General features: G+C 39.1%; 3 protein-coding genes across 8 annotated transcripts in view; 1 reads left to right on the top strand and 2 right to left on the bottom strand.

Moving 5' to 3' along the window:
* The first annotated feature begins 8,131 nt into the window (after positions 1 to 8,131).
* hspa12a (heat shock protein 12A) lies at positions 8,132 to 70,555 on the top strand. Of its 5 annotated transcripts, none has more exons than XM_023296690.3 (13): positions 8,132 to 8,517; positions 34,157 to 34,233; positions 34,923 to 35,047; positions 42,431 to 42,617; positions 44,556 to 44,660; positions 44,851 to 44,967; positions 50,584 to 50,755; positions 50,964 to 50,978; positions 55,631 to 55,717; positions 59,366 to 59,470; positions 59,555 to 59,813; positions 62,464 to 62,567; positions 64,997 to 70,555. In XM_023296690.3, the coding sequence occupies exons 1-13, from the start codon at positions 8,475 to 8,477 to the stop codon at positions 65,626 to 65,628; spliced, it is 2,028 nt and encodes a 675-aa protein (XP_023152458.1). In that variant the 5' UTR covers positions 8,132 to 8,474; the 3' UTR covers positions 65,629 to 70,555. The 5 variants fall into 5 exon arrangements, with proteins under 5 accessions (XP_023152458.1, XP_023152450.1, XP_023152470.1 ...); XM_023296682.3 differs by having other exon boundaries at positions 8,133 to 8,517; positions 34,920 to 35,047; XM_023296702.3 differs by lacking the exon at positions 50,964 to 50,978 and having other exon boundaries at positions 8,134 to 8,517.
* An 8,010-nt stretch (positions 70,556 to 78,565) lies between these two features.
* Positions 78,566 to 101,347, bottom strand: LOC111586638 (inactive pancreatic lipase-related protein 1-like). Its single transcript, XM_023296404.3, has 12 exons — positions 101,293 to 101,347; positions 97,720 to 97,871; positions 96,458 to 96,577; positions 94,574 to 94,708; positions 91,758 to 91,866; positions 91,051 to 91,170; positions 90,778 to 90,894; positions 88,441 to 88,559; positions 86,255 to 86,384; positions 85,669 to 85,783; positions 81,244 to 81,411; positions 78,566 to 78,689 (listed from the first exon to the last, which is right to left on the bottom strand). The coding sequence occupies exons 1-12, from the start codon at positions 101,345 to 101,347 to the stop codon at positions 78,620 to 78,622; spliced, it is 1,410 nt and encodes a 469-aa protein (XP_023152172.2). The 3' UTR covers positions 78,566 to 78,619.
* A 15,839-nt stretch (positions 101,348 to 117,186) lies between these two features.
* Positions 117,187 to 117,237, bottom strand: part of pitx3 (paired-like homeodomain 3) — a 22,086-nt gene continuing 22,035 nt past the window's right edge. For both annotated transcript variants that reach the window (XM_023296392.3, XM_055018249.1), the window contains exon 4: positions 117,187 to 117,237. This exon is cut by the window's right edge and continues 1,446 nt beyond it. The gene's annotated coding sequence lies outside the window, so the exon portion shown is untranslated.

The following is a 117,237-nucleotide window of genomic DNA, read 5'->3' as shown; positions in this document are numbered from 1 at the left end:
ATAAATAAATAAAATGAGCAGTTTCCACTGATGTATTATCTGTGATTTAAAAGGCAAAAGTTATGCATTTATAATATATTTAAAGTTTCAAAATAAAAGTTGGTCACTCATTTTGCAGAGCTACAGCTCCTGTCAGTGTAATATGTGTACGTACATGTATGTATGAATAGATATGTATGCACAATTTGTCTACTTGGAACCAATTTTAAGTTTTTTACATATGATAGTTAAGTTTACCAAAGAAAAACTGGAATAAGCAGTTTCTATCTGGGCATGACAGCTCACTGGATTTACTGAGGCTGTCACAGTCACCACATGTCAACTCAAGTAAACACTTATGCGAGGTTTTGGAGCAACATATTCGATATTGTGCTCCTTGATTATCATCAAAACACCAAATGAGGGAATTTATTGTTGGAAAAAGCTGATGTGAAGAAGCTGGATTGATGTGAACTCAACAATATTTCACGAGCACTCTTCATGCCAAAGTAGGTTTTTAATTTATTTCACCTCCTCTCGCCTATATCTTCTGTAGCAACAAACTTATTTTGGAAAATACCCAGCAACGAATGTATAACTGTCAAATAAATGCAGTTCGGAATCTATCATGTATCTACTTTTGAAATGTCACGGAGAAACACAAAGCTGCATAAAACTGGAAGAACTAAGAAAATGCAAAATGAGCAACAACCGCTTGCTCATAGGGAATCCAAAGGGATCTTTGGATTGTTGGGTTCTTTAAATTCATAAGGTCTGTACCTTACTATGTTAAATGCCATGAGATGACATATGTTGTGAATTGGCGCTATATACCATACTTTCTGGACTATAAGCCACTACTTTTTTCTTACGCTTTGAACCCTGCGGCTTATACAACGATGCGGCTAATGTATAGATTTTTACGGGCGAGCTTCATGCCGTCAAAAACATTCAGATCTGTCATTTTGCGCTTCATGCACAAATCCTCATCATGGAAAACACATGAACAAATGGCCTAGGCTGCTGGGGAACCTCTCTTGATGCACTGAGCCCTTCTCTAACTACCTGTGTATTTACTATATATACCATTATTGCATTACATTCACTCTGTTTCTCCCTGTGTCGTTTCTCCGAGTGTCCCTGGTCCCAGAGCTGGATGCTTCAGATCTGTGGTGGTTCTCCCACCTCCAGCGGCCCATTTCCACTGATCTACTCTGCATTGCCCTTACTATACTTGATTTGCTCATCTACATATTTTTGAATTTACCACCAGCTATATATGTAGTATATTTAATGTCAGAGCCATACACCATAGCAGTAAACTATAATTACTTTCCATGTTAGTTGTACTTTGCATGTATCATCTGTCTTATCATGCATGTATTATACTGTGTGTTTTATGGTCCTTGTGTCCCCCCCCCCCCCCCCCCCCCCATCTCTACCCCTCTACCTCTACCCCTCTACCTCTACCCCTCTATCTCTACCTCTCTACCTCTTCTGTCCCTCTCAACCCGCCCGGCCAGCAGGCAGATGGGTCCCCCCACATTAGAGCCGGGTTCTGCTCGAGGTTTTTTTCCCTGTTAAAAGGGTGTTTTCCTTGCCACTGTCGCCTTTTGGCTTGCTCTAGGGGTCAGGCATATTGGTTCTGTAAAGCGTCTCGAGACAATTTGACTGTAATTGGCGCTATATAAATAAAATTGAATTGAATTGAATTGAATTGAATTGAATTGAAAATGCATATGATGTAGCTTTTAAGTTAAAGGCCATCGATCTGGCAGTCGAAGAAGGAAACAGAGTTGCTGCATGTTAGCTTGGCATCAATGAATCCATGGTGAGATGGAGAGGCAGCGTGAAGAACTGACTCAATGCGTGTTACTGCCATGTTACTGCCGTGTTACGGGCACTGTTCGGGGAAAAAAGCATTTATTTAATTAAAAATTTTAAAAAATCTTTCTGTGTAATTATCTCATGTTATAATGTGGACACCTGCGGCTTATAGTCAGGTGCGGCTTATATATGTACAAAACTTTTTTTCTTTTTAAATTTAGTGGGTGCGGCTTATATTCAGGTTCCCACAACAGTCCAGAAATTACAGTAAATAAAATTGAATTGAACTGAACTAAATTTAACTTATTTGCTCAGTTAAAAGACATCATTGCGAATGCCAACTTTGTTGCAGCACCAGGTAAAAATTATCCCTATGTAGGGGTGGGAAACAGTATGGAGAGTGTGATGGGAGCATCACACTCTCCATACTGTTTCCCAACCCCACACCTTCCTTCACTTCTGCCACACAGCCTCACCCACTCCCTTCATTACCTCTGCCTAACGGACATTATCCTATCAACTCCTCCACGTTGCTGCACAAACTCGCACCACAGCAGCTCCTCCTCTGACAGGAGAAGTGACAGCAGAGCTCAAGAGGTGGCATCCTGAAAAAGCTGCAGGTCTAGTGGTGTGTGTCTGAGGCTACTAAAGAACTGTGCTGCTCAACTGACTGAGCCACTACAGAGGATATTTAACTTAAGACAAATAAAGTTCTGGCTCTGTGGACATCATGTCTGGTATCTTGCACAAAGCAGAATGTTCAGTTAAGAAAAATGACTACAGTCCAGCTGTCCTCACTCAAGGGATGGGGGTTGATTCCTGCCTCACTTCCTGGATTACGGACTATCTTACACGTTCCTGTTACTTTCGTGTTACTTCCAGGCTTGACTATTGCAATTCCTTATTATCAGGTTGTCCCAATAGCTCTCTCAAACATCTACCGCTGATCCAAAATGCTGCAGCCAGAGTACTGACGGGAGTTAGCAAGAGAGATCATATTTCTCCTATACTGGTTTCTCTTCCTTGGCTTCCTGTTAAATCTAGACTAGAATTCAAAATCCTTCTTCTGAGATATAAAGCTCTTAACAACCGATCTCCATCATATCTTAAAGACCTGATAGTACCATATTATCCTAGCAGAACTCTTCGCTCTCAGACTGCAGGCTTACTTGTTGTTCCTAGAATTTCCAAAAGTAGAATGGGAGGCAGAGCCTTCAGTTATCAGGCACCTCTCCTGTGGAACCAGCTCCCAGTTTGGGTTCTGGAGGCGGACACCCTCTCTATTTTTAAGACCAGGCTTAAAACCTTCCTTTTTGACAAATCTTATAGTTAGGGCTGAGTGGGTGACCCTGGTGGGGTCAGCTGGTGTCTTCATTTGTACAACTGACTTCCCCTTTCGACATCCCTTAGTTCTGCCCCTAGTTATGCTGCTACACACGTGGACAAAATTGTTGGTACCCCTCGGTTAATGAAAGAAAAACCCACAATGGTCACAAAATAATTTGAATCTGACAAAAGTAATAATAAATAAAAATTCTAGGAAAATTAACCAATGAAAATCAGACATTGCTTTTGAATCGTGGTTTAACAGAATTATTTTTAAAAATAAAGTCATGAAACAGGCCTGGACAAAAATGATGGTACCCCTAGAAAAGACTGAAAATAATTTGACCATAGGGACATGTTCAATCAAGGTGTGTCCTCTAATTAGCATCGCAGGTGTCTACAAACTTGTAAGCAGTCAGTCGGCCTATTTATAGGGTTACAAGTAGTCACTGTGCTGTTTGGTGACATGGTGTGTACCACACTAAACATGGACCAGAGGAAGCCAAGGAGAGAGTTGTCTCAGGAGGGCCGTACGATGCCCAGGTCTGCCTAAATATGTAGCGGGCAGCAGGAATTGATGGGACCAGAAACACCCCACAGTTTAATCATTTGTTCCTTGTATGAGTTCCAACTGATAAGTCACAGTCAATTCATAGTAGGATCACAATCATGTGATCGTCAGCAGGTAACTGGCACAGTGTTCACGTCATGGTTACAGTGACGCCGTGCCTGCAGTTATATCTGGCAATGGGAAATACTTAACAAAGTCGAGGATCCAGACTATAAGCTGCATCACTGTGAAAATTTAGTGAAGTGGTCCTTGTGTCATTTATGGCTTCCCCTGAAAATTTCATCCAAATCCGTTAGTCAGTTTTTAGTAATGTTTCACACGGACAGACAGACAGACAGACAAACGTACGCCGATCGTCACATAACTCCGCCGTTCCTTGACAGAGTAATAAATATAAGAAAAACCACTTCCCTTGGAAGCCGTACATGCCCATGCCATCATTCTGCCACCACCATGCTTGATGAGGTGGTATACTTTGGATCTTGAGCAGTTCCTTCCCTTGATCTTTGTCTCATCTGTGCAGCTATGTTTGTTGGCAAACTGTTTTTGAGGCTCACCAGTGGTTTACACCTTGTGGTGAACCCTCTGTATTCAGTCTGATGAAATCTTCTCTTAATTGTTGACCTGGACACAGGTATGCCATCCTCCTGGGGAGTGTTCTTGATCTGGCCAATTGCTGTGAAGGGTTTTTTCTTGACCAGGAAAAGGATTCTTCATCATCTACCACACTTGTTTACTGTGGTCTTCTGGGTCTTTTGGCGTTGTTGAGCTCACCAGTGCCTTCTTTCTTTTTAAGAAGATACCAAACAGCTGATTTGGCCACACGTAATGCTTTTGCTATCTCTCTGATGGGGTTGTTTTGATTTTTCACCTGAATTATGCCTTGCTTCACTGATAGTGACAACTCTTTGGAGGTCTCTTTGATAGTGACACCTCTGTATTGAGAGGTGACCTAACCAGATTCTGAATGCAAATACCAGACTTGAAATGAACTCTGCCCTTTTATCTGCTTGTTAATTAATGATTAATAAATTAATGAGGGATTAACACACACCTGGCCATGGAACAGCTGAGCAGCCAATTGTACAATTACTTTTGATCCCTTAAAAAGGTGGAGAGCAAATATAAAATGTGTTGTGATTCCTACACAGTTTACCTGATTTGGATGTAAACACCCTCAAATTAAAGCAGAAAGTCTACACTTAAAGCACATCTTGATTATTTCATTTCAAATCCATTGTGGTGGTGTACAGAGCCCAAATACTGAAAATTGTGTCAATGTCCAAATATTTATGGACCTGACTGTAAACTTGAAGAAATACAAATGGTTTATGTTATGCGTTTCTGAAGATGTTAGGTTGTTAAGATAAAAACCAAAATATTATATTAACTATATCAAATAGTTCTATAATTAGCCTACTGTTCTCAATTGAGCATTTGAGCTATTGCATACTTTGCATTACAAAAGATGAACTTTTTTTGGCCTTGCTTGTCTTTTTCTAGTCATTCTTACTGGCTGGCCATCCAACCATTTTACCAGCTTGACCAGTTACCCAGCCAAGTTTTGCTGGTCAGCTGGCCACATGGGTTGACCAGCAGCCACCAGTTTAGCCTGACTGCGTGTTCAGTGATACCAAGCAGTCCAACTATACCGACAACTCAGCAACACCAGCTTAACCAACATGTTCTGCATGGTAAACCCATCTAACCAGCCTCACACCAGCAGGACCAACTGAAACCAGCAACCATCTTAATCTGGTCTATGCTGTTTTGTCTTCAGCAGTTGACTAACCTGCTCCTACCCTGAGAAGACAGTATAAAATGGGGTGTCAGACTCATTTTAGAGGCCACATACAGCCAAAGTTGATCTCAAGTGGGCCGGACCAGTAAAATCATAACAAAATAACCGCTAAATAACGACAACTCCAAATATTTCACTTTGTTTTAGTGCAAAAAAGTCCATTCTGAAAATGTTCACATTTAATGAACTATCTTTTTACAAAACATTATAAACAACCTGAAATTTCTGAAGAAAAATAAGTGAAATTGTAATAAGTGAAATTTTAACAGCATTGTACCTCAATTTATCATGTGTATTACAACTTACAGATTCCCGGCCAATGCAAGAAGATTTTTTGGGGGCAGTGGTGGCGCAACGGTTAAGTCTCTGGAATACTGATCAGAAGGTCAGAGGTTCAAGCCCCGATGTGGCCACTGTTGGGCCCTTGAGCAAGGCCCTTAACCCTTCCTGCTCCCAGGGGCGCTGTACCACGGCTGACCCGTCGCTCTGACTCCCCCCAATTGTGAGATATGCAAAAATCAGAATTTCCCCTTGTGGGATTAATAAGGGATAACAAAAATAAACTCACAGTGTACCTACAAAGGCACAAAACATTCCACGTATCTGGAAGGGAACAAAATAGTATTTTACAACTTGTCAAGATCTAGAAATTATTTTTAATTTACATCCATTTCCACATCTGTGTGGTAATCCTGTCCACTTGAACTGACTCAGCACACAAAGTGGGACCTATTGAGGTAAAGATTACGTTATCCCCCTGCCTTATAAATGTATAATATGTATACATAAGTAAAAGTTGTGGCAGTGTATCAACAATGGGGTTCCACCAAACCAAACCCTGTCATACTGAAGCTCCTGACTCACATTATATTGCACAGTGTTCAATGTCTGTAATTATTTTCAGATGAAGTTTTCATTTTCACATAAAGTATTCATTTTCATCCCTGTAATTTCCCACATGCCTGTGGCAGGATTAGACCCTCTGGTGGGCCAGTTTTGCTCCCCAGGCCTTACGTGTTGATACCCCTGGTCTAAAGTATCTTTAACATTCTCTTGATTAGCATTGCCATTAAATCAAAGTCAACTTTATTGTCAATTCTTCAATATGTACATGACATATCAAAGATCAAAATTACGTTACTCTCTCTTTGTGCAACAGTAGACATTAAATAAACACTTAGAAGGTTCTGAGATAAAAAAAATAATACAAATTTAGAACTATAATATAAAAAAATAAGATTTAAAAGGCAAAAACTAAGTAAATTAAGAACTAGAAAGCAAAAATCAGGTAAACTAAGAACAAAGGAAGCAAAACTAGAACTAAGCAACACCCCAACACCCCATGGCAACAGCAGTGCTTGATGTCAGTTTGCCATTATTTTATTTTTTTTAATCTCAGCACCTTTCAAGTGTTTATTCAATGTCTACTGTTGCACGAAGAGAGAGTAACGGAATTTCAAGCCACGGTATGTCATGTACATAATGAAGAATTGACAATAAAGCGACTTTGATTTAATGGCAATGTTTAAACAAGAGAATGTTAGAGATACTTTAGACTAGGGGTATCAACACATAAGGCTCGTGGGCCAAAACTGGCCACAGGGTCCAATCTGGCCCACGGATTGACTTTGCAAAGTGTAAAAATTACAGCAGTGAAAATGAATACTTGTGAAAACAGTTAAAGACATTGAACACTATGCAATATAATGTGAGTCGGCAGCTTAAGTATGACAGGGTTTGGTTTGGTGGAATCCTATTGTTGATGCACTGCCACAACTTTTTTTATGTATACATTGGGCTGCACAGTGGCTTGGTGGTTAGCACTTTTGCCTTGCAGCGAGAAGATCCACAGTTCGCGTCCCGGCCTTCCGAGGATCTTTCTGCATGGAATTTGCATGTTCTTCCCGTGCATGTGTGGGTTCTCTCTGGGTTCTCCGGTTTCCTCACACAGTCCAAAAACATGCTGAGGTTAATTGGTAATTCTAAATTGTCTGTTGGTGTGAATGTGAGTGTGATTGTTTGTCTGTATATGTAGTCCTGTGACAGACTGGTCACCTGTCCAGGGTGTCCCCTGCCTTCGCCCTAAGTCAGCTGGGATAGGCTCCAGCCCCTTAACCCTAATGAGTAGCGTATAGATAATGGATGGATGGATTTTATACATTTACAAGGTAGGTCAATGCAAACCGACACTGCAAAAATTGCTCAGGAGTGACCCGGGGAACACAACAGAGCTAAGGTGTGCACCCAGGTTTCACACTCCCCAGATCCAGATCTTAATGAGCATCTGTGGGATGTGCCAGGAGAAGCCTGATCTAGGTAGGTCCCACCCTGCAAACCACAGGACCCACAGAATTCACTGCCACCATCCAAGTGCCACAGGACATCCCCAGAGGTCCTGTGTTCATGCCCCACTGGGTCAGAGGAGTTTTAGCAGCATAAAGGGGACCAACACAATATTAGGCAAGTGGTCAGAATGTTATGCCTCATCGGTGTGTATAAATATGTATGCTGACTTTAAACGCTGTATTCATTTGTCTGTACTTCATATAATAGTGTCTGCATGGACATGAACTTGTGTCTGAGTGGTGCAGAGCTCAGTATCCTGCTGGCTGCTCTGCACAGCCGCAGCACAGCGGCCAGCGGCAGCACTCTGCCCAGGACAGCCATGACTGAGCTGGGAGGGGCGGACAGAGCAGCAGCAGCCAGTCTGGGCTCCAACATCCTCTCTGCTCAAGCTAACGGCCCTCTCCGAACCCCAAACCTTCTCCATGTGTTTGTAACGTCTTTTCCATAAAACGTGAAGCGGCAAATCGAGGTGAAGTTGAACGGGGCACCATTAGCCGCGCGAAGCTGTTTTTTTCTTGATGTTTTTTTTCCTTCTTTGACCCGGTGTGTTTCCAGTAAACCAGGAAAATTGCTTGGTGTAGCTGTATCGGAGAGAAGGCTCGGGAGGAGGTGAAACTGCGGGATATGATGACTGAGAAAGAGACGGTGACCGAGAAGATCATAACCGGTGAGTTTGCTCAGTTTGGAGTCGCACGGCAATTAATGCGCGCGCACGTATGCGGTGTGTCGGTGTGGGACGATTCACGGCGGTCAAAGTGAAACCGGTGCTCTCGGTGTGTAGCTGCTTTACGGTGGAATTCGGTCTAAAAAAAAGTCTTGCGACATCTTCTCTGCAGTGCAGGGAGGCAGTCGGAGATGTGAAATCCTGCCTATGGGCTCTCCAAGGGCAGCCGCAGTGTCCAGGACCTCGCCTACTGGCCTGCGCAGAGCGGCTCACCAGAGAAACATGGCGATAATAAAAGTTTATTACTCTGCATTGGGTCTTTTTTTCTGACGGAGACACTGAGCTCGGTGTGTTAGGTCGCTCACAGTCGACCGTGGAGCTGACACGGCTCGGTTCGGTCGTCCATAACGGTGCAGAGTTTGGTCACATGGCTCGTCCCACCGGAGTTGTGACTCAATGCAGCAAAAAAGTCTGCACCATGTCCTCAGGTAACGCAGCGTTCATCACCGCCCAGACGGAGCTGTCTCTGTCTGCTCAGGCTGCAGCTTTGTGCTCCGTCATAAATGGCCGCCGATTTTTAAGTCGAACAGATTTGAACTTGTTCATGGATGAAATAAGTTAGTCTTCACATCCATTTCTTCGCAGGTACACGCTGTTCTGTAATCCAGTCAGGGACACTCCTTTGGAAAATCTCTCATTTTATCGGTGCTCGTTGTGTGAAGGCATCAACATACAGAAATCCGCCTCTATTATATAAGCGCTTTTGCATGTATTCCTTCTGCCTATACTCTCTTTTAACACAGTTTCAACTTTTGATTTGACACACACTAGTGCTGAGGGGAATAATGAGCAGTTTGCACCATTCTTGCAAAGTACTATTTCATGGTACATATCTTTTATTGCTTCTTCTAATTTTGCTAATGGTTCTGTAGAGAACGTGTTAAATTAAGCAAAAATGAAAAAGGAGCTTGGCTGGTTTAAAGTTTTTTGCTCAGATGCTGTGATCAACCTTCCTGTGGGCTTGGCAACACTCCAGGGTTATGTAATGCAAGGGACTAAATGCTCCCTGGTGATGTCCCTGCAGGGATGAGAGCTAAATAGGAGATTTCGTGTGAATTGAACTCCTTACACTACTGTTCAAAAGTTTTGGGTCACTCAGACAATTTCATGTTTTCCATGAAAACTCACACTTTTATTCATGTGCTAACATAACTGCAGAAGGGTTTTCTAATCATCAGTTAGCCTTCCAACACCATTAGCTAACACAATGTAGCATTAGAACACAGGAGTGATGGTTGCTGGAAATGTTCCTCTGTACCCCTATGTAGATATTCCATTAAAAATCAGCTGTTTCCAGCTAGAATAGTCATTTACCACATTATCAATGGCCAGACTGTATTTTTGATAAATTTCATGTCATCTTCATTGAAAAAGAATGTTTTTCTTTCAAAAATAAGGCCATTTGTAAGTGAGCCTAATTTTTTGAAAGACAGTGTATGTTGGTGCTGTTGAAAGCCAATATTCTCACTTGTGGGTTCATGAAGTCACTGTAAAGGTTGCAGATGGCAGCTCTGAATTCTGTTGTCACGGTTGCCTAGATCATCAGTGTATCAGTACATTGTGGAGGCAGAACTTCATACAGAACTTAAGAAATAATTACATCGCACATGTGCCAAAAGTAGCTGCTTGTGAGATCCTGGATTTGGATGAATGTGCTTTGATCAGTTTCCGACTGTTTGGATGGAGCACTTCTTCCAAAGATTTATTTGTTGTTTGGTCCTGTCTCTGTAGTGCAGTTAGTTCTTCACCTATTGCTTTAAACTTACAAGAATGTTAGAATACCAGGAAAGCCAAAGCAGAGAATAAATGCAGGACACACCTTGAGTTTAAATTCTCGATGCATTTGAGTGATGCTCTTTACTCCCATGCGACATGATTGCAGTAACGCTGCTGATCCCCCACTCCTCCTCCTCTGCAGTCAAACTAAATTGCATCAACAGAGAGCAGAGTGTTGCATAGTCATGATAAATGCCAACACTCACAGCCAGATGTTATTTTCAGGCAGGACACTGACCCTGACTGGTTATTTGTCTTTTAACACGTCAGATCTGCAGATTTGCATCACATTATACATCTTACAAACCAATTTCTCACATTTGGGCTTTGCTTCTCGAGACGAAATGAGTGTCTGTCGTTGATAGAATTTACTTAGGCAGGGACTGAGATAATTTGTGGTTATCTTAGATTTTCAAGGCAGCATTTGGAGGATAAAAGAGGCCCATTGTTAATGTTGAAATGCCGGCTGTTCCTCTGTGGGTCCACACATGTCAGAGTGAAAGGAAAGCACGCATGTTGTTAGATGCCAAACATGCAAACACAAGTGTTTTTTCATGCTGTATGTCACTATTCATTTATGAGTGGACTTCAGTGCTTGTAGACCTTGACTGTATTGTGATTAGTTTGATTTCACAGATAATGCAAAAGAAAAAAAAGCACATTTCAACATGTCTAAAGCCAACAGAACAAAAACAGAAAGATTTATTGTCACATATCTACTTTTTGGGACTAGATTTAGGTCAAGGAGATGTGTCATGACATTACAGTGAGGCATGACCATAACAGACACAGTAGTCTAGTCTTATATCTTTATCAGGGAAAGCAACCACTAACAACCACTTACTTCAGCTGGCAACTAAACAGCAAATAAATTGACATACACACGTGGACAGAATTATTGGTACCCCTCGCTTAATGAAAGAAAAACCCACAATGGTCACAGAAATAATTTGAATCTGACAAAAGTACTAATAAATAAAAATTCTATGAAAATTAACCAATGAAAATCAGACATTGCTTTTGAACCATGATTCAACAGAATTATTTTAAAAAATAAACTCATGAAACAGTCCTGGACAAAAATGATGGTACCCTTAACGGTTCAAAAGCAATATCTGATTTTCATTGGTTAATTTTTATAGAATTTTTATTTATTATTTCTTTTGTCAGATTTAAATTATTTCTGTGACCATTGTGGGTTTTTCTTTCATTAACCGAGGGGTACCAACAATTTTGTCCACGTGTGTATTAAGAAAAAGCTAGTTAGTGTACCTTGCTGTAGTTGTAATGTACTGACATTATGTAGATAGTTTTGCTGCAGGTTATAGATTGTTGACTTCCCTAATAGATACTGGCTATCAGTCATATTAGAATACAACAAATGTCTACAGACCAATAAGGCCAGTGTTATACTCTACAAGTCCCCAAGTACTCACGGGTAAATTTCACCACCGAAACTAGAAGAGTTGGTGCAGCATCCCATTTGCGGATGTCCATGTACAGGCCCAAATTTGCAACTACAGTTGTGTGAACGCTTGGTAGTAGTGTGCATGTGCATAATACAGAGATACAACCTACTGCACATGTATTGAGTGGAGTCTTCCAAATGGACGGCTGACAACACGAAAAGTAGTACATTAATAACAACTATGCATTTTTGTGTGTCTTCAGCTGTCTGTGAGTATATGCAAGGCATAAGAATGATCACAGAGTAAGTTGTCCCACCATAACCTGTGCAACAAAACTATCTGGAGAGTGATAAGGTTGCCACACCCACAGACAACATGAGTAAAAACATCTCCGGTTGTGTAGAGGCTTAACTTATCTGATTTTTATTGCTGTGGTATTGTTAAACTCATCGAATGTTGTAGTTGCTCCTCAGCCAAGTACAGCCAAGGACTGTTGCTCACTCCTTGTTGCCATAGTAATTAGGGGTGTACTTGTACTTGATATTTTTCTTCATATGAAATTTCTTTAGCTTGATCAAAACAATGACAAGTCTCTTTATGCCTATGCACTCGTGCTCCCACAATGTATCGTAGAGCAGAACTGCAGCCAGTATGTATTGGCAGTGCATGAGTTGTTGCACATCAGCTACAGCATGCTAGCAGAGTTAGTCTTTACAACTGATCAGACACTGTGCAGGTTTTATTAAAGTTTAATGTACGACCAGTTAGCTCACACTAAATGTTGAAACTGAGTTTAAGTTGAAGTATGAGCTTTGTACAGGCAGAATCTGTGACTCCTCTGCTCACACTGCACTAGACTTTCAACTGGAAGCTTACACTGATCTTCACCTAATAAAACCCATTTGCTTCTGACAATTTAATAATGTTTTTTCAAACAAGATGGCTGTTTCCTTAGTGTTGAGAAAAGGAGATAGAGAGGCAGAGGCACAGTTACGTTTTGCAACTTTTAAAGCTGTACCTGCACTACTGTCTTTAATAGTTAACTTCAGTTCATTACAAACATGTTGCATTTGTCTTAATATACATTTTTGTTTAATTTATCTTATACTTGAGAGCAAACATCTCAGAGTCTTTCCTTGTTGATAATATGCAGCATTTGAGTGTACTAAACTGTGACGGAAAGAAAATATTGTCCATTAAGCACTTTTGAATGTTGCTATTTTGTTTAACTAAATAACAATGTGATGCATTTTTTCACTTTCTTTGATGTACCCAATACATATGGAAGCACAACTCCAAAACTGATCATTATACCAAACCATGAATTTTGTGTGCTGTTACACAATTTTCTTGAATGAATCTTATACATATTAGTTTTACGGTCATCCATGAGTTGAGGTTAGTTATCAGTTTGCTGAATCATGTCTTTGTTTTTTTTTTTTTTTTTTTGTAATTTTTATTTTTAACATTTTTGAGTTGAACATATATAGGAGGATTACCTTTACAAAAATATGGTTTCCACACACTTACATATTATTTCCACACATTTACATATTGTTTCTTTACTGAAAGTCCGACCTTATGGGCTTTACATACTCGGTCCACTTTGTCCAGATAGTGTAAAACTTGTCCCTTTGAGTCCTGAGGGTAAAAGAAAGCTTGAATCATGTCTTTGTTAATTAGCTGCAGCATCTTTTTACACGTCTTCAGAATGTCCAGTGACTAAGCAGAATTTTCGCCATCCTTATAGGGCTGACTCCAAAAGAGTACTGAGCATGTAAAAGAGGAATCCTAGGTTTTGTTTCACATTGTGTAACTTCTGTACGTTTTGTAACACAATCATATAAATAAGCATACTGACTTAACATTTCAAATAGCTGAAATCACCGTAGAAGAAGTGCCTGAATCACAAGATGCCCTGCATTCTGTGCAGATGTTCACATAAGTTTCAAAAAGATCAGGGTGAACAGTGGGAGATCTGTATGTGTTAAGTACTGCATTTAAATGTGAATTACTTCAGGTGATAGTGAGAAGATGAAATATGGACAAGAAGGCTGATTTGAGCCATGAATCAATGAGACTGGAAGCTAATCAGATGTGTCAACACCAGTACAATCTTACTAATCTGTACAGTTATTTGATTTCAGTTAGCAAAAGGCAAAGCTACAATTTAGCATATACGAGATGTGGCTAATAAAGAATGAGACTGAGGTTTGATCAATATTATTTAATTCATGCAGATTAAAGCTTTCAGGGGTTGTTTATGCTACCCTTAGATCAGTGCATACGACATGATGCAGGCTGCACGCTGTCGTGCGACTGACTTAAACCCAATCTCACCGGTTAACAGCCACATGTCGTCTGATATTTAAACTCTCATGCAAATTGTTTCACAAATTCATGCCATCCTCGCTGTGTGACAGCCATGGTTTTGATTTTGTCATCTGTGGTAATGCTCCATCATGGGTTTTACATGTTTTATACAGTGGAAAATAAACAAAAGGTTGACTTTAAAAAGATATCCTAAATAAATCCAATATCTTGTCGGTTTCCTCAAATCGTTCACTCTACACCGCAGAGGACTTCATCATCCATCCATTCATCCATCCATCCATCCATTATCTATATATTATTAATCCTCATTAGGGTCGCGGGGGGCTGGAGTCTATCCCAGCTGACTTAGGGGACACCCTGGACAGGTCACCAGTCTTTCACAGGGCTACACTTAGAGACAAACAAGCACATTCAAATTCATACATATGGACAATTTAGAATCATCAGTTAACCTCAGAATATTTTTGGACTTTTGGAGAACCCGGTAAAAACCCACACATGCACAGGGAGAACATGTAAATGCCATGCAGAAAGAGCTCAGGCAAGGACACGAACCGGGGATCTTCTAGCTGCAAGGCAACGGTGCTAACCACCGAGCCACTGTGCAGCCCTTTTATAGTACAACATTGGAAGAATTTAATGCACTATATGCTGCCTCACAAGGTAACAATATGCCTGTCAGGTTACAAATGAGTCTTTTATCCCCTTGAATACAGGGTGTCCCTAAAGTCTGGACACATAGGAAATCTCATTAACCATAATTTTTTGCCCCCACAGACTAAATATGGCTTTGTCAAAAGAAGAAAGAGTTGAACTGGTACTTCTCAGTGGACATGAATCATGGACATATCAAAAGATAGGGTTAGGGTTAGGGTTAGGGAAGTGATTTTTGGGGGGCTAGCATGAATTTTTGCCATGACCAATTCTTTAGTTTCGGCTGATATATTTGGTCGTCCAGAACAGAGTTTGTCCATGACATTGCCCGTTTTTTAAAACTTTTTAACCACCTTCACCACTGTGGAAAAGCCAAGTGGAATCCTCCTTGGATGATGTGCATTATACTCATCTACTATCTTTCAATATGTCCATCCTTCACATCCAGAAGTACCAGTTCAACTCTTTCTTGTTTTGACAAAGCCATGTTTATACTGGCCATTGCAGTGTGTCACTCGGAGAAGTTGCACTGTTGGTCAGCTATAAATATTAGGCCACTGCCCCTGTGTTGTCTGAACGTGGTTTTAGACAAGAGCATATTATGGTGAAACCCTTGTCTCTGCTTTGTCATGTCAGATAAGAACAATTAGTGATTTGATGATGCAACATATGTATTGTTGCATATAGGGAATATTGTAAATAGTTTGATTGAAAGGTTCTACTGAGAAAACCTGGCTTAGACAATTGTGCAGATGTGCACATGGTTCTGTACATACGTCAGTAGCTGGGGGTTTGCATACTTGCACAGTGCTCTTAAAGGTGTAACACAGTTCTTTGTGGACCTGAGCAGCTTTAACTCTCAAGTTGGGAGAGGCATTACTGCATCAGATTAGGTGGAGTTTGAAGGAGCTGTTGCTCTTTTGTGGAATGTCTGTGGCTGGACAGGCTTAAGGCTGGGTTATACTTTCTGCACGAATGACCCACGTGGAAATCCATACGAGAGAACGTGTGTGCATTTATACTCCAGGCGGCGTCTGCTCCTAAACTGCAGGGGGCAGTGTATTGCAAACACAAGTCTACCTAGTCTACTCTAGTACTAAACTAGAGTAGATCAAGTTTGCCATTGTTTAGACCACTTACAACATGGCATATTACTGTTTAGTTGCATTTCAGCAGTTAGTTCTAATTTCACATCATGAATTGTTCATAACACGGTTACCACGGAGATCTCTGTGTGATGAATGGTGTAAGTTCCGGTATTTCTGGACTTCAGCTATGAGTAGGTCCTGGCCCTCTGTCAGGTTTTCCGTGCGACTCCGTCTGCATAGAAAAATAGAAAGATGTGAGGGGCACGGCGTGGAAATTTTCCACGTGAGAACGGCCGCTCAAGGGGGCGTAGCTGCTGAAATGACACAATTTTTCCACACGGAGCCGCACGGACCTCGCGGAGGCGGAAAGCATAAAACAGGCTTTATGAGGCATGAAAATCATCTGTCCATGATTTGAGCTGCACAGGTGTGGCATTCAGTACTGTAAAGTAATGCGCTGATTTTTAACACTTTAAGGCTTAAAAATATTTCCTTTTTTAAATGTTCCCTTAGTATATTGCAGTGTAATACAACAGCATTCTCTGCTGTAATGCTTGATTTTGTCGTTTCCAATTTTCAGTACAGTTTCATTTGTATCAGGCACACTGACAAAAATCAAGTTTAGCTGTATCTAAATTAACTGCTGCTGACCGTCTGAATAGGTGTGATAGAAAACCAAAAGGCACTTCATTTACATAACTGTGCTCTGTAAATGAAGTGGCTTTGGCATGGGGGTCGGGTGTCAGAGTTTTAGTTGATATTGGGTGTCGAGGGGGTTGGGTGACTTAACATCCTGGCCATAAATTTTCTGATAAATCCTATGTGATGCATACAGATCAGCAGACCAAACTGTAAGTGTCTCGTGTCCAGTGTCCAGCTTTGTTTTTGTCAACTTTAAACCACATTTTGAAGTGTTTACATCCTGCTCCAGTTAACTGCGGGGAGGAACTATTTTATTAATAGTCCAACAAAGGTTTAAAAAAAAAATAAAAAATAAAAAAATTAAAAAGTGGAGGGAAACCATTCACTGAGTGAGCATAATGGATACTCAAAAACTGCTTGTCATTGTCATTTCAGATGTAGAGGAGTACAGAGGCAAACGATGAAAAACACATTAGATTACATACAGTGCTTCATGCAGAGCCCCTTTCAGGAATTCAGTGCTTTACTGCAGTTTAGAGTGCTGGTCTTCTGTCGAAATAAAACTCCTACTCACTTAAAAGTCTCCCAAGGTCTGACCTAGTAGCAATTCTTGTATCCCTTCAATATGGAACCAGTCTGAATACGTGCAGTAACACTTAGCATACACAAGATTACAGTGTACTGATGTAAGGTGTTTTATAGGCTGTCTGCCAGACACTCTGCATTCAAAAGCAGTAGTAGAAGACTATATCTATGAAAGAACCAAAAAGCACAATAGTTTTATGTGACAGAGATGCATGTATTTCAATCATTCCATCACAGAAAATTTTGAGTTATAGGAGTCACTGGAAACTTCAGGCTGCCACGATACGAATGGTCTTCAGAAGTGTATATAAACTTTGTTCACGACCCTATATACTGTAGTGTTCACACCACAGTTTGCTCATACACACTTCAGTATGTTGGAAAAAGATGTCTTTAAAAATACATATGTACATTAAAAAAAAATTCTCACCACCTTCACACCACATATGTCACAAAGCATAAATAACCTACTTACTGCTCCCACCCAACCAAAACCAAGTGCAACAAGATGAAATAATTATACCACTCCCAAAAGATGTCATGGTTTAAAAAGTTGTAGGGAGCTTAGGAGCAGGCAGCTGTTGTTAGGATTGTGTCATGTCTCTGACATGAGCCATGTGGAGGAGTGGGAGTTACAGGATGGGGGAGGTGCTTCTCACGGGCTATCAGATAGGAACTGGTGAAGAAGGAGGGAGGAAACAGCACTCATTTGGAAAACAAAACATTGTTAGGAAGGCTGTTTTGTGACACATTTCTAGACAGTATTTTTCTACATACAATATTCTCTCTCACCTTGTGGAGAAAACTTTCTTTCTGCTGACCCATTAAACACTTTCCTACTACATATATGTAAATCAGCAATGTTTGCTTTTTAGTCAAAGTGGTCAAAGTGTGTCCACATATCACTTATATGTTGTATATTCAAGGGTTCTTGAAAAGGGTCTTGGCCTCACCCAGAAACAAGGGGCCTAACTTCCATTTTGGGGCATAACTGTGTACTATGAAGCCTTATATCATTTCCACAAAAACTCATATAGTTGAAGCACTAAAAGAAAAAAGGGGGAGGAAGGCTTTGAGCTGGCCTCTGCTGCTGCAGGACAATGTGTCCGTCCAAACAGCACAGGTGGCAGAAACAGTCAAATGTGGCTTTGAACTGTTGCCCCATGCACCTTACTCTGTCAAGGTGACACCGTCTGACGTCTATCAGTTTCCCAAACTAAAACCAACCAGCCTGGTCACCATTTTCAGAGTGGTGATAAAGTCATGCATGCTGTTGAGCATCTGGAGCCTCAAGATTTGACCTTCAGCAAAGGGATAGTGAAGCTTGAACATGGGTGGACCAAGTACATTGAAGTTAAAGACTATGTTGAAAAATAATTTGAACAATCAATAAGAACAGTTTTTCTCCTGTGACGTTTTCTGATGAGGCCGAGAACATTTGGAAGTACCCCTGTACGACATGTCTACTTTGAACTTTAAGATTGTCACATCATTTGGTGTCATTAAGAAACATATGTTTTTGTCCTCCTCCATAAGAGTTAACAAGTGTCAAACCTAAATGTTACTTTACTCATTTTATCAATAGCCATTTCTTGGATATGGAAAGCAAAAACAAGTTCACCTGGATGATGATGCTTGCACTGTACGTTTCCACTGGCTGACCCTTCCATCCATAGCTAGCCTGCAGATCAATTCTTTTCCCTGTAACACGTCTCACTTATGCTACGTGCCAAATATTGATATTGATGTCTGCATACTAGTTAGGTGTATGACTAGGGACAGGTATTGTTAACATTTTAATGGTACTGCTACTTTTACTGATACTGCTTATCGATCCGATACTTTAACGGTATTCTTATCGGTACTTTTTGATTGTTTTGTTTTTAAAGAGAAAAAAGTTTTTAAAAAATTAGATGAGAAAAAAGATTGCTTTGTTTTGTCATACGCACTGCATTTAAATTAAAACGTATATAGGCACTTACGTTGTGTCGATGAGGATAATCAGAGCAAAGTGGACAGTGAAAGGTTTTATGGACACAATAAAACGTTCTACAGTGTGTTTCATTAAACTGTCCAGCATTGTATCATAATTGAAAGTTCCACCATGAATAGATACTAAGTAAATGTCAGTACAATGTGCTGAATAAAGCTGTTTCATTTTTAATTTTTGAGTGTAAAATTAATGCAGGACTTTGACAGTATTTTTACTGTGTGATATTAGAAATTTAGTGAATAAAACAGTTTAAGTACTACTTCTCCCTGTAGCACCGACATTCAGTCAAAGAAAGTGACAATAAAGTAAGTTTGTCTGCAGCCCTCAAATCCTGCTGCTCTGTTCTGAAAGTGAAACTAAAATTCCGAACGGCTGTTCAGATGAGGCTCTGAATTTGAGAACGAATTTGTGAACACAGCCGCAGCAAAACACACAGCTGACAAATACTTACTTTTAGTCATTAGTCTATGTTTGTACAGTTTAGCTAGCTCGATGTTCGGGCTTCTAGCAAACATGGCGTACATGGTTAGTGAGGGAAGAACTACGAGCTCAGTTGCCAAACTTTTCTCCATCTGAACATTTACTGAACATTTTGCCAAATTGCGTGTTTCTGAACTGACAAACGACTGGTTATTCTTGTAGCAAAAACGTTTTTCTGCATTAACTGTAGTTTTATGACACTGCGAAGTTTTATCATAGTTTTAAACATTTTTTCGTTTACTTATCGATCCTCCCTTATTTAATAATTATGCCCCTTGTTTAGTACCAGGGTTCAGTACCTATCTCTTGTTGTGAAGGCTAACACTAAGCAATTTCGAATATCTAGTACATTTGACCCGAGTGTTTGGACCATTGGACACATGTAACCTTGTCTGCCAGAAATGAGAAACATCTTGCTTGCCTGTGGTGGCCTATAGCCCTATCATGACAATGCCAGTGCACTCATAAAAGAATCTGTTGATGGTGTTTGTTGATAATCTGTTCGCAGCACAGGAAAGAGCAGGAGCCTTGTGATAAGTTGTCAAAATCAAATACTTTTTTTAGCTATCTACACATCAGCTCACAACCAAATGGTGCTGTATGGAGGGTTAAAACATGAAGTTGCACTGTTAAACGGTGAATATTTTGTTACTATTAAATAATTCATAACCTGTTCAAATATGCACACATTCCAAGCATGGCTGCAGCTTCACATCTGAAACATCGAGGCAAGCGATACAACAGGAAGACACTGGACACATCAAGTAGCAAAAAACACTTCCAGTTGTGTTTCTGACTTCAGTTAATGACACGTTGACGTGGATGTCAACACAATAGTAATGGTCTATTTTTGTCTAGCCCGAGTAAAGGCAATTGTCTTCAGTAATCAGGCAGTATTTGAGTGGAGCCTTTGTTGTTATCATTTTTTTCCATTACAGACATGCAGGAAGGAAAGCCATTGTTCAGCAGAGAGTTTTAAGGCATTTCCTCAGAATGTGACCTCTTCAGGAACCTCCCTCAGACATGTCTGTTCATTGTTTTTCATATAAAAGTACTTGTTTCTTTGTTGTACGTAGCAGTGGGCCTTTTGGCCTTGTGCACATCTGTTTCAATAAAGGTGCAGCCTGTCTGGTTGCTTTAAAGTGAAAATGTGAGGCAAGTTTGAAAGAAGTTGGTATAAAGAATTGAATGATTTCAAAGTTAAGCTGCTAGTCCTGAATCATCCTATGGTGCCTTCTGAGCAGGTGGTGCTTAGGAGCTTGAGTTACAGTCAGGTCCATAGATATTTAGACACTGACATAATTTTCAGCATTTCGACTCTGTACACCACCGCAATGGATTTGAAATGAAACAGTCAAGATGCGCTTTAAGTGCAGACTTTCCGCTTTAATTTGAGGGTGTTTACATCCAAATCAGGTGGAATTGTGTAGGAATCAGAACTCATTTTATATGTGCCCTCCACCTTTTAAAGGGACCAAAAGTAATTTGACAAACTAACATAATCTTGAATCAAATCACTTTTAATGTTTAGTTGCAAATCCTTTGCAGTCAATGACAACCTGAAGTCTGGAACCCACAGATATCGCCACATGCTGGTTTGGTCCCTGGTGATTCTCTGCCAGGCCTCTACTACTGCTGTCTTCAGTTCCTGTTCATTCCTGGGGCATTTTCCCTTCAGTTTTGTCTTCAGCATGTGAAATGCATGAGTGTAGAAATGAATGCCTTCACATTCATTATAGGTAAGCACAAGCAACAGACTTGATGTTATATGAAGTGATTTGGGGAAGGCTTTTTTTCTGTATTTCAGTACCAATATTTTTCTGAAAACATCACAGAGATCCTAAGACACAATTTGCTGCCTCAATCACAAAACACTTCTTCACTTTGCTCTGCAGTTTCATGTCTATTACAAATTGACAAGTCCATAAAAATTAAACTTTACTGCAATGAAGACAGAATATTTAACAGGTGTTCTCAGGTTGAGTCCAGAGCTCCATCACAGCTGTTGGGATTTTTTTTTTTATTACTGTTGGTAAAGTAATAATTAGATTATCATCACAGACAATTCTGTGTTTAAAGATAGATAAACTCAGCTATTAGTTTTATAGACAGGTCGATGAGCCTGTTCTTAGTTTAGGTTTAATCTGTTGTTTATTAGAGTATTATTCTGTGTTATGCCATTTGATGCACTGTCCAATTTCACAAGTGAATCTTGCAGGTACAGTGGCTCTCTCCCTCGCTGTAGTGGGTCCGTCTGAATGAAGCTGTGAGGAACATTACTGTAAAAGTGGCCTATCTCTGTGATTGGATGCGGTCACTTTAACGGACTGGTGAAACCACATTGTTTAGTCACAGCTCATTGGGCCGCTGGAGTGAGTTGGCTCGAGAAACTACAAAGTATCTTAATTGTCATTCTAATAATGTTTAGTCCCAGTTAATCACTTAAACTCTAGTAATAACTGCACTGGAATATATTAGCACTTTATGGTGTTCTGTCTTACAAACATCATCTATCTTTGTACTGCTTCAGCCGAGGCTTGGTTGTGAGAATCAGTAAGAGTGTACTGATTTTGTGATTTTACTGTCATTATCTGACTTGATAGTCAATAACTTGTGTCTCTGTTTTCAGCAGAGAGCAGAAAGAGGAATGGACAAGAGAATTATATATAGATAACATAATTATGCTATTTTTTCATTTTGCCACACTAAGATGTTTATAAATGCATTCAAACAAAAACGCATAAAATTTAAACTCATGTTCATGTTTTTTTGTACTTATAGAAAGTTACAGAATATAGCCCAGACAAGTTAATAAAACACATGGAAGTGGTGAATAAAATAATTTCAGTGGTCCTTGGTAATTGAAGCCATTATTCCACTTTGGAAATTGAATTTTTTTAAAATTATTACAGAATCCGGTTTGTAATCGACAGCAGGATACCCCAAAACAGAAAGCAAATGAACCAGGCTTATAAATGAGAGAACACTTCAGAGCTTACTTGAGAATTGTCAGTTAAATTTTCTACAGTAACTTGATAGTCCAGGGACATAGAAAGCTGTCTTTATGCCCCAGTGTACATTACACGCAGAGGCTGCTAATAGCCTTTCAGATAATTTTGATGGTGCTCAGAAGAGATTAGCAGTTCTAGCAGTAGAATACACTGTATAACCAAACATGTCTTTTTTAAAAAGTCAAGACACTGCATAATTTATACCAAACAAGCTTGGAAACCAAATTTAAGCTAAGTTTCTTATCCATTAAAAGTTTATGTAGGCTCTGGTGGTCTCATCATGGCCAGACCATACTGTCACAGAGCGGGTCAGAGACGGCAAAGACACAGCAGACAGTATATTCAAACAAAAATACATTTATTTATAATAAGAATATTTACACAGAATCACATGTAAGGCTGAAGGGTAAGGGGAACTGACATCACAAATGATTAGACTAGGTTGGCTTCTCCTGGGTGCATGGATGGAGTTTGTTGTCCCAGGGAGAGTGGTGAGAGAGGACTGCCCCTACACCATGTCAGAGGCATTGACTTCAACAAGGAATTTAAAGATAGGATCAGGCTGGATGAGGACGGGGCAGTTATGAAGCAATGCTTGAAGTCCTAGAAGGTCTAAGTAGCTTCAAATGTCCAGCAAAATGGCTTGGAGATGGAGGTCATGGCAGTCAGGGGGGGCAGCAACCTTGCCGTAGTCATTATAGTCCAGGAAGGACACAATGGGCTAATTCAACAGTTCTGCTCCTTATGTTGTTTCCTGGAGGCGGCTGTCCAGCCGGATGGTCAGTGAGATTTGCTGGTCCAAACTTGAAACGTTGTACTGGGTTGCCAGCTCATCCTTGAGGACATCTTCTAGGCCCTTGTAAAAGACGTCCTGGAGCGCCTTATCGTTCCAGTCACTCTTGGCTGCTAAGGTGCAGAACTCCATTGCGTATCCAGCCATGTTGTATGCTCCTTGACAAGTAGAAATGAGTCTGTTGCTGGCGTCATTCCCTCTGGCAGGGTGGTCAAAGACCTTCCTTATTTTGTTTGTGAAGGCCACATAGGATGGTAGACAGGCTAAGAAGGGGAGTCTTGGTAAACTCATGGAAAACTGAGTAATCTGAGAAATCAAACTGGACATTTTAATGATTAGCTGAGACATTTGATTTATTAGTGCTGTCAACTAGGCTGCAAAGTAACTCATTAAGCAATTGTATGTTGGATGGTGACAGGAGGTGCTAGGTCAGCACTGGCTCTGCTGCTGGGCTCACACAGAGCCAGAAATAGCTGTGGAAGCCGGGAAGGGACAAAATACTAGAATAGGAACTACCAAACAAGAAGACAGACAATCTTACAAAAGCAGACACATTTTTACAAGGTAGAGCTATCCAGGATGACAGAGCCAGGCTAGAAAAGTCGAGGGCAGAAGAGTATACTAAACAGAGTGGTGCATGAAGCACACAAGACAGTAACACACAAGCACTAAATGCTAAACAAGGTGTCTGACAGAGAATGGGGTTAAACTTAGCTTAAAGCCTGATGTGGAGGTGTGTGGCGTGATAGCTAAAAAGCCATGAAATAACTGCAGAAATATCATAAGTGTACAAAATATTTTAAAGTACAGAACGACCGTTCATCACTCCGTCAGCTGCATGTTGAGGCGCATTTTTGGAGGAGCAATGTGAGAGGGGAGGGGGTTTATTCAGCTCAAATGATTAACATTACTGTCTGTCTTTAGCAACCGTTATGATGTCATGTCACTCTTAGTTTTACGTTGTCAGAAAATACTAGACATGACACAGGCTGTAACAGCAACTCACTGTGTGTGTTGTTATGGATTAACTTTAGTGTCAGACTACTTGTGACCATTATATATTTAAAATGCAACTCTGTCAAAGACGACATGTTTTACATATGAGAAAGGCGTCTGGTTTTTATTTTGGTTCATTTGAGTCATGACTTCATGGCAAAGAAAGTAATGGTGTAGATAATGTTTTGCCAGTAACTTCACTCATTATGCTGCTTATATACAGCATACACCTATGGCTAAATCTAAAGATAAAGTCATCAGTGCATCTGATACACTATATTGCCAAAAGTATTTGCTCACCTGCCTTGACTCACATATGAACGTAAGTGACATCCCATTCCTAATCCATAGGGTTCAATATGATGTCAGTCCACCCTTTGCAGCTATAACAGCTTCAACTCTTCTGGGAAGGCTGTCCACAAGGTTTAGAAGTGTTTGTTTATGGGAATTTTTGACCATTCTTCCAGAAGCACATTTGTGAGGTCACACACTGATGTTGGACTAGAAGGCCTGGCTCTCAGTCTCAGCTCTAATTCATCCCAAAGGTGTTCTATTGGGTTGAGGTCAGGACTCTGTGCAGGTCAGTCAAGTTCATCCACACCAGACTCTGTCATCCAAGTCTTTATGGACCTTGCTTTGTGCACTGGTGCACAGTCATGTTGGAAGAGGAAGGGGCCAGCTCCAAACTGTTCCCACAAAGTTGGGAGCATGGAATTGTCCAAAATGTCTTGATATGCTGAAGCATTCAGAGTTCCTTTCACTGGAACTAAGGGGCCAAGCCCAGCTCCTGAAAAATAACCCCACACCATAATCCCCCCTCCACCAAACTTTACACTTGGCACAATGCAGTCCGACAAGTATCATTCTCCTGGCAACTGCCAAACCCAGACTCGTCCATCAGATTGCCAGATGGAGAAGCTCGATTCGTCACTCCAGATAACGCGTCTGCACTTCTCTAGAGTCCAGTGGCGGCGTGCTTTACACCACTGCATCCCACGCTTTGCATTGCACTTGGTGATGTATGGCTTGGATGCAGCTGCTCAGCCATGGAAACCCATTCCATGAAGCTCTCTGCAGAAGCACTGTTCTTGAGCTAATCTGAAGGACACATGAAGTTTGAAGGTCTGTAGCCATTGACTCTGCAGAAAATTGGCCACCTCTTGGCACTATGCTGCGCCTCAGCATCCGCTGACCCCGCTCCATCAGTTTACGTGGCCTACCACTTGGTGGCTGAGTTGCTGTCGTTCCCACACACTTCCACTTTCTTACAATACAGCTGACAGTTGACTGTGGAATATTTAGGAGTGAGGAAATGTCACGACTGGATTTGTTGCACAGGTGGCATCCTATCACAGTTCCATGCTGGAATTCACTGAGCTCCTGAGAGCGACCCATTCTTTCACAAATGTTTGTAAAAGCAGTCTGCATGCCTAGGTGCTTGACTTTATACACCTGTGGCCATGGAAGTGATTGGAACACCTGATTCTGATTATTTGGATGGGTGAGCGAATACTTTTGGCAATATAGTGTAGCTATATTCATGCATGTTCCATAGAAATACCTCAGTGCTTTTGTTGTTTTCCTCTCACAGTTACCTGTTTACAACTTTTAAAAAAAAGTTTCAACCTGTACTATAACCTACCTCAAATTTGTGGCAACAAGAAGTACAAGACAAGATGTATTTCATAACTCATTTATAGATTGATTTTTTAAAGGTTATATAATTTCCCAGAGGTTTAATGCTTTGTTGCATGTTTTTGTACTTAAAAATTCCTCTCTGTTGTAAAATTAAACAATTACTAAAGGCCAAAGTATTGTAGAACAATAAAATGTTCTGCCTGTAATTCATATCTTTGTTGTTGTAAGCATTAAGGGCCCAAAAAAGAAGTTATTTTATTCATTATATATTTTTTAATTAATCGGCCGATTAAACAGTTATCGGAATATTTTTCTGCCAAATATCGGAATCGGCAACGACCTCAAAAAATCCATATCGGTTGAGCCCTTTATAAAACATTACCATTAGTCGCTGCTAAATCCGCAACACTTGACCTTTAACTTGTGTAATAAATGTTTTTCAAAAAAAAATTTGAGTTCAGCCAAGGTGTTAACTGCTTATTCTGTTCAGTGGCATCATCTCTACAGCTTTACTTGTTCATTTATAGGAAAAAGCAAGGCTTACATCTTCATGTCAGCAGTGATTGCTGTGCATCTGACATTTAGGATGGTAGATTGCTATGCATGCAAAGAATGTGTTATCTAATAAATAATTCTCCCGTAAACATACATATTCACAGGCCTTTGATTTTGGTTTGCAAAAAATCTAGCAGTGTGACATTGCACGTTATGAGCACTCGCCCTCACAGTCAGACTCATGTACATTCCAGTTGACAGTGGAATGCTTTGGATCTGTTTCATTCCCTTTCATTCCTATTCCATTAGCATAAATACAGACCGAGATTCATTGTTGTAGTCCATTTGACTACAACAATCCTACAATCCTACAACTATCAGTTGTAGGATTGGACTCAAAAAGCTAATCACCAGGATCTGCCAGTCTTAACAAGCTAATAACGTGTGATTTCATGAGTATGGTTCAGTACTATCCCAGGGTGTTTCACATGGTTCATCTGCTACATAAACAATAAGGGATACTTGGCATGAAATTAATGCATTGCAGAAGAAATGCATTTTAGTGTCTTCCAGTGGTTAGAAACTTCATTCTAAAGATACCTTGACATTCGTCCTTGAAAACCTATATACTTGTACATTATTGTGTATTTCTTCATACCTGTGTGAGCTTTAGATGCAGTCCAGCATGTGTGGATGTACATCCTTGTGTAGTGGCTGCAGCTGTTGTCAGGCTGTCTTTCTGCCCTGTGTGTCTGGGCTGGCAGCCAAGTGGATGCAGTCAGCCGGGGAGAGAGGAGTGTGTGCAGGAGGGGGGTTCTGTCACTCTTTCTACATGGCATTAATGAATGGGACTTCAGATGGGAAGAAGAAACAGAGCATTCACTCTACAAACTCATTTTGCCGCCGCCCCTGATGAATGTGGCTCTTTTATAGCAGATTTTTTTGTTTGTGCCTCTCAGTTTGCTGCAGTGAATTTAATAGGGCTCCTCTCCTGCTATTGTAGGCAACAGTGTATGCCTTGCTTTGTATCTGCCCCTGTGTTTCTTCACAGTCTTTCTTTACCACTTCAGCAGGCTGCTATTTTTTTTTTTTTTTATTTATTAAGTTTTTCTCTGTAGGTTTATTTACAAGTTTATAAGCATTTTAAATTTTAAATATTTAAAGTAGATACAGTGTACAGAGTTAATAATAGCATAGCTGTACTATGAGAACAACATGTAGCCATGGAATACAATGGACAACCTGTCCACAAAAATGAAGTGACAGATCCAGTATATTCAGTTCAGATTGCTTGCGTGATTGGCTGGAAGCCCAGCCTGCCTGCCAAGCTTGGTCAAATCAAAGGCTCCTGTCATTTGAGTAGTAAGTGAGAATCATCATATTATAGCACAGTGAAGGTATTTTGTGAGCTTCTCTTTGAATTTTTTAATTACTTTCAACAATATCCTGGGACTACAAGCAAAAGAACTCCTTGCAAGCATTTTGAGGATGGAGATCTGTTAAATACCTGCGTAAGTAGAAGGTCTGTTTGTGCATTATGTGTGCATTTTCAATTTGTGTATGAAGAAACAAATAAAAACACCAGAAATGTATAAAAAAAAAAGTGGGTATATTGTGATAAAAAATGTTTTAATTTGACTCAGGTGAAATAGGTGGCTTTTTAAAAAGTCTAAAACTAAAACACAAGCTGATAGAAGCAGATTTTTGAAATGCATTTTGATATCACAGTACCTCCTTCTTCTACTTTTGGATAAAGCTTTAATCCTCTACTGTCACTAACCATATCAGACAGGAGAGAGTGTCAGGGGTGTACAGGATCCTTGTTCTATGTCACTGGAACAGCTCATGAAACACCACAGGGTGCACACAAATCATTTTTTTGCAAGTTCTAGTAAGCCTACAATGGCTACAGCAATGGCTACAGTATTTTATTGTAACTAGAGCTGGTCAAGTTAAAGCATTATTAACACGTCATTAGTGCGTTATTAACGTGTTAACGCTGACAATTATTTTATCGCACATTTTTAAAATTATTATTCTGAAAGTCCGTTGCTCACTGGCTCTGAATCCTCAAACAGACTCACCATGAATCACATGAGGGCTGGATGTTGATCAGTACTTGGGATGGGCGTCATCACCCAAACTAACAGTGGAGGGAGGCTTCGGTGGACTGGTTGGATACAGCGTGTGGGAGAAATAGAGATAAACAAAAACAAGGCAAGCTAACATGCCACAGCGAAATAGTTAGCTATAGACTGCATTCCGATTAGTTTTGTGGAAGATCTGTCGGTCTGAAGAATGTTCTTAGGGTTGCAATGAATGACGGCATGTATGAGCCTCAACCTGCGTCAATTTTTTTTTGTTGTTGTCTGAGATTCTCCAAAAGAAGTACAAACATGGACTTCACAGACTAAAAAGTCTTCTGCAGTCAGTCCCAGTTGTGTACTTCTTTCACCTTCCTCTAACAGGGACAGCTGCTACTGAACATAGACTGTTTCTGCTGCTCGCTGATAAAAGAAAAATATCTCTACTGGCACCTGTTCAGAAAAAAATAAGAATATAGATTTATAAATGTTAACTTGCTGTTGCTGGCTATAATGTTATGATCATGGCTCTGTACTCTGAAGGTAACTTGTTTTTCTGTAACAAACTACATAAAAGTTAATGCATAATTACATTAATGTTAGGTTAAAATTTACAAGAAATATTTTAACTGCTACTGTGTAAAGGGAATACTGCTGTTAATAAGCACTTTATTTGTTTAAAATGTTTGCAAACCAAATGTTACTGCATTTTTGTTCATATAGCAGTAATAAAAGTGCTAGTATATTTTGACTCTTTCCATTTACCGTAACAGTAAGTCCAAATCACCATTTTGTCAAAATAGCAAATGAAAAAGCAGCCTTAGCTTACCATACTTACCACACAGCATATTCTACTGAAATTAGTGAAATATTGACCAATTTGTAGCCTATTTGTCATTGGAAGTTTGGAATACAACCAAATGTATACATTTGCAGGAACTTTCTAAGGCTCCAATAAAACTGTAGTTTGAAAATGTTGCACTCTTACTGTTTTTGAAGGGCCAAAAATTATGGATTTGGCCTCTGCTGGAGCACATTTGATAATGAAGACAGTTTTGTCTGTATCCTCACCACATTTTATAGCTAAACTGGTTGTGTGGATCAGTCTTACTGATTTTGTTTCCCATTTACAGATTTAGGGCTGAGTGTGATATTTTTAGCACACTCAGGCAGCTAGCAGACTATGAGGAGCTATTCAATGAATTAGATTAGAAAAGCTGACTTTACCTTTAATATTGTAGAAATGTACATTAACTAATGCTGATCTATAGTCAACAAGATCTGTTTGCCATCGTAGTAACTGGGAATCAGGATTGGAGCACTGTGTATTTCTGCTTTCAGTTCTAAGTAGTGTGTAAAGCAAGTGAATTTTTAGGTTGACTTTCTACTAGACTGCTGTCCAGCCTTTTCGCTGTTTCGGCTGGTGGTGTTTCGGCGGCTGCTGTCTGAGTCGTGGTGGCTAAAAGGTTACTGGTGACATACTGTCCCCCTTGAGTGCAGGTTAAATGTGTGTATTGGATTATCTGCTTTTTACATATGGCAGACGCTTGAAAGTGACCTTAGTTCAACAGATCAAAGAGCACATCAATGCCATCATCACATCTTTCCTTATGTGGGCTTTTTAACCTTTTGAAAAGCTTTTTATCTTTTTTTTTATATTTAAAGCAGAAGTGCCTGATCATTTTCCTAACATGCTCTCCAGGCTCCGGCTCTGACTAAAAGTCGTTTGGGAAATAGATGGAATGTGATGCCTACAGGAAGTCGCTGCTCTTGCTGAGAGGAGAAAAATAAGAATCTTTGTCTGCTTTTCAGCTGTGGCTTCAGTGTTGCAATGCAATTTTGTTCATCCTTCTGCACTTTTTGGGAAGGATGGAGCGTACTCGGCTCTCACCTGTGCCATTTAAGCTGTTAAAAACTGTTAGTAATCTTGTTAAGTTACTTTTCAATTCAAATGTCATCAATTACTTTATTTCTAGATGAGAAGAAAAACTTAGTGCACTGATTTGTATTTGTGTCTGTATTTGTATTGAAAAAATAGCAGAAGTGAGTTTAGACAATGAAGAAACACAAGGAGAGAGAAAGATGTTCAGCAAAGATCTCAGGCAACTGAAACAGGGATGTTCAGCTTACACAGTGTGTTGCAACACTGTCCTCTGGGTACTATACAAAATACTTTAATAGACACAGAGCCTACAGTAAGGTTAGTAACAGGACAGAGACAGTCTCAGATGTGATAATGTGTGGTGTGCAATGACACAGCGATATTACTTCCCTTTCATATCGCCTCATGAAGTAGTATGTCTGTATCCGCACAAGCATGCTACCAATGAACGGTCACCTGTTTGTCTGCGTTTTCTATTCAAGTATTTATTTTTGGAAATTAAAACTTTAGTGCCCCCAGCAGGTCAAAGTCTTACTTATCCAGTGACATATTTCAACATCTACCTCACAGATTACTGACTTTTTAAACAGATACTCATGTTCTTCCCAGTGTAAAACAACTGCAGTAACAATCCTCAGACTTCACAGAAAGCACTATAATGAAGTCATACGTCATTCCAATCAGCCTTGTGGTCTTTATTTCTTATGATTATGGTAAGCTAATAGGTTTGTCTCATTATTCAGACTGCGGTATTTACGTATATATATGTATATATATACATATTTATATATTGCAGGTAATCAGTTGACATCCTCAGTACACAGCTGCCTTTAGAAGCTCAGTAATAAAATGTCTTATTGCATGCAGGTAAACAAACTAGTGCTAGCACAAAAGGAAAGAATGGCTGAGCCAAACCTTAGTCATACGGCATTTGAAATATTATTTATTGCAAGATTACAATCACTTTACTTCTCTAATTGTGATTTGATTTTTATGGCCATTGTTGGGAATAAAAACTCCAGTTTGTAAAGGTGATTTTGGGAGTGGGCTTCCGGGGCCGCAGAGAGATGAGCTGGATGGCGGCTAGATGGAGTATAGCCACAGGTGGTCTGTAATTCTGCACCGTAATTGCTTGGCAAAGTGTATTATGGGTCTTCAGACCACTCATCCACTCTGTAGGGGTGGACAAGAGAAAAGGGTGAGCGAGGTGGAAAAATAGGATGGATAACATGATGTCCCGTTGTGAGACAATTCTGCCAGACACTTACAATATGTCGAGGGAGTATTATTATTGTGTGCGTTCAAAGAACACTTTCAGTGAAGGCTATTAAGCCAGACTAATGAAAATGATGGTGGCAAATGGGGAGACAATCTCCAATTCAATTGAAATGTCATTGTGTTTTAAAGACATGTGCAACAGACATTTTCTGCTCTTTGAGTGGAGAAGATGTTATCAGTCTGGAGCTCTGCACCAGGAAATCTTTTCACTGCTCGGCCATTTACATGTGAGTTTACAGAGTTCAGGGTCAGCAGCAGGACAGAGTCCCAGGAGTAATTTGGTGTACAGTGCCTGCTTCTGGGCCACTTTCAGCTGGCAGCACCCACTGTGCAAACACCACCTCACAATAGTTCCTCAGTTCAGCTTCTGAGCCTCCTCACTTATCATGTTTGATGATTGGAGGGACTCATTAGAAAACCCTCCTGCCAGCACATGAGCTCAGACTGAGGATGCACATCTTTATGAACCTGACCTATGAGTCTTGATAGCATCTTGTTCTGCTACTAGGACTGAAAACTCAGTTGTAATTAATTGATTAGTCAGTCAAGAGGAAGTGTATCCTCCAACTATTTAGATCATTAATTCAGTCCCAAAAATGTCAAATAATCTTTATTTTAGCCTCTCAAATAATAGGATCTTCTTTGGATAGCAAACTGAATATTTTGCGGGTCTTTAATTGGTGATCCACTTTTTAAAGATGCCACCTTGGGCTCTTGAAAATTAGAAGGTGCATGTTCTCTATTTCCTGATGTTCCATAAGAAGATCTGCATTTAACATTCTATGATTCATCTACAAATCCAGAAATAGTAGGCAGATGTAGTCATGATGAAAAACACTCTTAGTCCTACTGTTGGTTCTTTTTGTAGAGGATTTATCAGGACCAACACAACCAGACAGTAAACACACACGCATACGCAACTGAAACACAAATAGCATGTTGCAAAGTGTGTCATTTTCTGACTTTAAATCACGTCTCTTTATAACCGGTCACAAAGCTCATCATTTGATCTACTTTTGTCACATCATCTTAGGTGTATTTGTTGCATATGCCTGAAGCTCGTTGCACCTTTCCGTCTTCACACTTGTTTTAAAGGTTCTTCTTCCACAGCCAATCTTTCAGTCATCTGTCCTCTGCTCTATGGCTTTTGACCTCTTCAGGGTGGTTGTTGTAACTGGTTTGGTCTGCTGTTCACAGCCAGCTCATGTCTAAACTATCTATTAAACACTTTGGAAAATGCAAGTAAGAGGATTTCAATCTAAGATCATTTCATCAAATGTTTCTGATGTTGACAATGAGCTTTTACACTCAAAGACAGAAGCTATGAGTTCATGTGGCCTAGTGATGGATGGATTAAAACTGACTAACAGAGGGACAGCTAACCGGACCTACACTGGGTCGGTCTGTACTGTCTACTAGAGCTAGAGCTAATAGGTTGTTTTTACTCATAAAGAGTTTCTTTGTTCATTGGTAGTAACACTGTTTAGGCACTGATATTTACACATGTGACAAATGGTTATTAACCAATACTGAGGTCTGTGTCATACAAGATGCGCATCACAAAATTATTATACATAGGTATAAGCTTCAAACATGTGCATATGTGCATGAAAAAGTGCTGCTGTTATTACCCCACCAAGGAACGCTGCGGAGTTGTGACAATCAGCATATGTTTGTCCGTCTGTTTGTCTGTTTGTTCGCAGCATTACTCAAAAACAGACTAATGGATTTGGATGAAATTTTCAGGGAAGGTCAGAAATGACACAAGGTCCACCATATTAGGTTTTGACAGTGGTGCGGGTTATAGTCTGGATCCACAGATTTGTTAAAGATTTCTGTATTATTGCGAGATAGCGGCACGGTGTCACTGTAACTATGACAACAAGTGAACGCCACGCCACCTGCCTGCTGACGATCACATGATTATGATGCTACTACAAATCCACTGCTGTGGACTTATCAGGACTTATCCGTCGGAAATTGTACAACAAATGAGCAGCCTTGGCGGAGTACTGTGCTCTCTTAGTTCTTTTCTTGTTTTGCAATTTATTCAAAAATCTACAACTGCATGCAAACTTTCAAAAAACATTGTTTATTTAATGTCCTTTATTTTATTGCAGACAATAAATGAAGCCATTTATTACTATGCATTTTAATGGGGAAGGAATTCTTCGATTTAGTTTTTGCGATGTTTGTATAAGAAGTAATGAAACAACGAACAGAGTTTTGTAAAATTAAATGGAAATATGAACAAAACATCAACTCCACAAATGAGTGACAACAAAAAAATCTGATGTTTTGAAATGTTGTCAAATATAATGCAACATTTGTGCCAATGTGCTAGTATGTAACAAGGTATAAGTTATTTAAACAAATGACTTATTGAAGAGTTAAAGGTGCAATGGGATTGTGACCTAACGATCTTTGTCTGTCTTCCTCTACAGATGCAATGGCCAATCCTTCTCCAGCAAAGAGCATGGGTGACCCTGGAATTACCCCTCTGTCTCCATCACACACTCAGGTGACTCAGCTCTCCTGTACACATATACTTGTTTCTGTACCTGCTGTAACTCCAGGCCGTGTATGATCTGCTGACATGTTTGGTCTCCTGTTAGCAAAGGTTTCCCAAAGTTGACTTTAGATATGATAATCTTTTAACAAAATATTTTCCTCATATACTCTATGACTGCTATGTCTTTGTACAGTCATATTGCACTTAATCTCTGCTGTACATCAGGAGCAGTTCTTTCCCTTCCGTTGTGATGTAAAGACACAGTGTGTGGTCTACCTGCTCTTCACTCTTTCTTTTCGCTATTCATTGTTTTCACTTCCTCACTAGTGCATTTTACATAACAATGCTAGCAGGACAACCGGATTGCATCACTGCAGAAACAAACAGTGATTAGGGCATAGTGCACAAAGTATAGGCGGAAAATACTTTCTGGACCATTGATTCATCTGACATTCTGCTATTTTGTATCTGTCTAAACAATATGGTTATTTTAAGAATACCGCTATGCTGCTTTCCTAACAATAATAGACATCAGTGTATCCTGTGATATTTCTTTGCTCTTTTAAAATCTGATTGATATTTACCCACAGTTTTGAACTGTTGTATTGTGTGTGACTCCCTTGTTGAAGCATATCTCACAACACACCATCACATGCCCTAATTGTGTCATACTGTGTATTCTTTTCTTTGTATAGCAGAATGACACAGACCAGGTACCATCAGGGCCGTCCTTTGTGGTGGTGGTAGCCATTGATTTTGGCACTACATCCAGTGGTTATGCTTACGCCTTCACTAAGGAGCCAGAGTGCATTCACACTATGAGGTAAGCCAGCACTGCAATGCAGACACTCACAGAGGAAAGTGTGGGGGTGGGCAGTAGCCACGCCAACACCGTGTTACTTTTCTGATAGTGGTCTACCTGCTTTGAACACACTAAAACAGCAGCCTCATGTATGTAAAACGGAATGATCCAGGAGTCATTCAAACGAAAAGTGCAAGTGGTGCAAACCTAAGCCCAAAGGATCCTTAACCTTCAGAAAATATTACTGTCCAAACAGGATGTTCTTCCAGGTAGAGCTATCTCCCCAGAACTCATTATAGAATCTGGTTCTGCCAGTGGCAACACAGATTGGAGACCTGAGCTTCTCAGAAGGTTCTTGTGTTGGAAATGCTCTCACTGTTGGTTCCCCCTCTCCTGAATGACATTACTTGCATTGCTACATTTGCTTTGATGCTGTTTGCACTGAACATGTTGTGTATGATAATGATACATGATGTCTAACTGTTGTGAGTCCTGGGAAGGTTTTGTTTTTTGAACAAAAAAAACATAGTTGTGAATGGGCAGATTAATGGTCCATTACAGCATTTATGAGTTTTTCAAAACTGAAGATGGTCTTTGCACAGTTAGCAGCAGTCTTTCCAGGAACAATTAGTTCATTTGGGATATGGCAAGGTACTAGTGTAGCAGCTAATTAAAAGCAGTAAGATCTCAGCACTGTTATCGGCAGAATCTAGGTGACTGCTGGTTAATAACCTAGATTTATGTAAAGAATTGTTTAACATTTTAAGAAATTAGCTTGTTTTCCTTTGTTCAGAGAATATGATGATGCTAGTTGCCTACCTTAGCACTAGGACTGGAAACAGAGAGGGGAAAGCTAGCATGGCTCAGTTCAATATTCAACAATATGCCAAGACCACTCAAGTTTCTTCTGTTAAATAAAAAGGAGGTTAGCAGAGAAACATGAATATCTCTCAAAATATGTTAAGATATGTTTTGACATTGGTTTAATATCAGGTGCTGGAACTATCAACAACTCCAGCTGTGACGCCACACAGGTAATGCCATTACCTACTAATATTTGCTGGTTGCAGTGATGGTACCAAAAATAACTAATAATCTTAAGCACCTTTGAGACATGCACATAATCCGTTAATTGGATGGCATCTGAACATATCAGCTTCGTGTCTGATTGCGCACACTGACTCCCTCACTTTTCCTTAACAGTCACAATGGCAGTCATACTTGGTTGGACCTAGTAGCATATCAGTATTACTTACATAATTCTGAACTGCATGCAGTCACACTGACAAATAAACACACACAAGTGACGCACTTTGAGTTGCGTGAAGTGATTGAAGAAAGGCTTTTCAGCACCAATATTGTTCTGAAAACATCACCAACAGCACAAGACACACTTTGCTGCCATGATCACAAAACACCCTTCTCATTCATTTTGCTCTACTGCGAAGAAGATAGAATGTGTAACCGTTCAGACCAATAAGGCCCAGCAACAATTAATGAAATCCAGGTTTTGACAAAGTGTTAACAGGAGCTGAAGTTCAGTTTGTTGCTTCAAGCTGCTTGTAGGAGTATTTTGTGACTTTAATAAAAACCTGCAGCATTGGACAGCAGCAGGATCCATATGAACCACTCCAAAGAGTGTTGTGTGTATTTACATATGTAGAACAACAGCGGTAGTTTCCTTATTTTTTTATAATCGAAAATTATTCCCGAAATGGACACAGGATTAATCAGCATCTAACAGCAGATCATACTGTGTACTTGTCAGTTAAATCATTTGGTACATAGCGGATGTTCTCTAGTTCAGTTCTGAACTAAAACACACAGTTGTAGTGATATTTTTACTCTGACAAGGAACGCAGCAGAGTTATGCGACGATCGGTGTACGTTTGTCTGTTCATCTGTGAATCTGTCTGTCTGTTAGCAATATTACTCAAAAACAAACTAACATATTTGGATGAAATTTTCAGGGAAGGTCAGAAATGACACAAGGACCAAGTGATTAAATTTTGGCAGTGATGCGGCTTATAGTCTGGATTACGGTGGCCAAGAGGTGCAAACCAAATTTACATAATGCAAAACACTTTTACAACCTCCAAGACAAATTTACAAGCGACAAAACACTTTTACAAGTCCAAAAACACTTTTACAAATCCAAATGTAACCGGAAAGGGAATGTCCCAACTCTGGGGTTGAACCGGAAGTGACAACGAGGAGCGGCTAATGCACTTTTGGTTGGTCTGATCTGCGCCATTTAAACACTCTAAAGACCGACCACACGAAAAACAAAACCGCGTCAATCGGTTCATATGTTCCTCACAAAACGGGCAAAACATCACCCGCTCGCTTGGTTCACCATCAACAACAACCAAAAGTTGCATTAGCCGCTCCTCGTTGTCACTTCCGGTTCAACCCCAGAGTTGGGACATTCCCTTTCCGGTTACATTTGGATTCGTAAAAGTGTTTTCGGACTTGTAAAAGTGTTTTTGGACTTGTAAAAGTGTTTTGTCGCTTGTAAATTTGTCTTGGAGGTTGTAAATGTGTTTTGCATTATGTAAATTTGGTTTGCACCTCTCGGCCACCGTACTGGATCCACAGATTTGTTAAAATTTTCTTATCATTGCGAGTTAGCGGCATATATACACTACTTGATGTGCTGTCCAGGGTTGCATATATGACGAATATGGTCTTTTGGCTCTCTGTCACTGTGGTGTCTGCATGAAGCTGTGAGGACCATTAATGTAAAAGTGATGTATGTCTAAATGACAGAATGGCATCACTTTAACAGACTGATGAAGCAGCAATGTTACATATTTCATTTCTGAGCTTTAGTTAGTTTAATTACACCTATTAATCTATTTTTTAGCTGTACTTGTGGGTCTTGGCTAATTTGCAGCCTGTGACAAAAGGTTTGTATTTACCCTAATACATACAGATATACAGAAACTTCAAGATGAAAAGACTATATTTAGTTTTAATAGGAACACAGTGGGTGTAAGTGTGTCTAAAGCCATACATGTGATAGTGTAATCTTGCTTTTTATTGGCCTTACTTACTTTGGGATAACTTCTTTTATGTTAGATTGTAATGAAATTAAAATACTGAGTTTTAATTGAGACCTTCCACTGTCTGTCTAGTGCTGACAGTAAGCATGTGAAAGAAGTTAGACTCCAACTTTGAAAGTCCCATGACCTCTCAGGTCAGCCTAGTGCTGGGCACCACAGGGGTTAACAGCCTCCATCCCACCACAGGCTGACAGGTGTTTTAGTTGACCAGCTCATGTGTGATTTTTCACATTCTTGGCATTGCTTTGTCGTGCTGCAGTGCAGGGATCCAAAGTGCAGCAGTGTGAAGCAACATTGCATTATAATGAGATGATAAAGAATATTCACTTCACCAGTCTGTGCTTTTATTGCTGTGGATGATCAGTGGACACAGTCAGTGTTCAAGTACATACAGTAGTCAGTGAGCGTATCTTGATGTTGTGAAACCAGTACCAGACACTTTTAAATGTCCTGTGCTTTTCTGCCAATATTCTTTTCAGCGTTTGCAGTTTCCTCTCTACATCACTGCATATGTGCTAAAGTGTCAGGTTAGAGGACAACAGCAAAACAACAAAACTTCCCTTTTTATTTAGCGTGTTCACAGTCAGTTTTATGTTGTATTCCTGTCATTGTAATTCAACAGTTGTAATAGCGACAAATATTGTATTTTCTGACATTTTAGTACTGTATGAACAAAAGACAGTTTTACAACATTGTGCTTAAAAAATCTGTCAGCCAAAGTCTGTTGTTCAAAGTAATCAGAAGCTAAAATTGAATAGATTTAGTGCTACAATGAACTGTACAGTATTTTCAACCCCCAGATGTCTAAAACTGTACATGTATGATGTTAATTAATTTAAGTATACCTGCTTGTAAGTATTACATTCTTTAAAGAAATGTAGCTCGTGTGTGTCTTTTGTTTAGTATGGTTTGTGGAGATGATGAGGACAACAGAAATCTCCAGTAATGAAATGAGAAGAAGCAGTAGCACAGAACAACTGCTATTTGAGTTGTGGTCGTTCACAAGTCACAACTGTAGGAGTCTTTCCCACATTACCTCCTACATGTTGTTAACATGGCATTCACTTGAACATGCTGCCATGTTATATAGTTTGAAAAAGTTTTCAATTGAACTCTGGGATGTTGATGATGTGGCTCTAATCTGAGCTGCTGTTTATTGTTTGTTTTTCTGGAGTGACTTTATACCCTATAGTAAAGATGGACTGTTGTTTCTCTTAACTCAGCTGAGTAATTCTTGCCATAATATGGATTACTAGTGTAGCTAAAGTAGCTCTTCTGCTAACTGAACACAATTCTAGGTGACGACCTCATGAGGCTGGTTAAGGTATTGCTAAAAGTGTGCAAAGTTGTCATCAAAGGAAACAGTGGCCAATTTGAGGAATGTAATATATTAAACTTATTTGGTTTGATTCCACTGTAGTGTTCATTGTGTGTTCGCTGATTATGGCTCCAGCTCCTCCGTCTTCTTGATTACCAGCACTTTATCTTGTGGCCCGTTCAGTTTTATACATATTTTACAGTCGTTTGTCCAGATGTTCATTATTTTTCCCTTCTTTTTCAGGCAGCGTGCTTTTCTGGCTATTTTAGCGTTGTATTTCGTTTGATGGTGATTCATAAAAACATTTGTTCCCCTTAGTTTCTCCGCTGTGTTAGTAGTGCCATCTTGCGCTTCCTATGAACAAATCTTCAGATAATAGCAGATTTGCCGGTGGCACTTTTCTTAGGCAGAAGGTGACATGCCTCGATGTTATGGCAGTCCAGTTGGATCCCTTTGGACTCTTGGAAAGCAGCAACCTGTTCCTTCGTGGATCTGATGTCCAGCTCATCAAAGTGTATTTCTCTATGTTCCCTATGCCCTCAGTTTTGTTCTACATCAGAGAAAACAGTTTTAATAAACAAAATCTTTGTCCAAATGTTTTACTGCTAATATAGTTTTACATCTATATGTCAGTTTGCTCTTTGTAATATAAATTCATTAGCAATGTAATTATGAGCAAAAATGGAGCAGGGACTTGACTGTGGCAGACCAGCTCACTAAACACAAAACAGTCTGAGGTGCAGACAACTTTTTGGAGACAGAAGTTGAGGGTGGTGTGACGCCAGTAAGAACAGGCTCCTTGTTGGTGCTCTGACTTAAGAGGACATAACTGGTGTTCATCCCATGACAGACCACAAGTCTGTCTCACTATACAGCCACTACAGCTGTCTCTGGCATTGATCTCCAAACTTATTTAAAAGTCTAAAGAAAACAAAAAAATGCTTAATATTAGAGATCGACCGATATGGGATTTTCAAAGGCCGATGCCGATACCGATTTTTAAAAAAATTTTCAGCCGATGGCCGATATCTAAAGCCGATTGTAGAAGCCGATTTTTAAGGCCGATATCCTTTTTTTTTAAAAAAAGCACATCGATTACAAAAGGCAATTTAAACACTAAAAGTATATACATGTATATATTACAAATTAAATACACTAGTAGAACTCTAACTTTTATTGAACACAAAAAGTGAAAAAGTACAATAACATAAAAAAAATACTTAAAGTTTACAAAAAATACAATTAAAAAGTAAAGCAGGTGTGGAGCAAGGCTTGTTGTTGCCTGGCTCACTTGCTCCGCTCATGCTCCGCTCATGCTCCGCTCTCTGAGTGCCGGGGGTCCTTCTAAGGGAAAAGCGGTCGCAACAGCTGCCCGTACGGGTGCCTGATCACAAATCGGCTTTTTATTTGTAAATATCGGCCGATGGCCGATATTGAAAAAAGTCCATATATCGGCCCAAAATATCGGCCGGCCGATATATCGGTCTACCTCTACTTAATATGTTTCCAAAACAACTGGGGACTGTAAATTTTAGCAAACCTTACTTAATCGTGAACTATAACACTTGTTTGAGGCTGTTTTCAGAGCAGATTAATATACATTTGATGCTCTTGAACTGTGTTGCAGTATCTAAATAAATGCTTCCTTTGCCTAAACCCTCTGATAGGGTTATTTGTACCAGATGTTTCATCCATTAGATTGTGCCAGTTGTCTGCATTCATACACACAACTTGTTGAAAGTACACATGCATGTCCAATGTTGCTTTTGCATGGTCAGCGAATATGAATGGATGAGATTAGAAAAACTATATAATTGTAGATCACAGACTGGGATCTGGTCTCCAGTTAAGAGATGCTAGTTGGGTAAAGATGTGAGTACTGAGTAGGTGCAGGTCTCTGAAACTCTTGGTATAAATACACTAGTATATTTGTCTTTAAATTAAGTGTGTTTATTTTTGACTACATTCAGTATTTCTGGCATGGTAGCAAAGAAATATGCCATTGTATAACAGTGTGGCTCAGTTGTTTGTTTTTAGACCACAATGGAGCTCTGTCGTACAGACAATTATGACAGATCAGACTTGAGTTCACACACAGTACTCATTAGTAGATACTTTCATTGTTGGTTTGGGTCTTACCATGAGACAGTAAGGAACAAATGTAGAACCAACCATATCCTTCAAAACTGCCGTCACTCAGGTCTAGGATGAATTTTGTTTGTTGTGTACTGCCATTAACTTCTTATATTTTTGATTAATTTTATCTGAGACTAATTCTTTGTTCTTTAAGAAATGCTTGTTTTAGGGTGACATCAAGCTGCTAGCAACTAGTAGTATTTTAAAATGAGGACATTCTTTAAAGCAGGACTGTGAAGCTTTTGAATTAAAAAATAAACACTCAATAGGTCAATTTATTACACTCAGGAGGTTTGGCTTCAAAAGCTGTACTTGGTTTAATTTGACCATTGGCTTATGGTGGTTCATGTAAGTCATTTTAGATGGATATTACTATATTGCAAAAAATGGTTCAAAGCATCCTCCTGGTCATTATTTTACATTTTAGAAGAGCCCAACAACCTCAAATTAGCTTAAAGCTGTTCCATCCAGTTTTTCCCAGATCTCCCAAATTAGTTCCTCTTCACATCAGGTGCTCATAGTGAGATGGCCTCCATAATTTCATTATACACTTCTCCCAAGGAACAGAGATAACACTAATAATAGCTGTCCTCCATTTGTCCAGAAATACTGTCGTAGCTCAATTAGCCAAGGGGCTAAGTTCACATGTCTTTACTTAAAGAACTGAAGGCCTGATTTCAAAGTCGTGGAATATTTACAAATGACTGATATGAGCTGCATGAAAGTCCTGAGAATGGTGCTTAAACTGGATTTTACCTGGGAAAATATTGCTTGACTCACATTTGCAACATGCTAATGGCTTCAGAAGTCAATATTTGATCAATTCAAAAGCAAAAAATACAGCTTTAATTTACATGTACTGATAACTGACTATTCTCTTTCTAGGCGCTGGGAGGGTGGAGACCCTGGTGTGTCCAATCAGAAGACTCCAACCACCATTTTACTGACTCCAGACAGGAAGTTCCACAGTTTTGGCTATGCAGCTCGTGACTTCTACCATGACCTGGACCCCAGCGAGTCCAAACACTGGCTCTACTTAGAAAAATTCAAAATGAAGCTTCATACAACTGCAGTAAGGATTCAGACATACACTATACACATATTATACAGGCAGTGAATACATTGCAGTTCTCTAAGCTACTCTTCTAGCAAGCAGCATCACTACAGCCACACTCCTTCCTCATCACTCACTGGCTTTCTCACCTTGGCTGGTGTGATGTATTGTGTTGCTGCTGGGTGAGCCTGAGCTGATACTGCAGCACACTGCTGACTGTCTTTTTCTTGACATTTCTGCCAGCGGCTGATGGCTCAGGGCTATTTGCTGCCCATATTTCACTGCAGGACATGAATTAAAGATTTTTAGGCTGATGTCTATATCGATTATTGGTAATTGAGAGAGGCCGATATACAGTAAAAGTGTTTTATTAACAACATGTGATAGCAGGAATAACAAGGTTTGTTCATTGTTAAGAATTATTATTACTGAATTTGTACATACATACATACATACATACATACACACACATATATATATATATATATATATATATATATATATATATATATATATATATATATATATATATATATAAAAAAATTTATTTTTTATTTTTTTAAAATATATGTACAGTAAAAATAGTGGTTTTGTTTGTTTGTTTCATTAAGATCCCCTATTAGCTTTTGCAAGGCAGCAGCTATTCTTCCTGGGGTCTTCATAATTTCATTTGTGACAACACCAAAATGCAACATGTACACATAATGCATACAATTCAGAATTACAGAATACATAAACAGTACATACAAGAATACACATATACAATACAAATGACATTCATGTACACAACTCATACTGAACCAAAAAGCATACAACACACAGTACTCCCACACTGAATTATCATAAAAATAGATTTTGTTCTTCTTCAAAGATGCCATGACCCAACAATAATAATGATTAAAGAATAATCTACTTCAGAAACTAACCATGATATCAGATTCTTGAACAATGAAACACAGAACCTTGAATCCTTACTATTAATTACATTCACAATATATACAGTGTAACTGGAATCTGTCTTGCTGTTGTAACATTGCAGCCATTACATTTAAGTTTACGATTTAATTTTATTTAATTATTGTATTTTACCAGCTTCTGCTCCCCGGAGCAACCCATGGATATTAATAAGTGAAATTTTGTGCTAAGTAATAATCTTTTAGTTTTATTTTAAAGTTTACTATGTTCCTCAGTTGAGTTACATAACTGGGGAGTGAATTCCATTCTTTCATTGCTCTTTATATTACTGTATATTGAGAAACTGACTTAGATTTAGATATGGTAAAATGATTTCCAGCAGCATGTCTTGTTGAGTAATTATGTGTTTCAGTACAAAAAGACAATTTATTATACAAAACATTTGGCGTTTTTATTGTGATTATATTCCTAATGAACACCATCAGCAAGTACAGCAATCTGTTTATCACATCTCACCAGTGGAGACCATCATGCATTTTAGAAACATCCGCCTTAATTCCACAGGAAAGAGCAACACGTGCTGCTTTATTCTGTACCAGTTGCAGTTTTCTGATGCTACTTAGTGAAGCATTGGACCATACAATTGTACTGTAACAAATGTACAGTTATAATGTTACTGTGTCCCTTGGGGAATGAATTTTCTCAGCAAATTCTATGACAGTTGCACTACAGTACAAATGTCCACAGTGCTTTTAGGAACTGGTAACAATGAACAAGATGTAAAATAAGTCAGGGGTATTCCTGAAGCTTGATGATTGAGTGAAAGGAAAGGTCAGAGGTCAAAAAAACCCTTCCAAATGATTCTTTGGTGACCATGAGTTTCAGGATCATCTGGTCCTTGGTTTGAGTGGGTGTGAATGTGAATGTTGAAAACGGAACTAGAAATTTCGACCACAGATATATAATTCACACGATGAATAAATCAATGTACTGTTCTTCATTCATGCAACTTTATCTGTGATATCTTCTCCCTCCAATCAGAATCTATCCATTGACACTGACCTCCACGCAGCCAATGGGAAGCGAGTAAAAGCTCTGGACATCTTTGCATATGCGCTGGCTTTCTTTAAGGAACAAGCACTAAAGGTAATGAACTTTTTCTTTTGTCTTCAACCTGTATTTACCTTTTGATAGTTATTGATTAACTTACAATTTACAATCATTTATTATAACAGTCACTTTCAGAGAATTCAGAAGCCTTTCACTATGATGTTCACATTGAGACACTAGCCTTGCTAGTGAATTCTGTTACCAGCAGAGTGTGTTTATTCTACAGGAGCTAAGTGATCAGACGGGCGGCGAGTTTGATAACAACGATGTAAGATGGGTAATCACAGTTCCTGCCATCTGGAAAATGCCTGCAAAGCAGTTCATGAGGGAAGCTGCCTATAAGGTAGGCTGAGAAGGTTTATTCACATTTGTATGCTATTTTTTTTCAGACTCCAGCTTGCATCTCTAGCCTGCACACAACTAGTTTGCAAATGACTGATTCCAAAACTTGATGGACAGGAGGGCAGGCTCTTACCTTGTAGCTTGGTAAAAATATGTTTGTGACAAATGAGCCTTCACTGGTTTGAGACAGTACGATACTCAGGGTGCTGTTGCTGCAGTGACACACAGCTCACATTCATGCTTGATGGCCGTATGCACACATAGTGACCTACAGTCTGTTAAAGGACACAGGAGTCGGTAATCAATACAGAGACACAAAGAAAAGAAGGAGGTGAAGAAAGACAATATACCATCCACCCATACTGAAGTTACCCTAAAGACCAATAACTTAATGCATGTTGCACATTATAAACAAAGGGATTTTACAAATGTAAATCCATCTTGCAGGCCCTTGATAATGTGTAGTGAAGTGTCCTTATATCTGTTTTAGTGGATTGTGCAAAGCAATGCAGCCACCGGTTTTACTTGTTGCCTTAAATATACTGCTGGAAAATTGATTAGACATTTCAAAGGCAAGGAGTACTGGTCTGTGCATTAACATTTCCTTTCAGTGGAAAGATGCGTCAGTCACCCTAGCAATGAGTTACATCCCTGTACCAGAACCAGCTCAAACCTGTGCCAAGACCAGAGCTGTAAAAAGGGTCAATTCAATTCATTGGGTTGAAAGTCTTTGCATCATATCAACCAAACTTCTGTGAGCAAATCTGTAGATTCATGCATAAACAATTAACAGAAATTATGTGTTCACTCATTGGATCCTATTAAAGGATACAATCTTGTCCTTGTTGTCTTCCTTAAATGCAGGAATGTTATGTCAGATTTAGCGTTTAGGCTGTGATGTGCAGAGATACTGAGTGGAGACACTTTATTGTTTTTTCCACCTTAACCTAGCTAGGATGTCGTTTTTTTTGTCCCGATTTCAAGAAATTTTAAGTCCATCATAAATTTATGTCAGAAATTGACCGAAGGCCATCACAATTCGAAGCTATATAGAAGTGGATGTCATCTATATATCAGTAAATCTGCTTGGTCAAAAATTCTAATATTTGTCCTTTGGCCATTTTCATCATTACTAGGTGCTTTTGGTAGCTGTCTACAAATTTCTGGCTAATTCATAATTGTATCTTTGATTACTCCTCTTGACAAAGTTGGTGCAGCTAAACTAAATTTGTTGGCATTATATGTATGGTCTTTTCTCATTCATTTGAATGAGAAGGTGTGTCCAAACTTTTGACTGATTTTGTATGTGTAATACTATTTATCTGTCAGGACAGATAAACCTGGGTTGATGTTTCTTATGTATCAGTTCTGGACACTAGTATAGTGCATACCCATACTAGAGAAGTACCACAATACCTTGCCTTGTTAGTAACCATACTTTAGCTGATCAACAGTGTCTGCTCAGCAATTTGTTGTCTTTTTATCTATTGTTACATTACCTTTCCTAATGTTTTAGGTTTTTGCTATGATATTGCTTCAATATTGGGTATTGATTTATTTAGGCAAGTACCACATCAAAGTTAGAATTTTGGTATCATAGCAACACTACCAAAAACCCACAGGGCTCATATGAAGGGATTTCCAATTCTGTGATTTCCTGCAGTATACTTTCTATGTACACTGTCAAAGAATTGTTATTGGTAGTTAACACTGCCACAGAGGTTAGGTTCACACTCCACCCCTAACTGTCACTTTTGAATTAGCTCGCAGGTTAATATTCAGGCACTAATCCATTAGCACACAGTATACAATATGTACACAAAGAAGAAATGTCTGTCATATTCTTTATTCTTTTCAGTTTGGAACAGGTGCACAATGCATTTCACTGCGAATTAAACTACGTACAATTGTGTTTCTGATAAATAAAGGTCTTGAATCTTGAGTCTTGAATTTTGAATAATCTGCTTATATGTGGCCTGTCTGCTTGGTTATGTTTGGGTGCAAATCTAGCTAGAAACAACCACATTTGTGTAGCAAAGTAATGTGTAGTCTATAGTACAGTATGTATATTGTAGTATGAATGGAACCGCATGCGCATCCACAGTAGATTTCAAAGCAGTATAGACAGACAAGCATGTTTAGATTTTTTTGAGCTCTGTTTCTAAACTGGTTCCGTTTCTTGTTTCCCTCCTGTCTTCCCCAATGATATCATCATTTTATCCTCGTCGCCATCTCCCTGGTGTGTGTGAGGACAAAGAGGAGAAAGAGGAGGGGTGATGTAGATGAGGGCAAGAACAGTAAAAGGAGGAGGGCTTTCAGCTGTTATCTGCAGTGGTTTGAGGCAGGGTGGAGGGGAGAGTTGACAGAGAGAGAGGATGTCATTAAAGCTCCAATGAGAGCAGGAGCAAGCTGGGCGTCTACAGTGACTCAGCATGAGGCAGTGAAATTCATTTGATTGGCCGTTAAAAGGGAGAGGGGGAGGGAGAAAACAAGAAATCCGCTCTGCATCCGCTCCTCCTCCTCTGATCACATCATCCAGGTCTTCAGGGACCATGACACAACCCACAGCACTTTCTCTTCTCTGCTCCTCCATCCTTAACCTATTACTATTTCTTATCTGGCGCCTGCTTTCAAACAATAAAAACAGTGCCGCATCTTAGGACTTCCTGTTCAAAGCAGAGCTCCCTTTTTGAGAGACAAACTGTTGAAGGAACCTAGAATACAGTGAGGAAGGTAGATAACGCTGAAACAAATTTTGAAAAATAATAAACCTATGTGACATACAGCACAATTTATAGCAGCTGTAATTTTCTGTAGGAGTCCAAATGAAACCCCATTCCTCACCAGCCACTCTAAATCAGAGCACGGCTAATGTTTTGCATTCATCTGTGGCCCTTTGTGGCTCTTTCTTGGCTCTTGATCGCACTGTTGTTCATTATCCCATTTAACAATTGTGCAGTGACCGCAAATTTATGAGAAAACTTTACTGATTAGGTGTAGTGGTACATGTATTCCTCCTGAACCACTTGGTATGTATGCCATGTGATCCACACAATGACTTTATCTTTTGTGTCGACATACTTGCATACATCCTTAGTGGAAAACTGTACGAAGTAAATGTCCCCAAGAAAGTTTCAGCAGTCCAGCAGTTGTTGTCTGTCTACAGCACGCCAGCAGGGTTAGCCTTTAATTCCAGCAGAGGATTGCATTGCATTGCATAGATTTTATTGAAGTTGTACGAAGTGTTAACTTGCACTACACTTCGGCACATCTGTCTTCCTGTACCCAGAATTTGTGACTCCTCTGCTCTCACTGTTCCAGTCAGTTAACCAGCCACTGTGTGGAGCTCATACTGAATGAAAGCACTGAGTCTCCACTTACTTTTTACAAGTTTCAGTTCAGTAAAGCTTTTTCAGATAAGATGACTGTGTCCTCGTTGTTTACAGGAGAGACAGGTGGCGTTACTCTATACAGCCTAAAAGTAAAAACTGCACTGCTGAGTTAAATGGTTTATCTAAGTTAAATATGAATATGTTGTTCTGATCTAAATGAAGAGCTGCACAGTGGCTCAGTGATTAGCACTGTTGCCTTGCAGCTAGAAGATAACTGGTTCACGGTGTATAGATAATGGATGGATGATTCAAATGAAGAATTATGGATAGTTAGACACTATTAAATGTTTGTATTTTTGGTAAGTAAGTACAAATTCATATTTTTGCATTGATCTTTGTGTATTGAGACAGAATCTGAGACAGGACAAAGGGAGAGCAGCATATGAGCCAATGTTAAGTCCACATGCTTTGAATTTCTTATTTATGGAGCAATCATTTTCAAAGTGAGCACACTTACAAGAGGGCCTATTTTTAACAGAGCCAAAACTATCATGTATTACTGAAAATATGATTGGTTTAGTATTTCTACATAGAAGGTCTTTTAGAATCTTTTTGAATGGGCATTGATTCATTGGTCTATAAGCTATTTTCATACTGACTTTAGAACCAAACTTTGACAGGTACTGCTTGATCAAACCTAAATTATGATTAGTTAGCAGCTATAAACATGCCACCCACTAACAGTAACACAGGAAGCTTTGCAACAGTGTTTTTTATCTATTTGTCTTACTTCTGTTTTATTTGTTTCATTCTCATCTATAGAGCTGTTAACACAAGCTGCCTCACAGGTCTTGTTTTTACTCATACTGCATGCAGTATGTGTATCTACATTTTATCTCTCCAAGTCTCCATTCTTTATGGACATAACTACATAACTTACAGATTATTTACGCTACAAGAAAATCTTAGTCCGGCCAAATCATTGTGCCCCCTTTCTTTCCAGATCCATGTCTCTCATGCATCTTTTACATTTTTTTGATAAATGATGGAGCCAACAACTATACACATAAATCTGTCTTGTTTTTAGAGAAGGGAAGCTGCTACAAATGACTGCTTACAGTTGTCACTATATAGCCTCACCTTCTCCTACATTCTCAGTAACATCATCAGATGATGAGATAGTGATGGACCTGCTGCTGTTCCACTCTCTGTGGTTGTTTCTGAAATTGATGTGGTTTTATTCTGTTGAGCTTTGCTTGGATCATTATTTTGGGGTAGTCTTATTTAAGGGTTTGGGCTACTGATCAGAATGTGTAGTGTTTAAACCCTAGCACCGCCATTGTTGGGCCTTTGAGCAAGGTCTTTAACTCCGTCTGCTCCAGGGGCTTAGTGTGGCTGACCCTGTGTGGGTTGTCAGTCAACACAGTCTTAGTGTGATGAACTCTGTCTGGGTGGACTTCCTGATAGGGTAAGAGTTGAATGGCTGAGGCTGGCACAGGTGCTACGCGCCACATGTAATAAGAAGTATGTCTGACTGTAGAGGACTGGGGAGCAGAGCTTGAAGGTCTGAACCAGTTGATGGATTGTCAGTCTGTGGATGAGGTGGAGGTCTCATGGGCTGGAACCTGAAACACAGGAGGTAGTAGTGTAAGTCTTAAGCAAACAAACAGAACAGTGGAGCAGAATCTACCGATTCTATCACATGAGCAAGCAGAACCATCCAGTCGAAAACGGAGGTTTGTACCAGAGTTGTTTCTAGGGGTAGATTGGATGTTGAGATCTAGGTGTGTCCGATGATTGTCAGCATACAGAAAGTAGGTTGTTACAGTCGTATAAGTATACACATAGACACACATCAAGACAAACAGGTGGAGAGGACAGACAAGAAACACCAGAGAAGGGAGTAAAACAGTGGAAACCAAGGGAAAAGGAGCAAGATCCTGTCAGGACCATGACAAGAGTGGTGTATTTTCTGCCCATATTAGTTGTGACCTCAATACCTTACGTATTGTACAACAGATACTGCATGGACAAACTCTGTTATTCACACAGCATCATATTCCAAACCGCACAACACAGAACGTGTCATGTCCCAAACATTTTTGTGTTACAGAAGTAAACAGGTGAGCTTTTACACAACTGTTTTGGGTCAAGATGTGAACATGTGGAACAACAACACCAAAACGGAGTCTATTCAGACATTAAAAAGGTTGAAAACTGAGCGTTTATCCATGTCATGTCAGAGCTGAAGCATGCTGTCCTGTTTATCTTCCACACTTGTGCAGTCTGGTTTGGTGCCCCGTGAAAACCCAGAGCAGCTGATTATCGCCTTAGAACCCGAGGCAGCATCAATCTATTGTCGCAAGCTCCGCCTTCACCAGATGGTGGACCTTGGCACCCAGACCACCCAGAACGGCTTCAGTCCCACTGAAAATGTGGGGAGTGGAATGACCCAAGGTACGTCGCAAGTACACTGACTTCAAATGTCACTGATTGCTCTAATTCCATGATGATGCTTTCATACAGGTCTTGTGACCTCTGACTTCACCATTCATTTAGTAGTGCTCCACTTAACAGTATTATTTTCCTGATTTATCTGTGTGAATTTAGAGTTTCTTGTAATTTACAGTTTTTTCCTCCTAATGAATATTGCTTTTATCCATAGTGTCTCCCGGCCAAGGTAACAATGTTAACTTTTAAGCTGAAACACCAAATGCCTTAGATTTCAAAGGCACACTGACTTTTTAATTTTTTAAATAATCACATTTCAGCTTGCTTTTGCTTCTTTTCTGAGATTCTGTTGTATACAGAACAACTTCACTTGGTGTCTAATGAGATATTCAACCACAGATTATTACTGTATAAACGAACCTTACAGCAGCCATCTTGCAGTGGTGACATAACCAGACAACCAAAGTGTGTGCAGTAATGACTGGAGGTGGAGACAGATCATCGAGGTTCCACCTCCTGTGCCACCCAAATGTGTATTCATTTAACTGATATGGCTAGTTAATCGGTTATTAATAAACCCTAATAACTTATATTTGATTAAGGGAATCTTTTTTTATTTCTGTTCATAATACTATTGTCAATAATCAGTCTTTAGTTATTATTCTAGTCAATTGGCAATGCAAAAAGTTCCAGATACATTTAAAACTAAGCCTAAACTGACACGAGAAGCAGCAACAGCAACCCAGTCAGTAAGTCCTTCACTATTGTTTGGTGCAATGTTTTTATCACCAAAACACAAAAGGTTCTCTTTAGTCTTACTTTACCTGTTGTCTATAAAGACTATCACAATTTTTTCACTTGCATGTAAACAAAATGCATTCGAGTTCAACAGGTTAATTTTTGTTATCCAAAGCAGACAATCATGTAAAAAGAAAAATGTATTGCGATCAGTTCGTTGTTGTTTCTGTGCATATGAATGCGTTTGCTCATGTTATAAGACATTGAAGAGGTTTCCTTGAAAAAGTACTTATATATAGGTGCAAGTACAAGTTAAATAGATGCATTAAGACATTAACATCTGATTAATTTGTTGCTGCATGATTTTAGTTTCATTGATCTCATATAGGTCAACATGGCTTAACAGTTAACATTTTGTTCTTCCCTAAAGTAAATGATGTACGTCTGACCTATGTCAGCTTTAAAACCAACAACGCTGCCACTTATTTAATGAAACAAAATGCATCAGTGTTGGATTTAGAAGTATTTTAAGTTTTTTCTGATAAATAAAGGCCACAGATTGCGAATCAGAAAAGAAGAAACACAAGACAATACTAAGTTTAGTACAGCATGTCTTTTACCATTGACCACATTGTCTGAAGAAGAGGTGCTCTCTTCATTAAAAGAGGGACAGAAAGGAACAGTTTTGTAGAGGACACTTTTTAGTGTCTACTTAAGAATAAAAAGAACAATGCATTGATCAACATGTGGTATCAAACTCCCATTCCTCTTCCGCAACTCTCATGTACTTTTGCAGCTAGAGTAACATGCTGCAATTTCCCTTTTTATTCAAGTATTTCCAGATACTGAAGCCCCAAGAATAATATCAGGAGCTAAAACTTCCTGTTCCACCACATCTACGGGGCTGTAGAGATTAGGCAAAATAATAAAGGATAAAACAAAATGACAGCATTGTTAAATTAATCAGAAAGCTAACAGTGTAACTTGTAAAAATGTAATCTTTCAAGAACCAAGATCAGAACAAGTAGGGCTGACAAGGACTTACCCTTTACTGAGAAAGATTGTAGTTATGAATCTTTACAGGAGCAACGAGCTCTACCAGTAATGCTCATTAACTCAGAGCAGTAGGTCCTTCCTTCTGCAGCAATACTCTGCTGGTGTCAAGTATGTTACAGAATGGTTTTTAATTTTCACAACAGGAACATTCTCTATTGAACAAGAACTGCTATAATTGTGTAAGGTCTTTACATTATTATGTGAAGTGAAGTTATAAATTGGTGTTACTTTAATAGAACTGAATTGAATTGAACTTTGAGGAACTGGCTTCCCCTATCTGCATTTCCACCACAGGAACCATGACCTTTAACAAAGTTCCAAGGTAGATAGTTTAACATCCAGAAAAGCCCCTCCTCTGATGGAGGTGCCTTCTGAAGATTCAGAGACTTTGCTGAATGGTTCAATATACTAGCATTTGTTTTGTAGCTTGGCATATACCCTCCATTTTTGAAGTAGTTTGTGGCCTTCAATAATCAGGAAGGTGCAGCCAAGGAGGCTTTCTTTTGGGCTGGTTTTGCTTGAAATCATGAGGTGAAAGCACACGTTTCCTTTTCATTTCTGATGATTAGTTACAGCTAAAGGCTATGGAAGTCTCTTTAAAACACATGCCATATCATTAGTCCACCTGCATACTTTGTAATGAGCTGTTTTAGCTGACTGGAAAATGTACAGCTTGAGGCTTGGAGCAAAGGATGAGAGTGATGACATTGCACTTGAATTATTTCGATAAGGCAGTAAATGGGAAGTAATTTTGTGAAGCACATTTATTTGTAAAAGTGACTTAAGTCACTTGCTATATTTGAGGAATAGGGTAAAAGTATTTTATTCTTTGACTGTGAGAGAAACATTACATAATGTTCCATTAAAGCCTATCATTGACTCCCACTGACTTGACAGTTGTGAAAGAAAAGTGAACTAAAAGCTAAGCCATTATCATTCACTGCAATATATGCATTTCATGCAAATGAGAGCAATAAGTTTAGTTTTAAAGCATATGTTATTACCTTGGGTTTGTCCAGTTTTGCTCTAATCCAAACCTCAATGTTCTTTTTGAATGAATCACACTGTACCTTCAATATTGCAATGGATTTCCTTTAGTCTGAGCTGCTGGAATTTTATTGTGTGATAAACTGGTGCAGTGACCAGAGTGTTATGGGTCCATACTGAATAATCTATTAGGATATTATAAGTTTTCTCATCTCAAATCTTTGACAGGACCACAGAAAGGAACAGTCAGAACCAGGCATTTTTCTTTTAAGCATTGCCACTGAAGCTTCCTTTGCCCCAACAGTTTCACTGCAACTGCCTGTTCTTTAGGTATAACTCCACTTTAGAACTTCAAGATTGTATTCCCACATAACAGCTCAATTGAAATGTATTTTTTAAGTCTTGAAAGGTGATTGTTGCTGGTGTTAGGATGTTGCTGGAATGATGTAATTTTAACGGAAGACCTTTCTCATGCCCTCTGCATTGCTAATGACAGTAGGACAGTTGTCCTTCCTGTTCTGTATTGTTTCCTCTGTGCAGGAGGAAATGTTGCTCTGACATTTACTTCTGCCAGGTCTTCCTGCGATTAGACAGTCAACCTTAGGTCACATGGTTTAAATGCCATCCAAGTTAAACAACCTAGACTAGAAGACAGTAGTTGTAAATACTGGGTAATTTTTTGTATATTTTTAGAAAGTGTGTTAATCAAAACCTGCTTTGCTGAAACACATTTACTAATTAAAAATGACTCATCAAACTTTAAACTTCACAGAGGTGAAATTACCCGCCTATTCATGGAGCATGAATGTGGAATTCTAAAGGTGTTATGATGAGGATGGATGAGATTGTTTGAACTTTGCGTAAACTAGAGAGGGAAGATAGTTTTAAGCCTTTCAGACATGCACTCTGTTCCATTAATCTGACGCAACTGTACACGAGTCTGCTACGATCCACATGGACTGTCTTGGAGTCTCTTAAACTAGTTACCCTCACTGCATGATCACACTGTGAGCAACCTGACTGTTGCGTCACATTCTGTGACAGAGTCTCTCCAATGCCTTACCTAGAATTCTGTAGAGGTGTACACACTACAGTTGTTTCAGAAAGTATTCAGACCCCCTCACTTCTTGCATGAAGTTGTGAAGTTATGTTGTACATTTCATTCTTAAAGGATACAATAGACCTTTCCCTACCATCTACATCCAGACAAAAAAAATAGGAAACCTGGTTACATTTTTGTTAAATTAATCTTACAAATCAACAACTGATATCTCTCATTCACAAAAGTGTCAAGACCCATTATTCGGTACTTTGTAGAAGCCCCTTTGGCAGCACTTCCACATTCCAGACTTCTTGGGTGAGTCTACAGGTCTTGTACACCTTGATTTTGGCAGTTTGTCTCATTCAATGAGCCACCCTTAGGTCTCTCCATAGATGTTCTAAGAAGTTTAAATTATTGCCTTGTCGTTGTTCACCATTCCTGTTGTTCTGGCTGTTCGCTTTAGGTCTCTGTCATGGTGAAGTATGAACCATAGCAACGGTTTCAGGTCCCTGCATTCTCAAGCAAGTTTCTTCAAGGACCTCTCTGTATTTAGTTGCATTCATCCTTCCCCAAGTTATGACAAGCCCTCCTGTCCTTGGTGCTGAGAACCCCCGATATGATGATAATACCACCACCATGCTTCCCGTTAGAGATGGTATTAGCAATGAATGAGCAATGAATGGTGTTCGACAGACATAGTACTTGAAGTCTTGCCTGAAGAGTTTAGCTTCAATACTAAAAACAAATGTTTTCCTCATTTACTTGGTAGATTGATGGGGGGGATGTCAAATTATCCATTTAAAATCAGTTCTACAATACTCAGCAGAAAGCAAAGAAGTCTGAATACCTTTTGAAGCAACTGTACATACGTGCTGAAAAAATCTTTTACAGATTGTGTAAGTGTGTGAAAATGAGACTTCTTCACAGTGTGGATACATGTGCACCTCAGTCTGCTGCTTGCCCTACACACCACTGTATATGAGCCTCACAGCTTCACACAACAGAGCTTCAAGCCTTCACCACACTCACCAGAACGTTCTCTCTCTGTTAACAACCAGCCAAGGAGCATGTTCGGCGCAACCGACAGAGCCGTACCTTTTTGGTGGAAAATGTCATAGGGGAGCTTTGGTCGGAGCTGGAAGAAGGTAGAGTCTTTCTGTTCTTTCAATCTGCTTTGACATTCTTTTCCTCTTCCTTTAGGATAACTGCTCTTGCTGTTTCTTATGCTGCCAATCTGCTTTATTAGATGCTCAAATGAGCTTCATAGAAATAGCGCATGCTAATTTTTGAGAAACTGAAACAATCTAGCCATCTCTAGAAACTGTAATATCTACAGAAGGGCACCAAGACTGGGATTTTTACATTCATGTTGCTTTTTTGGTCATGCATTTGATATTTCATTGTGTCAATGTTAAAAAGCTAAAAAATTAATATACAGAGGCTATGCATGTCTCTGCTCTACTTCTACTTGTTTTAGCTTAGCTCTGAATTCCTCACAGGAAAACTTTTAATACGTTTATTACAACATGGGTTTTAATTTTCATAGCGTTTACTATTCATTTTAACACATCATAATACCATGGTACTCCCTCAAGTAACTGCTCACATCTGAATGTCGCTAAAAAATGTTGTAAGCATTTGTCCAGATAAGCTACTATTACTCGGAAGAGAAAATAAGGATAAATAATGGAACAATTATGCAAAATGTCTGTCGTAAACATCACAGTTCGCAAACTTGTGTTTCAAAATTGGTTTACTGTGCTCATCGTAGCTTTGCATGGTTTGTTTATGCAATGAAGAATGATAATCTGTATGTCCAGAGAACTCACTCTCCATTTGACCCTCAGATAAGCTGTTGGTTTGTTTACAACATGCATGGCATATTGCAACTGCTTATTTATTGACTTGCTGGCCTCAGCAATGCACTTGGTGTGCACAATGCTCATGCCTGATAGAAATTATCGACAAACTCCAGGTAAACCTAAATTATAATTTCCATAAGTGCCTCAGTGTAAATCAACTTTCACACACATACAATATGAATTTTTGAGATGGTTTGTAACCTGTTTGTCATCCCAGTAAGATTGTTTCAAGATTGCACTGGGAAAACACTGAAGAGCTGAAACACTTACCCATGACTGACAGCAACAGTTTACTAAATGCTGTGGTTCTTGTTACCTTTATCTTTCCATGACACAAGGCGCTGGCTCTGTTGTTAAAATATTAGAATATTAATATTAATACTGTAAAATTTACATTTACATGGTGCAAAACAATAACTTGAGTCTTTCTATAGAGGAAATGCTCTCTCTGCATTATCCTCAGAAGCCTTGATATCATTATTCCAGCTAGTACTGGCTAGCTGTCATGACACTTGTTTCAAGAGATTGACATGGCGTCGCCCAGCATTCAAGCTAAGCTCACCTCTTCCTCACTTTACACAAGGAGGGTGATCTGGAGAGACATCTCACTCATATTGTCAGACAACCGAGGTTACAATAATTAGTCTTAAGCTCCTTTTCAAACATTCCTTTAAATGTCTCACTATGGGGGTGCACAGACTCCCATATTGCCAGATAAAGTGACATCTAATGTATAGAACCTTGCAAAGGTCTGAGATGAAGCCCGGCTTCCTGCTGCGCATATTTCTTTCATTGTCACCCCCTTAAATAAAGCGAAGGAGGTTGCCACTCCTTTGGTCGAATGGTCACGTAGCCACACAGGGGGTCGTAGTCCCTTGCTGGTATAGACCATCTTAATTGCCTTTACAATCCAGTGGGATTGGCATTGTTTGTTGATGCCCACGTGGGATTTTGCAATTGAAACACAAAGCTGATCAGACCTCCTACACGGTTTTGTTCTTTCAATATCAGCATGCAAGACTATCGGACAGAGAACATGCAGTGCTCGGGTTCAGGGGAAGGAAAGGGGAAAGAGAAAGAATGCCCCCAGCTCCAAAGGAACACACCATTGGATTTTCTGGCATGTTTGGTTTGGTTAAAGCATGACATATAGCCTTGAGATTACCCTGCGTAAACTGAGTACATTGTGCATGCACTGACAGTGCATGGATGTCAGTGACATATGCTGATGCAAGAGCCAGCAATATTGTGTCTTAAGGGATAGTGTCTTCATGTCTGCCTGATTCAGTGGCTCAAATGGTGGATGGGAGACCGCATCCAGTACCAGAGATAAATCCCAAGAAGGGAGCAGTGTTCTAGACACTGGGTAGAGCCATTGTGTTCTTTTTCATAGAAAGACAGATTAGAGGTCTGGCCCACAGTATGATCTGCAAAGCCCACATGGCCAGCTGAAATGACTGCTAAATGAACTAATAGTAGAAAAGGCCCTGCCTTTGTCCAGCAGCTCCTGAAAGAAGGACAGAACTGCTGCTACAGACCATTGAAAGGGGATGATCTGAGATTTCCCGAACCATTCTTCATACACCCTCCATTTGTTTTCGTGCGATGTTCCAGTGACACTCCCTGTGAGGGAAATTTGTGATTCCTCCAGTGGTGCAGTGCTGCAGCACAATCTGCAGTCACTTCGATATTATGGTGGATATGGTGTGTTAGACACAGAGGAATCACCGCCAGTGCAAATGGTATCAATCCCATCATATGCAGACACTGTTTAAATAGGATGCAATTCCCTGCTCAAAACACACTCATGTCTGATACCAGTTTCTTTACTCTGTCTGTGCAAAGGTGTGCTCTGAATCAGCTGAATGTCAGAGTTATTCCTCTGTAAGAAATTACCTGGGTTGGCTCCAGGACACTCTTTTCATAATGACAAAACCTAGAGCTGTCCTATGATCTACTGGCATCCTCATGCTTTCTTGACACCTTTTCAGACTCTGACATACCGCCAACCAGAATGTGTACCTGTCGTTGCAAAATTTCAGGACTAGCCACTCATGAGGTGTATGTGATGTGCCTTTAGCTGCAACATGCCCAAGCAGCAGTATTCACATTTCTGTCTTTCACAGAATCCCAAAGTTTTTGTCAAATGCACAGGAGTCTACTGCCCCCTTTAAAGGAACAGGCCATCCCCATAGCAAAAATACAGATGACTGACTACAGATGAATGTGAATACTGCTGCTTGGGCATGTGACAGCTAAAGGCACAATCACATACACTTCATGAGTGTCTTGTCCTGAAATTTTGCAACGACAGGTACACATTCTGGTTGGCGGTATGCTGACTGCCATTTCAAACTTAGCCAGGTGTAGCTAGTTTGGTCAGATGAGATAGCTATCCTTCTGTCTTGAAACAGGTGTCATGACCACCAGTCAGTGCTTCCTGGTAATGATATTAAGGCTTCTGAGGAAAGTGGTGAGAGAGCATTGCCCTCATGGTGAGACACCAAAATGAATGTTTGAGGGAGAAGTCACTGGTTCCAGTTGGATTCCAGGAGAAATATTTGAACTCAATGTATTTCACTGTTGGAATCATGTGAGATCCAAACTGTTTGCTGCTGTTCACCATGTTTAGCTCAGGTACTTTTTATTTTTTTATCACCTCACCACTGGGCCCATGACACTGAAGTCACAATAGATGTAGGTCAGCAGTGCTGTCTGCATCCTGGTTCAGCAAGCTGTGACAGAGACTCACATCCAGTCTCCCTTAAAAATCTTCTACGAACATCAGATCGGTGTTAGATGGGAGCATAGGCTACGTGTCAGAGCAATGAGTCAAATGGGGAAGGATGCTGCTAGATGACATGAGTTTTACATGCCCTGTGTCTGAGCTTGCTACACACTATGTTCCATTTTTGTGTATTCTCTGTGCAGGCGACCGTTATGTGGTGGTAGACTGTGGTGGAGGGACAGTGGACCTGACTGTCCATCAGATTCGTCTTCCAGAGGGACATCTGAAAGAGCTCTACAAGGCATCAGGTAAAATAATGCATAACATAATGCAGCTGACTTTTCAACTTAAAAAAAGAATTGATTCACAGTCACCACCACTTCTTATTGCAGGTGGTCCTTACGGTTCTATTGGGATTGACTATGAATTTGAGAAGCTGCTGTGTAGAATCTTTGGCCAAGATTTTATCGACCAATTTAAGATAAAGAGGCCAGCTGCCTGGGTGGACCTGATGATTGCATTTGAATCTCGGAAGAGAGCAGCAGCTCCTGACAGAACCAACCCGCTCAATATTAATTTGCCCTTCTCCTTCATCGACTACTACAAGAAGTTCAGAGGCCACAGTGTGGAGCATGCCCTGCGCAAAAGCAAGTAAGTGAGAACAGAAAACCAGAAACCAAACCCTAAAGTAACGTGTTGAAACCCTGATCTGGAACAAGCTGCACTGTTTTGATTTCAGCATTCAGCTATACAGTCAGAGTGATTACAAAGACCCTAAACAGAAAAAAGTACGTCGCATATTTATTTGGTTCTGAAAAAATTGTCACAAATACAGCAACAAAATAGGTAATAACTTATATAATTGTAATTAATTAACAATAAAAATATTGGGAAAGAGAACAAGAGCTGTTGGAACTTGCATTACATTAATGCGCACACACATTTCCTGCTGCTGTATGTGATACTAACAGCCCTTGATCACCAAATAGTTTATTTAAAATTGAAAGTGCAGAGCTGCATTGAGAACATGTTAGCCTAGCTTTTAATTAAAGAAACTGATCATACTCCAGGATTGATGCAGACACCTGCAGACTTGCACAGGCTTCTATACATACTACACATACGTGTGCCCAAGAAAACACGCATAAACAGCATAATAGCTCCTGACTTAAAAGAAGAAGAACTCCTGACTTAAGAAAAAAAAATGAGTTAGAACTTTGTTGTGCAGTGTTAGAGAAGACATAAATGGTGACATAACTTTTCACTTAGAATATTATAATGCCTGACTTCTGGGACCACCATGGAGTCTAGGTATTAATGGCCCTGTCTTATGTCTGTGTCGATTTTCATCCCACACACAGTACCAGAGAGAGGAACGCTAACAGATATTTATATGGCTGAAATTGGAGCCTCAGTGGCCCCCAGGCTCCTCTGACGCCTAACAGGAAGGTCTCAGTCTGTCTAATTGTGCTGGAAAACCCTGGGAGAGGCCAACACTATTACACACGTGCTCATCCTGTACATGAATTACACACGTGGGATCACAGCAGATGGATACCATAGATTTTTTCAGGATTTATTGTTCAACAGACGGATGGCACCAGGTATAGCAAAATGGACTTGTAGGCCTCTAGAGACAGGACTGAGGGAAACAGCCTACAAAAAATCTATAACAGTGCATGATACTGAGCTCTGGTTTCTGCTTCTGGTTGTCTGGCTACACAGTGGTTGATGTGCAGACCACCTTACCTTAGTCTTGCGAATTGATATGTCCAAGCAGCATAGATTCCCAAGGTGATGATTTCCAAGCATAAATCTATACTTTCTGCAGTCAGCTAGACAGAGTCTGTATCACCTTATAGAAGCTGTTGGAACGACAAATAAACCACAAGTAAAGTGCAGTGATGTTAAGGAGCGTCTTCATTCACTAAATATCTTTGGGTGAGTACAGACAGCATATGGAGAGCGCACAAACAGACTATAACTAGCCTAACTTTGGCCGATCATTGCATTACTCACCTAATCTGATGCTGGAAATGTGTATGGGAATTCTAAAGCAGTTTCGACAATCTGAAAGATTCAGATGTTTTATGCTGACACCGTTTGGGAACCTTTGGGGTATGTCAGTACTAGACCATTGGACATGTTGTTTGACCATGTTTGAAATCAAGTGCGCTTATGCCTGTACCCACACAAGGCAGAGTAAAGACTAGCATGGATAATTGGAAGGATGGAATAATTGTTTGGGCACCTTCAGCTAGGAGTTCTGTCAGATGATGCAAAAAGAGGAAATGTAGACAGTATGGTAGCGTCTCTGCTCAAGAAATGCTTATATTGACTAGTCCACTACTTTTGGTTCAAACTACTTTTGGTTCAAACTGGTACATCTCGTGGACAATTAGATGCATTGCCATTATAGGTAATCGTTGTCCCCAGAAGATTATTCTTCTTACTGAGTTTTATTTAGTATTACCTACAGGATAATATTTTTAGCTGTTAAGTTTTTGCTTTGTATCCACATGCATGATTGCATTTTGGATAGAAGCATGTCCAAATCTGCATCCATCCTGAAATATGATTTAATGCTAAGCTATGCTAACGAAGTCATGTTCCAACTTATATGAAAACATTATCATCAACCTCAGATGCACTTTGTTTGAAATGCTAATTATCAAATGTTAGCACGCTAACAGAAAAGAACTGAGATAGTAAACACTACCTGTTGAACATCAGAATGTTATCAGTGTGATTGTGAGCAGGTTATCATGCTAATGTTAGCATGTTTGCACAGCGTACTGTAAGTATAGTCATAAAAACCTAATAGCTGTACACTGAATGAATCATTCCTCTAGCTCACTATTAAATTAATAACCTAACACCTGGACTACAATAGTATTGCAGATAGCACTGAGCTACAATTTAGGTTTATTGTTTGTAAGTTTCAGTGGAACGGTGTCCTGATCACACGTACTGGACAGTCTATGTGAAAATACAAACTTTGTACTGTAATTTTACAAAATGACCATAAGATTCTGAACTGATGATACTGTGGAACTGTGTGTGAAGACATTTTCCTGATGTCATTTAACACTTGAACATAAATGCACTGAACATCAGTTTGACTTTATTTTATAAATGACTGGGCAAATCTTTGCCATGTGGTGATATGTTATGGTATTTAAAATGTGAAAGATTTTGAAATATTGGTTTACTTCACTTGACCCTAATTGTAGATGAACCTAATGTAACTGAATTGAATACACCATGTGTGACATATCTTCTTTTCTCTTCTGCTCTCCAGTGTGGACTTTGTAAAATGGTCATCTCAGGGAATGTTGAGGATGAGTCCAGATGCTATGAATTCCCTCTTTAAGCCTACCATAGACCACATCATCCAACATCTCAGTAAGCTGCATTCATAACTTATAAACCTCAACACACACATATATCTTCCCCTTTTCTGTTCAAACAAGTCTTTTAGCTCAAAGGAAATTATGTTAATAGAATTGTGGTAAAACTGTTATACAGTTTTCAAAACAGGTTTGTAGTCACTGTGCCACTGCTTTTAACATTTGAAAGTGAATAATTAAAAGCAATAATTTATACTTGATTGAGCTCAGTAACAGTTAAATGCATTCTGAGAACTGTGTTTTTTGCTGCTCAGTTTTCAAAAGGAGAGGCTTGGTCTCTCCCTAAATACAACTAACCTACATAATTCATTATTTCCAGAACTAGAGGAAAGTAGGTCACATTACTTCAGCATGGGTCTACTTGGATTGTAAAATGGACAAAATCTTTTTAACTAAATGAATTACAGCCAAAGCTCTGCTGGTGTGTGTGCATTCATTTACAGCTTGTGTAGCAGAATCAAAGGACTATTTTTACATTAAGAACCTTAATTTTGTCTGCAAAATACAGCAATAAAAAAGCAGTAGAGATTTTCTTCATCTACTATTTTACTATTAGCAAATTGTCACATTATGAGATTGAACAAGAGACTCAATGCCTCCTCCCACTGCCTACAGCAAGCATAGAGCAATATTGAGATGGTGCTACAAGTTCATGAAGCCCCAGTTTGAGAAATCGGTTATGTGGTCCTTCAAATATTCATACAATAATTAACGTAAAATCCACAAAAAAAAAAATAGAAGATTTGATTGAACTAGTATTTAACAAGCAAAGCACTCAGAGATCACAGTACTCCACCAAGGCTGATCAGTTGTTGAATAATTTCCCATGATTGAAATCTTGAAAAAAATTTGTGGCAGAAATCACGGCAACATGGAATGCGGCCATTTAATATAGATGTACCCCCAAACAAAATGACCTTGTGCTGAGCACAGGAGTGTGTTGTGATGTTTACGTTATGTACAGATACCAAATCATGTGACCTAAATATGTAGCAGGCGGCAGGAATTGATGGGACTCAGAAACACCCCCACAATTTAATCAATTGTTCCTTGTATGATTTCTAATGGATAATTCTCAATAAGTCCGCATTGGTGGATTTGTAGTAGTCATCAGAAGGAAGCAGCTAGTGTTCACTTGTAGTCATAGTTACAGTGACACCATGCCGCTGTCTGGCAATGATACAGAAATCTTTAACAAATCCGTGGATCCAAACTATAAGCCGCATCACTGCCAAAATCTAGTCACTTGGTCCATGTGTCATTTCTGACCTTCCCTGAAAATTTCATCCAAATTCGTTTGTCCGTTTTTGAGTAATGTTGCTGACAGACAGACAGACGGACAAACGTATGCCGATCGTCACATAACCCACCGCATTGCTAGGTGGAGTAACTATACAAAATGGAGTGAATGGATCTTACAGTCAGCAATCATTAACACTAAGCTTGCTCCCAACAAGTTTACTGTTGACCTCTAAGAACAGAGCAAGACCAAAAATCTTTGAGAAAATACAAAAGACAAGTTATTGCAAATTATTGCCCGAAACTGTTAACACCCATCACAGTTTACAGATCAACTTATACTGCAGCTTTGACCTGCTTGTACCTGCTGTAGTTGTACATTTTAATGGGCTGTAACACTTTATTGTTAAGATTTCAGGTGCAATCACTTACAAATGGACTGATTTAAATAATCTACACTACCATTCAAAAGTTTGGGGTCACCCAGGCAATTTCATGTTTTCCATGAAAACGCACACTTTTATTCATGTGTTAACATAATTGCACAAGGGTTTTCTAATCATCAATAGCCTTTCAACACCATTAGCTAACACAATGTAGCATTGGAAATGGGCCTCTGTACCTCTATGTAGATATTCCATTAAAAATCAGCCGTTTCCAGCTAGAATAGTCATTTACCACATTAACTATGTCTGGACTGTATTTCTGATTATTTTAATGTTATCTTCATTGAAGAAAAATGCTTTTCTTTCAAAAATAAGGACATTTCTAAGTGACCCCAGACTTTTGAATGTTAGTGTTGGTAAATCCTCAGCTTGTTTTTGACCAGCTTGGTCATGTCACTGTTTGCAGTTCTTGCTATACTGTCAGAAAGCATTTTCAGAAAAACAAAAGAAAATTAAATGTAATTTTTAGTGAAGAGTAACTTCACCAGGTCTAATAAATCTACTTGCTATGTTTCTTTTAAAGATATGTGCTAAGATGATATTACTCTCCTATAGTAACATAGAGTAGCATTAAATTGACATTAGGGCCATCTGTGAAAGCTGTGGTCAGAGGAGGAGGTGCAGCAGATCATGCATTGATCTTCACTTGTCAAAGTGTCTGAACCTCACAGTGGTCATCACTGTATGTATGAACGAGAGGCAAGGTTTTATTCATTGGAATTCTGCTTCTCTCTTCTAGCTGAGCTCTTTGATAAGCCAGAAGTCAGCGATATTAAGTTCCTGTTTCTCGTGGGAGGTTTTGCTGAGTCAACCCTTCTGCAGCAAGCTGTCCAGAACATGCTCCAGGGCCGCAGCCGCATAATTATCCCTCATGACGTTGGCCTCACCATCCTGAAAGGTGCTGTGCTGTTTGGCCTGGACCCCAGTGTCATCAAAGTCCGCCGCTCTCCCCTTACATACGGGGTGGGCGTCCTCAATCGCTTTGTGGAGGGCAAGCACCCGCCGGAGAAGCTACTGGTGAAGGATGGCACACGCTGGTGCACTGACGTCTTTGACACCTTCATTGCTGCCGACCAGTCCGTGGCACTGGGCGAGATGGTAAAGCGGAGCTACACGCCAGCCAAGCCTTCCCAGCAGGTTATTGTCATCCACGTCTATTGTTCTGAGAAGGAAAGCGCTGGGTTCATCAGTGAGCCCGGCGTCAGGAAGTGTGGGACACTTCGTTTGGATGTGAGCGGAACGGAAAGCACGGCGCCACGTCGTGAAATCCAGACGCTCATGCAGTTTGGTGACACGGAGATCAGGGCAATGGCAGTGGATGTGTCCACTGGACGCACCGTCAAAGCTAGCATTGACTTCCTAAGCCATTAACTAGGCCATGAGAGAGTTAATGTTTCAGAATTGTTGAAAGCAATGGAAACACATACATACAACAATCTGTGGATATTTACTGGAAAGCTGTTAATGTTAATGAATCTCAGTACTCAGTCACTCAGTTTAGAATTGGGTGGTAGACTGAATGAAAGTTTTAAGCTTCACCTAAAACCCAGACATTCAACTGTAGAATCCATGTTTTGGGAAGGAAAAGATGAAATGGAGTCTGAAAAAGCTCAGTGTGTTTTAGGTCTGTCACTTAACTCCATCCCACTAGTTTATTTCCTGAGGAGCTCCACAGTTTTCACACTCATAACAAACCCATATGCTGAGACTGCAGTTTTGTTTAGTCATTTTAAGAGCTCCTGACAGGAAAGATGAAGGTTTACCGGTAATTGCTATTGAACACTCCTCAACCATATCTCAACCATGATAAATTAGTATAGGACAGCTTTTCAAATCTTCTCTTTGTGCATTTGAAAGGAAAGCTGTCAAAGCTAGATTTAAAATGTAATGTTCCATCACATTTCAGAATACATCTTTACATGTTTCACTTTGTTTAAGGTTTCAGCAGACTGTTGTACATTGTTAAGGATGCTGGTTTATGCAGTGTCTCGTTTTGTCATATATGCAGTACAGATCATTTTAGGAGATCCAAGTGTGGAACGGTCATTATAAGATGCTCTATTGAAACATGATGATATATATGAATTCTGTTATATTCTCCAGAAATTACATCAGCACCACTTGACCACCGTTCTGAGGACCATACCAATTGTTTTGCATGATTTAGCTCTTGAAATAGTCTCAATCACTTTCTAGAGCATACTATTTTAATTTAGCTGATTAAGCTGACCTGTTACCGTCCATCTGTAGCTCGTTCACGGAAATGACTGTGAAATCCACATTGTTGTGCAAAACATTTCAGATATGGAGGAACAAGGGACCAAGAGTTGACTGTGAGGCATATTTGGCCAGCTGTGGATCACTGGCGCTTTCAAAGGGAGGCCACGACCACCCTTGAGATCCCACTGGCCACCCCAGATCTGAAAGATCAGTTTATTCACTGAAACTTTGGTGTCAAAATATTAGTGGATACAATGTACAGTGTCAGAGTGTAACTGAAAGTAGCATTAAGTGACTGTAACAGCTAGTCCTAATAGTAGCCAGTTGACTGTGAGGCCCATCCATAAACATCATAGAGAGCGCAAGACACACTTTGTACATGTAGCTGTACATTTTATGTTTGGTAAGTTTTGCCTCATTGACATTCCTAAATAGTTTCCTGTATATTACAAACTGAAATGTCCATAAAAATACAATATTACTGCATCTGACCATTGAACAAGTCAGACTGATGAGACTTACAAGTAATGAATGTAAGATTTTGATGTTAACGGGAGCTGCAGATTACTTTGTTGCATCCAACTACTCTTCTCTCCTCTGAATGTGTTTCTCCACAAGTCAGATGTGGGCAATAAGAGACCACTGTACCATGGTTCAGTCCAAAACAATTCTGTCTAGGTTTGTTACTACGAACTACAAACAGCTGTTTTCACTGTACACATAATCAGTTGACACATTGCTGTATAATATTAATAGAGAGCATTGCTCATAGATAGTTTTCAATTCTTCATAAATTCCTAGTTGTGCAATTGGCAGTTGAAGAACCAACTTCAAAATTGTAACTTTTTACTAACAGTCTCCCTTCAGAATCAGTATTTGTTTGCTTACACTACTGTTCATAAGTTTGGGGTCACTTAGAAATGCCCTTATTCTTAAAAGAAAAGCATTTTTTTCGATGAAGATGATATTAATTGATTTTTAATGGAATATGTACATAGGGGTACAGAGGAACATTTCCAGCAACCATCACTCCTGTGTTCTAATGCTACATTGTGTTAGCTAATGGTGTTGAAAGGCTAATTGATTGATTAGAAAACCCTTGTGCAACTATGTTAGCGCATGAATAAAAGTGTGAGTTTTCATGGAAAACATGAAATTGCCTGGGTGACCTCAAACTTTTTAACGGTAGTGTACATGATACTGATGAAATGTAGTAAATGATGGTCCATTGTTCGATCCTCTGGAGTTGTAAAATTACTCTAAAGCCTGATGCCAAATCATGCCAAACCACCAGTATGGTCCTATAATGTCATCCACTGCTTAAACCTAAATCCAGGAATGTGAAATGTGCAGCAAGCGCAATCTGAAAAGAAAGAACAGCCATCAAAAATGCTTAACTGTTGCCTTTATTTGTTTATGCTTCTGACTATTAGCCGTGGGCAGAATGCCACTGGCCCACCTGAATACTTTAAATCCAGGTGTGATTGCACGTGAAGAGTGCAGGCCAGTTGAGACAAACAATGAACTATGTTTATTTCTGTAAATACAGTATTTAAATATTGTACAGATTTTTAGCATCGTTTCAGCAGCTTTAGAACCAAGAGTGCATGTGTGTATGCGTATGGGCGCGCGTGTGTGCTTTCACATGGACATCTCTCATCGTTTTTTTTTTCTCACCAGCCATAGAATGAAAGGTTGAGGCACGTTTCATTGCTGTATTTGATCAAAAATTGGATGTCGCCTTACTCTTATTTTCAATCACTAAGGAAACTTGAATACCTCCGTCCTTAAAAAGCATTTCAGTGAGCGAGTCTGCTGTTAATTGATAGTAGCAAGAGTTTGAATGTGTCCTGACAAACTTCCCATCCATTTATCCTTTTAAGGATTTATTACATATAGAGTAAAGAGTGTTTCCTCCCTACTGATAAGAACTTGAGCCATTGAATTTAGCAGAAATTGTTTCTGTGTTAAAGACTCAGTTAGCAATAACCATACAAGTAAAAATCTCTGAGCTGATTATGAAAGGTTTAAAGTCTTAATCAAGAGTGCCTAGTATGAATTCAATGTGATGTCAAGATTCACTCAGCCAATCAGAGGAAGATAATTTTATATACATGTGTGACTTCAGACGTAATCACTGAGCATCACACTGTGAATTCATGAGGGGCCATTGTCACATCTACATGTTGAACAAATTTGCCAGACATCCTGGTAAACCCGACTCCACAGGCAAAAATAAAGTGACATTACTCTGATTTTCATCATATCTTAATTGACCCCCTCTGGCAGCCAGGGGAAAGTACAACAACACTAGTAAAAGAAATGTTTGTCCCTCGTGTAGTGACCACAACACGCAGTGGTACCTTTGGTTTTGCCTCGTTTCGTCTATGGCTAAATGCTCTTTTGTGTTTACCTCTCATTCAACTGAGCTGGGTTGTACGCAACTGGAAGGTGTAACACTTGATGCCGTAGCTTCCTCTGTTTTGGTGTCATCAACAGTGTGAATTCATGTTTTCAGATCTCAGTATGCTTTAATCTAAATAGAGCCCACTCTCTCTGAACTCTCTATGAGCTCTTTTGTTAGTGTTTGTCGTCTTATTGCAATAATCCGGGCACCTTTCGCAGACAGTCTTTTCTTTCTGGTCTCTCAGAGTTTTCATCTTACAAATCACTGCATAGGGTTGGGATCACTGTCAAATTCTCTGTTGTGGACAGTTACAAGGTTTTACATGGTCCAAAAAGCACTTCAAGCTATACTGAGGCCATCAGAGTTCACTTGTGTTATAATGTGGAAGTTCTGTTTGAATATGTTGCCTACATGAATAATCTGCATTGGTTCCGTTGATGTGAGCAGATATCTGTACAGAATGCTGCGCTTTGGCAGTTACAGCTGGATACATTCACTTCAGTGTGTGTTTCACCAAATCCTAACCCAACTTAAGGAGGCAGAACGTGTTCAGACTTTATGCTAGCTCATTAATCAAGAGCTAGAAATGAAACATGCTCTAAAGAGGCAACCATGATAAATGTTCTAAAGAGAAAAACAATAAACTTTTCATTGGTTGGCTTGATGAGGGAAATTAATCAGAGTCGTGTTGATCAACTGGCACTGATATGTTGGTCATTTTTTTTGAAGGACTTAATTATAGCCAGTTTTGAAGCCATTTTCTTTGATCTTTTATTTAAACTGTGAACTAAGGCTTGTCTCGCTTTCCAGTGTCAATGTACAAAGATGCACAAGCTTCAGTGCCCTCCACTGTCTTCGGCACTCTTTCTGCAATGCACGTTTCGCATGTGTCATAGTAAAGATTAACAACAAGTTGGTTACTCTTACTAATCCACAAAACCAAGGTTAGCCACTGATGATGATGATGATCTCCTCCTGAATCTCCGTTGGAGACTGGCTGGACGGCGCTCTGAGCTGAGCTTTAGTTGATGCTTAGAACTGATGGCAGCTCATAGCGACTTCACATACTTTACCGCTAACTAACCTCATAACCCTTTATTCCTCCTCCACTTCTCACAAAGGATGAATATTAAAATGGACGGATCTAGTAACACCGTGATTCTGTTGTCTCCTTGGTTAGATAATTGCTATGTATTTTGTGCAACCCTGAGTATTGTATAATGCACGGGGTAATGTTATGTAGCAGCTTTATACCTAAAGCTATAATAAAATTATATGAAGACATGTTTAGCTGACATTAGCTTTCTCTTCTTGGTGCGATAGCCAGTCTGAGCCAAGTGGTTCAGTGGAGGTAATTCGAGGTAGCTGTATAGCCAGTGTGCAATATGTACAAGCATCTGCTTAACACTATCTACAATATACAATATTTCTAAAGATTTTACCACTAAAATGATTGAGCTTGTAGTTAGGATCACCTCAGCCACTCTGGAACGCAACAAATGTACACTTTGTTCTTTTAGCCCTTAATTGCTAATGCTAAGAAGTTTGGTTTGTTTTTACTTTGAGTTACTTGTCTTGTTTTCTTGTGGTTTTCACTGTAATGGATGTATTCTGATCAGTGCCAGGTATTCACTGTCAGATGGTCATCAATAAAATGTATGTGTATTTCAACTTCTTCTGTGTAATGTTTTCTGCTCATTTTTGGATCAGGATTTTGTACCTGTACCAAACCTTACATGCACAGCCAAGCCAGCATTTTACACATACTGCGGTCATGACTCCATACCAAGTTTCATTGTATTAAATTCTTTTTGACTTTTTGGCCTTTTTATTAGCTTTATTCTAGAGGCAGACAGGAAAGTAGGGCGAAGAATGGGGGACCTACAGCAAAGGACGGTGACCTGCAATCAAACCCAGGATGGTGCATCAGGGCCTAGAGCCCCTGTTTATGGGTGACCCACTAAACCAGTTGAGCTACCTGGGCTCCCACAAATTCTTTTCATTTTAAATATACACTACCATTCAAAAGTTTGGAGTCACTTAGAAATGTCCTTATTTTTGAAAGGAAAGCAGTTTTTTCAATTAAGATGACATTAAATGAATCAGAAATACAATCAGACATTGTTAATGTGGTAAATAACTATTCTAGCTGGAAATGGCTGAATTTTAATGGAATATCTCCATAGGGGTACAGAGGAACATTTCCAGCAACCAGCACTCCTGTGTTCTAATGCTACATTGTGTTAGCTAATGGTGTTGAAAGGCTAATTGATGGTCAGAAAACCCTTGTGCAATTAGGATAGTGCATGAATAAATGTGTGGGTTTTCATGGAAAACATGGAATTGCCTGGGTGACCCCAAACTTTTGAACTGTAGCATATGTATTTCTTTATAATGCACTACAAGATTACTGAGTAATTTTGTTGCAAAATTTGCAGTGACAGTTAAAGGAATTCTAGTCTGCTCTGTTCTGTCTTTTGAAACTTTCAATCCCAACGGTGATACCATGTTTCCATCTGTGACAATGGTACTTAATGAGCAAGGTTCTGCTGAAAACTTAAAGCGTTAACAATGACTGCAGGTTGATTAAGTTGAACAAGCCTGTGATGAGTCAATTAAATCCATCTGGGAGTCACTTGAACACTGTTTCAGTGGAAGCCGAGGCCTCAGTGTGTTCAGTGGAAGCTACAGCGTTTAGTGAGAGGATTGTGTATTAAGACACTAAGCTAAATTTTGAAATAACTGGACATTTCTTTTTCTCTTTTTTTGTGCATTTCAACCCCCATACTAGGTCCCACCACATAAACCTAAGATATGTAGTCTCCATGTTAAAGGCCAGGTTCAAAGTGCAGTTCCACACCGCCAGGTCTGTAAGAGGAAAACTGCTGCTTGGATTATTTGCTGAAGTCTGGACAACAGGTAGAGTCTTTGTGAGGCAACACTGTCACCAAGTGGCAGCTTCACTCTTTCAACTGGTATGTGACTAGTATATTATACTGGTGCCAGTGGTAAGCAGCATACAAAAAAGAGACTGTATCAAATTTCTACTGAACTCGTTAGTGACGGAATGGTAGAAATAAAGCACCAAAAATAGAAGGGTGTAAGCAGTGTATTAAAGATAACAAAATGGCATATGAGTATGAAATGATACATCCCACTGACTCACTCCTTTTGTAATGTTTAGAAGAACTCTATGGACTCTGTACCCCATCTATTTTTATTTTTTGTAGGAAATTAGGCATGGAAAAAATCCAGGATAGCAACCTATCCATATTGTAAGATCAGTAATGTTGTGTTATTGCTGCAGATTGATCTTTTTGACTCGGTGTGCTAATTTTGACAGCACATTTTATATAGCAGAAGGGATTTTTATTGCTGCATTGCTCTATGTTCACACCAGCGATATTTTTAAAAATCATTTTTGGACACAAGAAGTAGGCCATGACTGCACATTGCTTTGCTGTAATGTGTAGAGCATCTGAACACAAGTGGCATTTTAATTTTAGTGACTTTAGTGAAGATCATTCTCTATCAATAAATCACATCTCTCTTTATGCAACTTTAGCCATATGCTACCAGCTAAATGAATCCAAACTTTGCTGTTTGTTCAGATCAGGAAAGCTGCATTGAGTATTTTAAAGAAGTTGTGATATAACTACAACAACAGCCAGGTCGCTCAATCTGATTTAGCCCAATAAACAACATCCATGGACTTTGGATGCTTGCAAAGGCTTATATGTTATATGTCCTGTTTTTCTTTGTTTTTTCATGATGGCAGGAGAGGCTGCAAGTACATTTGTGACCTAGCTGCAAAACCTCTACTGAACCCTCCCAACAAAGTCTCTTTGTTGTCTCTGCTGTGCTTTGTAGATTATAAAAACTCCTATACAGGAACCATTTTATATTATACTCTCAGTTTTTTCCTTTAGTTCCCCTCAAACACCCCCACCAGTGATTCACCCAGTGGAATATGAAACTAAACACAGGCACTTATTCAGTAACCAGAATACATTTACGCACTGAGTGTATTATTCTTACACAAGTGGAGGTAGAGAGCCACTTAACCCTTTACAGGGCAAGGTTGTTTTTAGCTTCGATGTGGTATGTGTGTGTGTCAGGGTCAGGGGAAGGGGACTGTGGAGACAGGGTGAGAGGGTTGGATAGGTGTGGCCGATTTCCCTCAAATAGCTATGAAGTAGAATAGTTGCTACGGCAATCTGGAGGGACCCAAACTCTCCAAGTGGCCCTTTAGTTGCCAGCTCGACTGCCCTCCCACATACGTGCTCTCTTCCAGTTAATGGCAGAGTTCAGAGCTACATGAGTAACCAATGAAATCATGGGACAGTAACAGGGAGCTTGACACACTTTGCACTTGTTAAAGCTTCTCTTTGTTGAAAACAGACAGAATGTAAGTTCATTAGAATTTGTTTGTTTGAATTGAATATTTGTGTAACCTTCTTAAGTGTTCAGGTGTAAAGGTATGCCTGAACACTTAACATGCACGCACACTCACACACACACACACACACACACACACACACACACACACATGGATTGAGGAAGACTGAATTGTTGTTTAAAGGTACGCATGCTTGTCAGAGAGGATTGTGAGTCACAGCAAAAACAGACAGGACTTACAGGATCCTCAAAACAATAAGTAAACATGCAGCTATTCTGAGACTGACTCATCCTTATGGACATACAACAGAAGTGCACACCTGTGACATGTCAATAATTGTCAAATGATTCAAAAAAGACTGTGCTGATACTACAGGTCCCAAAGTAGAAACTCATTGCAACAAAAGTGAATCCACCCGTGATCAGTAAGCCACAACTGACTAAACCTATGATTTCCAGTTAACCTAATTCCAGGAACATGGCTATAAAATAACTGTTGAACAGCAGAATGTTTTTTTGCTGATGGACTGCGTCTTTCTGTGTCTGCATCATAGCTTCACACAGAGAAAACTCACTGTCAGACAACCAGAAAAAACTGAAAGAAAAAGAGCAAAACTTCTAAACAATAGAGATAATGTGACTCAGTAACCAAGTAAAAATCAGTGAAACACAGTTTGGCAGTAATCAGGAGGTGAGCCATGGTATCAGTAATGAGAGCTGCAGTGGCCATCATCATAAAATGACAGCACAGACAGTCAGCTTCTTGAACAATCTAACTCCGAAAAACAGGAAGGCGTATTCAATAGGCTTGGAACAGTGGTTATTTACAGAAATCAGAGTTTCTGTAGCAGCTCAGTCAGAGTGAAGGATAGTGCATTACATCAACCTCTATGGACAGCAGCCGAGACAAAAAACACCGCTTGCTCATTCTCTTTTTGGCAAGATTAAACTTTGATAAAGAACATGAAAAGAACCCTGATAAATATTAAAACACATTCTCTGATCAGGGCTGCACAGTGGCTTGGTGGTTAGCATCGCTGCCTTGCAGCTAGAAGGTCCCCAGTTCGTGTCCCGGCCTGGATCTGGGATCTTTCTGCATGGAGTTTGCATGTTCTGCCTGTGCTTGGGTTTTCTCTGGGTTGTCCAGCTTCTTCTCACAGTCCAAAAACATGCTGAAGTTAACTGGTAACTAAATTGCCTGCAAGTGTGATTGTCTCTATATGAGTCCAGCATGTTTAATGTAAACCTGACCAGGAGTACCACACTGAATGCATAGTCCTGACACTGAAGCTCAGAAGCGAGTGTGTGATGATATGGGCCTGCATGAGTGAAAACCATCTTGAGGAGATGATTTTATATATGGTCCCATGCAGAATTTTGATAAAAGAAGAATGTTCTAGCATGATAATGACCCAAAGTACACAAGAGAAGAACACAAATAAAACAATGACCTGGCCAAATCGGCTGTGGAGGTTTTGTCCAGCTGCCTTCCAGAATCCAAAGACATGAATGATTGGTTAACTAGCAAATCTAATTTGGCTGTGAAATAACACCCAGGAAGTGTTTTTCCACATCAGAGTCCACATTAACCCAACCTTACCCTATCTCTCACTAGTTTTGCCTTCCTGTATCCAAGGACTGTTAACTAAAGTTTACTCCATCGCTTCCATGACTTACAAACACAAATGGCTACAACCAATCAGCAGCTCAAATTTCAAAATAATGCTGTGCAAGACTTAAGAATTTATGGGTTGTCAGCAGTTGTCTTCTCAAGTTGTCAAATATAAGCACAAAAGAACTTTAGCAAAAAAAAGCCCGCAAATGCTTTAAAAAGAGTAAGCCGTAAAACAGCCACCTCTATTCAACCTATTTCCTGCACACTAAAATAGATTTCTTTGTGTACTCACATATTACAGCTGAATCCATTTATTATGAAGGTTACAACATATTGTGGTATTCAAAATTGTTTTATTGTTGAGGTCAAACAGACTTAACCTCTCTTCATGTGATTTCTTTAGGACGACACTGAACAACTGAACTCCTTAAAACCCTTTGGCAGTTTAGTGTGCCTCTCCTCTCAGCATTGTCTCTTATGTTCTTGTACTGTAAAATGTTGAGTTACTTACTCATTCAACATTCATGTCTTGCTTTTGCCTCATCTTTGCAACAGCGGGCTTGTGGATTCTTTACCTTTGTGTTGATGCTGAATAGTTCTTGATGGCGGTACAGTCTTGATAAAGGCCAGGGGTTGAATTTGTTGTGTAAGCATTCCTCAGGGGAGCTATTTTCTTTTGCCACCTACATCTATACCTCACTAATTCATGACCTGTCTATAAATGCTTTGTTAGTAACAATGCCACCCCCGAAGCTACTGGCTTAAAGATCAGAATAAGAAGCGCTGTCATTCGCAAATTTCCTCTGACAAACACACATAATTACAGGAATTAGTCCGCTATTTTGTCATTAGCCTTCACTTTCAATGAGCCAATAATAAAAAGAGAAACAAGAGTCAGAGACAAAGACGGATGTCTTTAGAGGGTTTCAAGACAATTACTCCCCCCATTTCTTTGCCCACACATTCAATTTGCTATTTTATTAATATTATTAATATAGTCAAGCTTCAAGCTTTGAAGCCGAGAGTTTTTCTTCTGATTGGTATTGTGTGAGCACTGATGGCTTAGCTCAGGGAAAGTCAGCGTGATTTCAAATGCACTTTGTTAGTGCCATGATGAAAATGGCAGCTCGCCTTTTTAAAGCTGTATATTTGCAAGTGTGATTATGGGGTGTGTGTTCAAATAAATGAAGCCAAAACAATGACACACAATCAGGACTTCATAAGCCAGGGAAAGGCCACAGACAGATTAATAAGTGCTTTGTAGACATACGTGCATACACACATGTACATGCAAAGAACTTTTGGAATTACAGATATATGTGACACAGCAGACAAGATTTTGTCTGGGACCATTCTGTATCCAAATGAGCAGGAGAAAGCAGCGATCCCACCATGTAATTTACTGTTGATTTATGTTTGCACAAATGGAGTCTGATGTCTTTCAACATTAATAAGGGTAATATTTACCCTCTCCTTGTCCTGACAGGCCTTGGCAGTGATGAACAGTTAGCTATGTGAAGCAAGAGAAAGACAAGGGATGTTAATTGTTGGACATGTGAAGTATCCCTCTTACTGCTGCTCTTGTTGAGCCTCTTAAAGTGACAGTAATAACACTGAAGTAATGGAACTATAAATAGCAATGAAGTTGTCACGGATGGTTTTATGTGAATTTATGTGAATTCTCAGTTTACTACAAAGACTAGTAAATAATGGATGACTATTGTAGGATGCACTCACTTGTTTCATCCCAGCTTACTGATTTTTGGAGACTCTATAGTTTTAGCAACTTGACGAGCAAGTTGAGTGTCATCAGTGTTGTTAGTCCTTTCAAAATGTTTTTTAAGATGGTCATGTGGTACCAAATGCGATACACCGATCAGACAACAACAGTGTAACCACCAGCTTAATACTGTGTAAGTCCCCATCAAGACCTGCAGTTGCAAGTTCAAGACCTCCTTGGATCGACTGCTATTTTTAATAACTGATTATTTTCTGTACTTAGAGATAACAGGCCTTTGTGGTCTCTTTCTATAAAATGAAAATATGTTTTTCCATTATGGTCTTGGGCTGCACAGATAGCTAGCACTTTCGCCTTGCAGCTAGAAGATCCCTGGTTCGCATACCAGTCTTCCTGGGGATCTTTCTACATGGAGTTTGCATGTTCTCCCTGTGCATGCTGGGTATTCTCTGGGTACTCTGGCTTCCCCCCACAGTCCAAAAACATGCTGAGGTTAACCCTCATCAGTACACGTGGCAAAACCTACTTCATCCGTTCACTTGGGGTCCAGCTGGAACCCAGTAGTATTTCATCTGTTTCATATTTCTGTACCTGTCCATATCTTCTCAGTGTATATTTTCCTAAAACGTGTGTCGTCTATAGATACAAAATGAAAGAAACAATGAAATTACTATTGATGATTACAAACATGTATTGCCTACAGTATTAGTGTAAGAACTCCTGAATTGAAATGCAACACAATGCAACTGAAGCAGTCATCACAAGAGCAACATAACACAAACATACAGAAATAAAAGATGCACAGTCCGGCTGGGGTCCTCATGGACCACAAATGATTTTTCTATATATATACCACAAACTTGGTTGGAATCAAATAAGCTTTAGTTTATGTGATAGCAACTATGTGGGTGACAACTACCTAAAGGGACTAAAAAGTCCAACTTATAAACAAAAAAATATGACAACTTGTATACCCTTGGGGTCCGCATGGACCCCGGTGTACTGATGAGGGTTAAACAGTGGAAAGTTAATTGGTAATTCTGTATTGTCTGTAAGTGTGAATACGAGTGTGATTGTTTGTCTCTATATGTAACTCTGTGATAGACTGGTGAGCTGTCCAGGGTGTCACCCTTAGTCAGCTGGGACAGACTCCAACCCACGTGACATCACATTGTTCATGTCTTGTATGCAGAGATTTTTTTAAAAAAGCATCTTTTTAAACTTTGTGGGCTTCAGAGTATGGCTGTTTAACACTGCTAAAATGCTTTAGGCCTTACTATCACTTTATTCTGGGAAGGGTTACTTCACTGTGGTCATTACTGATTATTCATTTTGTTGATAAGAACATAATTTGTGACATCATCAGAAGATCCTGTTCAGGGATGCAAAACTTCCCCTATTGAGTCACTACAACTTCTTAAGTTATAGTCTAAGATGGGACTAATTAAAAGTCAAGTTTTAAATAGTGCATGGCTACACGCTCTGTAGAAAGACACTGAATAAGTAGCGTTACTGACGTTAGTTCATTTTTATCTCATAAAACATTAAAACATTAAAAACGTGTTGTAAAGACATGAGACCCTTTATATCTATTAGAGTGCATATGTAATTGGTGTTTGGTGCTTGCCTTGACTGCTCATCACAAGCTTATGATACTATTTTTTATTCTTCATATAGTGAACTAGCAATAGATTACATACATCAAGGGCAAAATTTGTGGCTTCACATATTTCCTTCTAAAATAATTCCCCATCCCTTATGAGTTCATTGCCACGTCTTTTTCTGTTTTCTTTCTAATCTCTTCCTGTTTGGCTGACTTTGCAGTTGATCTGGCTAAGTATTTTGCCCTTGCATCGTGCTCACTTCATTGACTGATCCCTTTATAAAGCTGCCACAATGTGCACAACAACACAAAAGATGAGACAAGGGAGAGAATGCAGAATCTTTATTGAAAGACCCTGAGCCAGCTCATGATTGTGGCTGGTTAAGCTTGGCATGGAAGCACTGACTGGATCTCATTCTCTTTCACAGTTTGTGTTCCACAGAAGAGGAACCTGAAGGATGAGACAAAAAGGAGATTAAAAAGAGATAGAGACCGCATTACACATTGGAAGGGAGAATGTGAATTAACATTCTAATTTAACCATGTATAAACAGCGGTTGATTCTCCTCTAATTCACTCACATTGCTATTGAAGAATAAATCCTAAAATGATGTAATTGTTTCAAATCTGTGGGTTGATCATTCAAGATAATCACGAAATGGGAATAAATCTTGGAATAAATCTTAAACTAAAATAGTTAGTCCAGTTTTGAGTCAGCTGAAGCAAGATACTTTCCCGTCACAACATATTTTATTCCTACTGACTGATGTATTGTAATGATGTGAAAGACAAATGACAAAGCAAAATGAAAACAACCACCAAAAACATAACTGTTTCCTCTCACCATGTCCCCACCCTGCAGCTGTGAGCACCACTAGAGGGCACTAGAAACAGTCCTATGCTGCCCTCTAGTGGTTAAATAACATTTGTGTAAGACATTAAGTGCTGCAGTTTGACAACAAAAGCAAGTTCATCACTTCTTATAAATATATAAATTCCTCCTTCAGACCCAATGCTGTGTTTGCAGAGCCCAGGCCTGAATCACACCAACATCAGCTGGATGATCACAACACAGCTGATGCACATACAAATAAAGCCTGGCAGATCTGGAAGCCAGAGACAGAAATTACATCAGTATCTCATCAGACAGATAGAATAGAATAGAATAGAATAGAATAGAATAGAATAGAATAGAATAGAATAGAATAGAATAGAATAGAATAGAATAGAATAGAATAGATAGAATAGAATTATTTTTTGTATTAATTTAATAATTTTTGTACCAGAAGTTTTGTTGTGGTCAGTCTTTTTTTTTTTTGTTAGCATCTCAAATCAAACCTAAATTTCTGGCTGATTTAATTATTCTCATGTGTTCATGCTCATTTGCTGCCCTTCTCATATTCAACACAGATCTAAAGACTTTTCAAATTCATGACAGCATTCAGCTCTTAGTCCTTGATGACTTTTAATCAAAACTGTGCAATTTAAACTCTTGAAAATTGCTTCTTCTTTTGTAAAGCATTTTAATATTTGTGTTGCATTTGGCATTTATTAATTACTTTTTGCCAATAAACTTAATAACATGCCAACAACGTTTTTACCAACCAGCTGGGATTCCTGGTTACAGCAAAAATGCACTCTCAGTAGTTTGCAAATATCTTTCTCCATGACAGAGAAATAAACTAATTCTTTTAAAAAATTATCAGAATAATAAATAAAGCTTCCTATCATGAAACTACTAACAAATTACTCATAGAGTCTTGCACCTTAAAATTTTCAGATATTGTATACTTAAAAACATTTGAAATACTATTTCGAGTAAAAAATGAAAGTCTTCCCACTTGTATTCAACAGTTTTTTAAATTAAGAGAAAATATATTGAATTTAAGAGGGCTGGGTGTCTTTGAAAGAGGTAATGTGAGAACTAATGTTAAATACAGATGTGTTTCATATTTGGGAGTTATATTATGGAGTGGACTTACTGATGTTTTGAACCTGAGTAGGTCTCCGTTGAGTTTCAAAAAAGCATTGAAAGGTAAAATAATTAAGGATTACATTGTAAAATGACTGATATGTGAAACGATTAAGAAGAACAATTTAGAGTAAAACCTTGTTTTGTTTTGGGTTTTTTTGTCTTTTATTCCTTGTATTACTGATATGCTGGTTTGTTTTATGAATTGTACAGGATAGGCAAAATAAGCCTCGGCTTCAGCCTATTCCTTTTTCAGTTACAGAGCTTGTTGACTTTTTTTTTCTCTCTTATTTTTTATTTTGTTTTTTTGTGACGGGAAGAGAGAAGGGGGGAAGAAGGGAAGAAGAAGAGAGGGAAAGGGGAAAGAGGGAAGGGGAAAAATGTTTACTGTAAGAATGTATAATAATTCTTTGCTAGCTAAATGCACAAAATGAAATTATTGTATTGTAACCAAAATAAACCATTCATTCATTCATAAATTAAAATGTGTTTTTATGGACAAGACCACTAACCCTATAACATATTTTATCTATTCCATGAGCATGAAGGATTGTATAAATATGAATAAACTATATACAGCAGAATCTTTAGAATATTACTTAGACTTTGCTCACCTATCCCCTTATTTATTTTTTGATTTTCCATATTTATTTTTTTGCTTTGAGTTAGCACACACTAGCTTTGTATGTGCTTTATATGAGTGAATAGAGGGAATAAGTAGTGTAAGTTGGCTGAATCAGGCTTTTTTTTTTCACCTAGAATATAACTGCTCAAAATGTGCTCTGTAATATAGCTGACAAACCAATAAATTGTGTTACAAATGGGTTTAGCAAGTTGCATTTTTTGTTAATGGTAAAGTACCATTATCATTAAGCATCAATGAATCTACGTACAAACTGTCTTTTTAAATCCACCAGTCATTGTCTTGGAGAAAATGGCTTCTGAGATGCTTCTGTTCAGGAATGCTGAATTGTTCTGTGACATTAGGATACAAGGAGTCTGACAGTCATGTTTACAAAAAAGATAAACTTACATTTTGCCATCTTTTCCCCTCTGCAGCTCCACCTTGGTTGCACCGTACTTAGGTTTCATGGGATTCAGAATGTGGTTGTTCCACCGAAACTTCACCTCCGTCACTTCACGCAAGTACTTGTTAGCATCAAGCAGCATCTCGTACGTCCGCCCAGGATTCAGCATACCCCTAGAGTGTCACATTGTTCACTCATTAAATGAGCCTTTAGATATAGTATAATAATATGGTACTTAATGAAAATACTGCACATTCACTGTAGCTACTGTTGTATAAACATAAACCCACTCTAAAAGATTCACTGTAAAAGGATTATTTCTGTCAAATTACTTGTATTTTTATTGATTATTTCTGTTTTGTGTATCACTCTAAAATTGTATCTATCTGGAGAAAAGGCCACATGACAAAAGGCAAGCTGTAGGATTGAATTCTTAGTTTTAGATTTCTGACATACTATGAAATGTACAGGTTATTTTAAAAGCATCATCAAACTGCAGAATACTTTTAGTTTTTCATAAAATGGAAAAAGCAAGCCATTACATCAGAGCCGTTTGTCAGTCATCTACTCCTTCTCATACAGTATAGTATATGGTGGTCAGCCTTCAGTACCTCAGGAACAGGAACTCATTTTCATATATAAATGGCTGTCTTCAAATATTAATGCAATAATGAGACAGGTGATGGCTTTTGATGTGTGATTTAGATTGTGTGTAATTATTATAGTTTAGAGTCTATAAAATATAAAATAATATGAAAGCTTCTATGCCTTCACATTTTACACTTTCTCTAAGTGCTTGACCTTATGAGCTGTCAGCTTGCTACAACACACAACATAACAAGAGCAATTAGAAAGGAGCTCTGCTAGGCAAGTGAAAACTGTTCTTGAAACATATTTATTGATAATTTGGGGGGTCTCTTAAACACAGACAGTATACTATTCTTGCCATTACTTATCTTAATTTAGAAATGCCAGTCTAAAACCTTAATATCTGATTTAACCCTTTCTTTACCAGTTTTGATGTGAGTGTTGGGTCATTGTTGTGCTGGAACACCTTACTGCATCTAGGATCTAACCTGCTGGCTGATGATTTTAGTTTTTCCTGAAGAACATGGAGGTAATCCTCCATCTTCATTATTTTTCTTTTTTGTAAAGCACCAGTTCCACTGGCAGTAAAACAGCCCCAGAGCATCATACTACCGCCACCATGCTTGGCAAAAGGTGTGGTGTTTCAGTTAAAGGCAGGGGTGGACTGGCCATCTGGCATACCGGCCACTGTCCCGGTGGACCGGTGTCTAGTGGGGGCTGCTCAACAAGCTTCCCCCGACCTGTAATCACTAAATTGTAATGGGATTTTACATTTTACGGGTCGCTTCTATTGTCCCGGCGCAGCATTTCCAGTGTTTACGGCGTTGTTTATCAGCTCAGGAAACACACAGACCAATTATGTACAAGTTCAGACATCTCACATGATGCTGCTCAGCCAATGAAGTCTGAGCATTGTAACCGCTAAGCAAGCTCTGCGTTCAGAAAACAGCTGAGAGACAAAATGGACAGACAAGACGAGGACACCGAGAAGAAAGTAACCCTGCACATGCTGACTATGTTCGGCTAAACGTATAGCATGTGAGGCAGCTTTCTCAACTATGAACATAATCAAAACTAAATATCGTACCAGACTGACCAGTGAGCTCCAGATGTGTTTGAGAACGACCCTGACACCATTCAGGCCACGATTCAAAATACTGGCAGCTCAGTTCTCCCATTAAGCAGCAGGGGTATAAGGTGAGTGATATAAGACAGGAAAAATATGTAAAAGTGTTCAATTGTCTATATTTTTCAGATTTAGATATTGTTGAATATGTATATAAGTTAGTTCAGGTTGTTCAGTCATTATTTTTTTCAAGTTGTGCATTTTATTTTAAGATGTACAGTTATATTAAAAGTTTATAATAAATGTTGTCAAAATGTTTTTTGAACCGTACTGAATTTATTGATTTGATGGTCAGTTATTGATTACATGCAGATGCTAATAAAACTACTAGTTTACATCAACATATTTTGCACTAATTCAGGCTAGACATTATGATGTTCTGGACCTTTGCTTTAATACATTTTCTCTGATTGGACCTCTTTGAATTTTAGTTGAATATCCCTGGTCTACTGGATTGCAATTTTTTTTCCAACTTGTCAACAAGTTTGTATAGGTCTCTAAAGATGTTTTTGAATTTTTGTTCTGAAAATATGACCTTTCTGTCAGTTTTTGTCCTTGCATTCAAAAATTTGTGCTTGATTCAGTCAACTGATAATGTTGTGGGCCGGTCTGGCCCAGAAATGCCAGGGCTGACTTTTTGCCCCAGTTCACCCCTGGTTAAAGGCCTCACTTTCTGTCCTCCAAACAAAATTCTGGTCATTGTGACCAAAGAGTTCATTTTTTTGTTTTACCTGACCGCAGAGCTTTTTCCCAGAAAGCTTTAGTTTAGTTTAGTTTAATGTAACTTCATTTAGTTTTGTTCCGTTTTGCAAATGTGATCAGCAGGAAGCTTCAGCTGAGCCTTAAGGTGGAGGAAGAGCTTTCCCTCAGTACATGGTGATGTACAACACACTTGACTTTAGACACTGGCATCTGTTTCAGAAGCTTCTAATTCATGTTTTTTGGTGATTCTTGGTAGACTCTTGGTCATCCTGATCAACTATCTCTCAGCAACAGGTGTTCTTACAGACAACTGTTTGCAAAGGTAATCTGTGTGGGATCTGTAGCTGCTTTAACATTGCTCCAAGTCACTTTCCTGACTTGGCCAAGTCAGTGATTGGCTTTTTCAGATCTTTGCTGAGTTCCTTTGAGTTTTACATGGTAGTATTTGCGGATGAGCTGAATTAGTCTATCAAATGAGCCCTATTAAATTTGGCTTGGAGAAGTCAGCAGCTGTAGTCAGGTGTAATCCTCATCACTTTTGTGCACAACTGTTTAGGCTACATGTTTATTTGTTTATATCTACATATATATACACATGGTTTCCAAATATATAGGGTTGAGATGCATGTGAACTTAGATACATCCATCCATCCATCCATCCATCATCTATACACTGCTTAATCCTCATTAGGGTCATGGGGGGCTGGAGTCTATCCCAGCTGACTTAGAGTGAAGGCAGGGGACACCCTGGACAGGTCACCAGTCTGTCACAGGGCTACATACAGAGACAAACAATCACTCTCACATTCACACCTACGGGCAATTTAGAATGATCAATTAACCTCAGCATATTTTTGGACTGTGGGACGAAGTCGGAGAACCTGGAGAAAACCCACGCATGCACAGGGAGAACATGCAAACTCCATGCAGAAAGATCCCGGGAAAGCCGGAGATTTTCTCGCTGCAAGGCAAAAGTGCTAACCACTACGTCACTGTGCAGCCCAACTTAGATACAATTCTGGTTAATATAACCTTATATTTGGCTGTTGCACTGCTGCCTACTTATGTACCGATGAATATTTAATTAAGGTAATTTAGATTGAGACTTATGTGTGTTTAAATTTGATCTCACATACTATATAATATAAATGTTGGTCTATAACTTATCATACAACAACCCTAACCCTTTTATATTCTATTTAGGTAATTATATGTTAAAGTTGATTTTCTGTAATAATAGGTTTTTGGACTGATTCTGTGAAACAAAGTCAAAAAATATGATAGCTTGTCAGACGGTCAGTGGGACAATATTGGCTTTCCCACTGGTCAGTGCTAGAGGAACTATTCATGCTTAGTCTGACAGTTAGCCTGCCCTGAACCAGGTTAGCTCCCTGCATAGACTAAATGAGCTTGAATTATGTTGAATTTGTTTTACAGAAGCGAAACAACCTGACAATAAGTCCCACTAACTGATATAAGCCTGATTTGTTTGGTAAACGTGGTACATGGAACAACACCCAAATATGACATTCAGATCAGGGAGTCAAACTCTCACACTGGTGCCAACAAAGAGACACACAAAATTCTAGACAAATAAAGAAAATCATTCAGCAACTTCACCCCAGTCAGAGATGTTAGATGGAGGAAAGCTGCTGGGTATTTTCTATAGAACCTAGATCACTAACTGGCAGTCCATGGCCCGAGTCCAGACCCAGACACTATCCTATATGGACCCGGACCTACAATCAATAAATTATAAGGGGATTTTAAGTTTGATGAGATACTTCTATCGGTTTAGCAGATCAGAAGGCTGTACTACAAAGCCAGTCTGAAATACTTATTGATTACCTGCAGATATTGATACAACTACTAAGCTTCATCAACAGATATCACACTAACTCAAGTTAGACATTGTGATGTTCCAGACCTTTGCTTTAATAAATTTTCACTGGCTGGACCTCTTTCTATTTTAGTTGAATACCCCTGCTATAGAACAGTGTATTAAGGTTCTTACAAATGAAGCTGGACCTCCTTGGTTGTGACCTTGCCTCCGGTAAGTGCCACAAACATGAGTCCTGGGTTTGGCCAGCTGGGACCTTCGAGGGTTAATGTGACTTTGTAGCTGTAACCTAGAAAAGAAATAGTACACCTTTGTGCATTTGTGCATACCGTACATGGTTATTTATCCCACACATCACATATTGTTGGGATGAAATCCTAGAAAATCTCCTACACAATGCTGACAAAAAATAAACAAAAAAATCTTTTATATCATTACTGTTCCAAATTTGATATGTGTTGTTATTCCACTAGCAAGTACAGAAAACTACTTTTCCTTCCTAGTACCACACTGAGTTGAAAACTGAATAGTTTTGTTTTTGTGGATGGCAATGCATTTTTGAGTCTACCCAACATCAGTATAGCAGAGGACATATGAGCCTAAAGAATGAGGACTGTGTGTTATCCTTCAAATGAGCTGAAAGCATTTGAAACACCAAAACCGGAAACATTTTTCAGTGCTTCTTCACAGCAAAATCTAAGCTGTGAGTTCTTAAGTCACACCTTCATTTTTACCAGGACAAGAAGGTCAGGATACTTACGGCCAAAGGGCTTTGAACGGCCTGTGCTGAGGAAGTACTTCGTCTTTGAAATGCCATCAATCACAGTGAACTTGTCAGCGTAGTGGCCCATCAGAGGACACTGGCTATCTGCACATGGAAAACACTTTCCCTGTGAAGACAAGGACATGGTGAGGTGTAAAGAGTGAGCTCAGCCCATGATTGAGTGTACCAGCCTCTCTTCTGTCAACGAGCAGTCAGAGAAAAAGTGACAACCCTAAAACCCTTTACCACTACGGCTTCATACATTTGACAGTAAAGAACTGTGCTTGTTTTGCAGAAAGTTACTCTGTGGGACCAGGCTGACTGTGCGGCTGTCAACTATGGCTGCAGGAATAACACTAGAGAGCGTTTATGAGGTGAACAACAAGGAGGTGCTGTCATCTTTCAACAGGGACATAGTCATATGAGGTCATTCTTGGCGCTCCCCAGGCCTCCTTTGATCGGGACATGTGTCCAGGGCAGGGATAAACTGTCATTACCGCCAACAGCTGCAGATACAAGCCCACACCAAGGAGGCAATGACTGAAGCCTATTTGCATCGTCCCATGCACCACAGTGAAAATCCAATCTTGCCGAATCAACTTCTAAAACCAAAGAAAAGGTTTGCGGCCATATCAATGTCATACAGCAGTAACAGGTGGCATCCCCTCATACATGCTGGAATGGTGGGGATGTGGCCCTTCTCCTTCCAACCCTTCTTTTGTCTGAGCACATCTGATAGCCCTGAGTCACATTTTAAATTGAGGACATAAGATGCCTCCAAGATCCCTTGTGTGTTGCTCCTTCCACTGGGAGCTTTGCTGGGATCATTAAAGCTTGTCAAGACACTATTTTTGAGACCAAATCACATCCCATTTTAACTTTTATCTAACGGGATCCATGGACCTAAATTTTCATTTCAGGGTTTGGATATAATCTCGTGGCAAACACAAGTTTTTATAAACTCAGACTGAAATCGATCATTTCAACTGAATCCTTGTGTTTAGTGGAATTTTTTAAGGAGGTGAAGGGCATCAGTGCAGATTATACATAGACTGGTTCACTGAGATGTGTGCACATGCAGAGGCCAGAAAACTAAGCTACTGTAATGTAATGTCAGAGGTTATTAGGGCTGTCAGTCACTGCATAAAGTTATCGAGTGGAAAATGTTAATTATCACAAGAAGGAAATCTTCATTGCTCAGAGCACAAAACTGACTAACTGGATATTATAAAGGCAGACATCAATTTTAAGGTCAGATGTCTCACACAGTAATTGTTCATGATCGTTTAATGAATAGAATTTGTCAGCTCGGTGACTGACATGTTTGTAAGATTTCAGTGGGGACAAATCATGTAGTGACAGCTTATCAGGAAAGGAGCTCTGCAGTCATTTACACAACGGGTTTTTGCATTAATTTAACACATCGGACATATATCCATTGTCTGGAATATTTTTCACAATGTCCACATTCATCACTTGACCTACACTGGATTAAAAATTCTTTTCAAATCATGGTGTATTGCTACAGTGCCTGGGTAGTGCTAGCATGTAACCAGCTGCATAGCATGTTCCTGATGAATTAACAGCCACAGTAACTTTCCAGCCAGCTCTGCTTGTAGTCACTGTATGACCATATTTTAAATACAAAGATTAAAAAAAACTAAAAAGAAAACAAATGAATATATGAAATATGTGAATTACAGATACCTCTTTATATACCTTTATATGCCTTCATATACCTCTTTATAACCGTTTGAGGTCACCCAGATAATTTCATGTTTTCCATGAAAAGTCACACTTTTATCCATGTGCTAACATAATTGCACAAGGATTTTCTAATCATCAATTAACCTTCCAACACCATTAGCTAACACAATGTAGCATTAGAACACAGGAGTGATGGTTGCTGGAAATGTTCCTCTGTACCTCTATGTAGATATTCCATTAAAATTCAGCTGTTTCCAGCTAGAATAGTCATTTACCACATTAACAATGTCTACACTATATTTCTGATTCATTTAATGTTATACTCTGAAAAAACTGCCCTTCTTTCAAAAACAAGGAAATTTCTAAGTGACCCCAAATTTTTGAAGAGTAGTGTGTACATTCTGTAAAAAAAAATAAGCCCTTGGAAAGGTATCATCTAGCAGTGGTTCACTCACTAAGTTCACTCAAAGACTTACAGCAGCAAAACTGTCCTGGTCAGAGCAGGGGAATCCGACAAAGCTTTCTGATTCAGAAATGCTCTCAGTGTAGTACTGATAGGCTCGGGCATGGTTGCAGGCATCAAAGTTTGAAGTGCCTAGTAAAAGATTGGAGGGGAGAAATGAGATGAGAGAAAAGAGGTTAAGGTAAGAAGAATAAGCGAAGAGATATGGGTGCAGACAAAAGTCTTAAATTTCAGATAGCTGTAAGTATGAACTCACAACTTTCTGACCAGGACTGAGTCACTGAGCACTGAGAAGTGTTTGGAAGTTTAGAAGACAGGGAAGCATTTCATGTCAAAAACATATAGAATCCGCAATGGCATGATTTTGAAATTTTGCACTGATTTACATGAAAAAAAGGATCCAGAAGTTATTGCATGTAACACAACAAAAAGGAGAATCTTAAAGTCAGAGTAGGAATGTGAGATAGTGTTGGTGAGCGACAGACATAGAAAGAGATCTTGTCTTCCTTTGTTTTCTCTTCCAGCTCAGGGCAAACATCAGGCACTCCAGGACCTCCAACTATGCAGCCCTGGTTACCACTCTCAGTCTCTTATCTATAGGATCAAAAGTGGCAGATTCAGCTGTGACAACACCCTCCCTCCCCCCCTCCACATCATGGCATGGCACCAATGCTGCCACTTGAGCCTTGCTGCTCAGCGGTCCATTTCAAAGAAGGCCGTCGTCATCCATTTTAGAAAATATCTGCTCAGATAGGTCTAGCAGAAATAACTCGGCCTGGAGTTTCTCCACGGTTTTTCCATTGGGACATCTCCAATATTCCACAGGGCATTGCGCTGTAAGTTGCATGGTTGAGAAAATAGGATGCATGAGTCATTGTGCTATATAAGGCAAGAATGACTGTGATGTGACTGTGATGAAGCCTGATGTAGACTTCAGAGCACTGGATGTGTAGTGAGGAGATCAGAGGCCACACCATGTGCCTTATGGATACATTTTTTCTCTTCCTTTAAAGCAGAAGCCAACACAGACAAAGCACTCCTATTCAATGATAGCAAACGCAGACAAACAGGTGAATAAATGGATTTAAATATGAGCGACGGTGACTGCTGTTCCTTTTCTAGGGGAGGGGATATTGATGTGCTGTTGATGTGCTGGATGTCAGCTAAGGTTTGTGAATTAAATCAATGACATGTGATGCATTTCCAGAAATGTCAGATGCTTACGGACACCGGAATCATTTATCTTTATGTAGCCAGTTGTGATAAATATTGCAATCCTCATAAACTCCAGGAGAGGACACTGTTGTTTCTGGTACGCTTGTAAGCTAGAGAGATGCATGAATGTATTATCAGATGACTCTTCATCCGCCCCTGACCATCTTTTTAGAGGTACAAAAACACTGCATTAGCAAATCCTGCTGCCACAGTCACTGTTGTATCGTATTGTTTGCCTTTTGTGTTTCTCAATGTTTTTCCTTAGCCTGTGTCTCCTGTGCTGTCTGTATATTCCACTATTCATGTAACTCTTTAAAGTTGTTTTCTGTTTTATTGTGTTAATCACTGACCCTGTGTGTTGCTTCCAATCTTTGTGTTTCCCCCTCCTTGTGATATTCTGCCCCAACCTGTGTTCAGTTAGTGTCAGTTTGTCTGTGCTGGGTCCATGTGTACCTCGACCATATGTTTTACAGATGTGTTTCATGCTTTGCCTTCCAGCGTTTTCAGTTAGTGCTTCAGTTAGTTTGGTGTAATTTGGATTATTCTCTCTTTTTTTGTTGTTATAAATTCATTCCAAATTCATAGACTTTTGTTTCCTACTTAAATTTTTGCATTTGGACCTTTGTAAGGTTCACCTTCCCATGTGAAGTGTCTTAAGATTATGTATGTTGTGAACTAGCATCATATAAATAAAATAGAATTTAATGGAATTGAGCTGCACAGTGGCTTGGTGGTTAGCACTGTGGCTTTGTGTCCAGGGTGAACCATGCCTTCAACCTAAGTCAGCTGGGATAGACTCCAGCTTCCCCGCTACCACACTGAGGATAGATAATGGATGGGTGGATGAAGTGTATTCTATACAGTTACAGTTTTTTTATGTTCTAGTGACCTTTGAAATTACAGTAATGACTTCCTTCCCATTGATTTAGACAGGAGGCTGGTCTTGTTAACCCAAAACAATTGCCTGGGGGTGTCAACAAAATGGTTGCTGAGGGCTTAGGCTTGCATGTAATGACTTTGCTGCAGTCTATGATTGAGTGACACAAAAAATGTGACTACATCAAAATCATTGTTACAATCACTGCATTTCCAACATCTGAAAAAGTGAGTTTAAGAATGGTGTGATTTGTCTTACCCTCCCAGATAGCATCAAGCTCAGTGGGCTTGCCTTTGTTGGCAGAGCAGCCGGGCATCAGTTCTCCTCCGTTGGGGTAAAAGTCAATATGACCAACAGACTCTGGCATCCCCAATCCTGACAGAATGGAAACGAAAATAATGTTGGTTCAAAGACATGAGATTTTAAAAGCAGAAGGTAAAATAAATACATTGAGCATTTTTTTTTATAAATTGTCCCTTAGCAATTTCTGAAATGAAAAGAAATGCTTCAGTGATCATCACTGACATGTACCAAGTTTGGAGTGGAAGGGAAGTGCATCAGTGTGAATAACATCCACAAAAGTGGCGTCACTGGTGTCGAGACGCACAGAATTGTCAGTGTGTTGAAAGTAAGGTTCAGACGGGTCCAGTCCTAAACAGAAAAAGAATGTATTAAATGGATGAATGACAGAGCCTGAATTTTATCTGGTTCTATCTCTGTCTTTTATTTCTACAAGCAGCTTCATTGTCACACATTTTAAGGTAGCTTCCTATAGAAACCAAAGACTGTATGAATAAATGAGGGCATAACAGTACCCAAACACAGTGAGAAGTTCGAAATTCTACCAAAATCCTGTTTCATGTTTGACTGAAAAGACACTACCAGACTTTCAGAAGTGTCCACAGAAATCCCATGTGTCCATGTTTAAAATCCACATTGTTCATGCCTAAACCGTGAATTGCCCTTTAGCCTTCTCGAGCTCCGTCCCTACAGTTCTTCCCTTTTCAGCTCTAACTACTTGAAACTCGATAAGTTGCATAGAGAGAATTTATTCAGAACAGTTAACATTTATTTTTAATCTTTTAACTCGTTAAAAAATTCATATGTGCTGCCTGTTTTGTTATTCCCACAAATCAGAATGGTAGTCTGATGTTAGAGGTTGGCTAACAACAACAAAAAACATTTGAACAAAAACAGCTGTGTCTCATCATAAAGTGTGAACAGTGTAGCAGGTTCACCAGTGATTCGTGCCAGTCCAGGGATTCTGCTTCCAACCTCCCCTGCAGCATGAGCTCCCAGACTGTGTCCGATCAGGTGGAACTTATCAGCGTTCTGCTTGTAGTGTCCCTGTGTCATGCAACATGTGCTGTATGTTAAATTCAAAGACACCGGGTCCACCACACACAGTATACGGAACATGCAGTATGTCCTTCAGCTGCTGTGTGGTGGGTCTGTCATCTGTTATGTCATGTTAGGTTTAGTTTTAGCTATTGTGACTCGCAGAGGTGGGTAGAGTATCCAAAAATTGTACTCAAGTAAGACTAACGTTACTTCAAAATAATATCACTCAAGTAGAAGTAAAAAGTAGTCATCCAAAAAATTACTCGAGTAAAAAAGTATTTAGTGAAAAGATTACTCAAGTACTGAGTAACTGTTTGATTGTAATGTCCGATTTATTGTTTAGAAATGATATGATCAGACAAAAATGTAAAATAACGTGCAAATTCTGGTATTTCCAAATAATGAAATTACAAAAAATTGCAAAAATAAATAACATCTTTACAAAATGACAAGTTAAGGCACAACAAACACAAATTTCCAAATCTCAGTTTTTCACAACATAAAGCTTCTGAAACAAATACCTGTAGTAAGGTAAAGTTTTTGTGTTTGAACATTGCAAACTACTTCCAGTGACAAGATACACTGCATGTCCTGCCCCCCCCCCCCCCGCTGTATCACGCGGACCTATCAAGCCTGACGTCACGCTTCACTTCGCCCGTGTTAGTAAACAGAAGACAAAAGCCGAAGATATCCATGCTAATGCTATGCTAATGTTGTCGGACTCCGAAGCAAGATCACATTTCTCGAAAATGCCCCCGTTTTTTTCATTCCCTGTCTGCTACATGTGTAGAGTTTGTGCCGCTATGCCGCGAAAGTTCGTATGTGGTCATGTGACTGCAGGACGACGGCTGGTGAAACGGAGTCACGTGATTATTGTTGCTTCGTCTGATTGGTCAAACACGGTCATGTGGTAGATCCACTGGGGCATCTCTCCGGCAAAATAAAGCATATCTAATGTGGTAAAAAAAAAACGGAACGAGTCGACTGCAGCCCAGTGTAACAGAATAAGAGTAGGGATTCTCTTCACAGATATACTCAAGTAAAAGTAAAAAGTATGGCAGAGTACACAACTTTCAGAAGTACTTTTTTTTTTCAAAAAGTTACTCAAGTAAATAAAGGAGTAAATGTAACTCCTTACTACCCACCATGCATACTCAGCAGTAATATTATGATGTCTCACAAACATTTCCTTTAAAGGAAGTTTTTGGCTGTCACACTGTGTTTAATTGGTTTACTATACTCTTAGTCTCAGTGTGTGTCAGATATCGGTCTGAGACTGTGTGATGAAAATCTGGCAAATCACTGGATCATTCCAGAACTGGAGGACATTTTACGTCCTACCCATCAAATTTCAAATAATCCATGTACAAAATACTAAGACATGCAGTTGTTGTGTAAATTTACTTGTCCTGAGACCAAACCTAAAAAGAAAAACTAGAAGAAAAGAACATTTGAAAATATTTTTTTAAAATACCAAATAAGTCTGGAGTTCCGGAAAACTTCTAAAATTTATTTGAGATGACCAAATTACATCTCAAATAAAACACTTATAATGAAATTTAAATCTCCGTTTTTATTTTTTTCATTGACATCTCTTGTAATTGAAGGAGCATTTTTTATAATCAACATAATATTTTAAATAATAATTATTATGCATGGAGCATGTGTCCCAGAACCATGTTAGTATAACCTTTTTAGCAGGTAGAGGAAGAAGAAAACAGTGAATCACATGATAACCTGGAATTAACATCTAACAGTTTTCCAAAAGAATGTAGAGCAAAGCTATGTCCTCTCTTCTATTTTTCATATATTCATAACATTGTCAGCCATGATTGAGTGTCTCACGCTACCTCATGCAACCTGTTATGCATATTATCAGATAAGAGAAATTCTTTTTACTTTTTCCTTGACTTTTATCCATCAGTACATTTGTCCTCTTGGTCAGCAGTAACAGCTAGCTAAATATCGAACTTCTACTCTTGAGAAAAAGCTAACATTAGCATGGATTAGCAACCCTGTCACTGTGATTAGAGTAGGGTTAGCAAACAACAAATAAAACATCCATCCATCATCTATACACCGCTTAATCCCCATTAGGGTCGCGGGGGGACTGGAGTCTATCCCAGCTGACTTAAGGCAAAGGCAGGGGACACCTGGACAGGTTGCCAGTCCATCGCAGAGCTACATATAGAGACAACAATCACCCTCACATTCACACCGAAGGACAGTTTAGAGTTTCCAATTAACCTCAGCATGGTTCTTGGACTGTGGGAGGAACACCCACGTATGCACAGGGAGAACATGAAAACTGCATGCAGAAAGATCCCAGGAAGGTCAGGACGCGAACCGGGGGGCTTCTAGCTACAAGGTGAAAGTGCTAACCACCACGCTACTGTGCAGCCCTAAATAAAATGTAATAAAAAATTTACCATTGATGTGTAAACTGAGCTAATCAAGCCTTTGATAGTTTATTGTCTCTTATTGATGAATATGTAGCAGAAAATTGTAAAAGAGAAGGTTTATTTTTCAATAATTTTGAAGCCCAAATGTCCTCCAATTCTGGAATGACCTGTATAAGGTAAAAAGAAGGTTGGGACAGTCAACCTGAGAGAACTTCATCATACATTTCTTCTACATTTCTGACACAGCTGGAATTTTGAAATAACCTGCATTTTGTGACATTTTGTGAGCACATTGTGAGCGCTGTATTTACCATGAGGAATGTGATCATGGATGCCACCTGGGCAGCCAACAGCCTGGCATTATTGGCCGCCTGAGCATACTTAGTCTTCAGTCCTTTTTTCCACTCCACAGCAATGCAGTTCCCATTTTCCTTTTTCACCATCGCCTACAGCACACACAGCAATAAGTTCACTAACACAAATTTTACAAAACTCAGGGTAAGTTCACCCAATTTACTCTTGATCCGGTACCATGTAAATACTGTCAGTAAATATAGACTGCCAGTCTTTGGACACACCTTGTCATTTATTGTTTTGTTTATTTTCATGACTATTTATATTGTAGACTCTCACTGAAGGCATGAAAACTATGAATGAACAGATACGGTTTTATGTAGTAAACAAAAAAATGAAATAAGTCAAAACATGTTCTATATTTTATATTCTTCAAAATAGCCACCCTTTGATTACTGCTTTGCACACTCTTGGCCTTCTCTCATTGAGCTTCATGAGGTAGTCACCTGAAATGGTTTTCACTTCACAGGTGTGCCTTGTCAAGGTTAATTTGTGGAATTTCTTGCATTCTTAATGGGGTTGGGACCATCAGTTGTGTTGTGCAGAAGTCAGGTTGGTACACAGTAGTAATCAAAGCAAAGGGTGGCTATTTTGAAGAAGTGCAAACTCCATGCAGAAAGATCCCAGGATGGCCTGAATGCGAACCAGGGATCTTCAAGCTGTAAGGCAACAGTGCTAACCAACAAGCTGGAAGTAGTATAGTTGGGGAAAAAATCATTGCACTCACATTAAAACAGCTGTATAGCAGTGGCACAGATTTTGGTAGACACATAAAGGTTACATATTTATTGACCATTTTCTAGGATATTACATATATGACCATTAGATGCATTTGGGGGAATGACATTGCTGAGGACAGTCAGATGTTATATATGTTAGGATTTATTATTTTGACTATTTCTATTAAACATACTGCTAGCTTAATACTGATATACACATTGCATTATATGCCACATAAAAGAGTTGTGTTGATCTGTGAATGAATGAGATGGTCCCAACATTATCTCACACTATGTCAATTGGGATAAAACAAAGTTGAATAGCACAACGTCAGACAGAAAAGCACATCCGCTTACACTCAGGACATATCAGACACACGAACATGCGCTGTAGACACACATACACCCATGCATGCTCACTGCACGCTCACACACACTTACTCAATACTCAAGGCCACTCTAAGACACCACATCCCCCTCACTTCTGCATTATCAGGGACTCACATACACACCACATTCAGTCCTCACAACACAGTAGAAACATCTCTACATTCACACATAGTTCTTCAGGTTGAAGATGGTCCGGATTGGCTGAAGACAAAAGATGTTTAGGGGAGTTCAAGTTTAAACTGTGGATTCCCCCAACTATAGACCAATCAGATAGAAGCACATTCTCATACAAAACTCTGTGTAATGTTAAGTTAGGCGTCCTTTTTGGGGAAACTGGCTACAGCAACTCTCTTGTGTATTAGTCACAGAGAACTGTGGTTTTCCAAACCAAGGAGGTTCCATGTACATGCTTTCCATTCTCCAATGCATATTAAATATTCTTAAAGGATAACTGGGACTCAGGATTCCTCATTATAGCAAGTAAACGAACGAGCTGACATATACTTTTTTTTTATAAAAGTACTGCTAAAAAGTGACATATGCTGTATCTCTAGTTTTCGACTGCTTGCCTGCAATTGAAGTGACAACTAAAAACTGGTATGAGCAAGAAGAGGAACCTCCTAGTCTTATATGACGGATAAACATCCTGTTGAAAGGAAGAAGCTTTCTTTCCTCTCACGGTACGTTCTTTACATTAATCCAGGAATGAGATGTCAGTATGTGGTTTCTTACCTTACACATCTCCTGCGGCCAGTCCTCATCTTTTTTCACCAAATAACCAGGAATGACGAATCGAGTTTTATACCTGCCGCTGTAGTTGGATATGTCGATAGTTTGGTCAGCCTTGATCTCCTGTTGGTTTCATGAGAAGAGCACTCAAGCTTCTTTAAGATAAATGCTTCCAATACATACTGAAGGCTAAAATAATGTAGACACTTTTCAGACACAGATTGCAAAGAAACATAGGACAAACTTATGTCCAAATTGTTCAGCAGCTATAACTTATGAATCTAAGAAAATACTCAAATTAATGACATAAATGCTAAAAGTAATGGAGATTGGTGAAAAAAAACAAAAGTAACTGATTGCGTTGTTAGCTGAAAGTAACATAAATGGTTAAAACATCCAGGTTCTGTCACTGCAAACTGGATCTTGCTTCATACTGACAGTTCCACTGAAAAAGCATTGGAATAAATCTATTTTACATAACCATTACATAGTATTTAGTATAAAATCAGTTTAAATGAACTTGAAAAATGATTGTATCAATGAAGAGTTGAGTTTATATGAGGTATCCAGGTACATCTTGCAAACAGTTGAAAACTTGCAGCCTCATATTTATTTTATCTGAACTAAAGAATTGCTTTTTGCACCAAATGAGAACTGTAGGTTTTGTCCTCATAACTTTTGAAAGATGAGTTGTGTGGAGGTGAGGAACAGTTACAGTGACCAGTACTCTTGCAGTCTACACTACACTGGCACGTGACTGTGGTTTCAACATAGAAAACCTGTTCTTCAGCAGGTTTACCTGTACACTACAGTTTAAAAGTTTGGGGTCACTTAGAAATGGCCTTATTTTTGAAAGAAAAGCAATTATTTTCAGTAAAGATAACATTAAATGAATCAGAAATACAGTCTAGACATTATTAATGTGGTAAATGACTATTCTACCTGGAAACCACTGATTTTTAATGGAATATCTCCATAGGGGTACAGAGGAACATTTCCAGCAACCATCACTCCTGTGTTCTAATGCTACATTGTGTTAGCTAATGGTGTTGAAAGGCTAACTGATTAGAAAACTCTTGTGCAATTATGTTAGCACATGAACAAAAGTGTGAGTTTTCATGGAAAACATGAAATTATCTGGGTGACCCAAAACTTTTAAACGGTAGAGTATGTCCAAGCTGATACGCACACATGGATCACAGATGAGACAGCACAGCTCCTTGTTAGGTAATATCTAGCAAAAGACAGTCAGTTCTCCTCCTTGCCTGGTAGTAGCTATTCTTCCCGGTGAAGAGGAGGAAGCGGGTGCCAAGCTCCGTGGGGCTCCAGGGCAGGGCAGAAACTGGTCTCTGGTCAGTGCCAGACCAGGGAGGATGGTCATTGAAGCAACCCAGCTCATCATAGCAGACCTCAGTCGCTGTGGATGGACATAGAGGACACAGTTCTGCTTGTACATTACATCTTCCTTCACTCATTTGGGGAGAATTCCACAATGATCATGCTCATTTAGTTCTGATGTTTTGCAGTTTTAAAACTCCCTTCACAGACCCACAGAGGAAGAAATGTCAGCTGAGGTTGCAAGAAGTTTCATTTTGCTATTGGAGTCCTAAAAGGTGGTTTGTACTGCATAGGTATAAGTGTGAAGCAAAACACGTGTCATTAACAATTTTTTTTTTTTTTTTTTTTTTTTTTAAATAAAAGAATTTTCAGGCATTGTGAGTATAGTTCATACAAATGGGGTTTAAATACAAGGGACAGGTGTGAACAAAGGTTAATCATATCATCCTGGATCTTGAATACATTCATGCCTGGTACATTTATGGTTTCGGACTGCAGTTCAGCTGTTTGCTTTTTGACGCTGAATGAGTCTTTCCATGTGGGTCTTGATGAAAGTTATGTTGTTTCTTTGTATTGTTTCCTGCCTTTATGATTCCATGATTGTCTAACCAGTTTCCAAGCTCTGGCTCATGTGGAAGAGTGTGTCGTTCACTAATTCCAAGGTTGGCAGTTCAGTCCTAGCCCCTCCGCATGCCCAAGTGTCCTTGGGAAAACACTGAACCCCAAACTGCTATTGATGGCAGCAGTCACGATTGTTGTGAATGTGAATGTGTGCGCGAATGGGAAACATTGTAAATTGCTTTGAGTACCATTAAGGTAAAAAAAAAAATACAATTAATGAATGCAGAATATTGACCAGTTATTAGCTTGTCTCCCTGGTGTACTTGTAGCCTCCCTCTGTGTTTGTCAGTTCCCTCATGGTTCACCTGCCCAGTCATTCACTGCATGTTATTCAAGTTTTCCTGCATGATTTTTGGTTTCCCTTTGTCCCCTTTAAATTGATTTTGTTGGACTATTGTTTGGGCTATCTACTTTTTTGCTTTGAGTTTAATTAAAGTTACTTTTGTTGCCATGCTTGTCTGCATTTGGGTCCTCCAGTTGATCAGAACTTCACTATTACTTTTGAATGCAGGAAAACCAATTTTCACCAAGTCTTTACTTTATCAATTGTAGAATAGAAACAAAAAAAATTTTATTATCACTTAACTATATTTTAGGTTTAAAGTGTAATTGTCAGAACTCAGAATCACAAGTTACATGACCTCATGTCCAATGGATTATGACAAGTTATTTAGGAACATTGTTGGTATATACACTACCAGTCAAAAGTTTGGGGTCACTTAAAAAAGTCCTTATTTTGAAAGAAAAGCATTTTTTTTCAATGAAGATGATATTAAATGAATCAGGAATACAGTGTAGACATTGTTAATGTGGTAAATGACTATTCTTGCTGGAAACAGCTGATTATTAATGGAATATCTACATAGGGGTACAGAGGAACATTTCCAGCAACCATCACTCCTGTGTTCTAATGCTACATTGTGTTAGCTAATGGTGTTGAAAGGCTAACTGATTATTAGAAAACCATTGTGCAGTTATGTTAGCACATGAATAAAAGTGTGAGTTTTCACGGAAAACATGAAATTGTCTGGGTGACCCCAAACTTTTGAACAGTAGTATATGTTCCTGAATGTATTGCAATAAGGTTAAAAATCCTCATAAAATATTTTTTGCCTGCTAGCAGTACAGCAAAAGTGGGGATAAAAGCTTGACACAGCATCTTTATTTGTAAAACCAAAATTACAATTAAATACAGCACACAGATTGAATTTGCATTCACTTAATGGAAATTAACACAGGTAAGATTAGTGACTATATAAAATAAAATAGAATTGTAATTTAGACTAAGATATATGCTGGATGATCTCTAAGTATAACTCAAGAAATTATAGAAAACAGCAGAACTCAAAAATTTAAGTATGGTTCCTTAAAATATTACTTTTTGTCCTTTTTTTCTTTTTTTCACAGTGTTAAGATAAACTTTATTGATCCCTCACCGGGGAAATTGACGGTGTTTGACTAAATTTACATGCACACTAGTAACTCAGTTTTGAATCGCTACATGTTTTGCATATTAGGAAGAGGACATTTACATGGAACAGACGAAAGGTCAAATCAAAAATGTGGTATGTACATGGAGCATGTTCACCCTTATGGTGATATCCTTGTTCACAAGACTCGTGTTATCACAGTCAGCAAAACCATCATGTAGCTGCCAACTGAGCAAACTCAACAGATCCGGATGAAACCAGTTTGTGGTCTTGTTGCTCATGACTATGTTTTCAGATTAAACTTTTATTTTAGCATGTTGACCATCACATTATCACATTTTTGTTGCAAATGTCAGTGAGATACTCCCAATCATAGTACCAGCAGCAGTAGTAGTGGTGGTGGTGGTAATAGAAGTAGTAGTACTACTAACCGTAGTAGTTACGGTAGAAGACGTAGTCGAGATCAGAATTTTTTAACATACCATATAATGACTGAAATTTGCAAAAAATTTAGACATTTGGTTTGTGCAGCATAGCAGAAAACAGATTTGACTATTTCACTTGTACAGCTTCAGTGAAAGGACAAACTAATACACAGTACACGATGCTGTCAGCTGGGCAGAATAAGGTTCATTCCAGAATTGGAGGACATTTTACATCCCACCCATTAAATTTCAAATAATCCATGTACAAAATACTAAGACATGCAGTTGTTGTGTAAACTTACTTGTCCTGAGACCAAACCTAAAAAAAAAACTAGAAGAAAAGAACATTTGAAAATTTTTTTTAAAATACCAAATAAGTCTGGAGTTCCCCTCAAATGCAGTTATTCTCTTGTCCCACTCCCCTGAAGACCACATTGAATCTTAAATAAAACAGCTACAATGAAATTTATCACACAATTTTCCAAAAGAATGTAGAACAAAGCTATGTCTTCTCTTCTATTTTTCATATTTTCATAACATTGTCAGCCTTTATGAATGTCTCTACCTGTCACTCTACCTCATGCAACCCTGTTATACATATTATCAGGAATAGACAAATTCTTTACTGTTTTCCATCAGTAGGTTTGTCCTCTTCGTCAGCAGTAACAGCTAGCTAAATATCTAGCTTCTTCTCCTGAGAGAAAGCTAACTCAGTAACCCTGTTACTGTGATTAGACTAGGGTTAGCAAACAACAAATAAAGCATGGAATAAAAATGGTACCATTGATGTGTAAGCTGAGCCAGTCAAGCCTAAAATTTTGAATCCCAAATGTCCTCCAAGGCTGAAGGAACCATAAAATGATGTTAACAAATTAAAAAGTACTTTAGTGTAAAGTGGCAACACAAACCTGCATGTCAACAGCTTTCAAAAAAACTAATCAAAATTAAAATTTCAATTAAAAAGACACTCCACCTTAACTTTGCCATTTCAGCAAAACAGTATCCAACAATTGGAGCAGCTCACCATATGATGCGCCAGTGAGTAAGCACAACAGACCCAAACTCCACATCAGTGACATCTGTTGGGCATAAAGTTTGATCAGAATTTTTGACCAGTGAATAGAAGTAAAGCTATGAACAGGATCATACTCACCACACAGCCAGACAACAAGTTTATGAACTAGTTCTGACCCTTCTCTGCTTTAAATACTCTAGCCAGCTGCCTTTTTCCCCACACAGGAGTGGGGAAATACACAGGTGACAGACTGATATGTTATCCAAGGCAGGTCAGAAACCAGCCACTTAGTAGTCGCCTGTTGTTTTAATGCGTACTTAATGCCATCACTTGTGGTTTAGAATTAAACATATGAATGTTGATCAGTAGATATAGTGGGACATACGTAGAAAGACATATTTTCCCATGTACATATCTGTAGTAGCAGGGTTTCATAATCACCACTCTATTGTGTATCAGCAGTTGGCAGGAGTAAACAACACAGTTAGCCTCAGGTGAACCTGCAACAGACATTACCATTCACAGCTGCTCACTTGCTTATCAGAACAGTAGGAACTTAATCCCCAAATCGAGAACAAGACCACCCATAGGCCAGAGTTTTTACATTTCCAGATGGTGGCAATGCAACAAAGTCTGAAATTTCAGCTTGGATTTTACATCTTCTCAGTTGGATAATAGAGTTCAGCTACACTTTTACACATCATATAGAAGCTACCTATAAAATACTGCTTGTCTGCTGACTGATTTCAATGAAGCTGTGTCGCCTCCAAAGGCAGTAAGAAACCTTGATGAACAAAACGTTTAAAAGTTACTTTGGACAATAACAATAATAGATCCATAAGAGCAGCAAGAGTTGGACACAAACACTGACTGGGCAGATTCTCAGTCATTTGTTCAGATATTTATGAATTTAAACTCTAAACGTGTCAATAAGATTCGTTTATGTAGTTGTTCCAGACACAATCTATGGGATATATTTTTGACTCTCCTGCTGTACACTACCGTTCAAAAGTTTGGGGTCACCCAGACAATTCCATGTTTTCCATGAAAACTCACATTTTCATTCATGTGCTAACATAATTGCACAAGGGTTTTCTAATCATCAATTAGCCTTTCAACACCATTAGCTAACACAATGTAGCATTAGAACACAGGAGTGATGGTTGCTGGAAATGTTCCTCTGTACCCCTATGGAGATATTCCATTAAACATCACCATTTCCAGCTAGAATAGTCATTTACCACATTAACAATGTCTAGACTGTATTTCTGATTACTTTGTTATCTTCATTGGGGGAAAAAAATGCTTTTCTTTCCAAAACTAAGACATTTCCAAGTGACCCCAAACTTTTGAACAATAGCATATCTGTGATTATATTAGATACTGTATGCACAACATGTTTTGGAAACAAAATACAACATTTTCATTGAATGTCACCATCAGTCCTGCAGATATGCATTATCCATTTTTTCCCCTGAAATTCAGCCTGATATATTTAGCTTCTTTAGAAAACCTTGAGCCATAGTTTCTAATAGAGACAGTGTACCTGATGGGTGGTTCATCATATAACGATGACAGGAGGAAGTTTAACTGTCCTCCCGGGTTCTGTTAACTACACTGCTGATGATAGTGACAAAAGAATCATTTGTATTTGTTTCATTTTTAAGCATTTTATATTTCCAACAGATGGCACTAAAGAGCAAGTAAACGTAGCAGCATCTCCTCTTTCATCAGTGAACCATGCTTGATCGGGCCTCTGTTTAAGCAGATCCCAGTTGCCAGTGTCCTGTCTAAAGAGCAGACTTAATCAGTCCTGATTCATGATGGCCACCCGGGCAGTCTGTAATTTCACACTGTGTTCCTAACAGCCGAAGAACACAGAATAAATACAATAACTGAACACAACATGTTTATTACTTTAGTTTTAGACATTTGCCTGGGAACACAGAAATTCAACATTATTTTTTGTAATTGAGCAGTAATCAGTATCTGCCTCACACTGATCATACTGTAGTAGGTGGCACTGATTCCTAACATGGAAACTGCAGCTTCTATCTCCTGTGAAGACTCTGCAAACAAATGTAGCTGCATTTTGAGGGCACTGTTGCTGCCGCTCAGAAACACTGAGCTAAATCAGATTGGTCAGATTGGGTAAACATGCCGGTGTGAGCCAATCTTTGCCAGATGATGCAGAGAGAGTGCTGGGTTTTTCCCTGTGAAGTGTTTTGGGATTTGGACCTGGGTTAATCCCATGTGAAAACAGCCCTGCATGCACTTTGCTCTCCTGGGCTCCTGGATAAATAACGGCCAATTAGGGGTGTCTGGGATAGGGTTTAGACAAAACCTGTAGCTGCAGCCACTGTGTGTGTGTGTGTGTGTGTGTGTGTGTGTGTGTGTGTGTGTGTGTGTGTGTGTGTGTGTGTGTGTGTGTGTGTGTGTGTGTGTGTGTGTGTGTGAAAGACTGCAATCATCCATTAAAGGCTGAAATATTTTTTTCCTGTTGTCAACGAATGTCATGAGCGTATACTGGTGCTGCATGTGTTCTATTCCTCTGAGCCACACAGCTCTGCTGATGTCCACAAACTACTAAGGCACACCAGTGATCCACATTCATGCACTGAGTGACAAGATCCTTCATCCTCAGCAAGCCTGGAATAAAAGGTTCACTCTTTTATTTTTATCTGCAGTTTTTAAAGTTTATTTTATTCGTGATTACATGAACAAATGGATGACTCATTTTTACAGTTATTATTGACAAATTAACAAAAATATAAAATAGAAACAGTTTTATGTACATGCTTGAAAATTTCATTTTGACTTTAATGACAGAATGATACAATAAAAATGTTGCTTTATTTATAGAAGACTATGATCTAGTGACTACAGTGCATCACAATGGAATACACTGAACCATAAATGATTAAGAAAAAAGTCCTTATAAAATTAAACTCTCTCAGAGAAACCAACCAACCAGAATGCAGCTTAGTGTGTTGCCTGCCTTTATACCTGCAGCACAAACTCACAAATACAACTACAAAGTGTGTGCGTGACATGCATATTGGAGGCTTTTATTTGGATGGTGGGGGAGTACTAAGGCAAACGGGAAATTACATGCAGGATAGCACAAGCTGGAGGGGTTGGGGAAGAGGACAGAAAAGCTCGGTAGGCTGGGCATGCACTGCAGCGGTTTACTGTAGGAATGTTAATCCTCCTAATGTATTACAGTTGGAGAAAGAGCCGGACCACAGGCTGAACTGGGCCTACAGGATACGAGGAGGAGGAGAAGGAAAGAGAGGAAGAGGAGAGAGATTACAAGGTGAGAGGAGAGAAGCAAAAATATAGGCAGGGACAGATGTGGAGTAAGATGGAGACAATAGAAAGTGTAGTTAGTGTGTGTGTGTGTGTGTGTGTGTGTGTGTGTGTGTGTGTGTGTGTGTGTGTGTGTGTGTGTGTGTGTGTGTGTGCGTGTGCGTGTGCGAGAGCGTGTGTGTGTGTGTGTTTTCCGCCACCTGGCATACAGACTGTAAGTTTCGTCAAATCCCTTAAACAGCACTAAGCTCTAGAACTGTTTGAGAGCTTTCAGATCCAGTTTCACTGGAGTCTAAATTAGAGTTTTATATTCCAGATTCACCACTATGTTTTTATTTTTATGTGTATGTTCAAAACGCCCTAAGGAGAATGAAGTGCACCACACACACCCATTATTGTCTTCATTGTGACAACATTAGTTTCAAACTAATATTTAGCTTTGCTGGTATATCACAGGGGCTGCGCAGTGGTTAGCATCATCGCCTTGCAGCTAGAAGATTCTAGTTTGTGTCCCGGCCTGGGTTCTTTCTGCATGGAGTTTGCATGTTCTCCCTGTGCATGCGTGGGTTTTCTCCAGGTTCTCCGACTTCCTCTCACAGTCCAAAAATATGCTGAGGTTAATTGGTGAGTCCAAATTGTCCGTAGGTGTGAATGTGAGTGTGATTGTTTGTCTCTATATGTAGCCCTATGATAGACTGGTGACCTGTCTAGGGTGTCCCCTGCCTTCACCCTCAGTCAGCTGGGATAGACTCAAATCCATCCGCAACCCTAATGAGGATAAAACAGTGTATAGATAACGAATGGATGGTATATCATAGGCACATATGGGTGCAAATCAGCTGTGTTTAAAATGTGATCCCTGCTACCTCTCTGGGTCCTGGCCCAGCAGATAGCTTCAGCCACCCCAGTGCAGTAAAGCCTAGTGGAGTTTCACTGCAGTGTTCACAACATTGAAGAACAAAACTATTCTACAACATCAGAAACAGAATTTTTGAGATACACTTCAGTCCAAGATATAGATTAGAACAATAAAATCCATCTTAGGTCTGTGCATTGATCACAGAGCTGGAGATCAGCTTCTCATAAAATGTCGGGGTCAGTGGACCCTAAAACTACAACACCTCTAAAGATTAGAAATTAACTTTGTTTATATTCACGTTTGAGAGGTTTGAGAGAATTTAAGACATCTTTTCTTTTTTCAAAAGAATGACCACATTTTAATAATTTTCTTTCAACCATTTTTGTCCTTCGGGCTGCACAGTGGCTCAGTGGTTAGCACTTTAGCCTTGCAGCTAGAAGATCCCCAGTTTGCGTCCCAGCCAGAGTTTTCATGTTCTCCCTGTGCATACGTGGGTGTTCCTCCCACAGTCCAAAAACCATTCTAAATTGTCCGTAGGTGTGAATGTGTGTGTGATTGTTTTTCTCTATATGTAGCCCTGTGATAGACCGGTGACCTGTCCAGGTGTCTCCTGCCTTCACCCCAAGTCAGCTGGGATAGACTCCAGCCCCCCTCAACCCTAATGAGGATTAAGCGGTTTATTGATAATGGATGGATGTGGGCCATGCAGAGACCTTTGGAGGGGCAGGTGCTCAAAGTTAAAAGGGGGCACATGGAGCACAAATTTGAAACACCATACAGAAACATACCTTACAATATAACTGGCTGAATTGTAGCAACCCATGTTCATGAAGAATGTAACATGGAATCATGACATACCATATTATTGTTCACACCTCATATCTTTGTTAGGGGCCAGTCTATGTTTGATTTGATAGGGTACATTGAACAGCTTCTGTTGAGGGGGTTGGTGAGGAGGCTGCTGCTGATATCACTGGAGGTGAGCTGTATTGATCTGAGAGTGCAGACACTAAAAAGAGCACAGGAGAGATAGTAGCTGATTAAACAAGTATTATGTGATCATGACAAGATGCAAAGATAACACTGAAAATGGCTGACTGTGACCTGCCATACTGCTGATTGTTTGTAGGAGACTCCTGCTGAGAGGCTGCAGCAAAGGCTGACTGTTGGAACTAAACAGAACTAGTTGCTCATTCATAAACTGAAAGGGAAACATTAATGGGGGGACCAGAATAAAGGAGGGGAGGAGGTACAGCCTATATCCTCAAAGCCAGTAATGCAATGGTTAAGTCTCAGGACTACTGATCAGAAGGTTAGTGGTTGAAATCCCGATGCGGCCACTGTTGGGCCCATAAGAAATGCCCTGAAACTTTCCTGCTCCACAGGGGTGCTGTACTATGGCTGACCCTGTGCTCTGACCCTGACTGGGATTAGTGAAAGGCAACATTTCACAGTGCTGTAATGTGTTTGTGACAAATTATTATTTTGCAGTTGAATTTAGCTCACCATTAGACACTGGACTAGTTAAACTGTGGCTGCTCTTGCTGGAGGCCTTGCTTTTAAATTTCATACCTTTTCCAGACATATACTGTATAGCCACGGATTTGCTCCATGGTGCTGATTCATAATCTGCCCTTTATTATTTGTAGTGCTAATAATAAAATACGGGCTGCACAGTGGTGTAGTGGTTAGCACTTTCGCCTTGCAGCGAGAAGATCCCTGGTTCGCATCCCGGCTTTCCTGGGATCTTTCTGCATGGAGTTTGCATGTTCTCCCTGTGCATGCGTGGGTTTTCTCCGGGTACTCCGGCTTCCTCCCACAGTCCAAAAATATGCTGAGGTTAATTGATTACTCTAAATTGCCCGTAGGTGTGAATGTGAGAGTGATTGTTTGTCTCTATATGTAGCCCTGTGACAGACTGGTGACCTGTCTAGGGTGTCCCCTGCCTTCACCTGAGTCAGCTGGGATAGATCCAGCCCCCCCGCGACCCTAGTGAGGATTAAGCGGTGTATAGATAATGGAGATAATAAAATACATTTTTTTAATGATATAGAAATCATGTATTTAAATGTATTTGTGCTTTTATTCAGTTTGACTATTCACTTTGCACAAGACAACAAAGTTATAAAAATTATATATTTTATATTTATGCATATTATATTTAATTTGTCTATATATGCAAATGTTATAAACAAGTACTGATATCTTTAAATGAGAGGTTGAGAAAATCACAATACAAATTCTTCTAATTTTTATTGTTATTGTATTTATCCTGCAATAGTCCAAAATGTGAATATGCATGTAGATAGTTTTAGTGAAATAATATAACCTATGCCTCATTGCCTCTAGAAACACAGGAAACACACTGCAAGTCACTGACAGTAAAATAATACATCTCTCTGATGCACTTTTCCCATGACAAAAGAAACATAGAAACAAAAAGAAGCCTGACAGACTTTATCCTCTCAGCACGCTGTGTGGTTAACTAGCAGCTATAACTGATGAGAGGTGTGTGTAGAGTCAGACACACACACAGGATGCTCACTTCACTTAGTCAGTCATCTTGCAAAAATACACCGTAGACAAACGAATCCCACTGCAAAACCTCCTCACCATCAGGACCATCAGTTGTTGAAGTCCTCCCTCGGGTCTCCGGTTTCTAGACTAGCAGCACTAGCACTGAGCTACAGGGAACATCTGGACACGTTAGGGCAGTGAGGGACGTCTACATGGATCATGTGACCGACCGAGGGTAGATCTGAATTATTATTGTTTTATTTATTATTTTGGGCCTCAAAGATTTTTACACACACACACACACTTACAAATAAAAACACACAATTAAATAAAATTAAATAAAATTTTAAAAAACAACTTTGACAAAAGGGCACTTTGGGCATCAAGGGGCAAAGGGGCAGGTGCTTCAGTGTCTTCTGTGGGGTCTGACATGTCCGTCAAAGATGCTGTACAGAAACACTGAGTGGACATAGAAGTTCCATATATTTGTGATAATAAATAAACGTAGTGTAGATAATGAATTAACAAGAGAGCTTTAGGAGTGTCTCTAGACATTTTTTTCAAAGTACAGATATGACATTGGTATTGATCTCATCTCACTCATGTAGAGAAGTAATGAAAATATGAACAACATTTTTACAGCATTAGCTTTAGTGTAGCCTAGAGGCATCAGTCCAGAAATATCACTGCCGACATAAGGCCTCATAAATTCTTTTTGTTGACCACATATCTTCTGTTCTGTTGCCGATGAAAAAAGGCTTTGTTCTAAACAAAGATTTCTCCTTACATCCCAACAGGTGTGCCGTTGCTGGCTGCTGGGAAGTCTTCATTGTATAGCTGCTCACACCTGCTGCGAGGGGAAGGCCACTGTTTAAATTATGGTTAGTCTGATATCCAGGTTTGCTGCAGAAGAAGGTTTGAACAGTTATTAAATCTGAGGGTTTAATAGCACTGGGAATGTTTAATATGTGTATTTATGTGTTATTGCCTTAACTCTTAGATGCATAAGTGGGTCAAAAGTGACCCGGTGATGTCGTTTTCTTGCAATATCTTTGTAATGAAACGTTTTTATCGTTTTATTTTCCAGCTATTCCTCAAAAACATGTTTTTGAAGTCATTCCATTAAAATTCTTAAGTTCCCTTTTATACTTGTAAAGAAATTGTAATATTTGTATTACTACCCCAAGCTCTTTATCACTGATAATATCATACAAGAGGTGATGTAGTGCACAAACTTGGAGGGACGAAGAGCAGCAACAGCTGGAGGAAAAGAGTGGAAAAATGTCAACAAAATGGATGCTGACATTCTTCTATTGCTGTTCTGGGTAATATTCTTCTTTTGAAGTTATCAAAATGTTCAAAATCTGTTATGAAGTGAAAAATAAACATATTTCAAACATGAAATCATTCTTGTTTGGACAAAAATATGATACAAACAATAATACAAAAGATTATTTTTTATCCAAAATGACAAAAATGGTATAAAAACACACAGATTCTTATACAGGTCATTTTTGACCCATTTATGGAAGAGTGTAGGGTCCAATCACTCGTGCATCTAAGGGTTAAGAGCATTGTGTTTGTCTATTACTGTGACTTAGCTGAATATCAGATCACATGTTATAACTATTTAAAGGAGAAAACAAGGTCACTTTTTCTTCAAGTATTCTTTTTAATGTGACTTTCTGAACCTTTACTGAGCAAAAGTAAACTCAGACCTGAGTCCACCAGAGCTACCTGAGATAATTCAGCCAAGCAGAAAACGTAAATGATTGCAAATTCTTGCAAAACATTTTCACCTTACGCTTGTCCTGTCAGTGATTAGTGAATATGCCCTGCTCAGACTGTTAACACTGTCCACTGACCTGTTGCCTGCAGCTGCTTGAATATCCAAGGCATGTGGTAAAAACATGAAACTGTTCATCTGAACTTCACATCTTATGAAACTTTTTCCTAAATCAGTGCTTGCGTTTCTCCTGAGATTTATTCCATTTTAAGTCGGCTGAGCAAACACCTCATAAAAAGTAGCACCAAAAGTCACTTTGTTTAGTTAATAACTCTGAAAAGCCTGTTCTATTTTTTTCTAATCCTCTACCAGGAACAAACAATAAGAAGACTCTGCTGAATGACTCCATCACTCTTTATTTTCAACAGTAATTACCATAAAGGTGTTTTCTGCTCGACTGCAAATTATATTGATCTCATTCCTGGCTTTCATTTAGTCCACCTCCACTGAGACAATAACGTAATATCAGTGAGAACAAAAAATTCCTGAGATCATAACCTGGTACTTTATGCAGGTAGTGGATTAACGGCATATATTAGCCACTGAACTGACTGCCTAACACCAATCAGGATTTTCTTGTATTTTAGCATTTCCATCTGGCGTCACAATACTGGAGTTTTACTGATATCTGATATATCAGTACAACTCATTTTGGTGATACTGATACTTCAGTGCTTTTCAGATGTGCACGTTACCATTAGGAAAACTTCTTCCACTCATGTCTAAAGATACCATATTTTTTAATGTAACATTTTTAAACAAACTGTAAACATTGTCCGACTTTCACAGGCTTGGATGGTGTCCCTTGTGGTACAGCCCTTCAGATATGTAGCAACCAGTAATGTAATAATGTAGTACTAGCCAATAATGTAATAAATTTGGTCATTTTGAATGTAATGAAGTCAATAATGTAATAACTTGCTTATTACGTTAATGGCCTAGCATTAAATTTTTTATTTTTTTTTTTAATCCTTTGAAATTATAACAACTGCTGCTGATAATGTAATAATACATAAATAGGACTGCATTTCTGGGGAAAACTTTATTTTTTTTGCATTTTTTTGCTCATCAAAAATAGGTATAGTGGATGGCATAGTAATATTCATTCATCAAGGATATATCCCTTGCAGCTCTCACTCTCCTTAATTATGGTTGTAAGAGTCAATTTGAGAATTATTTGTTGTACAAAGTCTTTATTGAGCATATTGTTTATTTGTTTAGATATGTAAATACATAATTCCATGTCAGTGTCTCTGTTGGATGCTGCATTGTCAGATGAATTTACCACATTTTTCCTGCACTTTTTTCAAACATTTCTGAAGAAAAACCATTCAGTCCTCACTTAAAACTGTCTTTAAATAACTGGACTGGCACTATAATGGCAGTTAACTACAAAAAAACTGAAGAGTATTATGCACATATTGAACTAAGGGGAAAACATCAGTATAAAATTGATATGACTTCTTTCAGTAAAAGTCTTTTACTGAAAGATTTTGTACTGCCCAAAAGCTACATTACTGAGAAGAATCCAGGTTTTCATCCGTCCATGTTGTATGTGTGAACTTAGACCACTGTTGGTCCAGCAGCCTTGCAGAGCTTTATAATACTAATGGAACAGTCATGTTCTGTGTCTAGTTCTAGGCTCTCTGCAAGTGCTTTTCTTATATACACTACCGTTCAAAAGTTTGAGATCACCCAGACAATTTCATGCTTTCTATGAAAAGTCGCACTTTTATTCATAACATAAAAGTGTGAACATAATTGCACAAGGGTTTTCTCATCATCAACTAGCCTTTCAACACCATTAGCTAACACAATGTAGCATTAGAACACAGGAGTGATGGTTGCTGGAAATGTTCCTCTGTACTCCTATGTAAATATTCCAATAAAATTAAGCCATTTTCAGCTAGAATAGTCATTTACCACATTAACAATGTCTGGACTGTATTTATGATTAGTTTAATGTCATCTTCATCAAAAAAAAAAAAAATGCTTTCCTTTCAAAAATAATAACATTTCTAAGTGACTTTTGAACAGTAGTGTATAAGAGAAGAAATGCAGTTATATTTATGCATTATTACATTATCAACTGCAGTTATTACATTTTCAGAGGATTTTTTAATGCTAATCCATTAACATAATAACCAGCTTATTACTTATTTCATTATTGGCAAAATGTTATGACTTTATTGGCTCAAAAACTTTATTATACTACTGGCAAGTTATTACGCTATTGGCTTTATTACATCTAAAGTGGCCAAAACTATTACATTATTGGCCATTATTATGTCATTGATTGCTACAAGATACCATCTTTACCATCTCAAATAGTCCTCTCTGTCAGTAGATATATTTATCAGAGACTTCAAAGAGATGTAAATCTTAATGCCTCTAACACTGAACCGCTGTTGACTGTGAAAGTGATATTGGTCCCCAGCAAGTTTCAGTGACAGGCTCCAGACAGATCCAGTTGCACTGAAGCATGCTGGTTATGAGTTTCTGGCTTGGTGCTGACATGATGCTGTCTCTATCAAGTTCTAAACAAGAAGCTCAGAATGTGACATTTTATTTGATTTTTCTGGAGATGTGCACAGACAAGTCGTGTGCAGCAGAGTGATGAGGGAAACATTTGACTCTTTGATGGCTCAGTTGAGCACATGAAAAATCAAGGCAGTGCCTTGGCTTTGGTGGTTGATGGGAAATGTTGTTGCTTGGTAAATTTGTCCATTTGGCATTTGACATGTCCGTGCCTTTCTGCAGTGGATGACTGTAAACACATTAGACAAATATTTGAAAAAAGACATTATTAGTTTTCTATGTTTAACTCAATGTCACATGCTTTCAATAATCAGAAGTTCATATGTAATTCATGCACTCAATGAATTGAATTACCGGGAAGTGGCATTAATATTTTGTAAGGAAAGAAAGGAAAAAGAAAAGAAATGGCCAAGCACTAAACCTGAGCTATTAGGTAAAAAAAAAAACAACTCTAACAGAGCTGGTGTCCTACAGAAACATGTATGGTCTTTAGATATTTCCATGTCGACTTCTTCCATCAGTTAGTTTCTCTTTTCTCATCTCTATTCTCGGAGGTAATCGTTAGAACTTCCTCGGGTTCTGTATTTTTTCCAGACCACGGTCTGTGTTCTCTCCTCGCTTGCTGTAGTTTTGCAGTGTGAGTAAACATAAGGGACTGGCACACATCTCCCCTCCGGTGGAATATTGATTCTTTAGCGCGGTGTGGTGAGGAAGAGCACATACTGTGACCGTTTCACCTCGCTCCACAAAATAGGTCTATGAGGAGACTACCAGGAGAATAGCTGCAGTTGGATCAGCAGGTTGATTTGGAAGCTCCTTGCTGCCTGGTTTGGAGTTTGAGAGTATTTCTCTCTCACTGAGGGTTTGTTGGATACAATAACACACAGCTGTTCTGTGTCTAGTGAAGCAGTAATACCTTCAATCTAAAACCTGAAAAGTGGAATTTCTTGAATAATAATAAAGACTGATAGCAATTTCCAACGCTGTATGTGGGGTTCACTTGGCCCTACTTGAAATTCAGATTTCTTGTCTGTAGAGTCCATATTTCTATAAATCTTCTATTTTTTGCATATTTCTCACACTAAATGTTCCACATCATCAAACTAATATTTACATTGATTGAATATTATACAGATAACCCACAACATTTATTGAAGATTTAGTGAAACCCTGTGTCACCCCGTAAAAAAGTAATTGTCCCCCTAAACCTAATAATTGCTCGGTGCCTTGGCAGCAGCAACTGCAGTTAAATGTTTGTTACAGCTTGCGATCAGTCTTTTACATCTCCATGGAAGAGTTTTAGCCCATTCTTCTCTGCAGAATAGTTTTAATTTGGATACATTAGATGGCTGTTGAGCATGAACTGTCCTTTTAAGGTCTTGCCACAGCATCTCAATGGGATTCGAGTCCAGACTTTAACTCTGCCACTCCAGACCCTTAATTTTGTTCTTTTTGAGCCAGTCAGAGGTGGATTTGTTTGTGTGCTTTGGGTCATTGTCATATTGAATAAACCATTTGTGTTGAGCTTTAGGTCATGAACTGATTGGTGGACAGTCTCCAAGAGGATTTGTACGTCACTTTGGATAAAAGCGTCTGCTAAATGAAATTGTAGAATTGTAGAATTCATGGCTCCATCAATTCTGACAAGTCATCCAGGTCCTGTGGAAGCAAAGCAGCCCCAAAAAATCACACTACCACCACCATGTTTCACTGCTGGTATCATGTTTTTCTTGAGAAATGCAGTATTAGCTTTACACCAGATGTAACGGGACAGATGTCTTCCAGAAAGTTCCATCTTTGACTCTTCAGTCTACAGGATGTTATCCTAAAAGCCTTGGGGCTCATCCAGATATTTTTTTTTCCAAATGCCAGATGAACCTTTATGTTCTTTTTGGTCAGTAGTGGTTTGTGCCTTGCAACTCTCCCATGGATCCATGTTCTCCCAGAGTCTTCCTTATTGTGGAACCATGAAGACAGACTTCAACTGAATCCAGTGAGGTCTGCAGACCTTTTGATGTTCATCTGGGTTTGTTTGTTGACTCCTTGATTAGATATCAGCGTGCTCTTAAAGAAATGTTGGTAGACTGGCCACTCCTAGGAAGGTTCACCACTGTTCCATGTTTTCTCCATGTGTGGATAATGTCTCTCACTGTGGTTCTCTGGAGTGCCAGAGCCTTGGCAATGGCTTTGCAACACTTTCCAGAGTGATCAATGTCAGTGACTTTGTTTTATTGTCTGTTCTTGAATCTCTTTAGAATGTAGCATCGTGTACTACTTTTTGAGACCCTTTAGCTGCTTCACAATGCCATACAGGTTCTATTTAGTCATGTTTAGATTCAGCTAGCCTTGCAGGAATTATATTTTCATCTGGCTGGTGAGACTGAACCCAATTACCAAATGAATTTTGTCGTTTGCAAGACTGGTAGCTAAGGGGACAATTATTTTTTTACATAGGGAAAGATGGGCCAGATAGCATTTTTCCTTCAAAAAATAAAATTATCATTTAAAAATTGCATTTTGTATGTTTTTGGGTTACGATTATCTTAAATTAAAATATGTTTGATCTCTCTCTCTCTCCCTCTCAGTGATCTGTCTATAAAACCTTAATGAGACTCTACACATGCATGGATCAACATTATCAAACTATTCGATGAAAACTTTGTATTCTCAAAATCCAGGAAATAATACAATTTTATCATTTTAAAAAGAGTGTTTGTGGTTAACTGGCATCAGCTGGTTAGTGCAGTATGCCATCTTTTCTAACCTCGGTAAAAATCTTTATAGTGTTGTTTTAAGGTAGAGAGTAATGAGAACAGTGAAGTTGAGAAAAAGGGGGGTTGCTACTTAAAGGCTCTTAGACAAACTGTGTAACAGAAGTCCTATAACCTTTTATATCTTACCTGTATTTCTACCATTTAGCCTACCTTTCTAGGAAATATTGAACTATTATTTTAACAAAGCAAACTGTGCCTGTGATTTTTCTTCAACTTTCACTGTTGTAATAAATGAACAAATTAATAAATTAGTGTTTAGTAGGCCAACTTCATTTCAAAGTGCGTAACTACAAGTGTGAATGCTACTAGAGTCAAAGGCGGTAGGGCCAATAAGTCCCACTTCCAAGCTAAGCTAAGCTCTGCTAACATCTCATTTTTTTGACTATTACAATTTGAGATTCAGCTTTAGCCAAATTTATGTGGTATCAAAAAATTCTTGTGGTCAAAATGGAATTTTAATTGTCCTGTCAACAAAGTGAAAAATTCGGAAAATGGAAATGGAAATGATATTCGCTTTACCTATGGTTAAGGCTAACTGTCAGCCTTACTTTTTTCCCCCAGTTATCTAGTTGTAGTTATAATGCTTTTCCAAATTTTCAGTTTAGTTGCAATTTTTTTATGGCAAGATAACAATGGCAACTATAAAAATTAAGTTTTTAAAATGATTCTAATGTAATTTTTTTGTCACATTCATCAAATATCCCCTCAGTGCTCATTAGCTCTCCATTCTAAGTGTGCTCTGAAAATGAAATCTAGCGTTCATACCCAGTCCTGGCAAATGGAAAACACATGACAATATGCCTGTGTGTCCTGCCTCTATATGGCACATGGTTACTATTTAAATATGCAAATTAGCATAGCTAGCTAGCTAAACATTCTGACTAGCTAAATGCCTGCTAAATGATTCTCTGGAATGACAGAACTTAATTTTGACCAAATATTGCTGCATTTTGGCTTTCTAGGGCAGTACAATGTGCTGTTTCCAGTTAGTTGGCTTAGACAGAATGCACAGAATCTAACACTATATTGCTGGGTTACAGACATCAATACACCAGATACCTCCACTCACATAATCCAGGAAATTTTACAAGACTGCAGCAGGAATGTCTGGTCTTTTAAATCTATTTTAAATTCCACATTAATTGATGAAAATGGTTTGACAAATGTACTCTTCTACATTTCATTCTGTGCCTTTTCCCAATCCCATTATTTCAACGAAACAAAATGAACTCTCTTCTTACTTTCTCGGAGTCCATTTGCCAATTTTTAAAAAAGGAAAATGTGGTTGAAATCTCTGGAAAAAAGTTACTCAGTGGATCTTGACTTGACTATTAGGTTACTCCATTGATGGAGCTGGAACTTCAGTTTCCATGGTTTTACAGCCTGATTCTAAAAATCATAGCTTTTTTGGTGCTATTTCAGAAAAGTGTCGTTTTTTTGGTGTCGAAGTTTAATTTGGGATTTAAAGTTATTACAGTGTTTTCATTCTCCTTTTCCTCTCCTTTTAAATACTCTCTTTAAATGAGGATATTTTATGTTGTTAAATTTGTGTGACAGTATCAAATCAAAGGGTAGAGACATTTCCACTGTCCTGACGAGACAGATAAGCTATGTCACTTTAAAAATGTTACTTTGTAGAATTTCTCTAGAAATCTGAATAAAGAAGAAAAAGAAAAGTTTTAAAATGTCAGACCAATAAACAGTTACAGAGACTGATGGAGATTGATGGACTGCTAACCCCTCATTTGTAGGTTGTTGGGACACCTCGCTCCTTAAAGCCTTTATGTAATCCTGGCACTGCTTCAGCCCTGACCTCTGTGAATTCCTGCTGTGTTACTGGATAGCCTGCGGTTACCACTCAGAGTGTAGGTCAAACATATCAGTGAGCCACCATCGGGAACATCTATAACCCCCTCCCCACCTCTCTCTGCTCCAGCGTATACTCTCTCTTTTTGTTGCGTAAGTGTTGCCATGGAAGTGAGTCTGGGTTTCCATGGTGTTGTGCTCATAGTTGTGAGAACATCGTGTTTTGGTCCATATGTCAAAGAACTGTGACAGGTTATAGATCAGTGATATGGAGGGATGTGTGCTGTTCTGTTCCATGTAAAAGTCCACAGTAGTTGATAGAAACAGATCCTTTAATTGGTTCTTTAATGAGACAAAGCAGGCTA

The sequence above is a fragment of the Amphiprion ocellaris genome, chromosome 16 (assembly GCF_022539595.1).
Source record: "Amphiprion ocellaris isolate individual 3 ecotype Okinawa chromosome 16, ASM2253959v1, whole genome shotgun sequence".
Lineage (NCBI taxonomy): Eukaryota > Metazoa > Chordata > Actinopteri > Pomacentridae > Amphiprion > Amphiprion ocellaris.
This window is presented reverse-complemented; position numbering and strand designations above follow the sequence as displayed.

What these genes read in the sequence shown, in the direction of transcription:
- hspa12a (XM_023296682.3), top strand. Translation starts at nt 8,475, where the DNA reads ATGATGACTGAGAAAGAGACGGTGACCGAGAAGATCATAACCG. An exon ending in GACCGAGAAGATCATAACCG is followed by an intron (nt 8,518 to 34,156) that starts GTGAGTTTGCTC and finishes CTTCCTCTACAG; the next exon opens with ATGCAATGGCCAATCCTTCT. An exon ending in CATGCCCTGCGCAAAAGCAA is followed by an intron (nt 59,814 to 62,463) that starts GTAAGTGAGAAC and finishes TCTGCTCTCCAG; the next exon opens with TGTGGACTTTGTAAAATGGT.
- LOC111586638 (XM_023296404.3), bottom strand. Translation starts at nt 101,347, where the DNA reads ATGTCACTGATGTGGAGTTTGGGTCTGTTGTGCTTACTCACTGGCGCA. An exon ending in GCTTGATGCTATCTGGGAGG is followed by an intron (nt 88,560 to 90,777) that starts GTAAGACAAATC and finishes ATCTTTTACTAG; the next exon opens with GCACTTCAAACTTTGATGCC. An exon ending in CCGTTCAAAGCCCTTTGGCC is followed by an intron (nt 85,784 to 86,254) that starts GTAAGTATCCTG and finishes TTTCTTTTCTAG; the next exon opens with GTTACAGCTACAAAGTCACA.